The 144,179-nt window shown below is 38.3% G+C and overlaps 4 protein-coding genes across 6 annotated transcripts; 3 read left to right on the top strand and 1 right to left on the bottom strand.

Annotated features, from left to right (window-relative positions):
• Window positions 1-26,003: 26,003 nt before the first annotated feature.
• On the top strand, window positions 26,004-59,709 carry LOC105389624 (ras-related protein Rab-37). Of its 2 annotated transcripts, XM_038117451.2 has the most exons (6): window positions 26,004-26,385; window positions 30,628-30,792; window positions 33,124-33,234; window positions 57,993-58,101; window positions 59,144-59,254; window positions 59,421-59,709. In XM_038117451.2, the coding sequence occupies exons 1-6, from the start codon at window positions 26,380-26,382 to the stop codon at window positions 59,660-59,662; spliced, it is 744 nt and encodes a 247-aa protein (XP_037973379.1). In that variant the 5' UTR covers window positions 26,004-26,379; the 3' UTR covers window positions 59,663-59,709. The 2 variants fall into 2 exon arrangements, with proteins under 2 accessions (XP_037973379.1, XP_037973377.1); XM_038117449.2 differs by lacking the exons at window positions 26,004-26,385; window positions 30,628-30,792; window positions 33,124-33,234 and adding exons at window positions 56,626-57,093; window positions 57,186-57,296.
• Window positions 59,710-64,002: 4,293 nt separating this feature from the next.
• LOC105389625 (zinc finger protein 208) lies at window positions 64,003-73,672 on the top strand. Of its 2 annotated transcripts, XM_038117453.2 has the most exons (5): window positions 64,003-64,367; window positions 65,039-65,185; window positions 65,281-65,364; window positions 65,678-65,758; window positions 67,786-73,672. In XM_038117453.2, the coding sequence occupies exons 1-5, from the start codon at window positions 64,227-64,229 to the stop codon at window positions 71,935-71,937; spliced, it is 4,605 nt and encodes a 1,534-aa protein (XP_037973381.2). In that variant the 5' UTR covers window positions 64,003-64,226; the 3' UTR covers window positions 71,938-73,672. The 2 variants fall into 2 exon arrangements, with proteins under 2 accessions (XP_037973381.2, XP_048479361.1); XM_048623404.1 differs by lacking the exons at window positions 64,003-64,367; window positions 65,039-65,185; window positions 65,281-65,364; window positions 65,678-65,758 and adding an exon at window positions 67,543-67,679.
• Window positions 73,673-77,849: 4,177 nt separating this feature from the next.
• LOC105389618 (protein Tob1) lies at window positions 77,850-102,990 on the bottom strand. The gene is made up of 4 exons (XM_038117808.2): window positions 102,688-102,990; window positions 81,402-81,696; window positions 80,236-80,327; window positions 77,850-79,976 (listed from the first exon to the last, which is right to left on the bottom strand). The coding sequence occupies exons 2-4, from the start codon at window positions 81,688-81,690 to the stop codon at window positions 79,596-79,598; spliced, it is 762 nt and encodes a 253-aa protein (XP_037973736.1). The 5' UTR covers window positions 81,691-81,696; window positions 102,688-102,990; the 3' UTR covers window positions 77,850-79,595.
• Window positions 102,991-134,420: 31,430 nt separating this feature from the next.
• Window positions 134,421-137,043, top strand: LOC105389619 (neurofilament heavy polypeptide). The gene is made up of 3 exons (XM_011560762.3): window positions 134,421-135,607; window positions 135,876-136,019; window positions 136,748-137,043. The coding sequence occupies exons 1-3, from the start codon at window positions 134,483-134,485 to the stop codon at window positions 136,982-136,984; spliced, it is 1,506 nt and encodes a 501-aa protein (XP_011559064.3). The 5' UTR covers window positions 134,421-134,482; the 3' UTR covers window positions 136,985-137,043.
• The last annotated feature ends 7,136 nt before the right edge of the window (window positions 137,044-144,179 follow it).

Below are 144,179 nucleotides of genomic sequence, written 5' to 3'. Positions count from 1 at the left end.
GGTCGCTAGGACCCGTACTTTTTTTTATTATTTATATACGTAGGTTGTTTGGAAAGTTTTATATTATTATTATTTTCATATACTTAGCGGTTCCACAAATTCTTCCTGCTATTATTTAGATAAATACTTTTAAGTAGGTAAGTAAGTACTTTTAATTATTCTTGATTTTTCTAGCGGTGTTTTATACGGTATTAATGTTTCTCTTGTAAAATTTAGAAGTATCTATTTGCATATTTTTGCATTCAATTTAAGCATCTTATAAGTATTTTTTGTAAATAAAGACCTTAATATACTTAATTATTTAACTTATTTTTCATTTTATTTTATTATTTGAAAACTAATTAACTCTTTAATGAGATAACCTACCAGTTAGATTTTACCAAAAGTCTATTAAAATTTAAATTGTTCTAAAATGCAAACAAATGCCGTGCCGTTAGCAATAAGCCTACAATTTATATGACGTGAAGATTTACGTTGTAAGTTTTTACACGCATAAATAAGTACACCTTTTATAATGTGTGTATCATTATAGGCAATTCATCACGCTAAAACTATAAAACTAGCAATATTAATTCTGACTTTTACAAGTTTTACCTACATCGTGGAATGTGGAAAGCGTGTAAGGTATTCAACGATGGCAATAAAAGAGTTTTAAGCAAATTGATAAATGCATCTTTTTATTGCATTATAAGTAGAATATAGTTAACAGGTTTAAGTTTAAAAATACAAGTTAGGTACTTACTAGGGTTTCTGATTTCTCGACCTGTTTTCGTTCTCGAGCTTCGAGAATTCTCGAGCCCAAATTCTCGAGTCTTCTCGAGTCTCGAGCCTTTCTAAGAAGACCTTTAGAAAAAAGCCTTAATTTAAATAAAAAAACACAAAATCCTTTTTTTTACTTTGTCAACTTAATCACAAAGAAAATACTTTACTAATACTCATAATTAGCTGTCTAGCTAGCTACTTTACTAGTACAAGGTGGGCCAAAAGTAATCGCCCTATTGGAAGTTGCTCTAATTTGTGCAAATGGCCGCAAATTTCAAATCAGTTTTGATATTGGTGGACTAGACAAATACCGAATACAAGTTCAGAAGCCGTGGAGTGATATACTCCCCAAGAACGAAGATCTCCCGAAGTTTTCGCTGAAGTGATGAGAAATTCCATAAAACGACTATACTAAAAGCCCGTATGGCTTTCAATTGTGACGGTGCCCATTTGGCCCATATCATCTTCTCGACTTTACTAATAAAATTGTAAAGGTTCAAATAAACATAATCAAAAAACAGAAACAAAGTTTTGCATTTAGAAAAAAAAATGATAGCCAAAAAGCATCGGATGACTTTTTTTGGTCAACCTTAACTAAGAAACAGTACATAACTATAACTACGTTATCTTTTAATCATTCATTGATATTATTATCAGTACTAGCTTAAATAGCGATGAAACATAATAAATCATAATACACGCGCATGGTATGCGTGTGTGTTGTTAAGCGGCGCAGGAAAATTCGAATTAAATATTCTTAATTTTTATTTATCTTAAGGCTCGAGAAATTCTCGAGTCTTCAGATTTTTTTCTCGTCTCGAACCAAGCCGAATTTCTCGAATCTTCTCGAGCTCGAGAATTCTCGAGAAGAAACCCTAGTACTTACTTATTAATTATTTATGAATTATACTCATAGAAGGCCTCTGACTAGGCTTAACGGCTGCTGCCGAAACAGCAACCGGGACCCACGGCTCAACGTGCCATCCGAAGCACGGAAGCGTCCAGAAAAGAACCACTTGAAATCGGTCACCCATCCAATGGCTGACCGTGCCAGTTGTTGCTTAACCTCAGTGATCAGTTACGATCACTGAAGCCCGCTAGACCACGGACTCTTCGAGTTCGAGTGTGTAAGAAATCAGGGTAAAATAAAAAAAATCTAAACCGTGGATTCTTCGGAGCACCCCAAGGCCTCAAGTGTTTTACTTATTGATAACATGAGGTTTAGCGTGTTGAATTGCCTTCGTAAAATGATAAAAAATGTTATTTAGTTTCATTATTATTTAGTGATTTTTACAAAACCTTAACCATAGGGTAAAGTTATTTCACATAAGGAAAGCTCCCGTTACCCCAAAATAACTTCTAACTACCGAAGGATTCTTTTTATGCCGAAATTCCCACGGAAAATCTTTAAAGCTATAACCGTAGATAGGTATAGGTACCAACCTATGCACTTGGACTTTTTGGGTAGTTTAAGAATTAAGTTGTTAGTATGTTACTTTTTCATAATATATATACTTACCTTGGTTGTTACTGTAAGTAAGTATTGTTATGTCGTGTTTCGTTATCGTTGTCATCTAAAACTTCCAAAAGAAAATAGTTCATGAAAAATTTCAAAATCTAAGAAAAATATTTCAATCTGACATCATCGAAATCTAAGAAATGGCTGTACAAATATCTAGAGAATAACTACTGTCTACACCTAAAAAGACCAGATAGAATCAGTCCGACAAACTAAATAATCAATTGAACAATATAGTAGCGCTAGTACCCTACCAATCCGCAAACGTGGTAAAGTACGGTTCGATTATAAATTGCATGACTAATTGCAGTTTGAAGGCCCAAGAAATAAACTGCGTCGAGCGACATATTTTACTGCTTCCCAAGCACTACACCCGGTATAGCCAGCGTAACTCATAAATTAGGCTTCGGAATTCGTGCAATCTATTTCTGTGTATCAGTAAGTGGCCTCTATCTGCGTCCGTCGCCACATCAGGCACGTAAACGACACAGCGACCGGATAACGACACTGTAATTGACGTCCACGACTGGTCGCAGCGAGCCATTTAACCCACTCGACTCGCTTCTCCAGACCTTCCAATGCAAATACCAACTGTACAGCCCAGATCGCAAAGCAGATATTCCATCGCGGAAGGGGACTTGCGTCATTACGCGCCGACGAAGGTAATTTAAAACAAGCCATACGGTTTGGAACGTACAAACATATGATTTATGTCACACTGGTGAAGAGGTGTGCTTGCTGGTGTGCGTGTCGCTCAATATTCTTGCGCATGCGTGCGACGGGCAGAGCCATCTGTTGACAGCGGCGGCCACGTGGTCGCGGCCCCCGGGCGCGTGCGTGCAAACATCGATCTACTCCTGGTCACCTTGGCTGTTTGATAGCAACACCTATGCCGGTTGATAGTCTCAAAGTCAAAGTCAATGAAGAGACTCCGTCCGTTTGGAAGTGTAGCCGGATACAGTCATAAACTCAATGCATGGAAACTAGAATTTATCTTTTCCATTTCACTGAAAAAGTTGTAACTGACTTCGGTCAGTAAAGCTCAGAATAAAACAACTGCCGTAAAATACTTCGAACGTCTCTCTTTGTATACCTTCCGTCCCGTACTCGTCCCGTATGAAACAGGCATATTCCGATAAACAGCTTGAAATAAAATTCTTCCATCTTTATGGTTTTTACGGATGGTTTGATACTTCAACCAAAGTCAAAGGACCACTTTTAGGACCTAGTTTCTATTCTATTCTATTCTCTATGAGAGTGTAAGAACAAGGGCCTGGCTCTCTCGAATGGAACCTTTGTTCATATCCCCATAGGTCTACACTCCTTTTCAAAGCTCGGACAATTTCCCACCACGCTGGTCCACTGCGGGTTGACTTCACATATCTATGTAAATGTGCAGGTTCTCTCACGATGTTTTCCTTCACCGTAAGAGACATGTTATACATTGTACAAAATTCCAAAAACTCATTGGTTCATGTCAAAGTTGACTCAGGAATCGAACCCGCATCTCTGGCATGAGAAGCGGACCTTTTCCCAACTGACCTACCACCTCTTCTACCTAAAGATATGAGCGTCGAAGTTTGCGAGGCACCGGTGAATCTACTCCTTTTGCAACTATAAATCCATCAGCCCGTCGAAGTAATTGCCCTATACTGGCTAAAAGCGGACAAACGACGAGCCGATACCGGCATAGATCATTCGTAATTGCCTGCGCACATCGTATTGATCATCAAGGGTGGCCTCATATTTCCGGACTTTAAAACCTATATAGAGACAGTATACATACATAGTTATGTGTGTGCTTAACTATACATAGTTTATTTTTAGAATGCCTTAGTTTGGAAACTATGCTTATTTCGGCTTAGTATACCCTTTTTGCCACAGCCTGTAGAAACAAGAAGAAAAAGTAAAAACTTGAGGGATGACGAAAGCGACACGCTTCATTTCAAAATGCAAATAAATAACATAAAATAAAATCCAAACGATGAGAATGTATATGTCGCAGGCATCTGGTTTAATCTCCTGTTTGATTGAACCGCTAGCCCGTTCATTGGATGACGCTATTCAGTTGTATGACTAGGCCGAACGTTGATTGTACAAACATCACAAAACGTCCAACTAGTTACCGGACTTAAAATCAGTCAGGTGGTGAATAAAACAAATATGGCGTCTAACAGCGAACAGCTGACACAAAAAGCACTTGTATTGTTATTTTTTGCAAATAAATTAGCTTTAAAGTGCGATATTTATGTTAAAATAGTGTGACAACATGGATTTACCTATTATTACACCGCCGACGGATAGTTTCAAAGAAAAAAAAATGCTGAAACTGGATAATTATGAACAACAATATCAAGGTACGTTTATTGTTATTGTTTAGTTAATTTGTGAGATGAGAGCTTTGTAACATAGTCTTTTTGTTGACTCTTGTCTGGTCATGTTCATCCTAACCAGACATTACAAAGTTGGTATACTATATCCCATTTAACGACTTCGCTGAATAACGTTCAGTCAAGACGTTGGACGTTACAGTCAACCACTTGACGAGTTGTTCTTTAGTCATTCAACTGAGTAGCGTCATCCAATGAACGGGCTAGCGGTTCAATCAAACAGGAGATTAAACCAGATGCCTGCGACATATACATACTTTGAACGTCTTCAACTATAAACAAGACAAGATGTGCCTAGTGCCTGGGTCGCGGTCGTATCATGTGGAATTCAAACTGAATAAAAAATAAACTAAGCTGCAATTTCCAAGCATACCCAGTTTAGCTGAGCAGTTCTTAAAGAGTACCGAGAGTCCTTTCTTCCATTATAGTATAAATGCTTTCTTTCTCCATCCACGGTAACAAATCCCAGACCAGCTCCAAAGTTAATCATCGAAATGCTCAGGAGAATATAATTATCTTGCGAAACCCTTTAAATTGAGAGTCAATACATATTAAGCCGCGTACAGACCGGCCCAACGAACGCCAACGAACGATTTTCGTTGACCTTCGTTGCTGCAATCTGCCCTGTTTATGAATGAATAATATCCATCGTTGGGATCACCGTTGGCGTTCGTTGGGCGTTCGTTGGCCCGGTGTGTACGCAGCTTTATTATGGAAAATCTTAGCGCTGCTGCTCCCGCGATACATTCAACATTGTGAGAAGCCTTCCAATAGTGACTGTGCTATCTTGACGCTGAAACCAAAACAAGCTAACAAGAAACGAAGAAGATTAGGTGCGTGTTTTGAAACTATACAAGGCCAGAACGCAGAGGCTGGGACTGCTCGCGTATATTTTCAAATTAAAATGGTGCCATGATTTACTTGAAAGTATACAAGGCCATTACGCACTAATCGCGTATATTTTCAAGTAAGTTGGGCCAAAATTATGGCTTGAAAATATACTGCAGCAGTTACCACTGCGTACTAATCGTGTATATTTTCAAGTGCCAAGCGGCAATGCGAGCACTTGAAACTATACATGGTTAGTTACCAGGTAGCCCTTTTGAATTGTTGCTCTCTCTTTCTTTCATGCGAAATAGTAATTAGTCTATTGCTTTCTAAACATTGCATCATCATTCCGCACTTGGCATTGTTTTCGTAACGTGTTTTTTGTTTACATCGTACAGTTAAAAAGTAAATTGATTTAAATTAAACCGTAGAACTGTTGTAAATACTAAAAGAGAAGAGGGTGTAGAACAATTCATAAAAGACAATTACGGTGAATTCAAAACTTGATAATTATAGGTCTGTAATACCTACTTCAATCACGAACAATAAATAAGTCCAAGTAGCAAAAAGTCAACACCAAATTACCCCAATTTTTTAAAACATTTATTTAGAATTTGATCAAAATGACCGTTTTTAGTTGGTTATAATAATATTTTGATGCGCTCTTAAATGTACTTTAATATTGCCGACGGCTTCATTAAGCTATTCTTTTCCGTTCAGGAGCTATCGTCACTGGAACTTTTTCATTGCTCGTGAGTGTAGTAGGTATTACTATTAATTCATATAAATAATAAGATATAAGTATTCTTACTTGCAAGTATGATTGCTATAAATATCAATTTATCAATCAAATTAGAGCTTGTTCATCTTTATTTATTAACATTCTATATATGTATATGTATGACAGGCAGAACAAGTAAATTATAGTCATGTACATTTACCGAAATAGTTAAGTAAATCAGAATCAGCAATATCAGCATGTAGGTACAAATTATATGCGACAAGTACGCGAATCAAGTAATGTGCGTAATAGCAATGTATATTTTCAAGAACGATTCAGTAATTCCCAACTTGAAAGTATACGCGATTAGTACGCACAAATCGTGTATATTTTCAAGTCAAATAATATTTTTTTTCACTTGAAACTATACAGTGCTAGTACACTATGGGTGCGTTCTGGCCTTGTATAGTTTCAAAACACGCAGATTAGGTACCTATTTCTGAAGGAGCCAAAAAGAACTGCGCCATGTCAAAAAGCGACAGTGACCTTCTGATTAGGTATAGGTATTTCAAAGGAGCCAAAAAACTGAGACTTTGTCAGAATTAGCGCCATTGTCGCCGAACACTCTTGGGAGTCCTTTGTTGGCGGATGACGTCAGCGGCAGGTAGCGTCAAGGCGCGGGCCGCGGGCACGCCCCCGCTCGCCCCTCTCCTTTGTTACGGAACCACGCTTTGTAGCGAGGGTTCTTTCTGTTTTGTCTGGTTGTTACTTGTTACCCTATTCAGGGAAATCTGGTTTTGGAGGTACAAAGCAATCGAAATTTCTGTGAGGAGGTACTTAACTGTTTTGCATTATGTTGTATTAATAGCGGAGTTACCTAAAATATTACGTGAGTATATTATGTACTTTAGATTATAAGTACTTATGTCGATTATATGTTCTTGAAGCGTCCGTAGTCGAGCGGGCTTCAGTGATCGTAACGGGAACACCCAAATATTCCGAAAAACTTTTTTCCGAATTTGATAACCCCGAATATGTAATTTACGAAATATTGCAATACCGATTTTTTTAAATACCGAATTATAATAATCACGAAAATTATAATTTCGAATATTTTAATCACGAATATTGTTATTACGATTGTTAAATATACGAATGTTAAAAAATACGATTACTTTAATATACGAAAAATAAAATACCGATTTATTATAATCACGAAAAAGTCAAATACCCGATCGGAAATATGATAATTCGTGATTTTGAAAAAAAAACATAATCGTCTTTAAAACTTTAGAACCAAAACCAAAAGATAGGTGCGACGACGAGCAAAGCGAGGAGGAGCGTGTTAGGTGCACATAGATATCGAAAAACAAAGCGGAGCGCAGCGAAGCGGAGCGGAGCGTTTAAAATATAGAGCAAAACAATTGCTAGGATTTTTATGGTGTTTAAACTTAAAAACCTTAGGACCTATACCTAAAGATAGGTGCGAAGACGAGCAAAGCGAGGAGGAGCGTGTTAGGTGCACATAGATATCGAAAAACAAAGCGGAGCGTTTCACATAATATAGCTTAAAAAATATTGTTTTTATACGGATTATGCTGTTAATTAACCCACTATTCATAATATATAACCATTTCTTATTAACTAAGAAACATTTGGGAATTTGTATTTTCGGAATATTAAAACTTCGGGATTCGTAATTTTAACAATTCGATAAAATAAAAAATCGTACTTTTGAAACATTGAAATAATAATATTCGGAAAATTTACTTTCGTCATTTTAATAAATATGTTGTTTGAAATTTCGTTTATAAACTATTCGTGATTTTCATTATTTGGAAACTTAAAATTCGGGATTGTGAATTATTCGGAAGTATGAAATTCGAAATTTTAAAAATCGTTATTTTCATATTCGTAAAAAAGTAATTCGGAATTATGTAGTGTACCCGATCGTAACTGATCACTGAGGTTAAGCAACAACTGGCACGGTCAGCCATTGGATGGGTGACCGATTTCAAGTCGTTCTTTTCTGGACGCTTCCGTGCTTCGAACGGCACGTTAAGCCGTGGGTCCCGGTTGCTGCTTCGGTAGCAGTCGTTAAAGCCTCGTATTCACTAGGCGACAAATTGTCGCAGAACCTGTCTAGGCACATGTCGTCTACGTGTCGCCGCGACGTCGCGCTCTGTTCTGCGACGTCGCAAGCGACATCTACGTGTCGCAGAACAGGTTCCATGTTTTGACTCGCGAGACAGAACTTCCTGCGACATCAGTCTAGCGACCGATGTTGCAGAGTGTGGACGCGTGCGCGACTTCTAGCACGCAGCACTAACTGCCATGACTTCCTCGGGCGACATCTCGGCGGAGACTGCTAGTGTGGACAAGCAACATGTATCACGACATGTTACCAAAATGTTCTGAGAACACGCACCGTAGATGTTCTGTAACAGTCTCAGAACTTGTGCCCTAGTGAATTCGAGGCTTAAGCCTAGGCAGAGGCCTAAGAAACATCTGACAGTCGGGTCGCCCACCACTTACCCGACAACTTCAGGCATTGTACTCATTCAAAACGGCGATACGGCTCGCGACCTATCACGTGAGTAGAAATGTACAGCGAAAAGTGGGTGACTCGCGAGTCACCTCTGACTACCCCTTCGGGGATTACAGTCGTGAGCATATGTATGTATATTATGTACTTATGTGCGATTAATAAGACGTTCGATATGGATGGCATTTAAGTTAAATATAGCAGAATTTATTCATATTCCAGCACGTCTTAGTTGTGCTATCATTAGAGTTGATGGAAGGATATCTACGCGGACTTAGATCATAGTGCCATTGAGTATTATAAAATTGCTATCAAAACTAACCCAGTACGACGGGTGACACAAACGATTGAAGAGATCTAGGTGCAGGAGCAGGATATTTAATTTGTGGCGCAGGACCTAACGTTTTACATGCCCATCCGACAGCCTGGAGCTAACCAAACATACTATAAACCATAAACATACATATTTATGTTCCCTAGCACCCGGGTAGCAAACTCGGTACCTCTGGATTAAAGCAGTGGTTTTAGCAATAGAATGTAAGTACCTCCGTAGTCTACCACAGAAGCAATCATCATCACTATACACACGCATCTTTGTCTTGTCACGTACACTAAATGCTGATTAAAATTCAAGATCTTCAAGTGCTTTTCATAGACACGCAACCGTAAGAGATGCACGGTGTCTGACTCGCGAGGACTAGCTGCCCCGTTGCTGAGCGACGATATATCCATAAAAAAACTCACTGTAATACTCGTTCAGGTCGCTCAGCGATCAGATTCGGAGATATCACAGCATGCGACTGCACGCTCGGCGACCGCGAGCAGGTAGTGCGCCAAGTAAATAAAAAAAACCTCTCAAGTACACAACTACTTTATAACCCAGCGAACAAACTGTCGGAGCAACACACACGCTTTCCGCTGCTTGTCTACTCGCTTCTCGCCCTGTTGAGGAGCATTCCTAGCGGCCTTACCAGCATCGACACAATCAGCACACACATGCGCAATCATTTTTTTTTAATCTTGACCACACCAACATCAGCAGCAGGGCAGAAGAAGTTTGTCAACGTTTGTGAGTAATGTAGTTATAAGGGATGATTCGGAACACATAAGAAAAGCGGGCCTTCTAGATTTTTGAATGAGTTAAACTGCTCTGGAACTGCACCGCGCAACCTGCAACTCAAGCGGTAGTATAGCAGGCGCGGGGCAGTAGGAGAGCAGTTAGGCTCAGCGGGCCCGTATTTGAGTGGTGTGACATGCTTGCATGAACTGCGCTCAAAGTCTCGAACCGCGGCGTAATGATCTGCTCTGCCAGCCTGTTACTATAAAAACCTATTCTGTAGGTTCTGTATTCTATAAGTATGTAAATTAAGGCAAAAATATTTTGAAATCAAATAAATTCTATCATCAAATCGTTTACAAATTTGTATTCTCTCAAACGTCTATGAATCTGATGTTTCAGTAAAACTTACAATTGGAGTCCTAGCTGCCTCTAGACACCACCGACTAAAGCCAAATACCGGACCGTGATCCGAACGCGCGCGACGCAAACCGCCGTCACTACTGTCCCAAAGATAACGTTCTGAACCAGAAAATATATTTCCACCAAGGCTACGTCATCAGCATCATCAGAAACTCGATGGTAAGTTTGACCAGGAGGCGTGCTTACCGACCCAAGCCCCACCCAAGGGCGGCAGGCGAGCTTCGCCCCGCCCCGCGCCCCGCCTTTCCCTGGCCCTTCGTACCAGGACAGGGTCTCGAAAGGACCGTAGCCTTTTTGTATTCGTTGCGTTTTGAATTTCGAATGACAGGCTGATTGATTGATTGGGTTTCGCGTTTGAATGGGGTCTGTAATGAAACGTCGAAGCAGATTGAAGGTAAAGCGCGAAAGTGGAGATTTTATGTTGCAGAGGTTGCAGTATTATTTTGACTTTGAGTTTGGTTTAAGTATTGTTGTTTAGGTTTCTTTTGTAAGTCTTTGTAGTTTTGTTATTATACTACTATAAGATATAATTATAATTATTGATGTAGTCCTGGCCCAGGGTGAAGTTAGCTGTTATGAAAAGTAGTAAGTATGAAAAACACACGCCTTGCGGTGTATCTGCACTCACTTTTATTGTACCTATTCCAAAAGTTGTATAAGCTGCTGGTGTTCCAGTTGAAATAAATAAATAAATAAAAAAGGTAAGCGTCCACCTATCGGTATCTTAGATATAAAACGCATCGCTTTTAGTATTCTTTGTATTGAAATTCACACGTGACGACCGAATGGCGTAGTGGTTAGTGACCCTGACTACTGAGCCGATGGTCCCGGGTTCGATTCCCGGCTGGGGCAGATATTTGTTTAAACACAGATATTTTTTCTCAGGTCTTGGATGTGCCCGTAAAATGGCAATAGGCCCGCCCCCTATTACATTGGGACTAACATAACACTCTGGCGAAAAGTGGGTGCAGCAATGCACCTCTGCCTACCCCGCAAGGGAGTACATTAGTACAAGGCGTGAGTGCGCGAAATTCACACAAGGGCGTCCACTTCATGGGCATGCCAACGCCGTTTCATTTATATTTAGGAAAATCCGTTTGCTCCGATACCGATAGGTTGACGGTTAACCTAATGTCTATCTATCTATGTAACATGGCGAGCTGATTTTCCGCATTTAGCCTCTAAGGTGGGCCATTATGCGTGAAATACCTATATGGGGTGACTAGCTATTAAGCCACCCAAGCTCACCAGTAGACGCCTAGGTTGCTTATGACTTCTAGGAGGGACCCCGGAGATCCGGGGGTTTTCGATCGTAATGTCTCCACGCCTTTGCAATGTAACAAGACATGGGAAGCGGTTTCATCTTCCTCGATGCAACTTCTGCAAAGAAGAGTGGTGGAGATTTTCATGCGATAACGGTGTTTATTTAACCGGCAGTGGCCTGTTATGGTACTTATCACGTCGCGTAAGTTTGCTCTGTCCAAGCATAATAATTTGCGTGTTAGTTTAGTATTAGTTAGTGGTACGAAAGCTTTTGTTTGTTTGCACTCGGCGCTGTTACTCTTGAAATTGGTGTGGCATTCTGTCGTTCGGGAACGCAACCAAGAGCGAATTTGGCTGAAAGGTATCGATATCGGTACTATCGGCTCTGGGCCTACTGGTGCAATGTCAGATCCGATGTATCAAGTCGTATGCACAATGCAAGCCGTGGTGGCGATGGGGAATCCTCTCATTTAGAGAGGCCGTGGCGTGAGTGCAAGTTCAGATACCGATGAATTCTTATCAAATAAGGAAGGCGGCTGGTACTGCTGAAAACCTGAAACGGGAGAAAAACCGTTCGCTCGACAGCACGTACTTATTTCTCCCGTTTGGCGTTGAAACGATGGGGCCATGGGGTCCGGGGGACGCCAAAAGTTTGGTCATGGATATCAGTTTTCGGCTCGCAGAAAAACGGAAAACGCAAAAAGAAATAAATTCAATTAAAAAGAATTTCATGTATTAAGCTTATATGGTGATACCAAAATCGATTTGATATTGAAATATCTTATTTGAAAGCGTATATGGTGATACCAAAATCGATTTGATATTGAAATATATTATTTGAAAGCTTATAAGTTGACAATGTTTTTAAGCTGAAGTGCACAAAAAATGTTACATGAAATTCTTTTTAATTGAATTTATTTGTTTTTGCGTTTTGGATATTTTTTTCAATTATTTATCTATTTTGAGGTATTGTGTCTAATTGATTATTTTAATTAGTTTATTACGGTGTTACTTATGCAAAACAACAAAAAAAAAATGAAATATGGCTAGTTGTTTTTATTTTAGTTTTTAAGCATAAAATTTTGCCAAAAAATTAAAAAAAACCTTAAAAATTAAATATCTTAGAAATAGTTAAGTTACGGATAATGCATTATTGGGTTCAATCGACTGGAAATGCCTTCCTCTATCACCTCCTGAAAGGATCAGGTCTACTTACCAATTACCTTGAATATGTATAGGCAGTTTAGTTTGTAGCATAGATTAGATTAGATTAGATTTGTTTATTGATAATTATTCATTACATGTCAATATTAAAAGTTATACATCAGTACACCAAAGTTAAAATTAAATAATTAAGTATATCCAAAAATTGTCACAAACAATGTCAAGATAAAATAGAATAATTACGAAAATTCAATTAGTTTCAATGTCACAGTAACAAATAATAAAATAATATATTATGTAGTCTGAGCCTATCTGAAACCTAGTTAAACATTGTGGGAGATATGGCGTTTCGACTTTCTCCGTGTTCGGCATCATAAGGGTCACAGTGACAGTTAAATAAAGTCCATTTTTCTCTCCACCTTTAGTTTGCAAGGTGCGGGTGCCTATATAAATAGAGTGAGTCGCCCGCGCGCCTCAGTTGGTTTTTGATTTTTGAAGTGAACACTTCGGCAAAATGGCTCAATGTAGCCACGGTTCTCGTCGGCTTCGCTGCGAACGGGGAAAAATATAATATTGAATTTGCGGAGTCCTCGCTGCCGGGAGCAGCGTGATGCGGACCAGGCGGCGCGGGGCGCGGCCACCGCAACACGTGGCGTCGGGGAGCGGGACCTGCCGGCTGCTGCGCACGCAGCCATTGCTGAGGATTTCGCAACGAAGGTTTGAGTTGATAAGCCGTGAGTAAAATGCTATTATTTACTGCTTTTAAAAGCTCAGCCACTGGTCATAATGCTCCGGCGCTTGGGGTTTTTATCCCACGCAGTAGGGTCCGATTCAATAGTCGTGGTGATGATTGATCACATATTCCGGTCCTACTAGTGGCGCTTGAGCTAGATACTTACATTAATGACCGCTTTAAGTAAAGCATATGTTAATTTTATACAGGAAAAAATAATAAAAATATATTTTTCTACCCTCAATTTCTAATATTTTTAGAAAACAGTTGATAAAAACTTTGCTATTACAATAATGCACTTGATTATAGCTTATGTAAGGCTTTACAAACAGGAGCTTTCCAGGACCGTCATAGGATTTTTTACAGGAAGCACGTGGCTCCGAGTTTCAGTATGTTGGGACATTGTGGCATGTGCGGCAAGTAATGTGATCCGCCGGTACCTACCCGCTGAAGGGTAGGCAGGCCGATTCGGTGAAATTGAAGTTTCGTGTAACCTGCACCCGGCCCTGTGCTCCCGCGCTGGCCGCCGTCTCGTGCCACCTGCATCGCAGCGTACACCCGGCCCTGCGCTCCTGCCCTGGCCACCGGTTCGTGCCACCTGCATCGCAGCATACACCCGGCCCTGTGCTCCTGCGCTGGCAGCCGTCTCGTGCCACCTGCATCGCAGCGTACACCCGGTCCTGGCCCTGGCCACCGGTTTGTGGTACCTGCATCGCTGCATAGACCCAGCCATGCACTCCTGCCCTGGCGGTTGTACACCCGGTCCTGGCCCTGGCCACCGTTTTGTGCCACCTGCATCGCAGCGTACACCCGGTCCTGGCCCTGGCCACCGGTTTGTGCTACCTGCATCGCTGCATAGACCCAGCCATGCACTCCTGCCCTGGCGGCTGTGTTGTCCCACCTGCATCGCTGCGCACACCTGGCACTCCTGTTCTGGTTGCCAGATCCAAACGCCCCCTGTCTGGGAAGAGATTTTATGCTCAGCGGAACCGCCTGCACTATTGCTAGCACGGTCATCATCATCATCAGCCATCATTATGAGTGACTTATTTAGAAGGTATCGAGTAACGTGCGCTATTCATCAGTGATTTTGGCATATGCAGACGAACGTTTACTGCCAAGGTTGGTCATGTTAGCCATACAAGGGCACACCAACGAAGCCTGAGTAACCACCTGCAGTCGCCGTAGCCGCATCGCCATGGATGACGACAAATCCGGTAACGTGCACCGCTTCTAAAAGTGTTATAGCACTTCAATTTGATGCCTCCGCTGAGGTAGGGTATTCTATTAAAGCAGCTTTCTTCTGAACTACCCAAAGTGACCTGTAGACTGCTCCTGGGGATAGTTGTGCAATCAATTTTTTATTTCGATGTCTCTGCTGAAGAAACTGTCTAATGCAGCTTTTGTTCTAAACTGCCTAAAGATCATTGGACTGCTCAATGGGAATGGTGACGCACGGTAAGTACAGGAGCGTTACTCTATACTGATGAGAAACGAACGAACGAGAGCTGTCGTGCAATCGGCACGTTTAATACATACAAACAGATAGAGCGGCTCGCGCCGCAGTGCACTGAAAGTTCGTTTTTCATCATATAAAGTGACCCCCCAGACACTATCTTAAGTGTCATGACACATCGGCAGATTCCAGCTTTGAGTCTTTTCTTTTCTCGGCTGTGAGCAAAGTGAATCCCACCGGCGAGTGTTCAACCTAAAAGCACTGAGCTAATTCCTGATTTCGTGAAAGTCGCTGTTGCTATACCATACCGCTTCACAAGTTACCGAATTTATTATGATCCTACTGTCGGGTGATCATGATCGGAGTGTCATCGCGGTTTCTGAGTGGCACCATATTAGCTGTCTTCCTTATGTCCCAGTGGATTGTGAGTGTATCCGAGCTCTTTGTTGAAAAATGCGTGAACCTCCTACGCAGCAGCTGTCTACTAGTTGTGTATCGAATAAATCGAGTAACGGTGCTCTTGCACGAGACGACTACCTTTTGGTAAAATTATAACTTCCACTATTCTGGGAACATGCATATACCTACTGTGTACTGTGTATCACATCACGTGTAGCCGCAGCCCTACTCAATGTACGGGGCTAGATAATAAACAATGGCAGTCGTCATTAAATTTCTATAAATTTCGAAGGTCATCATTTGGAGCACAATCCAAAGGGTGAAAGTACCTATTCATGCCTAAACGGCTTCTCTAATGAAAATGTATTTTTAATTCGATTCTGGCGCAAACGTTTCATAACTATTTTTCAACACTGTATCTGCTGAAACTACTTAGACTGACTGGTTAAGATGCAGACGTGCCGTTTTCACAATTCCATTTTGAGTAATCCTCAACTGTTTTATGGATCTTTCAGTTAGTTACGTAACTAGTTACCAAGTAAAAAATTACTTGTGTCATGCTCGTACTCGCATCTCATTTAGGAGCTCTCTGGCCTCTAGCTGAAGGCTAGAACTGGTATATATATCTACTAAGCTAGTACAGAGCTATAACCGGGCAGCGGTGACGTGGTAGCTGCTTGATTTATTAGAGTTTGCTGAAAACTTTCTAAATAAGTAATAATTATTAGTCATAATATTAACTCTTCGCAGTTCTTTCAGAATGCAATACCAGGTCGCTGGAGTAGGTAACCTTCCTTAGCTGGACAACAAAAACAACAAGCCTTTTTGTTTTAATGAATGTCACAGTTATTCGCTGTTCCACTCTCATATCGATGTCCAAGGAATTTTTCTTGGGTATAGCTAACTACCTAAGTTTACCTATAGATAGCCGCAAGCTATCTGCTGTTGGCGAACTGTCAGTTCTCAGGCTCGAGGTGGCTCGTCCAACTGTCCATGTTCCCGCCACCGTGATTGTTGCTTCCACAGATTAGAGAGTCTATGTTGGCTGTCGTTGCATCAGGTCTGATCAGGTACAACTAACATCTTTACGTACCATCTTTATTTAATCGAGCTATTTTGTTTTATCTAGGTTGACTTAATGGTTTTAAAATCGAACCTACAACAATGTAAGTAGGTACCTACCTACGTACCTTTGAAGTTGCAACAAGGCGAAGCCTTAAGGTTTTGGCCGAGACCTGCCCTTAGTGTTGATGAACATACCTAAAGGTGACCTTGTTAATGTTTTTCATATGAAGTACTGAACATTTTACTTATCCTGGTGGCATGACTGATCATTTACTTACCCAGTTAAGACATGTTAGCCGGGTTTCATTTATCAACTATTGTTATTGTTGTGTTAATCAATCTTTATTAATTGATGTCATCTACCAAGGAATGCTGCCAGAGCTCATAATATTCACACATGATGATACAGAATGATAGTAACCCACAAAATCGGTGCAAAGGCTTATAAAATAACTTTCCTTCCTAGTAGGACTGCACAGGAACTCGTTAACCGCCGAGTTAGTTAGAATACAAAATTAGACTGTGAATGTAGTGACCTGCATCATGTTTTGAAAAACTGAATACTTAGTTATCCGCCAGTGTCACAGCCTTCATCTAATCTTTTCCAGTAGCTGATGAGGCTGAGATATTTAGTAAAACTATCTTCCCTTCAAGCACCACTCCTCGTTCCAAGGACTAGATGCCGCGCCAGGTGTTGCAGGCCGTGTCGTCATACAGGGCTGACTGAGCAGGTCCTCGAGGCTCCACGGTCGGCTGCTGCATTTCTGAGGTCAGTCCAGAATTACATACCCTAGTCAGCATGTGCTGACCTGAGCCCCAGCGGCCTGGATCGATATTCTACATTAATTACAGCTTTTAAATATTGTTAGTTAGTATTTCACTGGTTCCATCCATTCGGCTAGTGTATGTTAAAAATATTGCCTTGACAATAACAAGATTTTGATCAATAATTACTTATAAGTATTGCTTTCGAAGAGGCACTGTGTGTATCCATATGTATAAATACCTACCTATATTTATAGGTATATACCTTCCATAACTTTCTGACAAGTCAGGAATAATAAGGAAGTACTTAAGTCTTATGTATACTTATACCTTTCTTTTTAGTATATCTATTACCTAGAAATCTATGCATTATAAATTTATAGATTCAAATATTTATCTACTGATACACTCATCAGTAGCTTATGGGTCACAGTTGGTTTTCTCTCCACCATGCGATAATAAACACATCTCACAATGTTTAACTAGGTTTCAGATAGGCTCAGACTACATAATAGACGCATTTTTCCTGAAATAAAAATGACATATTATGTATCTAGCCTATCTGAAACCTAGTCATTTCTGCATGGTGATATTACAACTGAGGCGCGCGGGCGACTCACTCTATTTATATAGGCACCCGCACCTTGCAAACTAAAGGTGGAGAGAAAAATGGACTTTATTTAACTGTCACTGTGACCCTTATGATGCCGAACACGGAGAAAGTCGAAACGCCATATCTCCCACAATGTTTAACTAGGTTTCAGATAGGCTTGATACATAATATGTCATTTTTATTTCAGGAAAAATGCGTCTATTATATAAAAACAAATTAAAATTATCACATTGATACATTATTAAAATAGAAATTGTCAGATAAAGAGACAATCATTAATTCTACCTGTCGATGAATTCTCCTACCGTGTAGAATGCCTGCGTAGCGAGCCATTTTTTGAGTTTGTATTTAAATCCTTGTAGTGTCTGCATACTTTTTACATCATTAGGTAGTTTATTGTAGATTCCCGGACCACACACATACACGGACTGCTCGCTCCTCGCGAGCCTGTGCTGCACATAGTGACTTCTTTATTATGAGGCTAAGTTATGATATTTTAATTAGATGAATAATAGTAAATAACAATAGAGACCATTTCCAAGCGTTAAAAAAGTAAGTAATTAAGGAATACAATTATTATCCCACATGCTCTAGCGGTTTATTGAAAGAAAAAAGTTACAGGTTAGGTACAGGTAATGTTCTTGTCCCCGATTGGTCTTAGCCATATTTTATGAAGCTACGTAGCCGTTCCAAAGTTATGCGACGTTTAGTGCCAATTTCTGCATAGTCGGTTAGAGCATAACCAGGATAAAATTCTTGACAGATGTGTCAACTGTCAAAAGTCAACCACTAATACTTGATGGTTATGCTCTAACCTAACAGACTATGGAGAAATTGGCTCTTAGTGTTGAATATCGGGGTTTTATCGTTGGTTAGGTTATTTCTGCTAACTATACCACGATTTCAACACCCTGTATGTATACCTACCTAGATGAAACAAAAAAAAAAGCTTCAATGATCCGTTCTTTCCAACACGCTTAATCTATACAACAAGACAAACGCTCAGCACGAATACAAAAAGCCCCACTAGGCAAATGTAAATTCCTACTACAGGGGTGAGGGCGGGTGCTTCCGGGAGTCCCCCTCCCCTCCCCCCGTATCGACCGCGCGGACCCAGCGGCCACCCGGCGGCACAGGAGGGTATGAGAGCAGTAGTTGCACTCGCTTCTATAGGAATTTAAATAACGAAAGTATTATTATAACTCTAGGAACATTCAGCACACTACACATTTTATAACCATTTATTTTGGTACAGCGCCCAATGTACTTATGCATTTTTTTATGATGTGAATAGCGTGGTACTCGTAATTGCATCTAAAAACAAGGAAACGGAACTCGGAACTTTGGCCTCGGGACCGCATGCAAACTGATAGGATTTCCTACCTTTAAATTGCCCATCAGTTTTGCAGCTAGTCGACCCACACAGAAAGATTTAGGATTTTAATATTTTTTGTGATTTATTATATTACCTATATCTTATTTTTATATTATTTTTCGAGGCAACGAAAGAGTTTTTTTTAATGCTGGCTGTTGGTATGTACCTATATGTCGCAGTAAGATAGTTATAGCCTTAATATAGTTATATCCCTAGGGATATGATTATATGCCGGAACATAGTTATACGAAAGCGATTCATTACTATCTCACTAGGGATATAGTTATAAAACGAACCAAGTTTAGTGATATAGTTATATTACTAGATTAAGTTCAGTGTTATAAATATATTACATGATTAAACTTAGTGAAATAGAAATCTACCACATAGAATTATACTTTATACCACACTCACGGGCAATGAAAAAGTTCAACTCACAAAATAGACACCGACAATAGACACTAATTTTTTCAAACATTTAGTTTAAAATTTGAACAAAATATTCATGTTTTTAACTTTTTAATTGCTAATATCCTGATGCTTTGTTAAATGTACCTAAGTACTTTAATGTTGCAGAAGGCTTTATTAAGCTAGCCTTTTCTTTTTAGGAGTAATTTGGTGCTTTTCTCACTGCAACCGTTTCATTGACCGTGAGTGTATTATAAGGTTGCTAATTGCTATACACTGGAGGAAGTTAGCTTAGTGATTTTACACGATAGAAGAAGAAGATTGCTATACCACAGCGTTACAGTACTGTGCCGGGGGGTGTAATCCACGTGGACACCCACCCCGACATTCGATACGGGTTTGAGGTTAACATTGTTGATGTGATTTTGTCTTTATTGTGGAAAATAGAGCAGGAAAAATTTATATTTTTACATTATCTTTGAAAACAGTTATGCACCTAGGGCCTAGGTACTGGTATATGTAATGCCTATTTATGTAGGTAATTACATAATGTTTGACACTAATCACACTTAGATTAGAGACCGTCATCTAAATCTAATAGTTATTTATGATATACTATAGCCAACTTTTTGGTCATTTATGGTCCGGTGGTCCTTGGTTGTTGTCCCCGACAAGGAGATTCTATTTGGGTTGATTTTCTCAAAGGATAGCATAGGATAATTGTTTTTTTTCCCCAAGTATAATTAATATAATAATTATTCGCCATTTAATTTGTTTTAATCGGCACACTTTTGGGTATTAGTCTATTCAGAGGTATGGTCAAGTGCAGATAAACCTGACCCCCTCTCATAGTAACAATGTATCTGAGGGGGGTCAGGTTTATCTGCCTCTTACTGTACATAGATGACGTAGATTTTCAGTAGGTACTTACTTATGTATTGGGTAGGAATTAAGCCATATTATCTGAATGAACGGTGGAGGGTCGTTGAGGGCTCATGATTAATGAATGAGACTGCTTGCACTTATTTATACGGTTGTAAACTTATTGAGAAGAAAAGGGGGCCTTTTAGATCTCTTTGTAAAGGTGAATCATAATTATGGGGTTTGTATCCCCTTTACCTACATTTCCTTCTCATCTGTCCCAGGGGACCTATTTATAGTTATGAATTTTCAGTATACTTTCAATTTTAATCCGACAGCACACACCGATCGCTTTTGCGGGGTTTCTTGGGGTTTCCTAGCACAAGGCGCGAACAAACACCGACCACGTTGAAGGCACAGGGTACTTTGAGGCATGCCGATAGCTCTCAATAGACAACGGCTCATTCAAGGGTCTGCTCGGGTCGAACCACCGCCGATAGCAAATCCAGAGTCCAGGGTATAGTTAGAGGATACTCGCAAATGAGTCATTTGCACTCACGTGATATCATCGCGAGCTTTTTCATAATTTTCGTAATGAGTACAATAGCCTACCTACCTCATCCACTTGGAAACCATTTATCAATCTACGTCTGAACCACACCTTGTCAATGGAACTAGGCAAATCCAATTTAATTGGAATACCTAGTTAGGTGTGGAGTTTTAAAAGCAATAATATTTCACCCTCTGTGGGCCACCCTTCACCCTTCACCCTTCACCCCGCGGCACCCTCCGGTGGGGTACGTTCGAGAGTGTCACTTGTTGTCTGTTTGTTTCATTTTAATTGACGTACAAATCGCATTACTGCTTGGTATTTTGTTATTGTTGAATGCACGTGACATGTTTCGTAGCTATAGGTTTGTTGCAAGAACGGTTGTTATTGTGATTTTTGACCTTTCTTTCTTTCCTCCAAAGCACCCTAATTAAAGAGCTCGTTTTACTAATGAACACAACAGGGTATTTCAGAAGTATTTAGGCAAAAGCTACCTTGGTAGTAAGTACATATTTTGCATTTAACCGGCATTTGACCGCTTTGAGAAATCACAATGTGGCTACTTCCTCGTCACATTCTATGATGTCCGTTCCGCGTAGCGTGTTAGACTTAAAAAAATAAGTAGAAACTACGAAAGGTATAATTAAAATACAGACGAGGCGAGTGAAAGAGTGGAACGAGCGGCGTAGACGCGCGCCGCGCCGCTCATTTAGGCCTAAATCCACCGCCACTGAGTTTTGAGCGCCTAGTACTATTTTAGTTTTTTCGGACAAAAACACAAAAAACGTGAATATTTTACACATTTTGTATGGATGGTGATTTACTGTTGTTATACCTATTCTTATTTAGGCTGTTTTTATTGCAGCTGAATCTGCGCCAATGTTGTATGTAGAATAGTGGTAGAATACTTATGGCATAAGATATTATTCTTATGACATATTATTATTCTAATTTGTCTGTTCTAGATCTAGATCAATATTGGCAAAAATATTGCTTTTATGAAATCTTAAGTTCAGCCACATTCGCCACATTCAAATTACAAATTGTCAATAATAATGCAATAATAGGTATACATACATAATAGGCATAAATCGAAATCCCATGAGGAGGAATCTGACGGAAGCATACCAAAATAATACGTAACGTACAGTACGTGTAGTTAATCTTAGTCATAATATTATAAGTAATTAAATTTTATTAAATTCAAATTAATTATTTGTAAGCTGTGAAGCTATTGTCATTTGACTGATTGTTTCAATGAAAAGACCGATCTAAAAACCTCGTTCAGTTTTGCCTTGTTTCACTAGCTCGTTTCGTGAGGTGATTGTATTCACAGTTTCCTTTCTAATTTATGCGTTAAAAATCGTCTATCTGGCGCCCGCTTTCTCACAGGTCACGCGCTTGTATAGCAAGCCTGTTCTCTTCTGTATACACAATGGGAGTATATTTGTCTTCTTCTCTCCCACAGTCTACGTATATTTCTGACTCTGTTGCTCCATCCAGTGGTGTTGACAATTCAACGTGACCTTGTTCACTCGTTTCGCTTCGGTCGCTTTGCTCGCCAGAATGTGAGCTGCGCCAAGATTGTTTAGGTATAATCTTAGATGATTTACGATTTTATTTATGGTATGCTCATTGCTCACATAATAGTTGGCCTAAAATTATCTATAGCAAATTATCCGAGCGCAGTATCTATGTGATGAAGTGGAAATTGTTAACAGTGCCATCGATTGACATCCAGCGCGCAAGGTACAACGTCGATCTTGCATTAGGATAATTATTACTTATCATAAATTCATCGCCAACATAATTATGATAATCACCACGTAATCATCTAGGTAGTCTAGGTACTACTGGAAATCGGCCTATCCCAAGGGGCGCCACAACACCCTGAAATTTGAAATGTTGTTTATTCGACGTAAAACTTTACAATTATTTATCGATAGCCATAATATTTCTCTAATTACCTACCACCATTTCTCTATCCTCAGACTTCCTTATGCAATCAGTCCAGCGGTCAATATAGGAACTCCCATGCGACTTTATTAAGTACTTACGTCTTCTGTCTCTCCTTGTTTTGATCTCCTCGAAAAGTCGTCTACCCCGACGATCACAGGCTATTCGATATTCTAATTTATTAAACATTAGGTGAAAAAACTTCAATTGGATGAGCCTCCTTGTCAAATAGTCTGGACGAGGTAGGAATGTCTACTTCTACGCTCACTGGATTTGGCTTATTGTGAATATTGAACAAATCTTTCGTCTTATCCAAGTTCATATTCTAACCCATAAGCATTGGCAAGCGTCAGCTACGCAAATATAATGTCCTGCAGAATATACAATGCACTGATAAACAGTTTCGGGTATATTGCAGACAGGGGTGTCTCACTCCTCGTTGCAATTGGCGGCAAACATCTGTCAGTTCCATACAAGTTACGTCAATTTTGACATCGAGGATTGTTAATGCTAATTTTCGGTGGTGGTAACCCCACTGCACTTGAACGGTAACGTTATAGTAGCTGCATTGTAGCTGAATGCTCATGTTTAACTTTTTTCTATCTTAGAGTTTTTATTACTTACTTTAAATAACTCATTGGTATTGTGCAATGATGTGTACTTCTCTCTCTCTCTCTCTCTTTACACCACGGCTTATTTTATCAATAAGTATATTTTTTTCAATAATAATACGACTTTTGATAAATAAAGATAAAGCGAGCGTCATTCTGCTAAGTCTGCAGATGAGAAAAGTATTCAAATAAATAAGGATAACATGTAAAAGAACTGAAAATTAATAACGAAAAAACATTCAGCAATTTAAATTTCTGGCGATATCAAAACACTATGTAAGTCTATTACCGGATCAAACTAAAACTGATCATATCTCATCTTCAGAAAGGGTCATGTTTTATTATTGTAATACGAAAGATCTCTGGAAGAATCTTCGTTTTGTAGTCGTGTTTTATTTTTGACTGCGGTAGGCGGTCGCTCGTATTCACGTTTCTTATACCTTTTTTGTCACTTGAGGCTACGTCTGGATTTAGGTTGCATTTCCGGTTATTGTCGGGAAATTACCTATACATACAATGTTGCAAAATTAAAATGGTAAAGATGGTAAAAGTTGACTGTATCATTATTCTGTGAACAAAAAGTTGATCTACAACTACGCTTACGGGATCTCATATCAACTTCCCATATTTAAAAAGTCACGATACAGTTTGTATCTAGGTCATATACTCGTAACTAGATAGTTCGTTCATTTTCAGTTAAGTATTGTGTAAAACCGTTTAGTTTTTTTCATTTGACATGGCATTTGCCTTGACTTGGTCCACTGACATGGTTTGCAGTTGCAAGCCGAGATAATTTGACGGGTAGAAACTGAGGATCTGCGCCAGTGGTGACTCCCAGTTCATCGCAAAGCTACACAGCCAGCTATACCAGAGTAACCCATCACCCACCAGCCCACCACCACCGGTCCATCGTCGGTCTTAGTATTGTTATTATTTTCAAAGGTTTAAGGTTTGCAATGATTTTCACACAAAGATGGTTGGCCTTTATCCATTATTATGGGATGAAAATTTTCATCTTATTTGTGAAAATATTTTTTATAATGTTTTACTACATTTTTGATTTCACTTTTTTATGTTTTTGAAACTGGTGATCTAGTCTAGCACGAAGCTTATTTACCAATTTTGTACCCAAAGTTTTGTTTGAATTCTTAGCTAATAACCCCGGTTTTAAGACTGGTGGTGCCATCTAGGTATTGATTGTTCAACTACCATGTCCACGCGTCAAGTTTACGATTGGTTGAACCAAAATCTGACAGCGTTGCCGGTACGGAGATGGGGGAAATAGCTAGATAGACCAAGATATGAGTGGGAGAGAGACAAAACAACAACAGACGCCGTATCCATCGATTCGGAGGTCAGGCGTTGCGCATGTCAAGTGCAACTACTTACTGGTGATAAAAATACATTTGAGGACACCACGCCGATGGAAACATTGGAATAATAAAATAAAATAAGTAAAACTATTTATATCCTGTGGATTTTCTTAAAGAAATGAGTAGGTAGGTACCTAATTACTAAACTATGTTATTAATACAGTAAGTAACAATAATAGAGAAACAAAATGATGAGTAAGTCAGTACGCACTCAAACATGATAAATAATTAACTTACGGCAGATATTATTGCTGTGTTTTAGAAATTTCAACAGGAATGTGATGATGGACAAATACTTAAATATTAAAATACTTAGGATGAGTTAACACAGCGCAGTGCTCTACTAAAATGTACCTACGCATACGCACTGATAATACTAGCTACTGATAGGTCACGTACGTACATTACACAGACAGAGACACTCACACTTCTGCACGAGACATTTTCCTAACCCCTACATGGGCGATGCTACAAGGATTTTCACTTCAAAATGTTTCCAAAAGATTTTAATCCCTATTCACGAACTGTAAGGTCCGATTTGGGCAAATTCAAAATGAAGTTTGTGCGTGTGTGGTTTTTTAATTAACAAATACATTCGAAGGTTCTGGTTGTATGGGAGATGAAAATCGATAGAATGTAAATGCATGGTAAGGGCGGTCTCGTGACACTGAAATCAATCTTAAGATAGGCACCAAGTAGTATTGTATGAGTTACAATGTTGTGGCGCTCCTCCGGAGAGGGCTTTGTCTAGCAGTGGACGATTGCGGTCTGATGATGAATATTTTCACCACAAACGTCACCGATGGTTAAATATTATGATGTAGTAGGTAGTTCTATAGTACGTACAGTACAATGTTATTAAAAATAATATAAATAACTTTTAAAGTAATGTTTAGTACTGAGCCATCCATAAAAACAATGATACCTGTATATGGAAAATTAGAACTTGGAAAACTATAATGTCAATAAAAATTGTGAGATTAATGTTGGAAAGCGAGTTATCCTGTAGGGCAGACATGCACGCATACATTGAAAGCTCAATAGTCACCCTCCTCGTCTACATTGGCCTTACCAGTATCTACAGCACACATAGACAGTTAACCTACATTGGTGAAAATTGCACACTAGTATAACTGTACAGGCAATTTTGAACCTTATTGCAAGGCGTTTTCCTCCCTATGCATTCTACATTTGCCGATCCGTAACATAACCTCAAAAATTTGGTTTTCAGGCAAATGTATCAATTTCTTTGCTGTAATCCAACTTTTCCACGAAATTCTCGTGAAAAAAGTGTATTAATGTGTATATTTATATGAAATTCAAATGGGGAAGTGACAATTTGTTGTGAATTAAGTTTTGGGGGACTTTTCTGTGATGTTGGGTGTGTGAAATGGATTTAAGGTGATAATAGTGGATTTATTGGATTATGTAGGGTGAACTAACAGGTTATTTTGTATTGTTTGTAATGACAATGAACTTAGCGGGCCTGTGGTTGTGGTGTTCAAACTATGTGGTATAACGGAATACTTAGCTGACTTCAAAATGAGTGTAAGTACCTTTAAATAAATAAGTGAGTACCTAACCACCATCCAAATATTATGAACATAACATCAATTTTAGATTTTAAAAGAGAATTAGAACATTTTGTGCTTATCACAAATAAATTTCATAATAATTAAAAAGTATTGCATTGTATTAAAAAAATCTTAACTTTTAATCAACTACATGAAGCCTACCTCAATAGCTTTATTAACTTCCGATTCGCTACTAAACTTTATAAAGTCCTAATTTGATTTAAGATAAGAAAAAAAATGACTGACCTTTACAATCATTCGCTTAATTTAGATTCTAATTAATAAACATTATAGTACAACTGAGATTATTATTATAGTGAAGTGAACACAACTTTGTTTGTGAAGTTGCTAGCTACGAGTTTTTAAATCATAAATTATATTAAAAACAAAATATGAAAACTAAATTGTTTGAATGAAATATTAGCAACAGCAACCTTTACCTTTCTTTTGAAATATAATTAAGTACTTTATTGAATAATATTGCTAACCCTATGGGGGGTGGGGAGACAGCGGCAACAGGGCTTATAGAGGGTGCGGTATACATACACCAGTTGAATGCGTGCCCGTGACCTAATTCTCATCTCCCGTTCACTTCCCTTTGCGTAAACCAACTTAATAGACTTTTCCCCGTCTAAAAATAGATCTTTGCCAGAGTGATTTTATTTTTTATGCAAATTTGATTTGAAGAAGGCTTATCATCATGTTGTACGTCACAAATTGCTATCTGTTAGGTAGGAGATTTGCTTCCTGAATGGAATGAATACCGTGTTACACTCGTGACTCTTGAAGTCTTGACTCAAATGGCAGCGTTTGTACATTGTTTGATTTAATTAGATTGCCATTTGTAGTTTTCTCACATACCTTGTTGACATTATATTTCTAGACCTTCAGATATTCTGCCTAAACCTATAATGCACATCCACCTCAACTATCTCTTCAGCTTGCCTGTTAGTGTTAGGGTACAACCTTATCTGATCATTTTGTGTCTGTACAATAGATGGCGTGCCTTTCCACAAAGGGCAAAGCCTTTTATTTATATCGGCTTTTATTTAACAGTAGTTAAGTACTTGTCGGTCTTATTTTAAATTGTAAATTATCATTAGGTAGGATTTATATTTGAAATGAAAATTGAAATTAATATTATCTAACGAATATTGCACAACACTTCACTGAATATCTTAATATTTTATGAGCATTTCTTTATCTCTATAATTTTTTTAACACCTTCCAAGTCTGTGACAAATCCTAGTTACCTAAAGTTTGTCACCGACGCGCTGATGGTTTTCACGTGGTGTAAAGATAAGACAGTCATATTTGCGTCTGACTGTTCTGCTCTTCATCATATAGGTCTTATAAAACTTTTTATGATGTGTATTTAATACCCTCCATTCCAATGTTCATACATAAACATAACACAGAGAACTTTATTCAGACATTAAAGTTCGCACGAGCGTAAAATCTCAACTCCCCGCGCGAGTTCTTTAGTAGAACGAATCTGAAAAAATATAATAAACTACGATACTACAAATACATATTAGAAGCTAAGGTTTTCGTTTCCCCCAGAAAAGGTAGTTTTTTACTAAATACATATTAGAAGCTAAGGTTTTCGTTTCCCCCAGAAAAGGTAGTTTTTTACTTTAACCTCTACATTCTAGGTACTGAGTATTGTGAGAAAGGTTCTCATATGGAATTAAAATGAAGAGGGCGTAAAACGTGGCAGTTTTGGGAAAAACGCTTTCACGGAAGTTTTTAGGGTTCCGTAGCCAAAATGGCAAAAACGGAACCCTTATAGTTTCGTCATGTCCGTCTGTCCGTCTGTCCGTCTGTCCGTCTGTCACAGCCGATTTACTCGGAAACTATAAGTACTACAGTGATGAAATTTGATGGGAATATGTGTTGTATGAACCGCTACAAAAATATGACACTAAATAGTAAAAAAAAGAATTGGGGGTGGGGCCCCCCATACATGTAACTGAGGGATGAAATTTTTTTTTTCGATGTACATACCCGTGTGGGGTATCAATGGAAAGGTCTTTTAAAATGATATAAAGTTTTCTAAAAAATTTTTCTTAAAGTGAACGGTTTTTGAGATATCAGCTCTCAAAGTCGTAAAAAGTATGTCCCCCCCCCTCTATTTTTATAACTACGGGGTATAAAATTCTAAAAAAAATAGAGGTGATGCATGCTAATTAACTCTTTCAACGATTTTTGGTTTGATCAAAGTATCTCTTATAGTTTTTGAGATAGGTTGATTTAAAGTTTATTATATTTGCTGCTACGGAACCCTTTGTGCGCGAGCCCGACTCGCACTTGGCCGGTTTTTTTATAATTGACGGCGCTATAGTTGGCTTTAAACTTCACCTCAGCGTTAACGCTTCAATTTGATAACTATATAAAAAAGCGCTATATTATTACTTATTTCCTGCCGTTACGCATTAATAGCACAATGCAAAGCGCGGTCTTGCTATAATGTATAGTCTAGAGAGGTGTTTGCAGTTAATTGCATTCTATTAGATACATGTGATAACAAAATTAACCATGTCATATGTCACGTAGGCCACAGTGAGACAATTAACCAGCACCGTATAGAACCTGAGCTGGCCAGAAGTTGTGGCTGCTGCCTCTGATCGTCAGAAGTGGAAAGCTGTAGTTGCGGCCCTATGCTCCACTAGGAGTTAAAGGACTTAAGAAGAAGAAGTATAGAACCTGTACCTATATCTTTTACTATGTCAGTTAGTATTACGAATATCATTAATTCAATTAAACGAGATATCCCTAAAGCTTAGACCTTTTCAGCGGCATCGTCTGACAGTTTAATTTCCTTTGGAAGACCCTTCATTTGTAGACCCTACAAATAAGCTCTACAGGACCCTTTATGGTTCAATTGTTTAATGTTCATCAAAATTATTTCAGTTTAATGCCTCACAAACAGCTACATAGGTTCTTATTGTGTAAATCAAGAAGGTATCATTAAATTCAGTGAACATTGCCTTTGTCTATTTCCATCAGAAAATATGCCAATAAAGATGGAGTATTTATACTGTAATACATCATTCATACACAAAAGTTACTTACAAGTGAAAGACAAGAGAAACTGACAAGTTGTATTGTAAAAAAAATCGTTAATTCCATTCTTTTGTTTTTAATTTTTATGTAAACGCCTAAAGGTGGGTTCGCAAAAATTTATGTTAAAATGTTTTCGGAAATCCTTGTCTAACAACCTCCCTCGGGGTAGAGCTGAAAGAGAATAAAAAATAATTTAATATAAAATACTCCTCAAGAGAGGAATTTTATTTATTTCTCTCAGTAATGTTAACAATGTGATCTATAAAGGTTAGAATTGTAAAGAACCATTATCATTTTCCTAAACTACTTAATATTTTTAACCGACTTCGACAAAAGGGGGAGGTTCTCAATTCGTCTGTATACTGTACCGATCTCCGTAATTTATGGATCGATTTTCTATTACTTAGATAATAATTGGTCTCGAAATTAAATTAGTGACTTTTTAGTGTATTTTGAAATCGTATTTTTTATGAGAATTATTTTATAGATAGGTATTAAGGTTGCCTGTATAGCTCTTAGCGATAAGGCCGCCTATCGTTAATTGTTTCTATTTTATAAGTATTCTTTGTATGTTTTAATATTTGTGGTGACCAATAAAGGTATATTCTATTCTATTCTATTCTATTCTATAAAAAGTATTTTTAGTAACTGAATACCTTATCTATATTTATTATTCCTATATTTTACCCCTCCCTTTATAACGGTTTATCTTTGTATCCTGAATTCGCTCGTCGTCATTTTTGATTACACGTGTCACATTGATTAGGGTGTCTGTGCCCGTTTCCCATTTGAGTGTTTAACTAAGCATGAACTTAGTCCTGCGCACTGACAATCCTCCATACTGAAGTTCTCTTAAACTTAACTTTATCATATAGTGAAACCAAAATTTTGACTTTTTTCGGCATACTAATTATAAAATACTGCCAAAATTAAAATCCATAACAATACCCAAACAAAAAGGCCTACCACCAAAACTTTCACACATAAAATGCTATAAATTCAATCAAACGCCTTATTTTGTCAATTTCTGTTCTAAACCCGTTAGTGTCGTGCCGAAAACATTTGTCACGTGAAGTCACGTCTTAATTGCTCCCGTACTATCCCTTCAGTTAAAGGTAATACAGAAGTGTAACCTCCCGTTTGTCCCCAGCACATGGCAACAGAGGACAGCATGAGCGACGACGTGTTCGAGGAGGAGCAGCTGCGCGCGCCCCCCCCGCGCCCCGGCGCCTCCCCCACCGGCTACCGCGACTACCGCCCGCCGCCCGAGTACCTGCTGCGGATGCAGGGGGAGGACGATATGCCCATACATAAGGTAAGCCGCTCTAAGAGCTACATAGTGACCAGCAATTCCCGACCACTGGGTCGTTAGCGAAGCAGGCCACCAACCCGCACTTGGCCAGCGTGGTGGACTAGGCCTAGACTAGACCCTAGACTAGACCCTTCCTTCATTGGAAGGAGACCCGTGCCCCAGCAGTGGGGACGTAATGGGTCGTGATGTATGTGATGTGGGTCGTTAGCTACAGGCACTTTATCGCCATGCCAGACAGAATAAGTCTGACAGCAAGGATCAATGGAAATCAGGGAGGAATGGTTAGATAGCGAGCATGGGAGGTGCGTGACTACCAGCCGCCGCCCTCCCGGGTACCATCAGCTGCGGTTTCAATACATAAGGTACGAGGAGGAAGAGGGATTTGGCGTGGTGGAATGGTTAGACAATGAGTGTGACTACGCAGTGACACCAAACATTACTTGTGTTGTTACCTTTAGGTATAGTCGTAGAGTTAGTGTGTTGCTAAACCCGATGGTATATAGGTCAACAATGTCAACATAGGTACCTACTAGACATCAGAAAAGATAAAAATCCACCCTGTAAACAAGATATAAAATAAACAAGAATTTATATTATACGAACGTACCTACTGACAGAAACGATAATCGAAAAGAGATTACTGAGGCAATAAAAACATCACCTATCAACAAACGTCTACCCTCCTTGCATTCCGAGAAGGAAGGGAACTCGGGTAAGGTATCTATTAGTTCCAATTCCCCCAAGTTTAAGTGGTTTATTATTATGGAGTATAGGTAGTACGCTGTGTAATGGGCACTCGTAGACTATTTGACCAGATTTTTGTGGAAAGTATGCATTTATTGAATCTAGGCACTTACTTTATATGAATTGGTTATATTGGTATGCATTTAATTAATGTTTTGTGTATTAAAGATAGGTAGGTACGTATTATAAGTGGGTTCCGAAAACAACTTACAACTAAAATTATATACCTACCTATTTTATTTATCTTCATTTGGTTACGTTTCATTCCGATATTTTCAGTAAACAATAGACTAGGAAAGAGGGTACGAGTATTAAGTACGTAAGACTTATTGGAAATAAATTGTTCTTGAATGTTGAAGTTGTTCAATAATAAATTCATTTTCTAGTGATTCTTGCTTGTCGATAAAATAATAGAATGATAAAGAAAAGTTTTTTTCTTCGTTATCCAACTTTTTTTCTGATAGAGACTCGCTGATTAAATTATAATATCATCTTTGACAGCATCTAAATATTATACTTAGGTACTATTCCTTAAAATATTTCATAAAAAGTTAACTAGCCTATTCCAAATATTAATAAACACTCATGAATAATACACTTAATAAGTGCTATTTAATTCTGTAGCGGCCTTCATTACTGTGCGGCGATCAAAGGGAAACCCATCGAAGTGTGGTTTTGTAAAGTTAATTAATACCGTTGAGTGAACAAATATTTAACATATTTCAAGTTATAAGTATTCAAGCCACTCACTGTTATACAAAACTGAAATATAATAACACAATAACAGAGTAGAAAGGACTTATAAATCAATAGCTTATTTATAAGTGAAGTTTGAATAAAATTTGTGAAATTAATAATGAAAAAGCTTTACTCATTTTTAAAATTTTAACGTTACTGGTTAGTAAAGTAAAAAATAAGTATTCACGTTCACGGTTAAAATTTGACCCTTTATAATGAGAAATCAGAGAACAAACATTTGAGAAAGTAATTTCCTTCTAAAAATACACTTAATAAAATAAACCACTCATCCGCATCCTGTCTTCACTTTTTATTAATCAAACTCCGAAAGAACATTTTCCCCGCAATGAGATAAAGTTGCAAGTGTTGCAATTGCAATGCAACCACTTTTTTTTTAAAGTTATTTATTCAGTATAACAAACACAGGTAACAAAAAACCTGCAGGGGGGTCACTCTATATGTCGAAAAACTAGTTTTCGGGGCGCTGCTTCACGACTCTATATCGTTGTGTTAAACGTGCCGATTGCACGGCAGATCTCGTTCATTCGTTTTTCGTCTTCGCGAATTTCCAAAACTCGTAGAGCAAAAGTTGTTCAGAATGACCCCCTGGGAGACCATCTTTCGGCTTAGTATACCCTTTTTGCCACACCCTGTAGTGTAGATGAACCCTCCTGAGTGTTACATTTATTGCGTGACTATAGAGCTTCCACTATGTTATTGTATTTTAGACGTTTCCTTATGTCTGGTAAGTAAAGTTGGCTTTCCTTTGCAGTCGTCAAATATGTATGGGATTTCGAATGTCAAAAAACCAATAATATAATGGACAGAGTATAATCAGAGCGTTGTCCTCAGACGATCCTGCTGGGCGACAGCGGAGTGGGTAAGACCTCGCTGCTCGTCCAGTTCGAGACGGGCAAGTTCATAGCCGGGAACTTCTCCGCAACCGTCGGCATCGGCTTCACGGTATGTTACTTTGTAGTGTACTGACCACAGACATATATGACAGTAGATGCCACAAGGTTGCGTGTCAAAAGGTTGAACAAAATGTTGGCTGGTACATTTAGTTCCATCCAGCTCTCTTTAGCAGTGTCAAACATATTAATTCGTACGCAAATGTTGGCGCGCCCGGTTCATTTGTGGCATCTAGTGTCATATTAATGTCTGTGATACTAACTTATTATCGAGCTACTTTGTATGAAGGAGACAATTAGAGAGGTAAGTAAAACATATTTACAAAATAAACTACAACAAAATAGGTATACTGTGTTACTTTTTCATTTGAATTTTGCGTTCATAATTTATGAGACATGAATAAAGCCATTCAAAATTTTACTTTGTATGAGGGATCCAAAATTAGAAAATTCATTTTGAGAGTGTTAATTTTTTCAAGACCATATAACTGTGATTAATTTGTTAAGTAGGTACCTACTTATATAAATTATGTGTGATTTCCGTATTTTAAATTTCTGAAACATTAAGTTATTCTGTAATCTTCAAATTTACTAACTCTAACATTGTAGGCATTTCGTAGGAGCTCACATTTCTAAGGTTTATAATCCATGTGGTAATGGCTGTATTTAAGCACCCTCCACACTCTACACTCAGCTCATGAATCAAGAACTGTCGTTTTGCGAAAACAGATTTTCATTTTCAACCCATGACTCCTGTAACCACGACTCTATGTCGTTGTATTAGATGTAACTTTAGCCTGGCGGCGATCAATTATTGGAAGTAACCCAGCGTCGTCGTCGCCATAAAGTGTGTAAAATTGATATCGCCTTGTCTATAAACCTTGTTTTTACAACATATTGTAGACACTCGTGAGATGTACCTCTACTGTAGGTAGTAAATATATGAACCGTGCCTCTAGTAAAGGTTTTGCAATAATACGAAAACGAAAAGAGTTTACGTTAAATTTTCTCCTGTCATTACATTATCTTATCCGTCAAAAGTTTCATTATTGTTTCCGCTAGAGGCGACACCTTGTATGCGAGAAAACGAAAACTTCTAGGTATAGTTTTCGTCAAACTATCAAACCTGACTAGTACGTCATACAGGTAGGAAAGTAACCCTATTTAAATGTATCGCTATAGCCATTATGGCCTTTGGTACCTTCTTACATCAGACAAAGAGGTACGTTAATTTATATTTCCTCCATTGTTTTCATTATATTATAATATAATAATACATAAGTAAGTACCTATCTTACGTTATAAAGGGTGTGCCGTGTCACGGTGGTGGTGCGACATAAAAGGATGTTTTTTTACTGAAAGAAGACTTTTATGAAGTACTTACTTATGTATTTTATTTTCAACTAGCTGTTCCCGCGCGCTTCGCTTCGCCTTAAAAAGTTTTCCCGTGGGAATTCCGGGATAAAAAGTAGCCTATGTTCTTTCCTAGGGTCTAAACCGTATGTATACCAAATTTCATTCAAATCCGTTCAGTAGTTTTGGCGTGAAAGAGTAACAGACAGACAGACAGACACAGTTACTTTCGCATTTATAATATTAGTTATGATTACTCTTATTAAATGTTATTTTTTCGCCATCGAAAGGATGCCTATAAGATGCTCTACATATGATATTATTGTTAATGTTATTATATTTAATTATAAGGTATGGTTTTTGAGTTTATTTCACTATGTATGTAGGTGTATGTCAACGGGTAGTACCTAATGGATATTATTATATTCAATATAAGTAGAGTGGTTATTCATGTAGGAATCAGGGGTGGTCATATCGAGTTGATGTTGCGTTCTTGTAGTTTATGTTCACTTATAGAGGGTGATTATTTGATTAACGATGGGGCCCAAGCCCGCCAGAATGACGGTAGCGGTACCGAAAATACAGGATTTTTTTAATTTTATTATTAATCTTCGTCTTTATAATTTCACAGGATTTTTAATTTGCACGTTACGTACAAAATATTCTTAAAATTCCTTTCTCCATAGTGGCTTAATAACCACGTAATCACACATGGCGTAGGTATAGTATTAAATAAATGATTCATTATTATGTTAATATTGTAGTAAAAAGTTACGTAAACACCAAGTATTATTTTGCGAATTTCCTAAAGTACTTAGTTGATCAGAATGACCCCCTTATTCAAATGGGCCACCCCCTTTTGTCTTAGCATACCACTACTACTTACACGGTTAACCCGTATGCTCACGACTGAGACTCATAATAATAACAGTCATTTATCATGAATCCCACAAGCCCCGTACCGGTAGACATTTAAATCAAACTCCAACATGAAAAATTATCAATTTCCCTCAGGTATATTTGCGAGTGAAAAGTCGTTTTACGGGTAGCCGGTCAAACAGCTTAGATCCAATCATATTGTTTGTCAATCCGATCATTGGGGACCCAATAGGTACTTACCTGATCTTATATTCTTGCAGATGTACCGAACTAGGATGTACAAATATAGCAGATACGGTTTATTATTTTGAGACGTATGGGCACTTTATAATAAAATATAAGTTGGATGTGATGGGATCTTACACTGAGTTGCAGAAAGGATCTTTAAGTTAATGTCGGCATTAAATGTATTGTTGCCTTGCTTTGACAGTATACGGACAGAAAGAGACAGATATAGATTTAATGTCGACATTAGCTTAAAGTCCCTTTCTGCAACTCGGCATTAGACAAGTATCTCTGGATGGGATTCAAGAATTATAGGTATGGAAATATAGGGCGACCTCTATGAGTTTACTATGACGGGTAAATGGGGAGGAATCGTAAAATCTAATAAACAGATACGCCTTCAGGTAAGCGACCACCTTTTAGAATCGTACGTATCGCACCAAACCATTGTCATTGTCATCAATGTACGGGCAACCGGCGATGGAGGCGTTGCCGTTGGCAATGCCGATGAAGTGGACGCACCTTCTGTGAATGACTGAAAGCAAAAATTGCACTCCACAACCACAAACTTAAAAAAATACCCAGTGGTCGCTGAAGCCTTATCCATGGTTTTATTTCGTTGTATTCACTCGTGTCTGCGTGGAGGTCCTGCCGGGATAGGCGGGGGTGAGCGAGAGGGAGGTAGCGCCGTCTCCCACTCTCGTAGTATCCCTGTTTTCAGTCTCGTCTGGGCGGCGGGCGAATAGCCGGCTTTCCCGCGGAAATTCTGCGCGCCAAGTTTGAAATTCGAATGTACTGGCCGCTTTGTGTTTTCGTTGATATTTTAAAAATAAATTCGCACACGTGTCGGTGAATTTTGGAATTTTCCCGCTCAACTGGATTTGTGGAAGTGTAGTGTGGTGTGGATCGTATTTTCCATTGACTTGTTTTCCTCTCATACATGTATTGTTTACTCAAATTGTTTTTGATATTTCACTGAAATTTTATTGTGCACGAATTTTGTTATTTCTGTTAACATTCACGAATTTCAATTAGGTAATGGCGCTATTGTAAGAAATTAAATAACTGAAAAAATGAGTTTTGTAACAAAATAATTAGATAGGTAGGTTCTTATACCTAATTAGCTTCCCCATAAACGTCTTGTCCTTAGTTTTGAATATGTAGAAACTCTCCATCGAACTCTAAGCTAAATAGTATTACCAGTTACCAGTAACAAAATTATGCCATAGCATTACCTATAAGGACGCATAAGATTATAAGTAATGCTATAAAGTATAAGTTTTCACGACGCCATACCTACAATAGGTTATTAGGCAATACGAATACCTACTAATAAGAAAGTAAATCATTTACCTATGCAAAAAGTAGAACGTCCTGAAAGATCAAAGGATAGTTTTATTAATATGTACAAACAAAAAAGCTCTTTTCATTTCAGTGGATTAAAAAATCAAAGTGTTTGCTGTTGGGGATAAACTTGTACATATTTCTTTTGCTGGCTGTACCCATCTACTATACAAAGTCACTGACACAGAATATGGAAGCTCCATAAACAATGCCGGGCAATAAGCAGGCCAGTGAGCGAAAACGCTCTTTCCTGACCACTCGCTCGCAAAAATTGTTTGACAAACTGTCAACACGACGACGTCCGTGCTCATATTACTCCGGGGAGGTCAATCTAGCTTACGATAAACTAACCCCCTTATTCATAAAAATGTTACTGGACGCTTTAGCTATTGAACTGTTTTGTCACTCTCTATCAAAGAACAAATTGTTCTCTGTCAGGACTCGGACTTCGGACTCCCGTATCTCATTGTATTAAGGTAAGCGTTAGCCTATCGGTATCGTAGGTATTTTTATAATTGTATGGAATAACGGCGTCGGCAATGCCGATAAAGTGGACGCACTTACCTATGTGAATTTCTGTACAAAGCATAGGTACCTACTGATCACGATGAGGAGGAGGACATCACCTAAACGTACGACATAATGGGTCGTACGTTTAGGTGATGTTCTCCTTTAAATAGCTCTCGTTTCTTCGTATTTTATCAAGCTGAAGTAACCCGCACCAGGCCAGCGTGCTGGACTAGGCCTAAAACCCTTCCTTCATTGGAAATTGGAACCCGTGCCCCAGCAGTGGGGACGTAATGGGTCGTGATGAAATTAACCATGCTGTCCAGATCTATCTTCACCGTTTATTGTAGGGACTCATGTTTATTCATACGTAAGATCTGATAGTTGGTGCTGTTGAGGTGGGGTGCACGAAAAGAACATTTTCAATTGACGATCACCTACAGTAGTAAAGTCAAGGCAGAACTTACGATTGACATGCAAGCTGATTGGCTGGTTGGTTTTATTGAATATTTATGCAGGCAAATTTGCTGAAATGAGAAGCTGGGCTTATAATTGCGCTTCACTGAGTGTAGGTACTTGATAGATAGGTATGTCAGAATTTTCCGAGAATTACTGAAACACTCGTTAATTTGTATTTACTTATTTTCAGGAAAACTTCCCAAATTTTACGCATGACTGTAGGTTGGGTGGAGTTCTAGGAAGGGTGAAATTTCGTGCTGCAACTTTTTCGATATTTCCATTATATACTTAGCTACAGCTACAGGTTTACATTTTAAATAAATATGTTTACTTTGTAGTGACCGAAAGTTCAATAACAAAATACAAATCAGTAATATTGTTGGAACTATATAGATACAGTAATAAGTACCTCTATATTTTCTACAAATAATTAATTATGCTCAAAGCTAAATTAGTTGAAAAACATAAATACATAATTATCTCTAGACTGTGTACCTATAAAACTTAATGAAATTCATTAGATTTTTGATTGTATAGAAACTTTTAGATCTGAAAGTAACCGAAGCTAGTTTAAAGTTAATACCACCACAAGAACAAAAAAACACCTTGTGCACCATTTTAAACAAACATGGTTCCGTAAATCGATCAAAACAAAACTTAAAATGGCATTCCGCATTCTATTCTAATCGGTTTATCCGTTTGAGAGACACGTGACCACGACCACTTAAACATGCCAAACTTATAACTTTCCTATTTTGGTAAGGGCTTAAAAGTAACATTAATAAGTAGGTACCTCAAACACGAAATGTTTATAATTAAGCGCTCAACTGGTTGAGGATTACACGAGAATTATTAAACTATCTAGAAACTAATTAACGTTTCAATGGTTTCACCAAAACTGTTCGCATAAGCGCTCGTCCAACATGACGAACAAAACAAATAGGGCATAAACCCAGGCCACCTAGACTGCCTAGGTAAATGTGCTCCACCCACACTGGCCTAGTTCTAGCATCTGACAATGTCAGACTCGGACAATTACTGAGGTATATTAGAAATCATTTAGGCCCTGTTTCACAATGTCTGCTGGTTAGTGGCTTGACTTGTGAGATAAAATATGTATCCTGTCACTCTCTGTTATTATTGTTTTGACAGTGACAGCATGTATTTTATCGCACAGGTAGCCACTAACCAGACATTGTGAAACAAGGCCTTAAAGTAGTAAAACATAATTATACAACATGTAATTATTTATGTAACAAAAGATCTGTTTATCTGTAAACGACTTCGGCTAAAATAAATTATTACAATAAACAATTTACTTCTAATTGTGTAAATGGAAAGCAAAGGGAAAATATCATATGAAAATCTTTGAACTCTTGAATAAACGCTTGTGAAAATTAGGAGTAGGTAGGTACATTATTATATTATATCTACTTTGGTATACACTTAAAATCCTTTGATAAATGTTTCCCTTTTCATGGTTGCCCTCGGTCTTTAATCTTTTATCGTTAAACAGAAATAATTCATAGGAAGAATCCAGCACAAGTAAATCTTTAATTATTTTGTTTAAGGTGCTTCTTGGAACGCACTTTACTATTATGACATTATCAGCTATTATGCTTAATAATTTTATACTTAGTTATACCTAGACGATTAGAAATAAAAAGTTGTAATGGAAAAGATAAATTATTAAGATATAAATGCGTATTTATACCTAGACAATTTTCGTAGTCCATATTGGTTTTAATTTATGCTAAAACATTGTGTGTTGTGTTAAAAATGAGTAATTTTGAAATTATGATCTCTAAGGCTGCGTCCACGAGCGAGCGGCGGCCATAGACTTACCCCCTTATTCATAGAGAAGTTACAGAACGTTTTAACTAATAAACTGTTTTGTCCCTCTCCGACAAAGAACAATTTGTTCATTGACAGAGAGGGACAAAACAGTATATTAGTTAAAACGTTTTGTAACTTTTCTATGAATAAGGGGGTATAAATACAAGTAGTAGTATAGTCGTCGAAATATAATAGAATAAATAAATGTATGGGATGACAGCTGGTGTTAAACCTTCATCAAATCATGAAAAATCTAAACAATAAGTAACTTTTGGTGCTTTAAAAGTGCTTTTTTCTTTCGGACGTTAAAAAATAAGCCAGATTATGTGTCTTTTTATGTATTTTTCATCAAGTAAATCAAGAGTAAATACCAAATTTGTGGAGCTGTCCAAACGGGCTTATTATATTTCGACGACTATAGTATTTAGCCTGTAGAGGCGGAGTTTCTTCACCCCTCCACCCGCTGTCGTCGTGGACGCGGCCTTATACGGACCCTGACCTCTTCGTCTATCCTGAAGATGAAATATTATTTGCCGATTTTTATACTTATTTTCACAATTAGGAGGGCTTGAACCGGATATTATTTCAGGAGGATGATAATGTACTTAAATGAGAAACGTACACTGCTGAAATAACAACTCCTTTTTAACCGACCGCCCTTTTTTAAGGACGAGGTTCTCAATTCGCTTGTATACTTTTGCCTTGCGGTTCATTCTAACAACAATAATACGGTTTTATTCGGTGGCGTATGATATTTTATGAAAAGCTCATACACATACGAGCACATACAATGGATTAAGTATGTGTGAATTAAGCCTTTCTTCATCGTTCCTAACATAAGCAATAACTGTTTTATCGAGGGTCCTTGATATGACTTCACAACACCAGACCAGGTGGCATGGAATCTTTATAGACGTATACCTTGATCTTTAATTCGGCGGAATTCTGACAGTTATCTACTTTTGATATGTCAGAGATCACAAACCTTTTTTTGGCTGAGCCCTTTTTTCAATACGAGTCTGGAGGGCCACTACCAAAATCAAACGAACGAACGAACAAGAGCTCGGCTCTATCTCGTTGTACTCGTATTTAAGCGTGCCGATTGCGTGACAATTCTTGTTCGTTCGTTCGTCGATTTACAGAGTGACCCCCCTGAACATCTAAGTCTAAACTACTCTATACATTTTATTTGTTAGTGAATGTATCCATTTTATTAAGTGCGGCGCTCCAAATTAAAAGGGGATCCTACGGTGAGTAATAATTACGTCCCTTTACATCACAAAAATAATATATACTTAATTAAAGTATAAATTAATAAATAAAGAAAAAATATAATTGATTATTAAAATATCTAATCGATTATTAAATAATAATAAGAGCGGTGGCGGTGGTAGCTCAGTCGGGTAGGCGCCCGCTTCTCACGCAAGAGATGCGGGTTCGAATCCTGGCGCCGACATGTACCAATGAGTTCTTTTAACTTAAGTACAATGTATACCATCGCTCTTACGGTGATGGAAAACATCCTGAGGAAACCTGCATATCTAGATTTAGCACATCTAGATATGTGAACCCACCAACCCGCAGTGGACCAGCGTGGTGGGAAATGGTCCAAGCTTAGGAAGGCAGTTTAGACCTTGGGGATATGCACAAAGGTTCCACTCGAGAGAGCCAGGTGCAGGTACTTACATCCCTAAAGAGAATAGAATAGAATATCTAATCATTATTAATACTAACCGATTATGATGAAACTTAGACTGCTCAATGTAAGCCATTAAAAAAATTAATAGTGGCAATCGGTTCAATCGTTTCGGAGATATGCGTGGAGTCGTGGACAAACATTAGAAACATACATACATCTATAAAATTTTGCAAGTGTATTTGTTTGTTGTGCAGTTCCAATAATCTTACATAAGTACATACGAGTATGTACCGAATAGAGAATCTTTTTTTGAAATCGATCAAAAAGGTTTACTATCCCTGAATTTAGTAGGAAGTGATTAATATGAATTCGATACATTATCTGTCATTTTATTTTTTTATTGCCCAGAAATGGATCAAATTTTTTCCTTTTTTCGGTTAAGAGCTTTTTAAGTAGCATCACTTTTGAAATGTCAGAATTCCGTCGAATTAAAGATCCAGTTATAAATAAACTCAGTACAATGTATGCATGGCCCAATCGGGATAAAGTGAAAGGTGCCGAAACTGGTAAACCTTAAAACAAGCTTAACATAAAAAAAATAAGAATATTTACTGGTTTTGATGGTGCAGGGGGCCCAGGGGGTATACAATTATTATACATACTTTAAAAAATATTTTGCAGGCTGTATGTACTGTATTTACTTATGTACATAACTGAAAGACGTGAGTGTTATATAATAAAGGCGATCACGGAATATGGAGGTAGATAGATGCATTTACTTGGTGGTTTGTTTGTTAGTTTAGTCATAGACTAATACTCTATGGTTTACTTTAGAAATTCAACGCTAAGTTTAGCTGTTGTGTTTTTAATAAATTATCGTTTCGCCTTCAGCCCGGGTAATAGTGTAACATAATATTAATTGGTAGCAGTTACTTTACTAGCATGTAACAATTTAAAAATACGTAGGTATTTTTGATGGATTTATCATAAAAATATGCGATTTATTATAAATAACAAGCTGTTGCCCACAAGCTATTTATCTCAGTTTTGCTAAAAAAAACTTTGTGATGTATACCGTATACTTACCACGTTAATACCTAGCTTTCTTATACACAACTGCATCCTCCTACTGCTAACCAAGTAATTTCCTAAGCTTGTATCTGTATGTGTGCTAGTCTACCTACGGAGTTCCCCTCCGAACTAATAAAGGGCTTTTTTCTTCATTTTCCTCTCTCTTTGACCGTGATTTGCTCGACGCAAATGGCATTTTAATTAGTTTTTGTTCCAGTTACTTGTAAACATTTATGACAGTTTGTTTCTTATTATCATTATTATTTTCGTATTTTTTTATTGAAATATGTAAATATGTAGGTCTAGGACAACGCTTACTGTATGCACCTTTTGGTAATAAAGGGTTTGTAGGAGGCTTTAGATAAAGTACTAAAAGTTAAAGAAACTTTTTGTTAGATACTGCGAGCTAAGTGACATTTTGAATAAACGCATCTTTGTACTGAATGAAAGACGAATGACAATCATGCATTCATATTCTCTGTTTTCAATAAACATATTTAAACATATTCGATTCAAACTGGACTAGACGGTGTCCCACGGTAGCAGTGGCGCTTTGCTCTCCTGGTATTTGTGGTTTTCACTGAAGAATTAGCTTTTCGCAAAGCCTTATGCCAAAGTTCAGAGGAGAATGTAAGCTCAATAAGGTTGCTATGGCGATTACCGAAATAGTTTTAATGGGCTTGTGAGCTTTTAGGGTAGGTGTATCTACCTACTACCCAAAAAGGGGATTAGTAGTTATCGTCCGATACAAAATACTTGCTTTTATAAACATTAAAGAAAGGGCATCCTATTTATTTAGGATTTTGTTATTGAAGAGATTAGTTTAGCTCATCCATATCGGCAACGTTTCCACAAATATGTAAATAGTTATTTAAAGGTTCGCTAATGTTAATATCGCATCTTTTTACTCGAATTAACGCCCGGAGACCGTACGGAAAATCATATCCCATCAAAAACATAAATGTAAAATAAGGGCCAAGTTCAATATTATGATAAATGTGGTTGTTGACTTCAACAACAAAAGAAGTGAGATATAAATTTTGCCAAGTTCAATGGTCTTCCTGAAATTTATTTATAAGTAACATTATAACATATCATATATTATCTTCTTATAACATAAAACAATGTATTGTAGCCCAAGGTCTGATATGGCTAGTTTTTTTTAAACCTACCAACGAATTATTATGTTCGACAAACAATACAAATTTTTCGGAATTTAATAAGAACCGACAAATTCTTGTTGGTTCAACTTGTGAAGGCTATAATTCATGTATGAAACTAGCCAAGACAGAGCTTAGGCTACAATACATTGTTTTATGTTATAAGAAGATAATATATGATATGTTATACTGTTACTTATAAATAAATTTCAGGAAGACCATTGAACTTGGCAAAATTTATATCTCACTTCTTTTGTTGTTGAAGTCAACAACCACATTTATCATAATATTGAACTTGGCCCTTATTTTACATTTATGTTTTTGATGGGATATCATTACTTTTTGTAGGTAAGTACCTAGGTACATATCCTCGTAACGCCGTAGGTCCTTTTAAAAGGACAAATTAAAAAACACGAAAAAAATAACTAAAAGTAGACTAACATGAGTACATTGTATAATATTCTACTATCGTAGTTTATTTTCCCTATAGTTATTCACTCTATTGCAATGATTTCTAAAGGTTAGTACTAGTAATATAATATCCTACCTAATAATAATAAATAAATAAATAAATAAATAAATATGTGGGGACATCTCACACACGGCCATCCGACCCCAAGCTAGGCAGAGCCTGTGTTATGGGTATCGGACAGCTGATATATCTACACAAATACATAGATAGATAGATATTAAATATAAATATCAACACCCAAGACCCGAGTACAAATATTTGTCTTTAAACAAATATCTGCCCCAGCCGGGAATCGAACCCGGGACCTTCGGCATAGCAGTCAGGGCCACTAACCACTACGCCATTCGACCGAATAATAAGTCGGTTGGTGTCACATTTCATATAGATTAATGTTATCAAACGGGCCTCTACATGTTGGCTTCGGCCTCATGCACGCCTTCCAAATGCCCGGGACCCCATGGTCCCGAGACGGTAACGAGTGTAACGACACAACATATTAATATTAATAATATTATATAAATAAGTAAATGCTTTAGTTTAAGAGTTTTGGTCTATAGGTGAGACATTCATATCTAAATAACCGTTTGAGATACGTTTATGAAATTTAGAACACATATGTATCTCGCAAGTCTCAATATATGAGCCAAATTTCATACGTTTATATTAAATAGTTTTTGATTTATGAAGGGGTCAAAAGTAGCTCGTAATGGTTCGTGTAATATTACACACGGTGCGGCTCGCCAGTTCTGTTTCTCGAACTTGGCTTTGTCTAGATTCTATGGAACCAACAAACATCGATCGGATTCATATTATATAGGTACATTTAAAAATACCTCAATATTTTTAATGAATACACACATTTTGCCCACATAGTAATGTAAAATCACAACAACACCGACCAGTTTAATTATAAATAAATTATTATACGTAGGTAATATTCGCGGCAGCCTTGGTGAAACAAAACCGACAGTTATTGATTTCCAATCACCGCAATAGTTGGTTGATTCTACTCCCGTCGAATAGTGAAATTGAAGCGCTGTATTCATACTCCACTGACGACCGAATGGTGTAGTGGTTAGTGACCCTGACTGCTATGCCGAAGGTCCTCGGTTCGATACATTTGTACTGGGGTCTTGCTATGAATATAATGTGTATCTATCTATCTATCTATATATATGTGTAAATTTATGAGCTGTCCTGTGTTATTTGGAGTCGGATGGCCGTGTGTGAGATGTCCAAATACACATATTGTTATTAAAGAGTGGTGTAAATAGTTCTGATCGTGTGCTCCTGTGTTCTATTCTATGGCATTTCTGTGAAGTGAAGCCAGGTTGGGGATATAGAATATGGCGATAGCTCTAATCTAGTGCCATGCCTATATATAATATGCCTATATATAACATTGAGAATAACTGAACCACCGAAAATTCGGTGCAGAAATGTTAGCTCTGCCTTCTAAGGCAGTAGTAGAAGTAGGTATAGTTAAATTATTTATGTTAGTCCTATATAATAATATACCTAAATGGCAATTTAATATGCCATGGGCTGTGAGGCGCACATGCTACTTCAAAGTGGATCGTTTTCCAGTTCAATAGGTTTTTCAATGTGATTCATTGCGAGGACCAACGAGATGTTGTAAACTCTGTATAAGTACCTTCAGAGTGTTTGACGGCTGAATGGTGTAGTGGTTAGTGATCCTGACTGCTATGCCAAAGGTCCCGGGTTCGATTCCCGGCTGGGGCAGATATTTATTTAAAACATAGATATTTATTCTCGGTCCCTTGGATTTTCCCGTAAAATGGCAATAGGCCCGCCCCCTATTACATTGGGACTAACATTACACTCTGGCGAAAAGTGGGTGCAGCAATGCACCTTTGCCTACCCCAAGGGAGCGAGTATTGGACCTGCGAAAGAAAGTCCACCCTTTTTACTTAATAAGATGCTGATCATTTAATTAAATTGACTTTATACTTACTAAACATTTACCCAAATAACAAAAACACAATAGGTATATGTAGGTTCAATAAGTTCATCTATCTAAACAACAAAACTGAGTACCTATTGAAAACAATGGAATTTAATATTCGTTTTACTACCTGGATATAAAATAAAACAGTAAAATGAAAATACCTACTATCGCAATATAATTTATACGGGATCTTCTTTCATTGTTCAGGGCTCAGTGGATTTGTTTCAACAATGTTATATAAAATAAAAGACGCTGGACTCCTCTTCATACTGAATAACTTGATCGTAGGTAACTCAGGTTCTCATTCTGAACAAAATTGTTTGTACCACTTTTGTAACACTCTGTATACAATAATAAAATTATTATTATATTATTATTATTATAAAATAAACACTCACACCTTGTACTAATGTACTCCCTTGCGGGGTAGGCAGAGGTGCATTGCTGCACCCACTTTTCGCCAGTGTTTATATTAGTCCCAATGTAATAGGGGGCGGGCCTATTGCCATTTTACGGGCACGTCGAAGACCCGAGAACAAATATCTGTGCTGTGCTTAAACAAATATCTGCCCCAGCCGGGAATCGAACCCGGGACCCTCGGCTCAGTAGTCAGGGTCACTAACCACTACGCCATTCGGTCGTCTTAAACCTGTTTTTACTACCGTAGCATATCCGACAAAGCATTATTAGCATGAAATAATTGGTATAAACATACGTGCATTATTAAATTTAGAGCCAGCTATGATATAACAAATAATGCAAAGTTTATGAATAATAAGTAAGTATACCTACATAGGTACCTACAAGTATTATTTAAATTCTACTCTTACCAGAATGAATGGATTAACAACTGAAATATTAAGCAGAGTTTTACAAAATTATGAAATGTTCAGTGTATCGGTTAACTAACATGCCTTCCGGAAATTCAATGATGAAATTCAACCTGGTTTATTACTGAATTCTCATGCTCTCTACGCCACCTTGATTTTAAGCTGCGTACAGACCGGCCAAACGAACGCCAACGAACGGGTTTCGTTGACCTTCGTTGCTGCAATCTGTCCTGTATTATTATTTATGAGTTTTATGACTAGCTGTTCCCGCGAGCTACGCTTCGCCTTAAAAAGTTTTCCCGTGGGAATTCCGCGATAAAAAGTAGCCTATGTTCTTTCTCAGGGTCTAGTCCATATGTATACCAAATTTCGTTATAAGTAAGTAATCCGTTTTTTGCGTGAAAGAGTAACATACAGACAGACATAATTACTTTCGCATTTATAATATTAGTTAGGGATGATAAATATTCATTGTTGGGCGTTCGTTGGGCCGGTCTGTAGGTAGCTTTACGCAGATAGCTGAGAGACATTCACGGGTATTCATGCGGACGGGAGACCCCGCTACAGCGCCCACAGAGCGTCCCCCAAAATATGTACAGTCAGCGAAAGAGATACGTGTGCCAACTGTGCCCCCCCAGCCCAGCAAACAGTTTGATCCTGAGTATTAAGGGTGAACGAAAGATCAATCGAATATTATACTGACGAGCAATGACAATGTTCCACTTACAAAATGTCGACACTAAATAACGCCAATTTTTTAAAACATTAACGGCCTTACCACAAAAACTTAGACAGTATCTAACAGATGTTTACCGCTGTCAAACGCCTACAAAATCTGTCAAATTTCGTATTAAACACTAGTTAAACAGTGTTTAAAGTTTTTTGTGGTAGCACAGTATGAATTTGATCGACGTATGTATTTACGTTTTTAGTTGGTAATATTCTGATGCGTTGTTAAATGCACTTGAAAATTGCAGACTGCGTGATTAAGCTAATGTTCTTCGTTCAGGAGTAATTGATACAATTTTCTCTGAAACTTTTTCATTGCACGTGAGTGTAATATTTTATCGATATGCAGGTCAGTATTATCATAAAATTAATGTGTTAGCCCAAGTAACATTTCATTCGAACTTAGGTTGTAAGAAATGCCTTTAGGTTTTATAAGGGTTGTGAAAAGGTTAATGCTTTGCTATCCGGTCATATTAAGTACTTGAGAATGATTAATAAGTCCTAAAACCAATCGTTTATTAATACAACCTTGGAGCTGCTGATAAGAGTTTAAATTAACGTTATTTTAACTTGTATTTCAAGAGCATATAGTTCAAGGATCTTATAGTTGTCGTAGACTCCTGATAAAGTTCTAGAAAAGCTAGAATTTATGCTAAAGTGAGAGCTTAAGGTTAAATTTTTAACCTCGATACAACCATAAAGTTATGGAATGTTGAAATCACTTATAAGTAATTTTTAAAACATATCTTAAACCTTTAGGCTGATGAGAGTTGTCTAGGCAAAAAAATTAGGACTACGTGGTGAAAACCAAAAGCATTAAGCACTGGCTATGAGCTAAAGGCATGATTTAAGTCTTTCAAAAATATTTTAAAGCTTTAGAGGCATCCTCAAAATATGTTTAATTCTTTTTAGTAATTTCCTACCAGCCGCCATATTTTTCACTCAAATAAAAAAAATATTTAGCAAAAAGATACATTTTAATTAATTAGGGGAAAAATCAGTAGCGTGTGCTATACTATTCCAAATATATGTTTTTTTTATATAGACAGTACTTTTATTTCTTATATAACTTTACACAAAACATAAAATTTTATCTATTTTTTTAAATTAAAATATCTTCAAATCTATTATTTACAAAAGACCCGTCACGTATACAGAACTATTATCCTAAAGTATCACGATAAAGTGCTAGTCGCACAAGTTCTTCATATTTCCTGACTGATTAATAAAAAATACAGTACCTAAGTAGTTAGGCTGAATAACTACTTACTGTATTTTTTATTAATACAACACTTACAAGTTAGCCATTTTGAATCTTGGAAAGTGTCAGGTAATGGCGCCATTTATTATAATTATTATAAAATCTTACACAGAAACATTTTAAAACCCAAGAGTCCTGGAAAGGCATTACAAAAAGGTATCCATCAAAAATATGTTTCAAGTTATAGTACAGTTACATCCAGGACTAATTTAGAACTTAAAAGCTGTCTTCCAAGGTTATGTTAACGTTAAATTAAGGTTGTGAAGGTTATATTTAGGTTCTGTGTAATTAGATGAAAAGGTTCTGGGTTTGAGCTATAGGTTTTGCTGTAGCTCTCAGAAAGGTTCTAAAACGTGGGCCCTTTTAATGCCCAGTGGGTTAATATAACGTTATTGAGCCTTCTAAGACTTACGAGTAGATTTCTATACAAAGGTTCTAGAACCTTTTCAAAACCTTTCTAAAACCAAAAATGTTACTTGGGAGTGCTGGGGTGGCATGTTTTGTTAAATATTTCTTTATTGCAATTAGAAGATTGGCTGGCTAGAAAAGAGCACAGTGAGTATTAAATTAAATGAGTTTCACCAACTTTTAATGTTCCAAGACTTTCACAGAAAATTAAAAAGTGAGATTCATTGAATTACGAGACGCCATCACGCTAATGTTGGTAGATGTACATCTAGGTAAGAACTTGTGATACTTATTACATTTTCTAGGAAAAATATTTACGACGAGAGTGAAAACGAACTCTTGCAGTGCTAATAACAAGCTTGGAGAAATTGAGGGATTTAATAAACTTCAAAATCGCAAATTAAGTATGATCTCATAAAGGTCGAGCTTCCGACCTAGATACTACTTTCTAATAATTACTCTTATTATTTCTTACCTAGATACACACCGGGTTATGAATAAATTGTATATTTAGTAAGCCAAAAGGGAGTGACGAATCAATTATTTTCGGTATTTACTTCTCCATATAAATCGGCAAATATAGTTTCAGCCTTTTGAGATTCTCAACAAGTTAAATCTCCTAGACGAGAATGAAGATTCATCATCACTCAACCACCTATGTCATTTAAAATTGAATTCCGCATCATAAAAGGCAAACAACACGTGTTTATATCCACTTACGACTACACAGGTATTTACTAAAGTGCACTATAAAAGGTACTGTCGGCCATAGGCTCAATTAATGCATTACGTGTTATAGGTAGGGGGAGCTCGGTCGAATGGCTCTTTTGATCACAAATTGAATTAATTACACCACAAAGCCCTTTGCCTTATCGGTAATGCACCAGCCACCAGTCAACTGTACCTAGCGCCTTATTGTTTTAATTAAAATAGCCAGCGTGTTATCATTTCAAGTTTTTACTAATAGATCTTTACATCAGAGACATTAGGGCCATTGTCTATTTTTGGAACTTCTTAGTAGAAAGCTTAGAGGACTGAAAAAAGTGTTTTTTTTTTTTTAAGTGGGCATTGGCCCTTTTGGCTCTGATGTCGAGAAGGTATTACTAGGAACCTGTCCTAAATGATTGCTATTGAGACTTGGACAACCCGATGGCACGGTGGTTATAGTAACTCGTTCGATCCCCAGCCGAGACACAGGTATCTGTTCTCGGGTCTGGTGTGTTGAGAATGACAATAAGCTCGTCCACTATAACATTGGGCCTAAACTAAACACACAACTGGCGAAAAGTTAATACAGGAATGCGTCTCTTACCAACAACGAAACACAAACACAACAGCAACCTACCATGCAACGAAAAATAAGTAATTTTTCTACGTACTTACTAAAATTCGAATGTCCTTCTGTTCATAAACCTGATTTTATGAACCTGGTGATTTTAAATTAATTTAGCAAACTCGACGTCGACTTAAGTTAGTAATACGAAGCTTATACATCCCCATTATTACCTTCAGAAGAGCGACGAAGCTGAAAATTACGGATTATTTCAATAAAGCAAGATTTCTCTCTTGAAAACGGCAAGAATACGACACCAATTCACACATGTGTTCATATACTACCTACCTTTATATAGGTAGACCTACATAGCAACCAATGCGAGGTGAAATCTGGGAGCGAGCGCCAATTGAATAGAAAAGCTTGTAATAATGTTAGGTATTGCTCCGGTTGCAGATGTTGAGAGTTTTGTATCGAAAGCCTTGATAAAGACGACTTTATACCTACCTATTTTATTATGAAGTCTGCACATGAGTAATGCTGGTGTGTCTACCTATCTGTTTCCATTAAAACCTGATTACATAATACAAAATGTATATGCTAGTGCCTATCCCAAAAGTTTAATCATTATCAGAGAAACCGAAATTAATTCCTATGTGGGAACTGAAGACTGGTAAGCTGGAGGATATAATAGGTTCTAGTTGCAAACTACTATTAAGTAGTGCTTACTGCTTATGCTACCTATTTTCAAAAAGTAGGTAAATACATGTAATTTTTTTAACAATTAATATTGATTAAATATACGATTTATAATGGTTAAATATGTATAAAAGTGGAGCGATCCGAGGCCATCGAATGAGCACTAAACGGTGCGAAGATAGGATTGGGCAATATACCTACCTAGAGCGTAGGTAGTCTATGTAAAGCACCTGATATACCTAGAACCTAGGTAGTCTAGGTAAAGCACATGAAATCTCGCCATTCGAGCCGGTCAATCAGTCCCATTGGCTTATGCTATTAGTGGAACAGAGAGTGCTCTTTGGCAAGCACTGTGCAAACACTTGGGCACTTTAATCTACTCCAGGTCTCAATGAGATTGACCTCTATGGTCCAGATTCAACTACCAATTTATAGAGATAGAGTTACGGTATTGGTACTGACATAACATGAAGGAAGGGTTTAGGCCTAGTCCTAGCACTATGGGAGCTAAGTATATACTAAATGCTTACATTTATAAATATCACATTACAGCTGCAGTGCTTCTCTGCTTCGGATTTCCTGTTCTATTACCGGTGTTCAGGCAAGACTAGACAGAACTGAAGTCTGAATACGGTCTAGCTTTTAAAATTCCAGTTTTACCGTGTTATTCAATGTTTGATGAAGCTTCACAACACCTGACATGCTTGCTTACGCGGCTTACATTACAAATTTTTAAACGTCATGTAGCCAGCATGTATCAGTTTTTTTTTCAGTAATAAACATGAATTGCTTAAATACAGGTCAAAAGATGAACTAAGAATTAGACTAAAAATAGAATCTGAATTGAACTTTAACTTTATCGGATCATGGTACTCGTGTAGCCAATGTTGCCATGGCCACACACCTCCGATATCCTCACCCCAGATTTCCTCACTTCAAAGACTTCCCAGTCAACATAATTATAACTGGTAAACTAGCATGACTACCTCTCAAAGCCAAACTTTGTATAAAAGGCAGCTCGTTATACACATAGTATGTGGTGCAGCGTTGGTCGGATCGGGCCCTCTCGAATGCTACATACAGGGTGGTTGCATTAAGGATATTACAATCAGAATTTGTAATGGGATAACATGATTCATCCTCATGAATGCTTTACTAATACTATAGAAAGAGGATCTACTTTAGAGGCGTTTGTTAAAAATTCAAGCAAACCGTAATTTTAAAAGTCGTTTAAAATCTTTCATCTTTATAATAATTAACTAAGACGGTAAGTAGGCAGGCATGTTAAATATTGATTATAATTGGGCGGTCATTTTATTTGGGAAAGATTTAATTAAATATTTTCTAAACAGGGCCGGAACTCAATCTGAAACGGGGAGTGAGTCGGAGTGACAGACTGCAAACAAAATCAAGTCACCTGCCAACCTTGTGAAGTCTCGGGACTGAATTACGGAATTTAATATTATTTTCATCCTCGGATCTAAGTGATAACCTGATAGGTATCAAAATCTGAATTTTCAGATCTGTATTTTTTATTTTATAATAATGGTAACGATTCTGAATTTTATAAGTGACGTTTATAATTTTATTAATTCAGAGAGAAGCGTTTTTAGAATGATTGATGCCTTAATCATTGCACCCACTGTTCTTCTAAAAACTTAACTAAGTATCTAAGTTTCCCCTCCTATTGGGTAGAAGAACCATCAAATTGTGTTTCATTGTGGTTTCCAATACTGAACCTGAGTAATCACATAGGTATTAGTAGAGCCTTATATTTTTATGAGACATTATTTCGATGAATGGGTATACTTACTATTTATTTGAATTAAAAATTACCACCTCCTGTATATTTTGCAAAAATAAAAGTATAGTAGACACTATACCGTAGCGTATAAATAGACTAGAGTTTGACACATAGGTACTTGATTTATCTCCTTCTACATGAATATGATATAATTAGCGAATTCTCAAGAATGTATTTAATATCCATCGTCAGCTTTTGATCGATAAAGTTTTCTCGTTACAATTTGTACCTATGGCATTAGCATGTCTTTGTAAACTCCATCAACTTTTTAATGCCACGGCCTTTAGCAAAACTTTTCTTATGAAATATTTATGCAGGATTCTTAATACTTACTTAATAATTATTATTTTACTCTATTATTACGTCTGTGATTATTAGGTAAGTACATATTTTGTTGCGTGCAAATATGCGATAATTCGCAGTTGTGGAATTTTTTGAAAACACTGGGCATAGGGAAGTCTAAGGCAAATTCTAACTTCGACATTGACCTCTCTGCTCTTAATAAGCATTTCTCTACACCTCCATTAGTTCTAAATGATCAAATTAGAACAGAAGCTCTTAATCATCTTTCTTCCTTGCCAATCCCTGACTGCCCTTCTTTCAATTTCAAACTTGTTACTGGCCGTGACGTTAAGAGATGCATCTCTGATATTACTAGTAATGCTGTAGGTATTGATAATATCAGTGCCCACATGATAGTTTCAATTCTGGACGTCATTTTACCGCACATCACCAATTTGATGAATTATTCTCTCCTTTGTAGTTCTTTTCCCAGCCTTTGGAAAAAGGCCTTCATTCTTCCACTACCAAAAGTCCCTAATCCCTCGTCCTTGTCCCAGTTCCGACCCATCTCTATCCTACCCTTTCTGTCCAAAGTTCTCGAGCGCCTAGTCTTCGAACAGTTATCCTCCTACCTCTCCAACAACCAACTCCTGAACTCTTTTCAATCCGGCTTTCGTCCAGGCCACAGTACAGTCACAGCTTTAATAAAAGTCACCGATGACATCAGGCACAACATCGATAATCAGCAAGTTACTGTCCTTGCGTTGCTGGATTTCAGCAATGCATTCAATTCGGTTGACTTTGAGTTACTCCTTGGTGTTATTCAATCTCTTAACGTATCTCCGGCAGTTATAAGTTGGTTCGAGTCTTATCTCAAAGGGCGTCAGCAGTGTGTACGTACTGATGCCGAGAGTTCTTCTTGGTGTTCAGTTCTGGCTGGCGTCCCTCAAGGCGGCGTCCTTTCTCCTTTACTTTTTTCCCTGTTCATCAACATTCTGGCTAGCAAACTTACTTCTAACTACCACCTATATGCAGACGATCTTCAGCTCTATGCCGGTGTACCACCAGAGAGTTTGAACACAGCCGTTAGCTGTATAAATGAAAACTTGAAAATAATTTCTAAGTGGGTCAAGTCTTTTGGTCTACTGCTCAATCCTTCGAAGTCTCAAGCAATTGTTCTCGGAAGCTCACGAATGCTTCGTAAAATTGACTTTTCAGCTGCCATGAGAGTCAGGTACGATCAGACTGACATACCCTACGTAGCTACGGTAAAAAATCTTGGCGTGATCATGGATTGCACTCTTTCTTGGATTCCCCAAATAGATGCTGTCAGCAAGAAAATGTTCGCGTCCTTCCATTCTCTTAAGCGCTTGCAGTACTTTCTACCACTGAACACTAAAGTTACGTTGGCACAGTCCTTACTGCTTCCTATTCTTGATTACGCCGATGTAAGCTATCTTGACCTCACTGAAGAGCTACTCAGCAAACTCGAACGTCTCCAGAACTTGTGCATCCGATTCATTTTCGGATTGCGCAAATATGATCACATTTCTGAGTATCGAGCTCAATTACAGTGGCTTCCAATTCGCCTTCGCCGGAATACTCATATTCTCAACATATTGTACAGTGTTTTAAATAACCCCTCATCTCCCCAATACCTGAAGTGCAAGTTCTCATTTTTGTGTTCTCATTCTCAGGGTAGAGCATTGAGGTCGGTAGAAAACAAATTGTTGAGCATTCCTGTTCATAATTCCGCCTCATATAGCGATTCTTTCGCTATGAAGGCAGCGTGTCTGTGGAACTCCTTGCCAGAGAGCGTGCGACAGTCACCATCGCTAGCAACTTTTAAAAAAAATGTGAAGAATCACTATTTTGAATCGTTAGGTTGGCAGATAAAATAATATATGTATATATATATATTTTATAATATATATCATATATAATTTAAAGTATATATGTATGCAGTTCTATTTTATATTTATAATTTATTATGATATTATTTATATTTATATTTGTAGTTTTGTTTCATGTTTACTTTAATAATAGTTAGGTTTTATTATTTTTGTTAATTGTACCTACTTCAAATTAGTTAAAAGATTTAATTTTCTATTTCTCTTTCACCCAGTCGTAGGTTGGCTGGAAGAAATTGCTTTTTGGCAATAAGCCCGCCTTTGTATACGTCCTATATGTTTTAAATTTGTAATCTGTTTTGTATATTGTTTGTTTGTGTACAATAAAGCGTTTATAAATAAATAAATAAATAAATATGTTCTAGCTCTCTCAATCTAAAAAACGTCAAGGTTTGGACCAGCCTGTATACTTACATGCATAGTGTAGGGAAATTATCTACTTGGTAACAGTCGTCAACACCTGTACCTTGGTATAGGTTTAACCTCTAAGCTATCTCTCCTCCTCTATATTTTCTTCATTTAGCGTTTTAAAATGTTCCCAGCAGCCGTAGCCGCCCTCCAGGCAGATGTGAAACAAAACACTTTCTATTAACTTTTGTTAGTGAGACGGTAGACAAAAGAAAAATATTCTACGTACTTTTAATAAAACTTTACTAAGTTTACTAACCTTAAAATAGAGGAGGTACAGTCCTTACATTCAGAAATTAAGTAAAGAATGGCATAAGAGAATATATTTTGTACACATGCGAAATGTTGACGAGGTTTTATAAGTTTCTATCTTAAATTATTATAATAATGTAAATACTAAATTATGTACCTACCTACTTACCTCCTATCACTACTATACCTAAATATACAGAATGAATTAATTAGGTCCTAAAAAGTGAGGTACAGCTAAAGAGATAATAATTAAATTTAAGTAAGTATCCACCAATGATGATAGGTTAAGTTCTAATACTATGGCTGCCGCTGTATAGCTATTATCCCCTGCGTTACGGACTAACATTGTTTGGTCTGTCCTACAATAGATGGACGGATTAATTGGGGTACCCAATATTGTTCGTGTACTCCATAATAGCTACATAACTCGGAATATACCTACCTTACTAATAATACGTGGGAGTAGTGTGAGGAGGTGGGCTACTAAAGGATTAGCGCCCTCCATTGATCTTGGAAGAGTTGGAAGGTAGTTAGGTATGCGTAGGTTGGTAGGTGGGTAGGTAGAAGTTAGGAGTCTAGGTACTTACGTTACTTATCGTACTATTAGATTTTTCTTCACTTTCACAAAATAGTAAATTTGATGAAATTTTAATTGTTTAATTTATAGATGAGCTGATCACGTCATTGTAACTAGATACTTAATAATGTACTTAATAAGAATTCGATTCCAAACTACAATTACAAACCAATGAACAAACGTGCAAAGTGAAAAAGTGAAGTGCGATTATACACGACATAGGATTTTCAATACGGTGTCTTTACCTATTCTGACTGAGGTGCTAGTGCCTAGTCTAGTGTGAACCAATAAAACAAAACAACACAAAAAGAACGACGAAAACTCAGTTCTAAATTCAAAATGTGGAATCCGAACGCCATAGACAATAGGCAGCTAGAGAAGCGAGTAGTGGTCGGGAGAGTGCGACCTACTTGGGCGAGGAACCTGCCAGAATGCGTGGACAGGGAAGAGGATGAAAAGAACGAGGTGGAAGCTGGAGTCATGCCGCACAGCGAGCCACCTTCACCAACCGACCAATGGGACCCGAATGGCAAGAATGAGGATAAATATGACGTCTTTGGAAAGGTAAGGTTTTAGAATATTATCTAGTAAAAACCGTATACAATGGCAAATAATGTAATATCAATAAACAAATGTCTTATATTTGTATATTTCAGGTTATGCTGCTGGGAGACAGCGGAGTCGGCAAGACATGCATGTTAGTCCGCTTCCGGGACGGCACTTTCCTAGCCGGAAACTACATCTCCACCGTTGGCATAGACTTCCGGGTACAATAACCACACGAGCGATTTCTAAGTATCCCGGTTCCCGCAACACATACCTACCTGCACTCCATTACACTAGAGACAAAAAACTTGCTACTGGCATTATTATTTTTACGGTAAAGAGAGGAAAAAAAGTTAGGGTTCTAAGTTTAAATGGGCCAGTCATGGGTGACGCGTGGGTCCGCTGCTATTCTATTGGCGTTCAAGTTTCGCGCGCTTTTTCGGTTACCGCCCCAGTGATTAGTGACAGTTGTGATTAAATCAATTTCAGCTTTTGCTTGAATGATTTATTATTGTAGTTGCAGAATTGTAGGATGAATGTAGAAGTAGGTTTAACTAAGTAGCTCATATAAGAACACTATTATGAATCGTTTTGTGTAGATATCTACCTTATACTTCAGACATGTACTTTCCTACATTTTCAGTAATTTTCCTAGCTACCTACATTGTTAAAAAAAAAAACATAACTTAAATACTTACGCCTCTAGTTTGATATTCTTTCTTTGTACTGAAAACTGGAATTCCATTATTAATACTGAATTAAATAATGTTATTTAAAGATTCAAGCCATATAACTTCATAATAATATGTGCATTGTTCTTCATCGCCCCTTCTCCCTACATCCTACAGCTAGTCAGCTACCATAGGAACATAATAAAACAAGTAACAATTGCTACAACTAGCGCCATCTCTTTGCAGAATAAGGTGGTAACAGTTGACGGCATCAAAGTAAAGCTTCAGATTTGGGACACGGCCGGACAGGAGCGCTTCCGTAGCGTCACGCACGCATATTACAGGGACGCACATGGTAAGCAAATAAATATCAATTGGTTCTATCTAATTAGGTAGTTATTACCGCGCTGTAACTTAAACAATATACATTTTGAATTATTATCACAGTAGATATATGAAACTTGCATCCTATTTCATTAAAAACATAAATGTATTATTCTTTGTATCGCGTTATAATCTGACGTGTGGTGCCATCTGTATTATTTCTTTACACACAAAAAATAGTTAAGGTTGGTTTAGCTAGAGGTCCTGTTGAATCATTCATTATTTAGGTAGTATAGGGGGACTCCCTTTGATTAAACTGTTTTTGATCTGCATTAGAATTACGCCTTTTGTTCAGCTAAAGGCTACAAAGCAGTGGATAATCTTAGCAATTTTAGAGCTTCCGCTGCCTTTCCTTTCCTTTGTCCATCCACCATTCACATTGCCAAACGACTTTCACCAGCCAAAGCCACTAGTGAAAGACTGATCTGGTTGAAATGAAATCCGAGCTCGCAGCAGCACCAGTCAAGGTGGCCTCGACCTCATTATCTTCTTGCACACACTCAGAAACCGGATCACACACACATGTGCCATCTGTGGCTCACGTCAGGGCGATGTCATATCGCCGTTTTTGTTCTCTACTCTATGGCATAGTGTAGTGGAATGGAGACAAGATGTTTCTAATGACGGTGAACGGATGCGATAAGTGAGACCCCATTCACAAGTCCCTTCGCCTACTCGTCTAACATTGCAGCAAGTTTATGAATAGGTAGGGAGGTAGATAGGTCTCGATGACCCTTGCTGTAGCTGAATTTAAAATTCAAACCATGTCATCATGTCAATGAGATTATTAGAGGAGTTATTAAATTACCAATAACCGTAAGGTCCTTGTAGGTATGTTACTTTACCTTGCTTGGATAGGTGTTTCTATAGAAGGAAGGAATACCTCTAGGGCTTCTATAGATACAACCTTTCATACCAGTCACTCCTTGTAACTGGATCTAGATGAAATGGGCCATGTATAACCCGTAAGTTGCCTAAGTTCATTAAGTATTTAACATCAAATTTGTCTGCAGCCCTGCTACTGCTATACGACGTGACCAACAAGACCAGTTTCGACAACATCCGGGCCTGGCTGGGCGAAATACGAGAGTACGCGCAAGATGACGTCGTCATTATGCTATTAGGTGAGGTTTCGCTCCAAGTTGGCAGCACTGTTGGCACACACACATGCACAGACCAGAACAGCAAGGGACGAAAGTATACCTTGCCTCCTCATGAGAAAAAAAAGATCCCATATTTTTGGTGAGCGTAAAGCTGGGTGATATTTCTTTGAATGGCTTTCTTTTGCAGGTAACAAATCGGATAGCGGGCTGGAGCGGGCGGTGAGGCGGGAGGAGGGGCAACGCCTGGCGCGGGAATACCAAGTCTCCTTCATGGAAACCTCAGCCAAAACCGGTCTGAACGTGGAAGCGGCTTTCGCGCATGTGGCCAGGTCTCTTGTGGCCAAGGCGAACCCGGCGGATCCCTCGAGGCTGGCGGTGCGGGCGCCTCCGGTTCAGGAGCAACGGTCGTCGTGTCCGCCATGCTCATAAATGTTTTTCGAAAATGAACAGCGCACTGTTCCGGTGTGTAAAATGGACCAATTGAGTGGATGAATATCAAACTGCCATATGTCCACCTACCCGAAAAATTGACTTTTTGATATGGTCGTGTTCTCCGTTAAAATGTCAGTTTGCCTATGCCCTTCAAGTTCCAATAAGTGCAAGGCATCCATGAGAAAAAAGCCGTTAAAAAAGTAAGTTTTTTTCAAATCCTTTTAAGTCTAACCGTTTTGCATTACAAATTTTCACAAGTCCATTCCGGCCAATCACAGAGCGTAATTTTTTCAACATGGCGTCAGTCTTGGTGAGAATTTTGAGGCTGTGGTGTGTGCTCCCAGTATTTTATAACGAATATGAATGAACATGTTGAGGAAATTGTGATTGTGGACCCTGATAAAGCTCGGAAAAGGAACGGATTGAAGAGTGTAGCAAAAAAACGACAGAAAACTATGGCGAAGTAAGTTTTAAACCCCTTTTTTCCAACCCACGTGTCAATCACAAAGCATTTTCGTAGTAAACACAGGGCCGTATCGGGTAGAATATAATACGGTAGGTAGGTACTTTTCTACCGATAAATTTTGGTTCAGTAACTTCATTGTAATTAATAGAATATAGACTATATTAGTCTTACTGAGTCCGGCCCATGATATTAGTATTTTTCAAACAACTATAAGTCCTTATGACTCATATCAAAACAGCATAAGTCTTGTATGGGCATATCAAACTGCTATAAGTGCAAACTGTTTATTAACTTTTACGCCTTTCTATGAGTGTTATAATGGATTTGTTTAATAAAATACATTCTTAAGGTCACAAGTCAACTGATTAAATCACGGGGCAAGTTCTATGACCATTAAATAATAGAGAAAACAAAAACCTCCATTTCCCAAATTTTGCGTGGACGTGACATATAGCAGTTTGATATTCATCCACTCAATTGTCTTTTACGGGGCTAGCCTGGCTATAAAGCTCTGAGCGTGTTAGTAGTACCTGTAGCTTCCAGAATTGATTTAAAAAGGAACCTTATCCTATCTATTACTTATATTTATTTTATAGTTCAATGTGCAATAAGAGCAAGGGGTAGCTCATCGAGGAGTAGTAGTATTATTAGCACTCTTTTCAAAAACAGAGACGCAGGTTCGAATCCTGTGACGACTGCGGCTGCATAATATATACCTTTAGCTATGTACTCATAACACAAAATGAAGATTTTCATAAAAAACCGACTTTGGTACGTAGTCCAGCCTAATGTGCACTTTGACGCTATAGTAAATTCTAATATTGGTACCTACCTACATGTTTTTTTGGTACTGCCAATGTTTTTTTTTTGTATTCTGCCAATTGGTTCTTGCAACACAGGCTACTGTGTCTAGTGCGAGATCTTCTAACTTCAATTCCTCCACTATCAACATTTCACGGGATGGAAGATGGAATTAGGTAAGTAATAAGTAAGTACCTACATACTTAATTATCTCTATCTGAGACGATCACCCGATGAGCTCACCTCTACTACTCTACTCTTTATAATACAAAACATCTAAGTTTCTGTGTACCTATGTACTATAATAAAAATTACATATCTAAATATATTAACAAAAACCTAGAAGAGTATATTATTATAAGTTTAGACATTACTAAACTTGTACTTTATGTCTATATTCTAAACCCTGTATATTGCCTACTTGTAATAAAAAAAATATGAACTTTGAAAGGGAATGTACCTACCTAGGTAATATATAGGTATATACTTACCTATATTATGCTAGTTTTGTAAAAGTGTCTGTGTTATATGTGTAAATACCTATAGCAATTTAATGTCTAAGTAATCTAAAAGATCTTGTTGGTGTTCAAAATGTATAATCAATGTAAATAGTATAATAAATAAGTCCCAAAATTCAGGTAGGTGTAGGTGTAAAGCTACCTATAGGTAGCAAATATTTTATACCACCTACTTTTATGTGTAAACTTATAATCATACTGTGTAAAGTCTGTATGTGCAAGGTGGGCCAAAAGTCCTATTGGAAGTTGCTCTCATCTGTGCAAATAGCCGCCAATGGCAAATCTGTTTTGATAGGTATTTGTGGACTAGACAAGTTCAGAAGCCATGGATTGATATACTCCCCAAGAACGCGGAATAATTGTGTACCTACATACTTATGTATATTGACTTTTCTATTCGCCTTTTTTTGTCGTTTTATCTCTGTAATTTTCCCTGCAACATCGCCCGATTTAACCGTTTCAGATGGTTTTGTGGGGTTTTTTGAAGTCCCGTGTTTATGTGAATAAGCCCTGCCCTTGTTTCTGGATGCCCACGAGACCGAGTGCGAGAATCTGTCGCCCAAAGTTCTCGCTGAAGTGATGAAAAATGCCCTAAAACGAGATCGTATGGCAATCAATTGTGACGGCTCCCATTTGATCGATATCATATTTTCAACTTGACAAATACAATTCAAATAAACATAAGTAATCAAAAAACAGAATCGAAGTTATTCGTTTAGAAAAAAATATCCAAACAACATCGGATTATGACTTTTGGCCCTATCCTTGTTGGCTAACGTCTTTTGAAAATCATGAGTTGTTACCATTAATGTCGTGTATTTACCTATGTAAAGTACAAGCTAATATTTGGTTAATACGTGGTAATATTGTACCTTCATATTATTATTTTATAGATGTTAAATAATTATAACTGATGGGACTCCCCTGGCATTGACAAATTTTTGCTGTCTCATTGTAAATTCAAATACGATGGAAATGGCTATAAAAATAAAAACAAAGACGCTTCACTTCAGAACGACGCGGACTCGGCATACCATTTTTAGGCCGTGTCCCCAGTAGTCCCCACTAGGCAAACTGTGAGCGGCGACATACTGAGATAGTCAGCCCGCGTAACGCTGCAAACTGCGTGAACTAGCCGACTGTGGACACTCCATTTCAAATATAATTATGGAAGAGCGTACTAAATCGATACGCCACAAACTCAGTCGGTCGCTAACAGTTTGCCTACTGGGAACACGGCCTAACTCAATGGGAAGCAACAACAGCCAAACCCGAATTACGTCTCTCGAAACCCACAGCCGCTCTAACAAACATCAGAATCTCAAGAATCAAGATGCAGTGGCCAATGACGAGGATTGATGTCAAATATACCCCTAAATAATTATGTTTTTATTATTTTAATGGATGATTTTTATTTACATTAGCACTAGTTACCTACTGTACAGACCTACTTAATATGATTCATTGGACTAAAATATAATAATTGGTACTTAATTTAAAAGAATTCTTAAGATTCGTAAGTAACCTAACCAAAATTTCTGTGAATGAGTAAAAACTCAGTAAGTACCTATCTAATAAAAAATACTTATTAATAAGTGTCGTTGCATTGTATACCTCATAATTATTATCTCCTTCACTTTATAAAAGTTTTGTGGCTTCATGTTGCTATACATATAACTAGTTTATACAAAGAAATTAATAAATTAAACATTAATAAAATGAATGAACCTACAACATTTTGTTTGATTTGTAGACTGTAGCGGAAAGCTGACTGAATCGAACTGTGTTGTGAAACACTGAACTAAACTCGGTGTAGGAAACAAAAAACATGAATATTTTAAAAACTTAGTTACAAAGGAAACTTTATAAATCAGCGAAAACTTTTAAAAACCCCGCGATTTTACATGTCATGTTATGCTCTTTGGTCATTTGCCGTGTTTAAATTTCGCGCCGTAAATATGTCAAGGAGTGAAAGAGATGGAAGATAAACAGTCACAGGCTACAAACCATTTCTTAAATTGTGCAAATTGAAAATGTATGCTTCTTTTAATTTGTTCTAAATATGAAAGAGGAAATAATCGTAAGTGATGTAATGATTTGAGTAATTAATATTCAGAAAAATAGATCTAAATCTAGGACATCATACCTACTAGTTATGAAGGCAATAGTACCTAGAATAAGTGTGCATACTGCCCAAGATATAGTCTTCTTCTTCCTAGCCTTAAGTACCTAGCCTACACTGGTTACTGTTTTAGGTCTGTTAAACAACTAGTCCTACGAATTATAAACTTAGAACCATCTATAATTTAATCCTTTAAACAAGCATTACAAAAATTTCATACTATGATTGAACTACAAATTTTTTATCATTTAAATATAGTTACCATAATTGATAACAAAAGTGTTTGGCATTGAATAACATTCATAGGTACATACGAATAATTTATAACAACCCAATTTTTTGGTCGCGTATGAAAAACGTAGTACAAAATGTTTACAACATCAGATCTGCCAACTTCCAGTCGTTTTGTTTCTTGATGTTGGCATCACTGACGCCATATTACGCGCACATGCGCAGAACGACAGGTGGTCGGCGACTCGAACCAGCCGTCCCCCGACCGAACCTATCGACTTCTCTGCTCATCATCAGCCGCTTTCGTGCTCAAGCAAGAACGATGTGCAGTTTGCTTTGTGTTGAGTGCTCGTGGTGACATGGCGTCCTTTTTGTAATTCAAAGAGAAGGTGTTATTTAGTGCAGTTTATTTGTTTATTTACAATGAGTGTGAATTATGATCGTGTTTGTAGACTGTGCTTGTCATCTCGAGGCGAATTACAGCCGATTTTTCCTACCACCAGTTCGGATGAGGCGGAACCTTCCGTCCTCGCATCAAAAATCAAGGATTGCGTGTCTGTTCAGGTGAGTAATACAAGAAATAAGTGATAGCTTGGTGTTATTAGTGAAAGTAGACCCTTGGTGTACGTGAGAACTCGTCATCCGCCCGGTTGAAGCGATGACAAACAGGGCAACGTTTAGGTGAAGATGTCGTAAGATCGTCCACCATTTTGTAATGTTCCACTGCTATCGCTCGGCTCGCGGCTGGCGTCGCTTCGCTTTCCGCCTGCCGGCGATTGATGCGGCGTATCATGAGGGCAGGGGGTTAGGTTTTATTACGGGTTCAGTGGGCAGAGGGTTCGCATTTGATTCGAGGTTAGCATCGTGTTGGGCAGCGGGGAGTATTGATTTATCGGCCGAGACCAGGCCGGTGCAGCTCGTCCCTCGAGCGCGCTGTCTGTGTGCGACGTCGCTGTGTGCGTGCCTTTATCGAACGGTGACCCTCGGGGGCTCGCTGCTGGCAGTTGGCACTCGACTCGCGTCTACTTATTCGGTCGAGGAGCAGCCGGCCCCGCGCCCGGCGCCCGCTCTCGTGTACCTACGCCTACTTAGTTTCTCGTTTCCCTCACGTCTCGAGCGTCGGGCGCGCGCCATATCTACCTATCTACATGAGGCGCGGTTTCGCCTCGCCTGTTCTGATGAAATGAGCGCGTCTCTCGGCCTTCAAACTATGATTGCGTATGATTATTTTTCAGATAACCGAGAATGACGAGTTGCCAACGTGTGTCTGCAGGAAATGCATGGACAATGTGAATAACTGGCACATTTTTAAGAAAGTATGTGAAAGGACACAAAACAAGCTACAATCATTGGCTAAAAAAGATGGCAACCAACTAGAAGAGGTGGGTTTCCTTTCAGAATAAATTCAATCTTGGAATTGTCATTTTCTGTTTTATGGAGCATAATTTTTACATTGTGTATTATGATGTATTTTCAGGTTAAAATTAAAAGTGAACCCCTCTCTGATGAAGCATATGATGATGGAGTGGTTATTGATGGATCATACCCTGATGCTGAACAGGTAATTAGTCAAATATAATAATAATTAATATTATTCTATGATTATGTTTACTGCCACTTCTTTCTAGTGGCTTATAAATTCTCTCCTGGACAGCTCTTTTCCAAAGCTTCTACTGGTTATTTGATTGGTTCTACAACATTTAAATTAATAAGGATAATAGAAGTAGCTCAACAACTTGGACACATTGAGCACAAATGTTCAGGGTTGACTCATCAGCAGGTCACCTCTGATTTTCCTCCTTCTTTCCATAATATTATGAGTGATCATTTTTTAAATTGGTCTCATATTTAATAAATGCTTTACTTAATTTCAGAATGCCAGCTCCTCAGCAAAAGTGCAGCCAGAGGGGCCACCAATCTTGGCTTCATTGGGTCTCACGCCGAGGAGTGATAAGGTAAAGATTATGCTATTTCCCTTATCAGTATTCTACAACACAATGCTCTACTTTTGTTAAGAATTACATTGATATACAGCTGTAGATCAGTTTTAAAATAAGTGTATTTTAGTCTATATTAAATAATATGTAATGCAGTGAGTCAAAGGTGCAGAAAGAAAGTGCCAATGATCTTTTGATAACCCTGTGCCGATAGCAGTGGGAGAATAGTTCAACTGGAATAATTTCGTCCACAGAACTGTGTAGACCCTCGAATGGACTGGCACCGAGTCCATGCTATACTGGACTTGGTTCAAGATGACGAGGTCATTGACTCGCTGCAGACAAGTGAAGAGTGTGATGTCGTTCAGCAGTCCGACCACAACTCGGACACTGAGGTCGAGTTGATATCAGACATTGATGATGATTATGTAGATTGTAAGAATGGCTATGTGGCCAAGGACAAAACTGTAATGGCCAAGGATCCCAGGGCATCACGCTCCAATTCAAATGTAAACACTAGACAACCACTCCAATTGAGAAAACGGAAAGCCACTGATGTGAAACACTGTCCTCGACCCCAGCATGCCTGGCAGCTGTTGTTTACTGATGACATTCTAGAGCTTATTGTAGAGTCTACCAATGAGAAAATACTGAAAAGAGGCCATGGCTACTCCAACTCGATATCTGTTGAGGATATTAAATCATTCTTCGGAATCCTTTATCTCCATGGCATCATGAGACCTACTCATCAAAAGCGGAACGATCTATGGCATGAAAAATATGGCATTTCAATTGTACGGAATTCTATGAAGCATGAAAGATTTAATTTTATTTTGCAAAATATTTCTTTTGACAAAGAAGACGATGAGGAAGCCATGATGCAGTATGACACAATGAAGCGAATGCGTAAATTCTTTGAAATCTTTGCCATGAATTGTAGGACCGTATTTGAAGTGGAAAAGATTGCAGTTGTGGACGAGGTCGTGGTGCCGCTGTACGGACCTTGCCCGTTTCGTTACGACATTGATAAGAAACCATTGAAGCTAGGTATGAAATTGGTTTTGCTTGTTGATCCTGATAATTTTTTCATAAGCAATCTGGACGTTATTACTGACCCATATTTCGGGCCTGAAGAAATAGTTAAGAAGCTGGTCCAACATCTAGCGGGGACGGGTAAAACAATAATCATGGATAGCTGGTACACATCCTGTTCGTTGATGGAAAAGTTGAAGAATGAGTATCAACTGTACTCTATCGCGGCATTGAATCCGGCGGACGAGGTCATACCACCTTTGTTTCTGTCGAGACTTAGGAAGTGTCGCACGTTCATGACTGGATTTCTAGATAACGAAACTGCTCTGACATCCTACGTGACCAGTCATGAAAAATCTGTAAATGTGCTGACTAACCATCCGAATTTTTACAAAAGAGGTCACGCTAATCACACGACTCCCGTGTCTGTGTATAAAAAGAACCAATCAGCGGTGGAAGTGGTGGATGTACTCATGCATTACTACACCACCATGCAGTGTAGCAACGACTGGACACTTTCTCTGCTGTTTACGTTGTTAAATATAGCGTCAGTCAATGCCCAAGTATTGTTCAGTGTTCAGTCCTCGACAAATGTGACGCAAAGGCGATTATTTATACGCGATTTGGCTTTTGGCCTTATAGGTAATGAATGCAAGCCACGAAATCCTGATCCCGATATGCTATTAGTTGACTCAGCTAAACGAAAGTTGCAAATGTATGCTAAAGATTTTAAAAGCCTGGGCAGCTTCCAATTAGATGATCCGAGAAAAGGATGCAGAATTTGCTCAAAGGTTTTCAAAAGAAGAAATAGGAAAACTAGGACTTTTTGTTACAAGTGTAGTCAACCTATGTGCAGGGAGCACACAGCAAGTATCTGTATTATGTGCTGTGACCTGTAAATTAAAAGGTACTGGCTTTATCCATTATTTTTTATGTATTACATAAGCAATTGTAACTTAGTCAACGTTTATAAATCTCACTCATAGTATAATATTGGTAATCCTTGTTTACAGGGAGTGGAGAGCGAGAAAGAAGAGGACGAGGAATATGAAGAGGAAGTGACGGAGGCCCCTCAGCTGCCGAAGGTCCCCAACATGCCCGAGGTGTCCATCACGGTGATGCGGCCCACGGGAGAGACCCTGCACTCGCGGCAGGGCATCCAGCAGCTGGCGTCCAAGAACTGCCTGGTCTGTGACCGCGCCTACAGGTATTCACACAACGCGCGCCGCCACGAGCTCACGTCGCACGGCTTCGACCGCTACACCAACAAGACCACGCAGGTCAAACGCAACTCGCAGTCCCATATGCAGCCTAAGTTAAGGCCCAATCCGTTCAACCCGAAAGCGAGACTCATGCCTAATCCTATCAGCCACAAAATGCAATTGTTACCCAAGTCGATGCCTGGCAAAATGGTGCCACACAAAGTTTTCCCCAAGCCGGTACCTGTCAAGACTATGCCGCAGAGAAATGCACAGAACAACTTGCCGTACCCGCTCCGTATTAAGGCGCTGAAAGATTTACAGATCAAGAAAAAGGAACCACAAATACTGAAAACTTTATTGACGACTAAACCTGAGGTTCTGGTGTCGGAGCCGGAAATTCTAAATTCTGGGCCTGAAAGTCCTGAAACTTTAATTTCTGAGCCGGAAATTGCGTCATTCCAAGTGGAAGCCATACTTACAGAGCCAGATGCATACGATCATCAACCAGGTGAAGATGAAATGGATGGTGAAGCTCAAGGAAACCACCAAGGTGCGTATGACACTGTCGATATGGAGTCTGACCATGAGATAGAAATAGCCAGACAGCAAGAAAATGAAATGGAAAATGACCAAAATGACGACCAATACGGTGATGAGAGAAGTGACAATGGACAAAACGCGGAAGAAAATCACACTGAGGAAAACCATCACGACAATAATGAAGATGGTGAAGAAGAAAATGAAGAGGGTGAGATGGACCAGTCTGGTGAGATGAGACACGACGAAGAAGGAAAAGACGGGGAAGACGGTAATGAAAATGATGATTATCAAGATGCCAATCATGAAGAAAATGATGAAGACATGGATGACGAGGAGGAAATGGCTTTCGCTCCAGTTGTAGAAATTAACGAGGATATGCAAAACAATTCACTGGACAATAGCGAGATGAATGACGGAAATGAGGACGATGATAACATTGACGATGAGCTCGATGAATCAGGCGACGTCAACGACACAGTCGACGGCGTCGAGGCCAAGGAGCTAGACCCCGACAAGCTCTACGTCACGAAGACGCAAAGAGAGTTCATACTCAAATACCGCGACGTGATTCAGCAAATTAACACCAAGCGTTGCCTGTGCTGCGACCGAGAGTACCCGCGGAGGAAGGCCGTGATCCAGCACCTGCAGAAGAACGGGCAGAAGGTGCCCAAGCACACGTGCTACAACTGCGTGGTGACGTTCAGCCACATCGGCGCGCTGCTGAGCCACATGCGCGCCGACTGCTGCACCAACCTGTGGCGCGTCATCTACGAGGAGAACGGCATCACCGACGACATGGTCATCGAGAACGAGCCCAAGGAGGACAAGGTCCAGTACAAGGACATCTTCAACGCGCGCTCGTACGCCTGCAAGCTGTGCCCCGCCAAGTTCCAGCTGAAGCAGTTCATCATGAAGCACGTGCTGGACGTGCACGAGGGCGGCCAGTCGCGCGTGGCCATGCAGTGCGTGCACTGCAGCTCGCGCTTCAAGGACCGCGCGCTCTGGAAGAAGCACATCCGCAACGGCGAGTGCACGGTGTACATCTCGTGCGACCTCTGCGCCGAGAAGTTCGGCAACATGCAGGACTTCAACACGCACGCGCTCGCGGCGCACGCCGGCTCCTTCGACCCCGACTCGCAGACCAAGTGCGTGGACGGCCGCCCCACCGACTGCCCCATCTGCGAGAAGAAGAACGCCTCCTACCCCAACCTCATCAAGCACCTCAAGGTGTTCCACAACGAGGACCGCCCGCACTACTGCCAGAACTGCGACGAGAAGTTCGAGAAGACCGAGGACCTCAACAAGCACATCTACCTGCAGCACTCGGACGAGGCCATGGGGCTGGTGAAGCGCGAGGTGGACCTGTCGCTCGTGAAGGAGGAGGCCGAGGAGTACCACTACTCGTGCACCGAGTGCGAGGCCATCTTCGAGACCGTGGACGCGTGGACCGACCACCAGGTGGCGGCGCACGGGCAGGTGGCGCACCACTGCGACCAGTGCGAGCGCAAGTTCCTGCGGCCCAGCGAGCTGGCGGAGCACAAGCACACGCACCTGCGGCCGCGCCTGCCCCCCGCGCCCGCGCCGCGCCCCGCCGCCGACCTCGAGTTCTACTGCGAGCTCTGCGTGCGCTCCTTCAAGAGCCGCCAGGCCTACTCCAACCACATGCGCATCCACGCCAAGGTGCCCACCACCAACCGGCGCACGGACCAGCCCGCGCCGCCGCCCCCCCGCGCCCAGCACTTCCCCGTGGTGCAGCCCGCCGCGCTTCAGTTCAAGACCGACCTCGTCGTGCCCAACGCGCCCTACTCGTGCGACATCTGCGGCAAGGGCTTCATGCACAAGAAGAACATCTGGAAGCACAAGAAAGTGCTGCACGCGGAGCTGGTGGGCGGCTCGCGGCCCGGCAGCGCGGACCCCGCGCCCGCCTCCACCGAGGAGGACGACGCCGCGGCGGACGAACACTCGCTCTCCACGCCGCAGTTCGACAGCTTCAACTTCGCCGACTACAACAACGCGTCGCCCAAGACGGACAAGAAGCCCAAGACGCCGCCGCAGCCGGGCAGCTACTCGTGCGACCTCTGCTACAAGAAGTTCCCGCTGCGCACCAGCCTGTGGAAGCACAAGCGCGCCAAGCACGGCATCATCAACGCGAGTCACCTGGGCACGGGCGGCGACCGGCCCGCGCCCGCGCCCGCGCCCGCCCCCGAGGCTGGCGGCCGCTCCAGCTGCACCATCTGCAAGATATCCTTCGCCGACAAGAAGTCCTACTACCGGCACCGGAAAAATGTTCACAAGTCGACGTCGCAGGTGTGCAAGCTGTGCGGCATCCCGCTGGGCTCCACGCTGGAGCTGTACGACCACCTGCGCAGCGCGCACGCGCGCGAGCTGCTCGGGTTCAACGCGAGCGGCGCGCGCGGGCTGCCGGGCGCGGCGGGGGCGGCGGGGGGAGCGGGGGGCGCGGGCGGCGCGGGGGCGGGGCTGGACGTGGAGTGCGAGGAGGGCGAGGAGGGCGCGGAGTACCAGGCGCGCTACCCGTGCGAGCTGTGCGGGAAGCAGTTCGTGGGGCTGCTGGCGCTGCAGAACCACCAGTGCGCGGGGCAGGCGGCCGGCGCGCAGCCCTCCACCTTCGACTGCGAGATCTGCCACAAGAGCTACACGTCCATCGCGGCGCTCAAGTCGCACCGCGGCTGGCACCTGCGCTCGCCCGACGGCAAGGCGGCCGCCAACAACAGCGGGCTGTGGATGCCGCAGCACAAGGTCACCAACAAGGTGAGCAAGCACGAGGTGACCGCGCCCGCCGCCGCCGCCAAGCGCCGCCTGCCGCCCGAGGTGGAGGTCACCGTCGTCAACCCGAACAAGAAGATGCGCTCCGACGACTCGCTCGAGATGGACCAGAGCAGCGCGTCGGGCGGCCCCGACGACCGCTACTGCACCATCTGCGACAAGGAGTTCACGAAGCGCGCCGCCTACCAGCGCCACATGGACGAGGTGCACCAGCCCAACTCCGTGTTCTGCCCCGTGTGCGACCGCAGCTTCACGCGCAAGTCCACGCTGCTGGTGCACATGCGCAAGCACTACGGCGAGGAGGGCGGCGCGGGGGCGGGCGAGGGGGGCGGGGAGGAGTCAGCCGAGTCGGAGGAGGAGCCGGCCGCGCCGCCGGGCGAGTTCACGTGCGGGCAGTGCGGCGACGGCGTGGCCAGCCCGCGCGACCTCATCGCGCACCGCGCCATGCACGCCACGCCCAGCCAGCACTTCTGCGGAGTCTGCAAGGTGTACTTCTCCCGCGGCCCGGAGCTCGCCACACACACGAGGGCACGACACGGCGGCGGCGAGGGAGAGAAGGTGTTCTTCCCGTGCGCCATGTGCGACCGCTTCTACATGAACAAGAAGAGTCTGCAGAGACACATCGAGATGGCTCACTGATCCTAGCTCCGAGCGGGCTCGAGGGGTAACGAGGCTGCCAGTTCATATGCATGACCTCCTTACTTCTCGACCTGAGTGACACTATTTGACTGTGTCAGTTGTATATAAATTCTTAACTTTGTACATAAGGAACGTGTGGCATTCTCGGCGAGAGATTTAGGTTCTACATGCTGTCAATTCTGGCACATTTATTTGTTTTAATTAGGGTTTAAATGAGTTGTTTTATATCATATTTCTCTCGGTACTGTCTTTGCTCACAATGTCCGGTATGGCATTATAATATTATACGATATTGTGATTGTGAAGACTGTGGATACATAAATTAATGAATTAGTTTTCTGCATAGTTTGTACTTACATTCGTACTTCATCGATATGTTTCTCATTCTATAATACATAATTGGAATCATGGGCCAAAAAATTTGAAATAGTCAATATTAGTCGTAACCAGCGAGCGTTAATAATCCTTACGTAAGTAATACCTATACTTACACAATTTTTCTCTACTACTGTAAGCTTATTTTATAGAATATTATGATACTTGAAAAGTTTGTTTTTAATTTTAAAATGTTTGAATAAGTTTAAATGTAAATAAATCTAGCATATTATTATTATAATAATTCTATTAGAATTTTGTAAAAGTTGACTTTTATCGAAATACAGAGAGGATTCTTCTACTTTACGTTTTATTAAATGTACTGATTATTTTTAGTATAACATTCTGTATATTTATAAAAACTGTAAACACCGCTAGTGATGCCCCTCATCTATGGGAGTATATTTTAATGTATCATGTAGGTATACAATTGGCCTAAGGTTTTGATAATTAATTAAGTACGTAAGAATAATTATGTCTATTTGAAACGTTCCTCAGAAGCCTTGTACAATAAATAATGTAAGAACAAGTTTGGTGCCAAAAAAATAATACATAATGATTTATGGGATGTGTAAAAAGCAATCTGTAGTATACATAATTTCGTTTAAACTGAATTTAAAAATTCTGGATCATTCTATTTATAGACATAACTAATTGTATGAAGCAATATTACAACTATTTTATTGCATGAACATAACACTTGGAAATGAAGTAACTTAAGAGATTTATAATTTTACATCTTTTTAAATTATTGTGTATAAATCAGTAAAAATAACGAAAACTACATAAAAAAAACTGTCAGTAAAAATTATAGATATCATGTTTCACAGTTTAAAGATTATTGGCACGCTTATCATCTTTGAGAGGGTTCGCAATTGCCATTTATAGCCGTGGACATTTGCTGTTAGTGAATAATATATAGGACCCTTTCCGAGTTAATAGGTGTGCTATAAGGTATAGTGCACGGTACTATAAGTTTTTCAGACATTATGTTATCCAGCTTTCTGTATAGCTACAAATAGTATAACATTTATGTTGCGATAACTTAAGTATGACTGTATCAAACTGAAACAACGAAATCAGAATCATCTTATGTAATTGTAGTATTTGCTTGACCAATGTTGGTTCCACTCATGTACTAGAAACCTACACTACATAGTTACTTAATCTTATTTTCTTTGATCGTAACTCGAACATACAAATCATAATTTTATTTATAAATTTACGTATCACTTTAAATCATAGTCAATTTATCTGTATACATAAGTCTTACATTTAAATTAATAATTTCCATAGATGAGGATTACTTTTGTCATCTTTGTGGTTTGATGATTAAATAAAGTGACTTAATGATTGCAAATTTCTATTATTTTATTCATCTCCTCATGTATTAGTAGTAACAAAAGTTATTTATATTGCCCTCCTGCGTCATCCCCTTTCGGTAGTAGGTATTATACCACGTTTGCAACTTACATAGTATTCTACCTTTAACCCTTTCGAACCTGAATGATACGAATGTGCGCTCGATTTCTTAGAAATTGTACTTTAGCGTTAAACTTAGTTCACCGCGTGGAACCGAAACGCATCGTTTGTGCGTATCGTTGTAACTGCCTCAAAAAATTGTGGTTGATATTTGAAGTCAGTTGGCCTGTGACAGGCGAAGAAATTGGCGGCGTTCCTTGAACCTGACAGCAAGCGTGTTTAGAAATTAATGTAATTTTGCTGTTTTAGCTAATTTTCTTCACATATTTTATGCTACATTGTAATATTACAGTCTTATCTTTGTTGTTAGCATAGTAAAATTTGCACAACACAATGATTCTGTGATAATTTTTGTCCGACAAAACTGAAACGCACAAATGTGCGGTTCAGGTTCAAAATGTACAAATGCACAAAATTGCATGAGGTAGTTTTTGTCATAATAATTGTACTTTTCGTTCCATGAACCAGTTCCATGGGGTCCCAAACATTTGGAAGACGTTCATGGGCCAAATTATTATGTAGGGACCCGTTTGACAAAATTAATCTATATGCAATGTGACACCAACCGACGATATTCCCTGCTTAGACTATAGAAGTAAACCCAAAGAAACTCCCCAGTTGGTGCAGGACTATTCTAAGATATGGAGAAAATAAATAAAGGGTTATGGAATGGGCGCTAAATGGACTGGGTAACTGGGACTATGGAAGAACTATGGCTCCTGTCTGATCTATATATTTCGCACATGGATAAAAAGGCAGGGAGTGACTTGCACACACAGCCAACAAACCCCCACCTCCCCAAAACAGTCGCTAGCACATTACAGTGACGTAGTAGCAAGGGGGGAACATGACATGAGGTACTAAGGATGGAGAGGGATTCCACAGCTCTCAGAATAATCCGAGTTATGTGTCAAGACCTCTATAATACCTTACTGGGTAACACATCCTTCTTTGAGCATTTCTGCTCTAGCGAAACACCACTCAAGCCAGCCAAGCAAGGGGTGGGAGATCCTGTTCCTCTTCAGTGTACTGGACAACCAATAAATGTAAGCCAGAGATGAGGAACAGGGGTTCTCCCTGGAATCTGGTGGGTGGAGTCCCTAATGCCCAACAGCTGGCCAGAAGCTGCTCTGCTCCTTTATGATTATCATTATTATTATTATTATTTTCGATATATGCTGAAACTTAAGATTTAAGCTAATAATGATTTATTTTTCGTATATAATATAATGCACTTCGCTTTAATTTTTCACGTCTTAAATATGTTACATATTTATTTTTTGGAAGTCAATAGTATATCATTATTAGAATTTAAAAAAATAGTCAAAAAGCTAAGTTTTTTTAAGGTTTTCATAATATTGTTGCTTTTATTGATTTAAGAAAGGATTAAAAATACATATTTTCTGTTTTTTTATTTCAGTCAGTTAAATAGGTATCCTAAGTAAAATATGGCAATGCACAAATGTGTGTTAGTGGTATTGAAACCCAGATAGCACGAACGTGCTATGGCTTTTCCGGGAAAACGGAAAATGCATGATTTTTTTTACTATTTTTCCCTAGCTCTTTTAGGCATAAAAGGCGATATTATGCATTTTTTTAAACATTATGATAGAAAAAAAATCTCAGGTTCGAAAGGGGTATAGTATATCAAGACAATGGACAACATTTCAAAAAACTAAAGCTGCTATAAATCGAAAACCATTTCGAGATTTAGCTCTAAAGGCCTCAAAAAAAATGTTTTTGTATTTTTTGGATGTATCATTTTCGAGAAAATCATAAAATAGTAAAAAAGTGCTGATGACGTCATGCATCAGGTGCGATGCATTTTGATGATCAAAGCCTATAGATTTAAAAACAAAGTAACTGTCACTTTCATTTTTGATTGACGTTGACGTTTTATCGTGACGTTGTTGTTTATTTGGGCTATTTTCATTAATTCTGTTCTGACACTTTCTGACAATTTTTTTTATTTATTATTAAGAGATGACCTCTATATAATATGTCCCAGAGCATGCCACCGCCTACACAGCTGAAAAAATGCTTCTGCTTATTTTTTTACATGATAAGTACCTACTTTCCATCATCAGAAATATCAAGGTCATTTGAAAATGACCCATTTGTTGGTTGGCATGTAAACAAAGTTTAAATGTCACTTGTCAGTGTCATTTATGTTTTTTTTCGAGATTCAGGCAATAGACAAAAATAAAAATTGAGCCTAATATGTGGCGTTACTTCCGGTTTTAAAATAATTAACTTTAAAGTTAAAAATAACATGCAAAAATTTATGTATATACAAAATAAAAAAATACGGGTCCACTAATCCTAACTAATATTATAAATGCGAAAGTAACTGTGTCTGTCTGTCTGTCTGTCTGTCTGTCTGTTACCCTTTCACGCCAAAACTACTGAACGGATTTGAATGAAATTTGGTACACATAGGGTCTAGACCCTGAGAAAGAACATAGGCTACTTTTTATCCCGGAATTCCCACGGGAAAAGTTTTTAAGGCGAGGCGAAGCTCGCGGGAACAGCTAGTTTTCTATAAACTTTCCGAATAACTAATAAAAATATAGGGTAAAGAAAATGAAACGTTGTCCATTATGGTAATGGATCAGTGCATCTAAAGCTGCGTACAGACCGGGCCAACGAACGCCCAACGAACGCCAACGGTTATCCCAACTATGGATATTTATTATACATAATACAGGGCAGATTGCAGCAACGAAGGTCAACGAAACCCGTTCGTTGGCGTTCGTTGGGCCGGTCTGTACGCGGCTTAACATGAACACAACAATCAAAAGGACCTGTGTCTACCTATGCATAGACTAGAATATTATAACGGTACCTATGTAAGTAGCTAGGTTAAATAAACGCCTACATTTAAACTTGTGTTCATAAGTGGGTAATGTACCTACATTAATACGTGAATATCAATAATGGTAGGATTAACTGGACTTATTGTTGCATTAATAAACACTTATATACCATAGATAGGCTACTCAACTAGTCCCTTATGTAGGACATAGGAAGTAGATGAGACGGTTCAACATAATATTCATTTAGCTTGTCCATCTACTACAGAAACGAGATTATCTATTCTTGGACCTACACCTACAGAGCTCCTATCTCAGATATTGCAACACCCAGGCTTGCAGCTCCAGTTTACTCGGGAGCTATGCTGGCTGAGCTGAAATTAAGGGGATACCTATGTAGATAGGTTCCACTCGAGAGAGCCACGTACAGGAACTTCGGCCCTTGAGAATATAAATAAAAGTGCGTACCTATATACTATTTTATAGTGTAAACGTAAAAAATAATCCTATAGTAAAAAGTGACCATGGGCCCATGGGTGTACTTAATCTTTGCATTTATTTTTTGCGAATTTTCAATATCGTAAAACAAAAGTTGTTTAAAGTGACCTCTCGAGTCACACCCTCTCGCCTCAGTATACCATTTTTGCAACACCCTATATATATCTATGTAGCATTTCAGGCTACAAAATATTACGTAGCAATCGTCGTAGCCCGTAGCAGTTTTTCATAGTTTTCTTTGAATTAATGTATTGGGTTCACTCACTCGAATGGAACATCATTCCATTTTTAAGCTGGATTTTTTCCCATGGGCATCATTATGTTGAGAAGCAGAACTCGACGAATGAGTTACCAACGCTCTAAGGAGTCTAAGGCATGCACATAAACAATGCCTTTTCCTACCTCGTAGGTGTTTGTAATGATTATAGGTACAATTAGTATTGAGTTATTACTTCGTGTGTAAACCCTTGATTATAATTTTGTAGACACACAAGGCACACATAGGTAGTTTATCGTAATTCGTAGAAGGGGTTTCAAAGCATCCTCGCAGTACGGAGCTTTTTTCATTGTTTTCGTTAGATTGTTGAGAAGGTATTTGAATCAACTATTAACAAAATTTTAAGTAATGGTTGAATTTAAATTACTGATTTATTGATATAAATGTATAATTTATTACGTAAGTAGTTATGCCTAACATTTTCTACATTTAATTTAAGGGAAATATAGTAAATCATACAGCCTTAGCAGATTGCACAAAACATTTTAATATAAACTTAAAAAGTTGTACAACAATATGAAAAATTATTATTGACTAATTATATTAGCGGCCATGGAGTGCCGTATTCACTATATTATTATGCAAATATTATGTTATCTTTAACACTTCCATCTAATATTTCATACAAAAGAAAGAAAATAAAAAGTTAAATCTTTAATAAAAAATTTCATTACACTAAGTTGTAATAATTAGACTTAAATATAAATAGAATTATCTACAAAATACTGGAGCATGTTGGTCAGTTTTTCAATCGAGAGTGCATTATTCACAATACGTACATTAATAAATAGGTATCAATAAAATTCTACTTAAAGGTATCATAGGAAATGTCTACCGAAATCATATTTCTTAGTCTTAACCTAAATCAAAATATAAAAATATTAAAAAAATAGTTGCACATTTCCTCTCACACCATGTCATTTGTTGTGCACCGAATATGATTTACAGTTTACAGGTAGTCACAGTGAAATATAACGGTTGTCGCGATCTACCCAGCCGGCCCTGGACCCAAGCGCCTCTAATATCTTGTCCAATCCGATTTATACCCTACAATTATTTTATATCTTCTCTAGAACTATGCCTTAGATGGATTTATCCAGGTCCGGGTAGATAGAAGAGCGACAACACTAAACAACCTCAAGATAGCCGACCGGTGGTCACATTATATTGCCTACCCGTCGGCTCTAAGCTACCCTACCCCTGGAGGCCCCCCGCTACCCGGCCTCGGGGACTCCCCGCCTACCCTAGACCACCCTCCATTGAAAAACTGAGTGCAAACGCCGAGTAGAATATAAAAAGATAAATAACACATAGTATTCATTTATGAATTTGCATGCACCCGTTATTTTATGAATTGAGAAATCTTCTATCATTTATTATTTAAATGTCTTTTATAACAATATATAGGTACGATACAGACTAAGGTCCCGCGCAGGGTGACCGGTAATGTACACAAGGACTAATATCTTCTTAAAAAAATACTGTTAGATTGAAACGTATGTAACTATGCCTATCATTAATATTTACCATATCAGGGTATCATACGAATGAATGATTATACTCTAGGTGAGATCTACGGCCGCGCAGGCCGCTCCGGCCGGATCCGGATATGCAACATTTACCATTACATACATACAGGAGGTACATACAATGTCAGTATTAGCTACTATACAATAAGTATTATGTATGAGTTTTACATATCAATTTCAATATTAAAAATACGTAATTTCTCTATTGGCTTTTTCGTTTTAACGTGAAAAGTTAGACGATTGTCGCGTACGAATATAATAAAATAATATATTATGTATACATATTTTAATATCAGTATTCTCTTTTAAGACTGGAGGACGTATGTATACAGGCTCGCTCTAGAAGGTACGTCGTAAGCGCACGGGGCCTCCCGGCCTCTCCTTACCCTACGAATATATCGATATCGAACGAAGACATCAAAAACGTGACTCGGCTTTAAATATTACGAAAATAAATCGCCGGCGAGTCGCGCGGCCGATTATTGCTCCTATATCGATAAATTTACACATCGACGTAACGAACGAGAATACAAAAAGTTATGGAAAATCGTACGGATATCACAAGCAGCGGGCGGCGCGAGCGCCCCCGCGGAAAATAAAAAAATAAATCGCGGCGCGCGTCTCTCTCGTACAAAAGTAAAGAGTCTATGAGCGTGTGGCGCGGAGGGGGGCGCGGCCGGCGGCTCAGTTGGCGAGGAGCAGGTGCGCGGGGGCGGGCGGGTAGGCGGGCGGGGGCGCGGCGTCGCGCGGGCGCGCCAGGAAGTACGCGGCGGGGTCGGCGGGCGCGGGGGGTGACAGCGCGCGCGCCGCCAGCTGCTGCTGCAGCGCGCGCTGCTTGATGTAGTTGCTGAACTCGGTGGGCGACATGCGGTTGGCGCGCTTGCTGCTGGTCTTGAGCTTGGTGCTGCCGAACTTGGTCTGCGCGAAGGTGGCGGTGGTGAAGGTGAGCGGCTGCGCGCGGAAGGGCGGCGCGGGGGAGAAGGCGGCGGGCGCGGGGGGCGAGGGCGCGGCCGCCGGCTCCACGGGCCGGAAGCACTGCGCCTCGGGGTTGAACGCGCGGGTCACCTGGAAGACACATAATGTTTGTTTAAGTAAGTGAAGTTGTGATGGTTAGTTCTGGGTACTACAAAGGCTTTTTCTCTTCATGTATAAGATGTAGGAGATTGTTATGGAGAGGAGACTTGAACTGAAACTTCCTTTGCTGGACATATTCGCCAGTACACTCTTCCCCAATATCCAATAAACTACTCTCTCCTCACTCAACCACTACCAGCTGCCTCAGATCTTTACCCCAGTGGTCTGGAGGGCGTCCCACGGCACTCACCTCTCTGTCGGTGCGTTCGTCGGCGGCGCGCTCGTCGCTGCTGAACAACACCTTCACCGCGCCCTTCTCGCCGATCCGGTACGACACTTCGCCTGGAAACAGGAAAAGATTAAATTTATTAATTGGTAAGATATAATGCCGACAGTAGCCTAAAGATCCTCTCTCCAACTCAGTGAGAGCCGCTGGACAGAAAGTGGAAACTAATGAAACTTTTAAATCCAGTTAGCAAGAAAGCAAATATTTCTAAGAATGTTCTGGTTTTAAAGAGTTATTTATAGTAGGTACTCTCATGTTGAATAAACCGGCACAAACTTCATTTAAATTAAACTAACGTAGGTACTTTATTAGGTCCTGAAAAAAGCGTTACAAAAAACTAACAGCGAAATAAAAAGTCCCCCGACTCAACCCGTTTTCTTTATTTTATCGGGTCATCCCGATCGTAGATTTGGTTACGAAAAGCAGAAGTTTCTCTTCGAATTCAGGTCACGAAGAGTTCAGATTGAACCAGTTGAATTTTAATGAAGGCCTTGTTTTCCTCTAGTGGCACTATTATCTAGATAAATTGTTTGATTGGTCTGTCCATATTCAAGTAGCCGCAATTTAGTCATGAACAAGGCGTCTCATGGCGGTCTAGAATCAAAGGATTATGCCGACTTCTTGTACTCGTACCAGCGTGTTAACATAAAAATGGTGATTGTCCTGTCCTGGCGCCAGTCTGTCTGTCCGTCGACCTCGCTTGTTAGGTAACAGTAGGTCGCAGTACCGAGCCAACGTTACCGCAACAAGCTAGTTTAAATTCAGAGAGCTACATACTCTTTAGTACATCCGAAGGTTGGTTGCTTTAAAAATTTACTATGACCTCTGACAAGGAGACAAGGCAATGTGTTAACTCGTGTGGTTGTCTTCTCGATGATAATTGAGGACATTATGTGAGAATTTATGATGGATCTTACGTTGAGTAACTTTAAAATAACATAATGTTATTCCATCTGTGTATCTTTCCTTACTTTAAATATTTTGGGTTTGGTTACGTCTCGGACATCACATCCCGACCTAACACAGTATAACTCTACCTTGTGTTTCCTCTATCAAACCCTAAACTAACTCAATCACGATAGTATAAATTATCTAAGCCCCAAATAAAAATAAATAAAAACAACTCTCACCTGGATCAACCCAAACGGCGAGATCTCTCGGCAGATGTTCAAGCACATCCCGGACCGGCACTCCCGACTCCCGGGCCGCTCTCTCCAACACCGGGTCCAGCGGGCCTCCGGTCTTCAGGCACCGGAAGGCCGACCCCCGGCACGGCCGGTCCGGGTACCAGTGGCCCCGGAACTTGTCCTTCAAAGCCTTCTCCAGCTCTTCGCCGAAGATGTTGACCCTCCGCCGCGGCAGCTTGTTGTACAGGTACGATATCACGAAGTTTAGCGCGACTTGCACTTCAATATGCATTTTGGTCTGTGGACAAGAAGAGAGGTGGGTTAGAGAAGGTTGTTTACATTTACTGTAGGTACTAAGAGTGTAGTTAGGGTTAGCAGCCTTATCTGTGATTGATTGATAATAATAATACCTATGTGTTTTCGATACAGGTCATTTTTAATATTTGTGGGTAGATTGAAATCAATCTAAGTGTTTGTCAGTGTTCGTCGTGTTGTTCTGCCATTGCAATTCGAAGCGGTGGTAAATATCGGATTAGGTAATAGTGTAATTTGTGAAATATCGGTTAAACATCACCAGCTGCCATTGGGCATTATATATTATTTTGTTTACTAAGTATATTATAAACAGACTAAGTGAATTTTGTGAGTGAACATTCCCTCGGATTTCAAATTTGAGGGCCCCCCACGCCGAGTCCTGGACCTTGGACGTAAGCCTTCCTTCGACTTGCCTAAGTGAGTAAAATCTATCATATTTATCTATTTCTTATTATATTTATCTAACTATGTGTTTCACGTTATCCATCATCAACACTGCATCAGTCTGATGTGATTCTAGCACAGATTCTTTCTAAACTCAAATGAAAAAAAACTTGGTTAATCTAAAAATCTAAGTTACAAATGAATTATTACCAAACCTCGATAGTAGAAGAGAAGATTACGTTTTATGCCGTCATCAGTAATCGTGTCAAATCGATTAAAAATTTAATTTATTCGATTCTAAGAATTAGCAACGTGGTTGCGTAATAGGTATAAATAATTTATGTAAAAAGTTACGATTTCTGAAAATACGTCATACTATTATCATCGTCATCATAATACGTCACGTCTTGATATCAGAATAAAATAAAAGTAGACTTCTTTCGGGAGGACCTACGCTGTAAAATGAATCTATTAGGTACTTATAACAGTCAGCTTCAAAAGCAAAATCTTCTTACTAAAATGTAGTTTCGGAGTGGGAAAGTTTCAGTTAATTCGGCTGTCGGGTCGTCGCCCGGCTCAGCCAGCTGATGCAGCGGTGCAGCGCTAATTCACTCTAGCGGACGTGACATGCGGGCACTATACTGTACAGTTATATGGTACAATACTCAGACCCTGGCTTACTTAGATGACTATTTTTTACAGCGCCGCAGCGCTAACCACGGCTCTGACTGCGTTGCATTGATCGTACCGGAGATGGCTGTAGTCGTGCAAACTTACATAAGTATCTTAATCTATCATCATCATCATCAGCCTATGTTAACCCTCAGGGAGACCTCCTCCATTTTAAGCCTCCTCTTAATCTACCGGGATGTTAAGATGAATGCGTTTGAGCGTGAAATGGGGGTTAGTACCTACTAGTCTCACCAAGCACGTTTCTAAGAAAAAAAACGAAACATACACAAATAATTATGTATGTTTTAATTAGCCTGTGTAATTAGTTTTAATCTGTAGACGTAAGTTATAAACAAGGCATGTTATGTTACACTCGCTGTAAGAAGACCTAAATAAATAAAATAAATAAAAAATGTCCCGTAAGTCTCGCAACTCGACATAAATTATACTACAGTCGTACACACAATGCCATATCAGTCTCTCTCGCAAAAGCCTATTTGCCTGCAGAGTAAAACATTTATCCAATTTCGGCCGTCAACATTGTTTTTCTAGACTTGAGCTTGTTTGCATATGGAGCCGCGTAGTGGGGCCATATCAAAATGAATGCCCAAGAGACATTGTTAACATGACCTACAATGTCTTTCTCATTCATATAAAAGTTAGTTAGTTTTATTACACCATCTGCCATTGCCACTGGAACTTTGACGGCCCTATGAGCAAGGTTTCACTTTCATGGATGTTTTCGTTCCGTAGCTCAAACTTTATCTATGATAAATACTGGTCATGTTTACTAACCACAGTCTGAAAACAACCCATGAAACTTATTTCCACTCCGAGTCATAAATCTGCGAGCACCGACGACGAAGGTATAACGAGTCAACTGCGACAAAGTCTAGAATTTATGAAAACAAATGGCTGTTGTTAAAACCTAGTTATGTTTCAGGTAGATATTTCAGACGTGAGCGGAGTGTGAGGTGTCGTTTTACGACTTTAAATCCATTTTCAGGTATTTCACAAGCTAGCTTTATCTTATTTTGTAAGCAAGTTACCTGTGAAATGAAAAGGTTTGGCATTATTTTGCCTCGTGCCTCGACTGCTAGCATGAGTTGTGTTGCTTAGACTACGTGAGCGTGAGTATCGTACAGACGAGATGGGGTTACTCTATCTTAGCAAAAAACTAACGTCTGAGAGCTGCCTTGTAATCGGTACGTTTAATGCTATGAGATAGACTCGCGGTTTGCGTAGCTGAAGTCTGAAACGTAATTTTGCGAAAGCTAAAGTTACCCTCTGAAAGAGGTGGTGTGATGTTTTATTATCATTATAATAGGTACATATATTCTCACCATGCAGCCTAGCGGAGCACTAGTGCTTTACATTTACACAGGGCATAAACAGAAATATGGCCTTGACATAAACTTACTTGATTCCATAAGTAAAAAAGTAAAATGCTGGAATAATATTCCACCACCTATAAGGCTCATAAAAAATAAAATCAATTTCAAAAATAAAATAAAATTGTTTCTTCTTATTAAGCAAAAGACTTGATAACAAATTTAGTTATCTACAGTAACTATTTATTCATTACATATTTTCTATATTTCTGTTACATCCGGCGCAGATCGTCTAACAATAAATATATTCATGCTATGGTGGGTGCTCTGTCATCCACTGAGTACGACCCTGTGTCTCTTGCTGGTTAGCTGCACACCTTTACAACATTATCAAACTAACATAGGTAATTTTTCTTCAAGACAATATATTTTAAGTAGTTTTTTTGCTCACAATTTATGTAATTCGGCACCCTTGGAACAATTAAATGGGAGGTAACTGAAAATCAGCGGTTTGCTCCTGGAGTAAACATCCACGCTGAGTTACTTCACCCTTTTGGTCCGCTTCAACACACAACCTGCTAAGTACAAACCTGTCTTTATTTATCATAGCTACTATTTAGTTATAAGTACAAATGTGTATATCTGTCATTGTGATTTGTTGTGTATGTAAGAAAGTGGATCAAATAAACGCTTTATCTATCTATCTATCTATCTAAGTAGGCATGTAAATAAAAACATGGCTTGTTCCAGTGGCTCTAATAAATTATACAATGTAAGAAGCATATTATTTTGATATGTTGGGCCCGAAATGAAAAATGCTAATATTGAGCTTAGGACCTGGCCTTAGCTGACCTGGTACTAGTTATTATTCTGTGGCTTAGGTTTGTACCTACATTTATTTGTGACCGAGACATTATCTTACAGTCAATGGGTGGATTATGTGTGAAACCTTTTTTAAGCCATTTAGATCTGACGACTAGCTGTGAAATAGTCACTGTAATGTACCTCTTCTAGGTCGGGTTGTCTAAACTCATACTATGAGTCTCATAGTATATCATCATGATATAATCATCATGCCTTTTGTCATTGAAAAACCAAATAGGTATGTTTCTTTATGAATGAAAATAAAGTTACCCGTGTCGTTTCTATGTAACTTGTAATTAATAATACGCCGACCCACGCAACTTAGCTAACAACTGGCTAAACTCGGCAAACAAAAGTCAAATCCCCAATTAAGAAGCAATGTTGCCGTCTAAATAACACACTTCAGCGACGGATATTATACAAAATTACTAACAAACGGCTAGATATTACACAATTCTCCTAACACTTCATCATCGTGATGAGATTGCGTGTTTCGAAATGACTTTGCGAATATTCCTTAGTAGGTACAACCCGTTTCAATTTTGTTTGCCGTTGAAAATGTAGGTTTTCGTGGGTTTCATTGATGCAGTGGTCAATCACTCAACTACTAAGTATTTATAAGTTATCATTTTGTAATATTTTCTTTTATGGTGAAAAAAATTACTATTATCTATTCTATTCTACATCATAAGTATGTCACGTTTTATAAAGTTTTCTACGGTTTTTTAAACAAAATTGTGTCCACGGTTTTCCTCCACTATGATTTTGAAAAAAACTAATACATATTTAACTGGCAACCACAAAAAACAAAAAAAAAAAAAAAAAAACACGCACTCACGCCTTGTACTAATGTACTCCCTTGCGGGGTAGGCAGAGGTGCATTGCTGCACCCACTTTTCGCCAGAGTGTATGTTAGTCCCAATGTAATAGGGGGCGGGCCTATTGCCATTTTACGGGCACATCCAAGACCCGAGAACAAATATCTGTGTTTAAACAAATATCTGCCCCAGCCGGGAATCGAACCCGGGACCATCGGCTCAGTAGTCAGGGTCACTAACCACTACGCCATTCGGTCGTCGGCAACCAAAATGGCAACGAATAATACCAATATACGTATAGGTACACTTACAGGTAGATTTTCGAAGGAAATGAACCACTATTATGTCGGCTACAAAGCTACCCTTGCCAGTTGATCTAGATAGGCAATCCCGGCCTAGAGTACCTACTACATGTCGCAACAATATCGGATTCCTATTGAACGAGAAAATTCTAATATGTAAAGCTACAACAATAGGATTAAGTAGCAACATAAAATAAGGGAATAGTAGAAACTAACACATTCGAGTCTAAAAGAAATGGCCACGGCCTGCGTAAAATTCATTTGTAGCACAACATCATTCGCTACGACACATGATTTGATTAGTTCATTTTGTTAGAACACAGCAATAAGTGGATGTAAGGGAACGACAAGGGAAAATACGGTTCAACTACCATACAAGAGTAACCACCATAATCTGATAATGATCTGCCTCTAAAAATTTTGGTTCCTATAAAAATGCGAAAGTGTGCTCAAATGAGTTCCTGAAATTGAGTAAAATAGTATGGAATCTGTTTTTTGTGCGAAGATTGTTGAGACGCCATCCAGAGAGTATCGGAAGCATATTATGTTTAGCTTTACATTTTGAAAATAAGTAAAAAACGAATTAACATGATTTTTCAGCTGATCGCTTCTCCCTTAACCTATGTTCCGAGTTTCCATACGATGAAGGTCGAGGTATAATTAATTCTTGTGATTAATCACGTGAAGTAAATAGGCGTACTATATTTACTTTGGCCAAAAGGAATTTCGTGAGGACACAGTGTAAGTAGACGTGATGAGTGGCGTCGGTCGTATCTTTAATGGATATGTTTGTCTTGTCTTGATGTGTCTTTTTTAGTTGTCTTACAAAATATCACATCTAAATGAATAAAGATAGATTCAACAAAGGAACAAGGTTTTTTTTTTCGCTTCTTTATAAATGATGAAGTAGTTTTGAGCTCCATAGTCCATATTTATCTTCATATTATGTACTAAACTCTAGGTATAACAATTTATTAGTGCTGACGGACTTATATACCCTTCTCTTCTGAAATTTTGAAAATGAGGATCTAATTTAAACATGTAATGTACATCTGTAATATTCACCGCTAAGTTACCTAATACAAGGAAATTCTACATCCATCTGTAACCACCTCTACCAATCCCTCAGATCTTCAAAACTCAATCCAAAATTCAATCGTACCAAACAAAGTTACATTTCCACAAGCCATACCGTTCCCCGTGAATAACTTAAGTGGATCCTCCATAACCATCAACGAATGGAGAGATCAGACGAACGCAATCAGTCCGTGCGTTTCGACACTCGTAAACCCAGTCTGGGGGGTCTCTCTACATGACCAAAAACTAAATTTCGGAGCACAGCTGTGCGAGCCGCGACTCTATCTCGTGCTTATTCTACGACAGCTCTCGTCCGTTCGTTTTCCGTCAGTGTAGAGTAGCCCTCCTGGCCTATATACGGAGCACCCGGCGGGCGGGGGGCTGTATCGATCCGCGCCCCACTGCCACACTCACCCCGGCGACGTAAGCAACTCCCCGACAAGCGAAACCACCCTCTAAACCCACCCCACTAAAGCACAGTTTCCAACAATAATCGCCACGCCTGTCTCAGCCTACTACCGTTTCGGATGTCCTTAAATAGTTGAAGGGCAAATCTGACTCCGCGCCTCGTAGGGCAGCCATATTTACGGACGTGGGAAATCAATGAGTGTATTTTCTGTTGCTCCCGTATTTATTTGCGGTGATGGAATGAATTTGCGCCGTGCATACTAATACGTTAGATTTGGGGCGGAAATTCTGTAATGATTTAGGCATCGGCGTTGCCAAGAAATTATGGGGGTTCGAGGTCTACTTAATTTCATTGTTCTTTTCCAACTCCTAGGTACAGTTAAATATTGGTAACCCTATACTACTTACTACTTATTGTAACAATTTAAACCGGCCCTTTTATAACGACGTGTCGACACAATAGATCGATGCTCCGGTATATTATTAGCCTGTCATCGCGTGGGTTCGAAGGTAATTTATAAAATTATACCCATCACAATACCTATATGTATCTCTACAACAGCGTATTTATAGTGAAGCAATAGCGCCGCAGGTAGCTCGTAAGCCATTCATTTTTCAAGTTGACTTTCAGTATAATTGTATTCTTAGAACTTGTTATATTGAGCTTTTCTTTTGTTTGATCGGACGAGTAATGTTACAGTTCTGGAACCGTCTAACAGCCTACTAGGTCACTGAAGTTCAGTAAATAGGTAAGTATTTGTACGAATAAACATTAGGTATTCAATAAAAAGCTTACAGTTTATTGATTTACTGAAAGCTATACATGCTTGCATTTCTATCATACATCTTAACACCTTTACAATTTAAACTAGAAGTAATGATGCTTTTCCTTCTACCAAGTGTAGAAATAAAAGGAAACGAACATCACGTGAGGCAGAGACGAATGGGAGTATTCGTCACTGCTCGCTAGCACTCAACGTCTACTGAGGGATGTATAGCAGTTGCTTAAGGGGATGTTGGTATAGTACATTACATAGTGTATGTTTAACAGTTCTGGTGCTTTTCTAACTAATGCTATTATTGTATTTATTTGAAACCTGGTGGTCTTCGTGAAAATAAACAACTAGGTATCTATATATAAAATAATATGGTTTAATTATAAGTGCTTTTTATTTATTTCATTTCTTACACGAATAATGACAGACGAAAAGATGATAAATTCTAGGTAATTGTAAATGTTGGTCGTAGAAACTATTGGTTTCTTTCCGAAAATTGTCTTAGTTAGGGTCTATACAACCCCATTCCCATCGTCTTTTATTTTGGAATTGACTGATTTAAAATAAGTAGCTCATGGTATTTTATTCACATAAGAAAGTATATTTTGTCTCTACGAGATAGCAATATTTAACGGAAGCGCTGGGCCCTTAATAAAAGTCTTGCACCTTCAAGATAGGAGGAGTTGCGGCCGCCATCAGTTTCCTTTAGCAGGAACGAGGAATAAGAGGTTTGCTACGCGGGAAGTTTTAATGAGGTGCAAGATAATCTTTGTTACTTATAGAAAGTAATGAAAACAAAGTCTGCAACGTGGAAGAGTTTTTATAGGTACACAGTTTTTTTACTCGTTCGCGGAATGATAATTAATTTACCTACTATTTTATTAGAACTAGTAACTTAGTTATATTCATAAAATTATTCGTCTAATATGTAGAAAAGAGGTACCTAAGTATAATTCTTTTTCAAAAAATCCTAGCTTTTAAAAAATGACATGTTGTTATGTGTAACAATTTGATCTAAAACCCGTAAACAATACTGTAGTAACGCAATTACTGGATAAATAGTCTAGATGTCATTAAATATATTACAGCTATTTTGTTTACTTCTGGATAAGTGCTTATCGGAAAAGGAAACCCACATTTCTTGGAAAAACTCCCGTAGGAAACTTTATCCCAAAGCCCTAAGACGATAGATAATTTACTGAATTCTAAGAAAGACTCAACGGCTTTTATCAATTTCCGGGAGTAATAATAGCCACATCAGACATTATTTAATCATCTAGGCAGAATATAAGACTACGGAGAGGCATAAAGGAGGGAGGAATCTGTGTTTTATATACAAAAAAAAATACATAATTATAGCAACAGTTGTAAAACTTATGCAGTACTCGTGGGTTTTACTTTTGGTACTTACCTATATAATTGGCGTGGAATTAAACAGCTCCAGAGCCCATAACCCAACGCCAATAATAAATATTGCAAAAATAAATAAATTCGTTTGAATAGCAGCGTTTTACTTTGAATCTGGAGCGCGGATCCAAAATTACATCAAAGCAATTTATAGGTCAATGACTAACGATTTAAAGTTCAATGGCAGTTTTCTGTATAGAACTGTACAACTCGCGTGGGATGTCACTAATGTGCTATTTACGTTAAGATATTTCGATTTTAAATCACCGAAAAACTATCTAGGATTTGCAAATTTCTTACGGCACCATTAGAGTGCCAAACATTTGCTTTACATTTATAGTCTATGTTTTATTTATATAATTAATTTATATTGTATTGTATTGTAAAACACAGACGAAAAGCTAGTTAAGCAATGCACCTGGGGAGCACAGAACGCGTTAGTGTTTACGATAATAATTATGATATGACTGAAATTGTTATGTAAATGAGCCGCAATTTTGGTCCGGTATTTAGGATGATGCGATAGTGATGTGGGTTATCTCCACTGGTATCTGTTGTGTGTAGCAGATGCCTGTTTGTTGACTTTGTTGCATTGCATCGTATGACTCTCGCTTATAGGTACATAATTATTTAGTCTGTGGTTGCGTTAATATGAGTGTGTTTTGTTTATTTACCTACATATGTATTAAAATAAATGGTTTGCTTCCTGAATGCTTACGTAGCTTCATTATTTATGTTCTGTTAATTAAACAGTTGATTAAGCAACGACAATTACTGTTATCGCAGCTAAATTCTGCATAGGTAATTGTTTCACTATTATCTCACTCTGTGTAGTATTTGCAATAAGCCAACATGTTGTAGCATTACTTAGTAGTACTTAGCGTATGGGTCTGTTTTATTTTAACAATTTAAAGTATTTGTTTAGTTTTGGGTTAGGTGGCAACTGGCACGCCAAAATTCTGGCACTAGTGCGAGTTTACTACTTTTCATAACAAGTAGTGGTAAACTGGCATGATGCGAATTATAGGTTCGTGCCAGTTTACTCTTTCCGTTATATATAGTGGTTATCTCGCCCAAATATACCAATCTGGTAAGTTCAGTACCTAAATCAGAAAATAAGTACCTACCTACTTCAGTAGATTAAATAAAAAAGCATATAGCTCTACGTACAAATTATACCTAGTATATGTATGTATTATTTGTTAACTCCATTTGCTCGTAACAAACATAGTAACAATGTCATAGCAATGGCGTCAAGGCAATATTCTATGTGATAATTGAAAACATAACAGTTTCCTGCAGGCCAACGTTTACCTATACAATGTAGTAAGTTGTAATAACATTATTTATGAACTAAGTAAATAATAATATTATAACTTTTCACCTACGAACTTAGTAAATAAGATTATAACTTTTGCAAAAATTATATATATTTATAAAACTTTATAATACCTACACCTGTGAATTCAAACTGTTTGAACCTTCTCGTTTGAGAAGTACTTATGTTCCTTGGTTTATACTGGGGGTAGGTCAAGTATTATTGTAAAAGTACTAGAATACATGTTTTTACACTGGTATAGTGACAGATCAAAAGCTATCCCTTATCTATGGATCGTAAATTAGCCTTCGGCTCGCGCGTTCATATCTCATGGATCGCATGATTTATATGTGTCTCTTCATTATCACTCAGTTTCAGTACATAATGATCAGCTTCAGACAACCGGCCACTTTCTTGACATTGATCGATCGACTCGAGACGAAGTTTCAAAGCGCTGCTGCGCTAACCACGGCCCTATCTCGTTGTATGAAAAGTAACGATTGCATGACAGCTAGACAGTTTTTTTTAATCCAGACTGACCCCGCTAGGAGGACACTTCAGTTCTTCTACCGATTATTAAAGTCCTGGAGATATATTAGACCTCATTTAGGAGAGATTCATGGCTAATCTCCTCGATTGCAGACGTAGATTCTACTCTTTCTATTAAAACTTTGTGATGACTTGCAGCCATGGTGGACTTATTGCGGATATTAATAACCGACATTGTGAACGGAATCAAATAATGACTACTCTACCTATCTATCTATCCAGTTATAGCTATCATGTGTAAGCCTATAGTTTAACAGAAACCATAATAATATTTGTAATAGATTATTAGGTACAGTACCTGTATTTTAAAATGTATAATATTTATATTTCATTAGTTTAGTTAATTTTTGACATTTAAATGACTTGCTTGTGCAAGTTTGCGTCGCCATGAAACTTTTTTATGTTTTCAAAATAAATTATGTAGCTTTAATTTAACTAGGTATGTGCTTCCAAAGTTGCGTATACGACTAGTATTCCTTTATTGAATTCTAAATATTCCTTTATTATGAAGAGTGTCATAATCTTATTAACGTGTATATTCAATGTAGGTATACTCTAGGAAATTTAACGATGTTGTTTGTTTGTCGTGATCAGATCTCGACACGACCGTCTGATCAAAATGGTTAGCATGGTCGTAGCATCTTTTGTGTCGATCGATGGTCCAAGTTGGAAACTTGAAAAGAACGAATTCCAGAAAATTATTTTATTTATATTTACATTTTCTGTAAATCGCTGTAAGTACTATTCTTTATCATTACTCTTGACAAGATTCAAATTTTCTTCTTGAATAGACACATAAAACTAAAAGTATTTCAGGACCAATTTTCCTTATAAGTATTCTTTTATCAAAACGACACAAACCATATAACTTCTTATAGCGAAAAGCTTTTAATATAAGATTTCTACTTAAGGTGTATCGCCGGTCGTATAAGTTACGGAAATGGAAATCTTAAGCCGCATCTAAGTGTTGTAAATGTCTGAAGGCGCGGTGGTGACGTCAAACTTTTCACATTAGATCGAGCGACTGGGTCTCGGTCGCCGGGAGCCGGGGGGAAGGGAGGGGAGGGGGGGGAACCACCCTTGCTTAGGGGTTTCCCATGAAATGTCTAACTTAAACCATCGCTACCCGCATCCTTTACACGAGGCGGCGCGTAAACACCACATAATTAAACAAGGATGAATTTCAGGCATAAATTTCCACAAGCAGCGCGGCAATAAATTCTTAATGGCAGGAATCTGGCGACGCATTGCTCGTGTAAAAATAAATACGTGGAAAAGGAAAAATGAGATAAGGAACGAAAGGAAAGAATTTTATTTCATCCTTTGTCGGGAAATTCCTCCGGAGCTTCTGTCTATTGACATTATCCCCGGTCTTTTGTGAGGGGAACACCGGGATAAATGCCGCTCGGCTCCGCAAACGGACCCGAAATGTAGGGCGCCTAGCTCCACCTACTGGCTATCTATATAATGATTAATGTGACCTATTTACTTCGTGTGGATCCCGCGAGGGAAAAAACTTGATTGATGTAGCTGAGCCACAAAAGATTCGTTTTTAATATCTTTCGCGAAATACTAAACGCTGAAAATGTTGAATGAGATTGTTTAATTTGTTTTGACGTTGCGGGGCCGTAAACGCTTCAAGATGTAATTGCATTTGAAAATGGTCACGTAATTTTTGAAAGGGATCAGTATAACAATCATTTGTCTATTTCAATCAAAAACATTTAACCCTTATTGAAATATAACTTCATCGACATACTTAGACTGGTTCCCTATTCGAAGGATAAATATTTATCAGCACTTCAGCACATCCATAAATTATTGATTTATAGACCTACTTTATATACCTACATAATATTCTTACAAGGTTAGAGTTTTTATTGGAACTTGAAGAGGGCAAAGACGTCATACAGCTAGCGATGCAAGTCCTCCCACAGGCCCATTATAGCCTAAGCTGCTTAACCTATTTTCTATGTAAAGCTTTGGGTTAAACTCTTTATAAGTCAAACGTAGGCGTACTCCCTCTCCCCTCACCGTTCCCTGCCCTCCCCTCACCCTCCCTTACCCTCCCCTGGCGACCTTGACGTCACGAACACGGAACTATTATCGTAATTACGTGAGTTATTTTCGTGAACTTTCTTTCAAACTTTATTGAACAACACGGGCTATGAAAAACTGTGTAAACTCTTTTTTTATGTTTTTCGGGAAAGAACTGTTTTTTTTTCTTTAATTATGAAATTCATTAAATATAAGTTACGCACTAATTAATGTTACTAATTCTTATACGTAAGTACATGACTGTCTTCAGTTAATTTATTGATAAGGCCTTTCCTTAATATTTTGTTAAATATACCATACAACTTAAAATGTTTCTCATGTTTAAAATAACATTGTTTACGAATAACGATCGGAATCTCAATTGAGTGCGCCTAATAAAAAGCACGCATTCTGATCAATATTGGCCTTACACTGACCTTATACGCTAAAGGTCGCTCAGTAGACGTGCGATGTATGAAGTCAAGGGAAAATCAACTACAATAGGTAGCTCTACCATCATACAATTTACCATATTTTCACGGTCCATTTTCCCTTGCGAATCATCAGCGGGTCACCCTTTTCCCCCAAGTTACCCTTGCGTAAATAAATGTACATAAGTATAAGAAATCTGCGTAAGTAATTTTAACTGACAACCCGCATTTCTTTAACCTTGCGATCGTGACGTCATAGCGTGCCTATCTTTGCGTGTCTATAAGCTTCATTGTATTTAAGCTTGTGGATTTGTTTATTACCTCCATTTAGGTTTCGTTGAAATTACGAGAGTTATGTGGTTGGATATTAAACGCGCGTTGTGACCTTGTCAATGTCACGGGCAGTTATTGTGCCGACTGTCCTTTTGTCTGTCACGTAATAATATACTTACTACTTTTATTATAGTTTGTAAAGATCGGTTTTTAAATACCTGTAAGTGTGAGCATGTAAACTGGCCAACAATGCTGCGCTCATCTAAAGCCGTAACCAGGTAATTTAGGTAATTGCGCTACAACTCGCAACAAGCGCGCGACAAACCATCAATTAGCATGTTTATTAAACATGGTCATCTGTTAGTCTGTATTGTTTAACCTTTAAAACTTGGCTAGAATAGCTAGTCTCTTGGCTTGTCGTCCGCAGACGGGCCGGCTCGGCAATGGCCGTGCACCTTTGGCACATCAATGTCACGAGCCCATTCATCGCGGTCTGGCAGCGCGCGCGCTCTCCGATGCGTGAAGCTAATTTTGTTTTTTTCCCACGTCCACCACGGCCAGTGGACGCCGGTGCAGCGTGTCGCCAAGGTCATGTAGTTCGGAAGATACGGTTAACGGGTCCGCAGAATCGACGGTTCGGATTTTTTCCGGATTCCGAATGTTTGCGGCTAATTGAAATTGGAATAGAATGAAGACGAGGTCGTCCGCAGTTACTTCCATGTCAGGACTCAAGACTCTGTTGTTGGTCATAAAATTTATAAATTATGGATTCGTCATCTTATTTGATTATATTTTGCTATAGTCAAGGCAGTTTAGTATTATACACATGTTTCACTTACATCAAGCAAGCAGATATGTATTGTTATAATCTTATCGCTAACATTTCTCATTCATGGTCGCGTGACTAAATACCAAGCAGATTAGGTTAAACCGTAATTATCCTTTCGTTATTTTGTTTTTATTTTATGTCGTTATTGGCTGGCTTTGATGGATGAATTACCTATTGTTATTGTCTGGGCTATATCTACGGAAACATCGTTGAGCTACGTCAAGGGCGGGCTTAATAGTACCTAATATCCTAACCCAATAAAGTTATTGATCCAAACTGTTGTCGTCTTCTTTTTGTTTATCACTGTGACCAAACACTAAAGCTAAACTCTGCTAAACTGGATCCACACGATCTCTGCTAAATCAGCTTTTTGTAATACCCATTTGGCGTTTCCGAGCTCAGTAAAGCACGGAATACATATACTTAACTGGATATATAAATGATTACAGTAACATGAAAATGCATCTACCTATATCTATGTATGAGCTAGGTAGGTAGAGGTAGATAAATAATCATGTCACTTTACTATGGCGGATGTGGTATGAGGCCACGCGGCGAGCCACATTTGATCTCATCATAATCATCCAATATCCTCGCCACCAGAACTGGTTAGTTCCGATTCCTTGCCTCTATAATCGATTCAAAAATCGAATGGACATGAGTTGACGTGACCCCGATTCGACGTGCAATGAAAATTAGTGAAGCGATTACTTTTCGTTCAAATTTAAGTATAGAGTTAAAGATTCGTATTTTTTTTTGCATTGGTGTTCTTCCTTCTATTTCAATGGGAATCCTGAAGTCAGGACCAAGTTTTGACTTCAATTGTAGACATGTATAATTCTAGGTAGGTATGTATGTTACAATAAGTATTATAATTAATATAAGTACCTAGTGACAGACAAACAAGACAAAATACATCTAAATTTTTAAAACATTAAATTTTAAACGTCAGCTTATAGTTAATTGCTGCAAACAACAGATTGTTTGCGTTACTTCCCACTTCACCTGTGTCAACATTGTCTCTAATAAGTAGTAACATTTACGCAAATTTACTTATAGCTTTTACGCTGAGTGAAGCGTTTACGCTACAATGATGGCGTCATACGGCAGATAACAGCGACAATTTGGCACGCACTCGCTTCTACGCACTTATCTAATACTCCTCCAACATAGATAAAGGTAGATAATATAGAGCAACTACAGGTAGTCAGCTTGGTAAAGTATGATATTGCTTGTTTGGTACAAATAAAATACTGACAGTAGAAGGTAGAAATACAGTGAAAGTACTTGTTTGACAACATCTAACCTACGTTTAAAAATAATTAGGAACTGAAAAATCATTTTCATCTATTATGACTTTAGAATCCTGTACGTAAGACCCTATCTGCGAAGGTAAGTGAAACGCTATAGTACTAGCGTGTATATTTGCATAGTGCGGTGATCCACAACCGTGGTAAACTAATAATAGAAAACAACCAATAGGAAAGCCTTCGCTAATGTCTGTACAGCTGCGTCAACACCCAGCGATCCGCTTTGATAAGCAATCAGCCGAACACAAAGACGAACTAAAACAATTTGTTTACTACCTGCTCTCCTTGTGTCAACAACTTTATTATTACCAGGACTACATGTGCGCTAGCTGGTATCGTCAGATGGCAATTCGTATTTGCTCTAATTCTGGTTCAAAGCGCACATCTAGCCGTTAGCGTAATGGTTGAGCAAACAGTGTGGAATTTGAGTTGCCAGTTAGCGTTAGTTTGATTGGATCGATACTTCAATGTTGGTCACTGACATTTTTAGGATGAATTCGGTGTATGGATTTTTATGCTTACGCTTCCTGACTATATGACTATAAATGGAATATCTGATTAATGACGTTACATAGAAAAGGCAATATAACAATGTACAAGAGTAACCTCTAGTGACAAAATACCACAATTAATACGCTCTAAGAGCGGAAGTCTCGTGACGGAAAATTGAGGCGGAATTTTGAACGTACGCCAATACAGACATGAAAATACAGCGGTGTCGAGTTTTTGGCAAAAGTTTTGTATAGGACCGGTTGGCGACGTGGCCCTCTTGCTTCACGCTTCGAAGCACTTAACTAGACTTTTTCTGGGCAAATTAATGTTATCTTCACAAATCGCGTAATATATTTTTTATGGGAATGAAAGAAAGCCTAACAACTTGGCACGGATAAAATGAATAACCTATTACTTTATGGACTTGGACAGTCCCTTATAAAAGAATTATCAGCTAGATGCCATATAGCGTAAAAAAATGCTAAGTAAATACCTATTTTACTTGAGTTTAGTTTAAGTTTATGAGTGTAATCTACGTCTACAACACGTAATAATTATGTTACACGTATCCTGTGTGATCACATAGTATGTCATAGCCACGGCCCTCGCCTGACTGCCTCATCACAGCGAACAATGCGGCCTAATCTGACTGACAGACAGACATTGCTACTGTCCAGAATTGAGCTCAGTTAAGCTCAGCTTCCACGGGGTTTCCCTCAATTTCGTGAGTCTAATGATAATATTATTACGTACTTACTTACACACTTACCTAGCCTTGTCGATCGTGTGAATTATGTACTACTCATCAGTAATTCCATTAGTCATTAGATTTCCCTTTTAGGTACAAAAGTTTGAGGAGAGATTAATAATATTTTGGAGAGTTTTCTGTGAAATTTTTCGCTCAATAAATATGTACTTATTTCATTTTAGATACCACTACTATATAATATGACTGTATAGGTATATATTCAACGTAAAATATCAGATATAAAACATAAACAATATTCATTTAACTAGACTATCGATAAAACGATACGATCTTTGGAAAAACACATAATATATCACAATATCTTTATCACCTTACTTTTATCTAGTATAGTACGCAACTACAATCTGCAGCATCCATGAAAGCATAGACATGATAATGATAATGGCCCGTAAATCCTATGCAACAAAACCTATATCCCTACGAATAGATGAAAAGGTCGTACTTAGTGATGCCTCTCGCTCTATATTTCACAACAATCTGGTTGCTTCTTTATTGAGAGAGGTAATTTTGAAAATTAAAGGTATATAAATCTAGACTGTATTGAAAACCTACCTAGGCATTCCATACATATACCTTTAGCCATCTATCTATAAGAAATATGTAATTCGTATATGTTTGAATGTATGTATGTTTTTCGGAATAAGGAACATTGAAAATGATTTCCAGCAAGATTTCAAGATCATTTACGTATATATAATATACAAAACCAAGATAGGCTCAGGCTCATACGACAAAATTTACATAGAAACAAAATCATAACTAATTACACAAGATGGTCGCTTGCAGATTAGAATAATAATTGTTTGGAGCGAGTGCCGGCTCGGAATTTGCATGTATTTTCATAAATTAAGTGCTTTAAGAGCCTCTGCAATGTACTGAATAGACCTATATATTACATAATTAAGGTTATATTAGTATGAAAACTTTAACCTAAGAAGTTGAAAACATTGAAGCAGGTATCCACAGGTGATACTGATATAAGTATTAAGTATCTAATTCTGTAATATACTTAATACCTACGTATTCTAGTAACACCACAGAATAATAACTAGGTAACACGTACCGACTACAGATATACTTAATATATATAAGATAGTAATATGTAATCCAGAACATATAAGATAATATATAACCGCACGCAGATATATCCAAAGTAAACACGTGAGTACCTAGGTACTTATTTTAAAACTCTTACATAATGGCGCGATCTATTTTCTTTTGGCATTCACCTTCGCAACGACAATATTATGTCAGGAGCTCCATTTCCCGACGAAGATTAATTTAAAAAGCCACTGAACAAAGAACCGTGAATAAACTCTATAATCTTTTTGGATTTTTATTCATTCAAGAGAGGTTTTTGTTTATAAATAACAGGACTTTGTTGTCCTAAAGTGGGATTATAAACAAAAATAATTTCTTTGAGCAAATGGCCGGATCGCGTGGCTATCTCGTAATCTTTGTTGTAGCGCTTTTGGTTTTTGGTGTCCAACATTCATATTTTAGTAATAAAGAGGTAACAATCCTGTAATGTTGCTTTGCTGTATGTACCTATTTGATCTAATTAAGGTTTTTTACAGCAGAAACCTCGTAGTTCATAAAATTACAATTAAACGTCGTTTCATTTGAGTTACTGTAAACTTGTTACGTAAACTAGATTAATGCTCGGTCTTATTTACCTTTCTCCGGTCTGTAATTAGTAATTATAATTGGACTTTAGGTAAGTGCCTATTATTAATCGTATAGATGAGGTAGTTAGGTTGTTTTGATCAACTTTGGCTCAAGTATACGTGAAATCTGTTCCTTCCTCTGACTCTACATAGTACCTATACCTATACTGATTTAAGTTGTGAACTTTGTTTTTTATTTTTATAATTTTAAAGTTTTATTTCAATGTAAGTACATATATAATAAATACAGACATAAATATATTATATGAAAATATTACGTAAGTAAATATCTGCCGTACTGAGTACAGACACACCATAACAGTTTAAGTCACGAAATATGATGAAAATTACAATCTGATATGAACAGACACAGAAAAATTATCATGATTAATGAGACGTGATGTCGACTCGATAACATCTGCTTGACGATCGCAGGTACGTAATATCCCACGTCAGAGATTAGGTTTATTCCTTTCCCAACATTAATGATGATATATTATTTGTAAATACATGTAAATTTGTTATAAGTACGAGGTTAATAATGGTCAGGTAAAATATATAAGTATTGATTGTTCATATTATGTTTTACATTCTACGTAAAATATCAAGCAAGTGTAAGTATCACTATGAACATAATACTATTTTCATTTTAACTACATTATCGACAAGATCTTTAGAACAGACAATTACAGAACAAAAACGCAAAACAATAATGGTCGCAAAAATCGACATTTGTTTATTTTGCCATTGAAGAAAGTAGCGACTCAAGAATGCACCATTGATGCCAGATGTGTAGCTAGATGACATAGTGATGCTCAGGTGCTGCGACCGCGCCTTGACATCGATCCCTGCTCCGAATACTAACCTCCGATGAATCGAGACATGTGGGTTACGATTTACGATTATAGTAATTAGTGAGTGTGATTTTTTACCGAAAATAAATACTTATTTAGTATCAGGAAATCTAGCAAGAAAAAAAATGGTTGGATGGGTTTTTTTATTATAGATACGAGTATCTTTACATCTGTGATTGTGTATGATATAAATAATTAAAGTCTTGGGTACTCTTTGTACTGGAACAAGGACCTACAAGGTACATCAAAAAAATAAAATCGTCTTATATCGCTTCCAGAGATCCTTTCCAGTCCACCCACATACCTATAAATATTGTTCATAACAAATATTATACCTTTTGGTTTATATAGGTTTCCGGTAGCTTTGTAAGTGTATAACTATGTAGGTATAGGTAAGCATATCCAAAGTTTACATTTACAGAAACCACACCAAACTGTAAGATTGGTTGGTTACACCAATCTTACAGTTTTGAAGCTGATAAGAAAGCAATCAATATTTTATAGCGGAAAAATGGTTCGTTTCTTTTACACATTACACGATAAAGGAAGGAAACAGAAATCTGAAGTAAAATTTTAATATAAAAAACAATAGCTATAGGAATAGCTAGCTATAAATTAATGTTTTGTCGTAACTGTTTGTGTATAATATTCACAATCATTTTTGAAACTTTTATTTAATACAGCATGGATCACAAAGGAGCTAGATTTTTAAAACTCAGTACTTTATGTACTTATCTACTTAATTTGTGTTATCAAACTTTTGTGTTAGTTTAGTTCTGTAGAGTAATCGTAAGAGTTGAATACGATTAATTTACTTTCTTTTCACTCAGGTGGGTAGATTCTTAACAAACTTTTTGGTCCCTTAGTACGAAACTTTTTGAAAGTACTCACCTAATTTGATAGTAGGTACCTAAGTACGTAAATAATATTGGATTCCCATTAGTACTACATAATTATTCTTACTTAACTTTTATAACTCGAAGTCTGTACTTGCTTATTAAATTTTCTAAAAATGTAAAAAACACCTATTTATAGATGTGGTTTTCTACTCTCTCTCTCTCTCTTTCAGGCTATGTGTCCCATATGGTGGTGGGGTCTGCCTTCCTCGTTTTCTCTCTCCACTTCGCCCTGTCTCCAACGTCGTCTTCAGAGACTTGGCAGTGTCGTAGGTCTTTTGCACTACGTCTATCCATCTGGTTTTAGGTCTTCCTCGGGATCTCCGACCGGGGGCGGACAGGCGCAGTGCTTCGTTTCCAACATAGTCAGATGTGGTTTTCTACATGTTATTGTATTTCGACTCTTACTTTGATTTTTAGATCAGAACTTTCAGTACCTAACCCTGAATTTTTTCGGGTAGAGTTTACAAAATGTACAGTCGTATTCTTACCGAACATATCTGATATATCCAGAGTATGTATTCAAGAATTAACCATACGAACTACAATACAATAAACTTATAAGGTAGTTATTAGTTAATTACCGTGGGAACGACGGAAGGCTACGCGGAAACGCAAAATGCTAGGGCTTTTTTGACTTGATGTTACTTTAGGAAGGTGTGTTGCGTGGCTAGGTATTACTGTTGATAGATTATTTATCAAATATGAATAGCGATCGGAAAGCATTATGTGTGTAACTTTTTAAAAAGATAATAATTAAGCCTACTGAAAATTTCAGTTTTACGAGATGGCTCGAAGTTATATGGTATACTTACTTATAATTATATAATGGGTATCTAAAACTTATTAAAACTGGTATTGCCCAATTTACAAAGAGTAGATGTACAATCAGGTGGACTTAGTGCTGAAAGCATTATCTACCAGTCAACCTGCAGGAGTTTCAGGAGCAGAAAGTTTACTCAGTTAGGTATATTTACCCACTTAGTTGTTACGCAACTAGTGATTGTATTTAATAATAAAAACATGTATCGAGTGACTGACAAGCTGATGCGGTGCCAGCTCCGAGATCACTGCCGCTGTGGCCATCTGCAGGTCACGACCGCGCACCTGTCGCCCGCGTCTAACTATCTACTTGCACCTCTCCATTCAGTCTTAGGAGACATCTTTCATAACAGTTGTAAGGTATTAAGAGCATGATAATTACACGGTTTGTATAGTAAAGGGACGTCACGTCATTCAGCCTTGCTGTAATGCAGGCGTGACTGACTCGCGCTCACCGCACGTGCCTGTGATGATAGAGGGGCCGTGACAGCGATTAGCTGTCCTCTCGTCCACATCACCACGTGACGGCTCATACATGAACCGCATCACGAGATTCATGAGCCGGCTACTACGTAGAGTCACTACGGACGCTGAGCGCGAATGCAAACAGCGCGCGCCCTTGAACGCTGCACAGATCACCGCGCGTGAAAAATAGCTGCGATGAAAATATTAGCACGTGATTACGTACCTCGCGAACACCGGTGGTATCTTGAAAATCGATGATGCGTGCCACTCGGCGGCCGAGAGCCAACTGAGCCACTGTGCCGGAGCGCCGAGCCTCCGCCCGCCTCAGCCTGTCACTACAAAAATACTTTCACCGCGAGCCGGTTGCACTGTACAAAAATACTAGTCCTTAATCACTCATAGGTTTTGATTCGCGGCGTCAGGATGTTTGATAGTGATCGCGGGGCGGCGTGAGGTTCATTCGCGATGGTGTGAGGCGTGTGCCCGTGGTGGCGGGTGCCGGCGGACTGCCGGGCCGGGCGGCGCTCGCTCGGCCCAGGCCCCCGCCCCCCGCACCCCCCCGCGCGCCGTGACGTAGGGCGGCGGAGCTCGTGATGGTGGAAATTAGCAGCTTCCCGTGGCCGCGAGGGTCGCTGGATCTGGGTCACGGGGCTGCACTTGCGCCGCACGCACCGCTCCGACACTTACATCTGCATGCTCCGGCCCGCTCCGCCTGGCTCACCTACTTCATTTATTTCCTACTGACGACGACACAGCGCCATTCATTACTTTTGAAGCCCTAATTACACATTATTCATGCATAAAACAAAGCGTAGCGTAGAGCTAAAAGGAAAACCTTGGAAAATGCGTAATTTTCAGTAAATGCTTTGCGAGGTTAGGTTCTATAAAATTATGTTTATGGAGCAGGCACTTTCCAATGGCACAGTTTATTCATCGTAAAACAGCCTCCTCTAAAATAAATCCGGTTTATGGGCGGCTACGGAATTTCGTAGCCGAAACATTTTGCTACGACGGCGCGGCGTAGGCGTCGCACCCGCCCCGCGTAGCAATACGCTTACTTTATTAAATGATCCATTATGTAATTTTATGTTATATTATTTAGGAGCAGTATTTAAACGATGAGTTTTATAATGAGTTAATAAATATTGTAAACTATATCATATACAGGGTGTTGCAAAAAGGGTATACTAAAAGCCAAAACCAGCACATGCTGGCAATTCGCGAAAAAAAATTATCATTCTCCATAGGAAAAAGTCACGTGACCAACTCAACGAATTTTCAAATTCTGATTTCAGTTTCGGGCTTAGATATACCATGCTGCACATGCTGGTTTCGGCTTATACCCTTTTTGCAACACCCTGTAGAATCGGACTGCCATTCGATTGATAATGATGAAGAAATGCATGAGATTACAAGTGTTTAATTTAATATGACGATGTAAGAGATCGATAATAGTTACAATAAATACAGCCTTTATCAGTATTTCGTTATCAACTTCATCGCATGCACCAGTGTATAATGCTTATACAAGGTGCAATTTTATCAGTGGACGATCCGAGTTAGAGTCAATATATCAGACACACGTTTGTGTACCTTTGAAATATATCATATTTTTTTTGCACTTCCCTACTTTCTGCTCCTGCACATCCTGCAGGTTGGCTGGTAGAGTATGCTCTTAGCATTAAGTCCACCTGGTTGTACATATACTTTTGTAAATTGTGCAATAAAAGTATAAATAAATAAATATATATCAGAATATTGGAATACTTATATTCATTGTTTCCATAGCGCGATTGAGTTGTGTGAAGTTAAGTTAAATTGAAACATATTTATCGAGTCGAATATATTATTTAACATTTATTTGCCCTGAGTTGTGCATGGGTGTGATCTTCAATTATAATGATTTTTCCTAAATATTGCCCTTGACTTCAAAACAGTCATCTCAAACAGTTTTAATTGAGGAAACCAATTAAAAAAACAAACAATCCAACTTCAAGGCTATGTTTTACGATGGTGTATTACGGTACGAGCCTGTCATAATATAAGAGGTCTCATTCAACTATAGCAAAAAAATAGGTCAAGATTTCAATTGGACATTACTTACGAGTAAACACGTCTTTTTCCGCTCGACAAAATGTGATCTACTGCTAGTTTTTTCTTAAATTACCTCAAACAAGAACGAATGGTAAGTACAATAGCGGCGCCGTTTATTGCTTAGTACCAAGAATGTAGAGCACTAAATTGGTCTTACTCTCCTTGATGGTACAGCTAACGTGATTGTTTCACTCATTCAGAGCATAAAGATGAGGCAAATGGGGACTCGTTCTATGCCTTTTGTTTTGTTTATATGGGTATCTTTGATAATCTAGTGTAGGTACTTTTGAATTGAGGTTTTTTTACCCGACTGCCGAAGGAGGAGGGTAATGTTTTTCGATTGTATGTATGTTTGTCTGTTTCTTTGTTCTCTCCTGTAGCCTAAACGGCTTGATAGATTTTGATGTATGAGCGCATACGATACTTTCCATTAACATTGGGGCTTGTTTTCATCTTTTCAGCGTGCAGTCGGGTTTTTTGTTTCTTTATAAATTATTTTTTTTGCCATGAGTTGCTGCTCTATAACACTTTTTTTATTCGGTGGATTGTTCAACATTTGTTATACTATAACCAACAGCTCTAAAATACCGATAATGAAGTCATCTGATTATAATGTGTTTTTGGAGTTTCATAAATTAATTATTACCATGATATTTTTTTATTTAATGTTTTGCTGTTACCACCGCGTATTCACTTAACTCGGTCGCAAGTACGCGAGATAAATTCTAACGTCCTACGTCATAGATACGCATGACGAAGGTAGTAGGTACCCACATAACGTTAAATTAAGGTCCTTTCAGAGGCAAATTACATGAAAGTCGGGTAGTTGAGTGTACGTATACAAGTATGAGTATGTATTGTATAGTGGGAGGCAAACTCGATTTTCCCGTTCAAGCTTTTTTGTGTAAACTCCTTTGTGAACTGACCTTTTACTGTTTTGTTTACCTTTCATTATCTGAAAGGTCCGAAAGGCCAGATTAAACTTATTTCGTCATCGCTTTATGCACCTTTTCTATCCTAAACGGACATTTCCCTTTGTTGAATCAGCAGCTCATAGATATGGATTAGTTACCGTTTCTAAGCCTTATATAATTTTATTCTTATTTTACCCGTTACAAAATTAGCAAGTATTTGTTGGCGGTATGGTTCGCAACCTATGACGTGAGTACAAATGTGCTGCGAAAAGTGGGTGGCTCGATTGTGAGCCACCTCTGACCCTTCGGGGATTACTGTCGTGAGTGCATATACAAGTATTTGTTGAAGCAAATCATAAATATCTAGTACATGTATTGTCTTGAATAAGTTAATACGTTTAAGTAACATTTAAACATTTTTATACATCGTGCACTACTTTACAATACATTTATAACAATAACAACAATTTTGCTTCTGGAGGGCATCGGTTGCATTTCCTAGGTTAAAAACAGTTTCCGTCTGAAAAAACCAAATCAGCAAAAACAAGGGACCAAGGGCTGAAGGTTTATAAAAGAACTACAGTTAAATACGCCAGCATTTCCGCCTTTAGGAGAGGATATATTTGAAAATAGTTATAAGTAAATAAATAATTAAACGAATGGCATAAACTTAGTTTAAACAATAGATTAGTTCAATTTTGTTTAAGAACCTAATCCGGACATAAATAACAGAAATGGGCCGAGCAAATTTATCGGATTCCTAATTGGACATCGGGTTCGCAATTAATTGAGATGAAATCTTGCCGTTGATTAAAATTGTTATCGCGTTAGTTCAAAGCTGTATTTGTTATGTGTATGTAAAACTATAGCATGATGTAACTCACTACCACCTACTTATGGATCGATAGTCATACCTACTTACTATACCTACATATAACGTAACCAAATTCAACACTAAAATTCGCATAACTTTTGAAAGGCTAAGCCGATTTTGATATATCTAAGGTTACTCGGGGTAACATTACACCATCACCTGTTCAGCCGTCATATACACAGATAAGTTAAACGTATAATACCCCTTTTCCGTCGGGGGCTAAAAATAGAGTTTCACAAACCAACAGTAGTAAAATGATAATTTAAAATAATTTTGCAATTTAAATATAACCAAAGTACAAGTGGCTAAGTAAGTATAATAGGTCAGCAATCGCTTTACTCACTAGTATCTTTTTTTCTCTCAGTACAGTACAGTCGTGGGCATAATGCAATGATGGAATGTATCCGTATCGAAAAATATAAGTACTTTACCTGTTAGTCATCAGGTGAAATCAGTAACATACGGGCTACCTGTACATTGTACAGTGTTCGTTTTGGTTGAAACAGTTAAACTGTTGACGTCTGAACGTTTTTATCAGCTCTACAATCGATAACAATATCGGCATTGTTGTACTTTTTGACTAAACACAGATTTATGCAATTTTCCGCTAGCCAGCCTTGTGTACATTACAGCATTGTATAAAATCATCGTTACCTAAGAACTGGCTATTAAATTGATAAAGGTGACTCATGTACCCAGGAGGGTTACTCTATCTTGAGAAAAAAGAAACATATGGGATCATGCATTCGTACGTTTAATACATCGACATAGAGTCTTGGTTAGCGCTGAAGCACAGACACTCATTAGTAACTTACGTTTTTCGTAAGCTAGAGTGACCGTGACTAAAGAGAGGGGCATTCACATACAGAAGTACATTGACGTAGTCCATTAGAGATATGAAAAACCTAGTACCTAAGTCCGTTTCAGAAATATTTATTAAGCTACATGGCTTTATGACGTGGTGTAGGTATAAACCAACTTTTGGGGACCCTTTCAAAATTAGTTAATAATTCAAAAGGTATTCACATGTACCTAGTCAGAGCGTTAATTAATGTAATTATACAACATGTTTCGCGAAATGAGGCTGTTAACTTTACGAATCTCATAATTGAATAATTAATTAAGCACATACATAATGTAGGAATACACCAACTTTCCTTGAACTGAAGGTAAGCATCTTCGCATAATTGTGCCAGCTTTGAAGGTAGGTACCAGCCAGCTCAGCCAGCCAGTAAAGAATACTGGAATCAAAGTTAAAATTATATTTTGCCTTGCCCTTATTCATGTAACGAATTCAGGTGTAGTATTTTCTTATTATTGAACAGTAAGTATACAGAAACTTTCACGAGACTCTCTGAAGGATACACATTTATAAAATGTAGATTTCTACTATCTGTGTAGAATAGAATAGAATAGAATATCAGTTTATTATTTTTGAAATCTTTTGCGTAAGTATGTAAACATAATCATGACCTGGCGACGTTGTTGCGACCCACTCTCGTATAACTGTTTTATGGTACACTCTTCCCGTTTTATGAGCTACTTCCCTTCGTGCCCAGATTATTAACTATGAACTTGTTACATTAAAACATGCGGGTTATCGTACATAATATACCTATGTAATATCCTGAAGGCAGTAATAGCAAAGGTGTATTATATGTATATGTATACATCCACTTTTCGTTAGTAATTTCAGTTTAGCATCATCATCATCACTTCTGGGCGCAGGCTTTACACTTAGAACAAACAGTATATGTACCTTCTTTGGATTAATTCCCGAGGGATGTCTGTTCAGTTAGAGTTTCTCCAGAAAAATACCTAATCAACATTCGGAATCCCTCATGATCCGCAAACCAATCAATCCATCTTCATTTCGAAACTTGAGTCGGAAATTTAGGTCCAACTATGCTTAGATTTCAATTATGGCTGACAAGATGATATCGTCCTTCGGAGACACGACTGACGTAATCCAAACTTAGGGAACTCTGCGTCTGACTTCATAGAGGCACCCCCCCTCCCGCATTCCCTTCTAACAGGGCCCCCGAGGGGGAGAGAAACTGAGTTTAACAGATCAAAAGTTCTTGGCAGCGTCACAGTCCATGCACCCTTAACTTTTGTAAGGGGACTATCGCTGAACTTGTGAGATATTTTGCGCGGTGTACTTAGTTGACAAAGTCCCAGCATAATTAAAGAACAAGAGAAGTATGAATTATTATCTCCAGGTGAGATGGGAGACAAAGGGGAGATAATGTTGGAATTAGAATGATTAGGAGACCGCTGCATCTGTCAAGAGAGTTTGCTAGAAAACTTTTATACCTGCTGCAACAAGTCAGTCTAAAATCGTGTTTAAATAGTTATTGGTATAAGTACTCTATAGGTAAGTTTCTGTGGTAAAACATACTCTGAATATATGTACATAGTACATACTGTGAATATATGAATATACACACACAATATTCCAGTTTAGCAGAATTTCAGGTGACCTAGTTAGCCGGCTGGGTATGATAACAGGTTCAATATTGGCGGAGGTCTAAATCTTCCTCTAATTTATTAGTCGACCGTTATGTGAATGCGGGCACCGGGCTCGGGCCTCAACACAAAGATAAACGTATAATTTACAATGGATAACACACTCGCGATCAATGAAAATGTTCCACCCACAAAAAAATTATGCCAACACCAGATAGCCAGAATTTTTTATTTAATTTACAAGTGAACACATTATTTACGGTTTTAGTTAAAAAAAATCTGATGCGCTCACTGCTGTTAAATGTACTTCAAGCTGAGCAAATGTGCCTTAGGTTCTTCATATAGAATCACTCATTTAACTCCATAAATCTTTTATTCAACCAAAGGTTTCCAGGAAGATATCGTTTTTAGCGATATAGCCGCCTATTGTTCATACTCTTTCTTTGTAACGTATTTATGTTTTTCAATAACATTATATTGTATTGTATAAGCAACAAAGTAATAATATGTTTGGTGTAATCTATAGGAACTCTAGAAGAAGATTTTTAGCTCCAAAATTACTAATATTACTATGCATTAAGAACAGTGTTAATTTAATAAGATCTTCAAATTATGCGTAAGATTTTGGCATCTGCGAAGTAGGTATATTTCACAATTAAATTAAATACTTACTTACAGATAGGTATAGAAATTCAGTTTGAAATAGACCAGACTTAATAAAATTAGGATCTCAATATTCTTAATACCTACCTTTAGCTTTGAATCGTAAAGTTACAGTTTTTACACGAATCCGATGTTGTGTTTATGATTTTACCAGGATTAAGTTCTTACTTGGTTGGATTCTGCTGGGAACGGGTCGGGAGTCGGGAGTGAAGGTATCTATATGCTTTTGCTTATTCATAGTCCTTAAAGTTTCTAACTTCGCTTGAAATTACTGCTTTTATAGATACGTATAAAGTACTTAGTTAGGTGTTGTGTAGTCTGTGGTAGTGTCAGTGACACACAGAGTAATAATCTTTGATACATATATCATCTGTCATCCTGTGATTTTTCCCTCTCTTTTAACGCGTGCTTTGCACGACATTGTAAGAAATAATTAACATAATATTTTAACTAATAAACAACGTTGTGTTCCTAAACAAAGTGTTTAATTAATAATAAAACATGGCGCAGCCGACGGAGTAACCACTAACCCGTGATGGAAATAAAATCTAACACATCTAACGACGTCAATTCTAATATTGAGATGGCAATGGCGGCGGCCGCGATTGAATACCGGATGCCGGCACCCATGGACCTGGAAGTACTGGACAATTTATATCCTCAGTGGCAGCGTTTCAAGCAGAGCTTTAAGATATTCCTTTCTGCAGCTGGACTTGGACAAATTACGGAAACCAGAAAAGCTTCAATTCTGCTAAATTGCATTGGACAGGCAGCTCAAGAGTTGTACTTTAACACATTATTAACAGGCGAAACAGGCGATGATGCGAAGACAAGTACTCTCAAAAGCCAACCCGATGCGAACCCTAAACTCGACGATGTGATAAAAGCATTTGAAGAATATTTCGCGCCGAAGTCTAATGAAGTGATAAATACATTCCATTTCAACAAAAGGTCTCAAGAAGATGGTGAAAGCTTCGATAGTTTCTACACACAAATAAGAAAAATAGCAGCGAATTGCAATTTCGATACGCAACTCAACAGAATGTTACGGGATCGAATTATTGTGGGCATAAGAGACCACAGAACTCAACAGAAATTACTTGAAGTCAAGGAACTCACACTGGACCGAGCCGTGGACATCTGTAGATCAGCAGAGATGTCCAAAGAACATGCCAAGGTGTTAGCCAAGCAGCCAGACTCAGCAGGGGTGGATGCAGTTCAAGCTCGGCAACCATATCGACACTCACAGCAGCGGCAACAGCATGAAAACAAAGCTAAGTATAATGAATTTAAAAATAATAATGTATCTTACTTGTGTAAAAAATGTAACACGAGGCATGGACCTCGTAGTTGTCCTGCCTATGGGGAGATCTGCTCGAACTGCAATAAGCCCAATCATTTTAAAGTAGGTTGTAAGAAGAAGAAAGATGTAAATGTAATTAATAAAGAATACAGTGATGAGAGCAGAGAGGACTTATGACTTGTAAAGGTATGCCACTCTATTAACAATAAGAATAAAGAGTGGACAGAGGCTCTTGTAACTGAAGGAAAAATAATCACTTACAAGTGTGACACAGGAGCACAAGTAAATGTGTTATCTTTATATGATTTAAAGAGAATTGTCAATGATGATAATGTTCAAATGTCTGAGACAACAATAGTATTAGAAGCATTTGGTGGAACACAAATCAGACCTGTAGGGAAACGATGTATAAAAATTTATCATAATGAGGAAATTTTTGAGACTGAGTTCATAATAGTAAACCAAAAAGTACGACCAATATTAGGTTTGAGCTCACTAATAGAACTAGAACTACTTAATAATAATGTAAACACAATTAAAAGTAACGAAGACAAAAATTCAATTATTAATAAGAATGTTGAACTGTTTCAGGGAGTAGGAGAGTTTTCCGAGCCATTGGAGCTACACACTCAGCCTGGTACACAGCCAGTGGTGAGACCCCCACGCCGTATCCCACATGCCATAAAGGAGCGTTTACGGGAGAAGCTGGAGTCGCTGGTGAATCTCCAAATCATTTCTAAAGTTGAGCATCCAAGCAGCTTTGTGAGTAATTTAGTAATAAGAGAAAAAAAGGATGGTACATTAAGAATATGCCTAGATCCAAAAGACCTTAATGAAGTGTTATTGCGAGAATATTATTTAATACCAACATTAGAGGAAATAATACCTAATTTATGTAATAAGAATATATTTTCAGTACTAGATCTCTCAGAAGGTTTTTATAATATAAAATTAACTAAGGAATCCAGTGATCTCTGTACGTTTAATAGTCCCTTTGGTTGTTATAAATTTAACAGGTTACCTTTTGGTCTATCCGTAGCCCCAGAAATATTTCAAAAATACAATGAAAGAGCTTTTGGAGACATTCCAGGTGTAATAATATATTGTGATGACCTGCTTCTCTGTGCTGACAGTGAAGCTGAACATGATGCGATATTAAAACAGGTTTTTGAAAGAGCAAAATTATATAATGTAAAGTTTAATAAAAGAAAATTTCAATATAAGCTAACTGAAGTAAAATATTTTGGTCATATATTTTCTAAAAAAGGCATGAAAATTGATCCTGAAAGAATACAGGCAATTGCAAATATTAAAAGTCCAACTAAAGTAAAAGAGCTGCAAATTTTTCTTGGGATGGTTAACTATTTGCGTAGATTTGTACCCCAATTGGCTGATTTAGCAGCACCACTACAATTACTTTTAAAGAAAAATGTAGAATGGTTATGGAGTGATGTACATGAAGCTGTGTTTAACAAGCTTAAAGAAAAAATTAGTCAAGCCCCAGTTTTACAAAACTTTGATCCCAAGCTTCCAATTGTTATACAATGCGATGCTTCCAAGGATGGCCTTGGATGTTGTTTATTACAGAATGATAAACCGGTGTGTTTTGCTTCTAGAAGTTTAACATCAGCAGAAAGTAACTTCTCTCAGATAGAAAAAGAACTATTAAGTGTAGTTTGGGCCACTAGAAAATTTCATTATTATATTTATGGACAGAAATGTATAGTACTAAATGATCATAAACCACTAGAGTCTTTACTTAAAAAACACATACATGAAGTACCATCACCAAGACTACAGCGATTAAAATTGAAATTATTGAGGTATGATCTTGAGTTTAAATATTTAAAAGGAAAATTAATGTATATTGCTGATCTTCTATCACGAGCCTTCACTGAATGTGATGACACTGATGACTCTTATATGCATGAAGTAGTTCACTGTGTAGGCCTTGTTAACTATTTACAATGCACTGAGGAACAAAAGCATGAATTAATAACAGAAACTAGTAAAGATAGCGAGATATCAAAGGTTATAGAATATACTAAATCTGGCTGGCCAGCAAAAATAAAACTACAGCCGGATATAATACAACGTTATTATAAATTAAGATCTGAACTAACTATTGATGAAAATCTGTTATTTTTTAATAATAGACTAATTATACCCAAATCGTTAAGAGTAGACATAATAAAAAAATTACACGAGGGGCATTTAGGCATGACAAAATTAAAACAACTTGCAAGAAAGCTATATTATTGGCCAAAAATTGATGAACAGTTAGAACGGTATGTAAAAAGTTGTTCAGTTTGCCAAATGTATGTCCACTACTGTCTCATGAAGTCCCAAGTCTACCTTTTTCTAAAATAGGTGTGGATATCATGGAGCTTAAAAATAAAAATTACTTAGTAATGTATGATTATTTCTCTAAATGGCTTGAAATTAAACATATTAACAATAAAACTTCAAAATCAATTATAAACGCTTTAATAGAAGTATTTTGTACACTGGGTATTCCATTAGAGATAGTGTCAGATCATGTTCCCTTTGACTCAAGAGAGGTTAGAGAATTCGCTAGGGAATGGGGTTGTAAATTCACATTTTCAAGCCCAAGATATCCTCAATCAAATGGTATGGCTGAACGTGCTGTCCAAATAGCTAAAAAAATGTTAAAAAAATGTAACGATGACAAATCTGATTACAGATTAGCATTACTTCAGTATAGGTCATCTCCAGTCTGTGGAACGAATTTTTCTCCTGCTGAATTGTTAATGAGTAGGAACTTACGAACTAAGGTGCCTGTTTCTCATACCTACCTAAAGCCAAAGTTAAATAAAAATATTGAGACTGATTTTAATAAGATAAAGTCTAGGAGTAACAGAAATTATAATTGTAACACTAGGATAAAAGCACCATTTATTGTTGGACAAAATATATGGTTTAAGAAAGATGTGAATATTAATAAATGGCTTCCAGGTACCATTTATAAATGTAATGATTTTAGGTCATACGACCTGATAGATTATAATGGAGTTAGATATACTAGAACTTCTTATCATCTTCGACCACAATGATTTGGGGATTCACCAATATAACTACAGTGTAAGCGTTGGCTGAGTGTGCTGCTTGAATGGGTCTATTATCTAACTTTGTATACTTTAGATATAAGCATGAATTAATAACTAATGTACCTACAGATATAACTTTACTTTAGTACTACTATAAATATGTAAACTGTACACTTGGAATTTGTGTTTAATTTTTGATTTAATTAAGTTTAAGTACCTAGTACAAATGTTACTATACATATGTAAACTACACACTTTGAATTTGTGTTTAATTTTAGATTTAATTCAGTTTACTTAATTAGTACCTAGTACAAATGTTAAATTAGAACTAGGTATAAACATCTTTGTTGTGTAGTCAACATTTTTTAGTTTATATTAATTTGTTTAGAGAAGGGGGAAGAAAATGTAAAATAGATTTTCATATAAATTGTTAACAATTACGTTAAGTTTAAGTGTTACAAACGTAGTGGTTGTATAGTTATTCATTGTTACTAACATTCTATATATTCATAAATATTTTCAGTTTATATTCATTTGTTTGGAAAAGAGAAAGATGTTGTGTAGTCTGTGGTAGTGTCAGTGACACACAGAGTAATAATCTTTGATACATATATCATCTGTCATCCTGTGATTTTTCCCTCTCTTTTAACGCGTGCTTTGCACGACATTGTAAGAAATAATTAACATAATATTTTAACTAATAAACAACGTTGTGTTCCTAAACAAAGTGTTTAATTAATAATAAAACATTAGGTAGATACTAGATTTTGTTCTTTATCATTGCAATAATAGTCATAATAGTATGTGATTTTCCTTAACTACACTCACGGGTTTATTGCAGAACTATCGCAATGCCATTATGGGCCCAATCACCCCCGAGATGCCAATATATTTTTAGATAAGATGGACATGTAGGGAATGAAAAACAAGGCGTCTCAATATTATTCACTACAATTGCTAAAGTCCTGCTAGTCCTGCTAAACATCCTAATTCTAGAATCTACGAGAGGAAATTACTATGAATACAGCATACGTCATATCCACTCGTCTACCCGGAGCTTGTCTTCTGTCTCAGCACTTCGCTAAGCTGAGCTAAGCCGCGGCTTCTTCAATAATTTCAGTAACTGAAGATAAAATTACTGACATTATGTTGCATTTAGTATCCACGATTTTTTTATTTATTTCTATTAATATCATAATATAGCATCACCCAACCAGATGTCACACTGCATCATATCTAAATAAATTTAGAAGAAATTTAAGTATGGAAGAGAACGCTTTTAGCGATAAAGTATTCTATTCTATTCTATTCTATTCTCTGTGGGGGTAAGAGTACCTGCACCTGGCTCTCTCGAATGGAACCTTTGTGCATATCCCCAAGGTCTAAACTGCCTTCCTAAGCTTGGACCATTTCCCACCACGCTGGTCCACTGCGGGTTGGTGGGTTCACATATCTAGATGTGCTAAATCTAGATATGCAGGTTTCATCACGATGTTTTCCTTCACCGTAAGAGCGATGGTATACATTGTACTTAAATTCAGAAAAGAACTCATTGGTACATGTCAGCGACGGGATCCGAACCCGCATCTCTGGCGTGAGAAGCGGGCGCTCACCCGACTGAGCTACCACCGCTCTTAGCGATAAAGTATAAATCTACGTACTAATACGTATGTTGTGTGTCATCTATAAAGTAAATTACAGTAAATACTATAGGTTTTGTAAAGCTGAACTAATATTTTTCAAATTCAGATACTATATAGGTAGTTTACGTAATGAAGTCCACAGAGACTTGGAGCCGAGTTATTTTCAATCAATCAAAACCGTTTTGTAAGATTCTATTCAATTTATCAACGTGTTATCTGAAGAGTTTGCGAGGCGGCATCGCGACGGAGATTGATTAAGATGTAATGTTTGAATACGTTTCGCCAAATTCATATCAGACGATTACGTTATTCCAAATTACTTTCGGAGAATTTCCGAGTAAAGACGAATGTGTGGTTTGTGGAGCTCGATTCCAGAGCTATGGAGATAATTCAAGTATCGAGATAATTTATACATATAAAAATATAAGTGTACAAAAGGACAACCTACAAGGAGATCCATAAAAACCAGTAAAAACAAAAGTATGGGAAAGAACATAAAACAAACTATAATGCGGCAAGTTACTTGGCGACCCTCCTTGCGGGGTGAAAGAAGTGGCGGGGGCGAGGTAGCACGACATGCTACACACGTAGAAAAGTGTGCCCGGATTAATCTCGCGATAGCTTGTAACTATTCCTGACGTAAGTAAAATTTTATTCTATGACTGTTCCCGTAAATGTCATATTTAGCTTAAAATTTATAGTTTGACAGCATTAAAATTTGGATGTTTACCTTCAGAATATCTACCAATTTGAATTTATTTATGTAAAAGTGTTTTATTTTATAAATCAATTTCCATGTCACTTTCATGTTCACTCTCTGTTTGAACTTGTTCATCGTCGTCGTCATCCTCATCTTCATCATCGTTTTCATTAACTTCAATTATAAATCTAAGACAAAAACCAATTTATGTTTAATTTACAATAAATTATAAATAAACAATAACATACCTGTCCAATACATCGTCAAATACTCTATCAGATTTATAATATTCGTCTTAATTTTTTATGACATGGTCGTCACAATTTCTCCACTTTTTAGGCGAATAATTAGAGAAAAGCAACTCTAAGTCTTTTATCTCTTTATCTAAGTTAGAGTCAATCGACGTTCTTGCGAGCTCGCCTTTCACGTACCGCCACACAAGTTCAATAGGATTTAATTCCGGGTGGTATGGGGGTAGGCGAAGCACGATATGACCATTTTCTTTCAAAATTTCATCAATTTTGTAATTTTTCTCTGTGTTTTGCTCGTTAATTACTTTCATTTAATCACATAAATTTTGGTTGCTTTCCTAGTTACAAGAACTGACAACTGACGCACTGTCATATGGACTCTTCGTCTTTGTTGTTTACTTTTTCGTATCTGACTGCGCAGTACCAACCTTTAGCCGCGTAGCATGACTGATCCGGTACGCTGTTCTACAAGAAGCCCCTATATTGAGACATTATACGATTTGTTGTTTTTAACGTTATTTTGTTGACGAATTATAGATACCTAATAATAATAAAATGATAATATTAAAAAGGCCTCAACACTCATCCTAAGACTAATGGTCTCAGGATCGATGATCTCATGTGGGTCGCACTCAAATTATGACAGACTATATAAGACATGTGGCCGCCTCGGCTGCGCGGCCGAGACTGCCGTAACAATGACATGCAGTGCACGCGTTGCCCTTCCCCGCTACCCTCCCGCTACCCGCTGTCGTCTTGGATACCTCGTCCCCTCCGCGTCTTTCACCCCGCAAGGAGGGTCGCCAAGCAACTTGCCAATCTATAGTCACTGCATAAATTAACATGATAATTTTTCTACGTTTGAAATCTAACTTCAAAACCCCCCCCCCACTGCTCTACGCGAGATCGTCAGATTACAATTTTTTAAGTTTCACATAAGATAAGCGTTATTTCGGCCATATCTCGATACCGTATTGAAGATTATCATAGTACCTCAAGAGCAAGCTCCTTTTCCTTAAAAAAATCTATCTACCTGTTAAGATTTATTTAGTTTATGTAGGATTATTTTCAGAAATAAATAAAATTGGTCAATTGTCTATACTTATGTACTCGTAACATACATTATTTCAGTAAGTTCAATGTCAATAAACCGTAATTTTTGCACTGGGTATCCAATGCGATTGTTATAACTTTAACTATAAAAAATCCCATTTCGAAGAATTCGAATGAACGTGAAGTGTGGAAAAAAAACAAAATCATACCTCTATATTTTCTCATAAAAAGCCCCCCATCCTAGCGGCCTTGGTTTCAAAGAATATCGATGAGGTGATACTTATAATACTTGCTCTCCTGCATCTCAGATTGAATGTTGAAGGTGAAGGCTGCGCTCCCAGTTGAAAAACTATTCGCTACCGACTATGTTACCGGTATATCAGCTTGTCCTGAATTTGGTTGGTGTACTTCTCGACAGCGGGTCAATGCATCTCTCGTAAAGAGTGCAAATGTGACAGAATTGCTTAATGTTTCAGATACCTGTTCAAGTAAATGCATGTAAAGACGGTGCATATAATATTACTACTTCGATATTGAAACTATGGCTGTGAATTATTATAGCTGACTGCCTCGTATACTATAATTTTATACGGCAGTAAATTTAAAGAGCATTGGCCCGGTCGAAGATCGCGTTTCTTGGAGACGACACCAAATTACATGGCATTAGATACAGCCCGACAATTTCTCTGAGTAACTCAACGGGAGGTGGTGGAAATGTAAAAGGAAAACTGTCAAGCAAATTATGGATAGAAAGGAAAATTTATTGAAATTATTTGAGCTGAGAGCTAGCAAAGTATGTACAAAACGTTCTACATTTATTTTATTTATATAATAGAATTAATATATTCTCTACACAATTGCACATTAGATCATAATAACACGAGCCTATCACAAATACAAATAGGAAGGCCAAATTAATGATGAAATAACATTCACCATAATATGTTGCATAAATTATGTATTCTGCTAAATTCAATTTAGGCCGACCATGACCGCAGAGAGAATAGGCGAAGCTACGTCGATGGGCAGCGCAGTCTGAAATACATTTTGGAATAGATAATAATTTATTTATGCATACAAAACGTGCAGTAGCCGGTAGTCTGATTTTAGAGGTATTTATTTATATATATATATAACTTTAATAGATTATGTAGGTGGTGTGCTTTATTACGTGCACCTATTCGATCTAACACTTCAGAGTATACCTACCTCTACTCAAGTATGGCAAAACACAAAATTAGGAACTACTGTAATAAATATTATTTAAACAATGAAAGCAGAATTGAAATTGGGACAAAAAAAATAAAAATTGTAGGTATAGGGGGGCTTGTCGCTCACGTCCGTAGGTACAAACCCCTAGTTACCCTACACGTGTCCTCTGGGTGGTGCTAACGATTGACAACGCCAAATGTCGGGCGGCGGAAAATCTACCCGACCTCCTCTCCTAGCAGAGGCGGCGATCTCCCGCCGTAAAGAAGGAGAATCACCAACACGCCTGCTATGGAAAGGGCTATGCTAGGAGTGTCCCTGCGAGATAGGATTCGTAATGAAGAAATCCGCAGGAGAACTAAAGTTACCGACATAGCCAAAAGGATTAGCACGCTGAAGTGGCAATGTGCTGGCCACGTAGCCCGCAGAACCGACGACCGCTGGAGTACAAAGGTTCTCAAGTGGAGACCCCGTGTCGGCAAACGGCGTGTCGGTCGCCCCCCAACCCATTGAACTGCGGAAGGTAGCGGGAAGCCGCTGGATGCAGATGGCGGGTGCCGTTTGGGGTTGCGATCGTTAGGAGAGGCCTATGTCCAACAGTGGACTATGGAAGGCTGAGAGAGGGGGGGGGGGTATAAAGCTGGTCTAAAGTAACTAATTAAAATTAGAATCTCTTATATATTCAGTACATACTCGTATAAATAAGCAACAGTGTACCTAAGTACCTATAGCTACTTATGAAGCTGTCTGTACCGAGACTACGAAGGCAAAACTAAACGCGATTCGGCTAAATAGTACAAATTGCGATCACTGAGAGGAACTAACGAGGAATTAGCTGCGAAATAAGTGATTTTCATCAGCCGTAACAGACTACAGCGCACAATGGTACAGTAGGAGTCTTGTTAAAACCATAATATGTATAATTATAATGGTACAGTAGGAGTCTTAATAAACGTTACACACTCGTAATATACAGGGTGTTGCAAAAAGGGTATACTAAGCCGTAACCTACATGTGCAGCATGGTATATCTAAGCCTGAAACTAAAATCAGAATTTGAAAAGTCGCGAAAAAAAAATTCATTTTCCATAGAAACTTTGTTGGTCACGTGACTTTTTACTATGGAAAATTAATTTTTTTTTTTCGCGAATTTCCAAATTCTGATTTCAGTTTCGGGCTTAGATATACCATGCTGCACATGTAGGTTTCGGCTTAGTATACCAATTTTGCAACACCCTGTATAATATTAAATTTGCCGTAATCCACAGTGAAATTTGGCTTCACTACAATACATAACGTTTACATTATTGAGAACTGCGTTCTACATAACTTGGTAAGTATATTTCTATTTATCCTAATTCGATAAATCCTTATTAAAACTAAATAAAACTGAAAAAATACAAAGCTGTACCTAAGTAACTCTACCGTGTTATTCCGTATAATTTGCGTCTACAAATACGCCACAATAAACAATATCTCACTGCACCCACAGTAGGTATATTATCAATGGATCCGACTGTACCCACGGTTCATCACCATAAGCGTGAATTTCTGGAGAAATGTAGAGTAAATTATTTTCCATATCAGGTACATAGCGTCGCTCGGAGAGATAACAATTTACATAAATTAGGAGCTCCACGCAAAGTTCAAATTTATTAAATTCCCGTCCCACGAGGCAGGTAGTGAGACCGAGTGACGAAATTACGCGACTGCTGCAGAGCCAAATAAGAGTTATGCTTACTATTGTGTTTTGTAGTATTTCATACGGATCGCTTTAATGATTTTCATGAAAATTTCAGTAAATATTATTTCATAAAATAATTTTCATAACAAAAAAGCATTACTTACTACTGAAATAGAGGCAACGGTTTGCCTGATGATGATGATGCACTGGGTCAGAGAATGTGGATCTAATTCATGGCGGAAATAGAAAGTCAATGAGTTTGAAACCCGGTCAAGAATCCTGTAACTTAATCTAAAAGTTCGCCTTCATGCTAAAGTAATTATGAAGATGTTATCATAATTGACCAAGTTTGACTCTAATGACTTTTCTTTGTGATTTATCAGTAATCAGAGCCTTCAGGAAGCCAAATGACCTATGATATTGAAGTACTTAATTACAAGTATTTATATCAACTATATTGCGTATTATTATTTTTAAATTTTATAGGCATTATTGTCTTGATTCAGACTCAGTTATTCATTTGTCATCATTGTTTAGTTAGAGATAATGTGGACCTTTAAACCTCATTTGTACGGCAATTATTAAACTTACAATTTGTTGCTACGGCAATGGCCCTTCTAAGACTTTACTCACATATAGTAATCAACCCCAGAGGGAGCCACTGTGAGACCCGGAAGACAACAAAGAGACCCGCGACGGCTTCCTAAACGAACCTGGAACGAAGCCAGGTGCCAATTGACACATCACAAGAGTGGGACTGGGCGCCTATTAGTTAGGCACAATGGAAAATAGGCGAATCCTTTTTTCGGTGTCGGTTTTGAGTGGAGCCAATGACGCTCTGGAATTATACGTTCATGAAAAGGGCTGAAAAAAACAAACAAAATATTTTGTCATTATCTTATCAGCAACTTCGTTTCAAAATTAAGGTGCATCAGCATTATACCTAGATTCCAAAAATAAATTTACACCTCGTCGCGAACGTAATAGCTACTCAAGCACTTGCTTGTTTACACCTATCTATAACTTAACACTGTTCTTAATTAAGACGTAAGTCGTAAGACTGAAACTTGAACTGCACGCGTTTAATTCAGAACGGCTCCTTCTGTACCAACAAAAACTCTTGTGGAGATTAACCATAATCATCCTTATCTCAACGTGCATACCGCGTCTTATCGCCAACACTCGTAAAGATAACCAGGCAACGAGACCTGCGGTGTTGTCGTTTCTTCTAGATTAGACGTGGAAGTGCCGATAGAAGCAGGTCAAGTTATAATGGCTGTGTTTATGTCATCGCGGATTCAATATAGCTGGGACAACTGTGATATTCGGAATATCTGACAGCTGTGAGATTGATGTGCTCGAGAGTGTTCGAATATAAGCCACGCCAAAAATCCTATCGAGAAACTGTGAATGATCCTACTCGTGTCTGCGGATATTGGATTTGGTTTGTTTGATATTTGATACAGACCTCTCTTTCATGATATTTTCCTTCTCTTAAATAGGTATAGTATAGAGGTGTGGTAAATGGTAAATATTGCCAGCTTGTATGTAGTTTTATTCAAAGTTAGCTTTGCTTCGCCATATTCGTTACCGTGGAGGTTTTTACCTATGTATTAACGGATAAGTGATACAGTTTTTGTACATATGTAATTGTATCCAGCTGTACTCAACATCACTGAACGAAAACCATACAAGTACAAATACATTGAATATGGCTAATGTAAGCTGTATATTTCAACGCTGTGCTGTCGGATGTGAAAGAAAAGTTATGGTGATGTCATAAATTGTACCAGTATTGGCAGTTATGGCTCCGATACGACTATGTGACCTACAAGCTTTGTGAACGCTACAAAATATAGGTACATTTATTGAATGTTGTATCCGTTTAGATTACCAACTAAATATTTAACTAGACGGTCAGGTAAGGGAGCCGAGAAAGTAAATACTTCGTAAATGAAAAAAACCTCGCTATTTAACATAGGTGCTTACTTACTAATCTTTATAAATCGTAGACCACCACTCCTTTCAGTTAATCTTATGTCTAACCAGCTTATCTATAAATATAATAATCTATATACGGAACAGGTAGAGGTACAAGTTAATGCAGCTAACTGTATCTACTGCTATAATATTATTCTCGCTTTTATGCTAACACGTGCCATGTCTCATGAGGAGCTTATATTTCAAGCCATTTTCCACAATTCACAATAAGTACATATTTAAATCCATACTAGATTTAATTTAGCGTTAGTAAATTTTCACAGATAATAATAATGATGATAATAATATAAAAATCTTACGTAAGCTCTTTGGCCCCACGAAACGCGATGATGGCACCTGGAGGATCCGTAGAAATGCTGAACTCGAAAACCTAATGGCCGAGCCCAACATAATTGGAGAGACTAAAGCTGCAAGACTCCGCTGGCTCGGGCACGTAGAAAGAATGGGAGAGGATCGGGCGGCTAGGATGGCATACGAAGCGCGACCCGTTGGGCGTAGGCCAGTCGGTCGCCCCAAGTATCGCTGGAGAGATGAGGTGGAGAAGGATCTGCGCGAGCTCAAAGCGGACAACTGGCGAGAACTTGCGCAGAACAGAGAGAAGTGGCGTCTTTTGGTAGCGGAGGCCAAGATCCACTTCGGGTCAACGAGCCATCGAGAGAGAGTGAAATTTTCACAGTATTACTGCACAGGTAAATCACTGTTGCTGTCAACTCCACGCTTGACCATTCATGTAAGTACAACAAATTCACCAACGCTTTGTTCCAAGACTCAGAAGGGCTAGTACGGGGCGCATTTAAGACGTGATCAAAGTTCGATACGATAAAAGCACGATGTGAGTGAGCGCGATGCAAAACTTATGTCACGTCTTAAATAAGCCCCGTACTACTAGCCCTGGTCTATTCTCCTCCTTTTCGAGGGTCCATTTTCATGTTTTGTGATACTCTGCTTGTTTTCAATAAAAAATATCATTATTATTATGACAGGTAGATAGAACTCTGCCAACGGCAATGACAATGATAAAATTCCACTCGACATTTATCCGGTGAGTTCTATGTTATTTATAGATAAGTTAGCAATACGCCTACGCGTTGCTGTCATGTCCATCTCTTCATTGATGGATATACTTACGTAGAACATCTATGTAGAGTACCTACTCGTAGAGAATCTTTAAAGGTTAAAGTTGAAAATAAATGAAATTCAAATGTTTCCATTCTAACTGATAGCCCTACCTAGTTACTTAAAGTAGGCTTTATGTATATTTTAGTAGAAAAAAAATCCTCGTTTTCGTAAAGTACAAGACCTATACTAAAGGTAATGTTCGATCATGCAGCTATCTAGAGATGAATTAAATTTAATGCGATGATTGAATGTATACTTATCTGAAACGATTAATCAATCGAGCCAGAAAGATTTTCCCATCCAAATCCCTCCCGTTTCAGTTTAATTAATAGGAAGAAAATGGCTGAGCTTTGTCATTAATTAGATTCCAACACAACTAGTGAAGTTAATTAATCTGTGGCCGAAGCTTACTATTGTAAATGAACTATCCAAGTGAACATGGTTAGGGGAGTACAGTGTAAACATGGTGAAGTGAAGGGTGACCGAAAACGACCGACTTTATTTTTCTCCAACAAAAAACGTTGGGTGCACCCTAAAGTTATGCTTCTTGGATAGTCTTCACTATAATCATCAAAGAGTATAGTGCCACAAACTTATCTGTTCCGGTGAGAGCGAACTAAATTGGTCCATACCTCATTACTTACTAAATGAATTTCATATTGACATAGATTATATGGACCAATTTAGTTCGCTCTCACCGGAACAGATAAGTTTGTGGCACTATAACACTACTAGGACTTTATTATTATACTATCGTGAGATTGTTTTGACATCGATTTTCGGATTCAAATCAAATTGAATTTAACACTTCATTATTTCATTTTAAATTCGCGATTCTTTAGAGTCGTGAGCACAAGTTTCGATCCTCCGTTAACGTTGCGTATCGTCAACTGTCACTGTCAAAATATAAGGCAAAGTTAGTTCCTCAAGTGACATTTGTTTTTTCTATAATGTTAGGTAGAATTTCACCAAACGCTAAACTTATTTAGTAGCCTGTCATACGTCTGTCAGTTAGTACAAAATGTATTTTAAATTTGATTTAAATACGTTTAGCGTTTGGTAAAAGTGACCCTTCGTGTAGATTCGAAAATAGTATCGAATCCTATGCTCGCTGCACAGGCCCAGAAACGATAAATGAGATCTGCAATGTAACTAGACAGTCATAGTTCGCGAATCAAAGCTCTGAAATGGCGTTTTCATAAGATAGAGTGACCCCACGACTTGGCCTACAACGATAATACCCGCGGAGTGACTTAGTACTAGGGCATGCAATACCGGAACTATTTTCAATACCGGTATTGAGTTCCGGTATTGCAACTCAATACCGGGATCCCGGTATTAATACCGGTATTAGATTTCCTTGTAATAAATGGCATATATTGTGATTAAAGGTCGTATAGGTCAAAATAAAACGAGAAAAGGCAGAAATTCAGTATTTTGTAATTGATTTTTACGAGAATTGAGTATTAGAGTTTAAATTTTACAATAAATTATTATTTTTACATCCAGTGTCCGTTTACGCATGGACAACAGTAGATATCAAACGGCCGAAAACTGCATCAAACGGTTGGAAACAAGTGCGCTTTCACAGTACATAGGAATACTATATCTTAATCGCTTTATTATAGCCTAAAAAAGTCCGATTCCAGTATTACTTCAATACCGGTATTAACTTTCAATACCGGTATTGAAAAAAGCGTGAATTTTGTCCCTAATACCGGTATTACGAATACCGGTATTGCGGTATTGCATGCCCTACTTAGTACACTTACCGACAGCGGCTCGTAAATCTAGGCACAACTAGGAACAGCGGGACACAGAATCGGGCAATAAAACTAAATGTATTGCTTTTATTCTGTGTTATTGTTGTTATAAGTACCATTGTACTTTAGTGTAGGCACGGCGTTCGCTACAACAGGTTGTAAAAGTAACTTAATGGCATAATAGGGCATGTTAAATTCGTTATGTTATGAATTTATATCATACTTGACTGTTTTCCTTGTTTAATAGGCTTAGTGCTCATAGCATAATTATGTATGTATAGAATACGATGTCGCATTCATTACATAGCTTCTTAACATCATGAATGGACCTTTTAACGTTTTTACAGTTAAAACTAAGGAGCTTACAATTTTTATTATTATTATTTCTTATCGCTGCCATTGTACCACAGCACAATGGCAGCGATAAGAAATAATAATAATAAAAATTGTAAGCTCCTTAGTTTTAACTGTAAAAACGTTAAAAGGTCCATTCATGATGTTAAGAAGCTATGTAATGAATGCGACATCGTGGCTCTTCAGGAAACCTGGCTGCTACCATGTGATGTACCTTTCCTGGGCACTATTCATGAGGAGTTTGATTACACAGGTAAATCAGCCGTTGACTTGACAGCGGGCCCGCTTGTTGGCAGACCACACGGGGGAGTGGCGATACTGTGGCGAAGAGGTGTTTTTACAAATGTGTCAGTAGTGACCTGTGCGAGTGATCGATTGGTAGCCGTTCGTGTGTCAGTGTCCGGTCTCCAATTTTTGGTTATAAGTGTTTATATGCCTACTAACAGTTATGACAACCTGTCTGATTTTACGGATTATCTGAGTGAAATATTTGCGCTGGTGGAGAGTTCTGGACTGGAGAATGTGTTCATACTAGGGGACTTTAATGCCCATCCTACTGAGCTTTTTTGGAATGAACTGTCTGAATTCAACAGTGATCACAATTGGAAATGTGCGGACACGGACTTTTTAGGTATTGACTCCAATACGTATACCTATATAAGTGAATCGCACGGATGTGAACGCTGGCTAGACCATTGTGTTGTTACGTCATCAGCCGCTATGTGTGTTAAGGATGTATATGTACGCATTAACGATGTATATTGGTCAGATCACTTTCCGCTTGTAATTACTACTGACTATTCTGTTATTGTACCTAAAACCTGTTGTGTGGTAGGTCATGGTTATAGTGACATAGTATGGGGTCTAAGAGATGATAAATCAGTATGTAAATATAAAGATTTGTGTAATCATAGCCTGAGGAATGTCGATTTTCCAGTACAATTTCAGTCGTGTTGTAAAAATATGTGTCATGACTCAGATCATTATTTACTTATAGATAATATGTACAAGGACATCATATCCATTCTACAAAACTCATCTGTTCAGAGTCGTGAACCAATGTCCCGGCCACGTAAGAGAAAGGTGATTGGGTGGAACAAATATGTATACTGTGCACACAGGGAGGCCAGGCTTAAATATAAGTCTTGGGTATTGTCATGCAAACCTAGAACTGGTAAACTGTATGAAGAAATGATAAATAGTAGGAAAGTTTTTAAAAATAAATTAAAATGGTGCCAACAAAACCAAGAGCAGATAAAAATGGATATTATTGCCACACATCGCTCGGAAAAACAATTCGGCAAATTCTGGAAGGCCACGAAAAGGGCCAATCTGAAGCCTGGCCTGCCTGTGAGTGTAGAAGGCGAGGGCAGTCCTATTACCATTGCTAACATATTCAGGGAACACTTCACGGTAACTTCTCCCCTGCAGAGTTCACAAGGTTTAGCTAGCAAGTGTATTGACCGCAATGAACTTCACTTTACTGCAGGGGAGGTGAAGAAGGTGATATTTGATATGACTAGGGGAAAGTCGCCGGGACATGATGGCCTTAGCATTGAACATCTGATCAATGCAGGTGTTCACTTGCCTCGTGTTTTGGCAATGCTCTACTCGTGCTGCTTGGCGCACTCTTACCTACCTGATGATATGATGAAAACGGTTGTAGTGCCGGTGGTGAAGGATAGTACTGGCGACCTTACCAGCAAAGGTAACTATAGACCCATATCGTTGGCTACAATTCTGGCAAAGGTCTTTGACAGGATACTGGAGAGGCAGCTTAATCTCTGTCTTCCAGTAAACGATGCGCAATTTGGCTTTAGAGCGGAATGCTCTACAGAAAGTGCCATTCTTGTTTTAAAAAGTACGGTGAGATATTATACGGAAAGACGAACACCTGTCTTTGCCTGCTTCCTCGACCTGTCAAAGGCCTTTGATCTCGTAAGCTATGAATTGTTATGGAAGAAGTTAACCGAGGTGGGGCTCCCTGATGCAATTACGTCTATCTTTCGCTACTGGTACGATAACCAAGTTAATGTTGTTAGGTGGGGGAATGCATTTTCTGATTCATATAAACTTGAATGTGGAGTTAGGCAGGGTGGATTGACCTCCCCTATTCTATTCAATTTCTATATTAATGCTCTGATCGAGGAACTCAGCAGACAACAGTATGGTTGCTATATTGACGGCATATGCGTTAACAATATTAGCTATGCCGATGATATGGTGCTGCTGTGTCCCTCGGTCAGTGCTTTGATGAAATTACTTGGCATCTGTGAAGGCTATGCTGAGAGACATGGCCTTACCTATAATGCGAAGAAAAGTCAGATTCTGGTTTTCCGGGCGGGTAAGCGTGCGACTAGTACTGTACCGGAGATATGTTTAAATGGGACTGCCCTCCAGAGAGTAAGTAAATTTAAATACCTAGGACATTGGGTGAACGAGGATCTGACAGATGATTGTGACATGGAAAGAGAGCGCAGGGCTCTCTCGGTCCGTAGTAATATGATTGCTCGCAGATTTGCAAGGTGTACAGAAGCCGTAAAGATAACTCTTTTTAAGGCTTATTGTCAATCTTTTTATACCTGTGGTCTGTGGATCAGTCATTTACGGCGGACGGGGAGTGTCCTGCGCGTCCAATATAATAATGCATTTAGGATGTTGCTGGGGCTGCGTTGGCGGTGCAGCGCGTCAGGAATGTTTGCGGAAGCGCGTACCTCCGATTACTATGGCATCATGAGGGCCAGAGCCGCATCGCTGCTGCACCGCGTGAGATCCACCTCCAACATCATCCTGAGCACGGTTGTAGACAGAATGGATAACCCTTTTATTAAACATTGGGTGCGGTTATCAATTCTGCATAATTGTAAATTAAACTAAATATTTTTCAAAAAATCTCATTAGATAAGGACTAACATTAGAAATAAGGTAAATTGTATACTAACACGTTGGATGATTTCCCAAATAAACTGTTTATTATTATTATATGAATAAAAGGGCTGATTATGTTTAAGTGAACACCGAAGTCTTTGGATGGCCAAATTCAAAACTTATGTACCTACTTATCTATACAATTTGAATATTTTAGACTTACAATGTTAAAATTTTTATGCAATCGTTAAAATGGCTGAAAATCTTTACATATTGGTGATATTCATCTATTGTCGTTTATTTATAAAACTGAACCAAAATCCGTAAGAAACTATTTTCTTCACTAAACCTCCGTCCAAAGCGTCACTTTATTTGGCCATTTAGCAGTGTAGCCCTTATACAGAGTGTTGCTCAAAATGTATAATAATAGAAAGAACAAGCAAACAAGTAAACAGACCGCCTTTTGTACCCTAATTAAGTTGAAATTTGTTATTCCTATGATTCTTTGTTGGTGTGCAAATAAAGCGTATTCTATCTATCGTATCTATCTATAGATATCTATCTAAACAGCTATGTAACCGGCAAAGATACACAAATAGGCTACAAATTCCATAAGTAGGTAGTTTGTATAGCAGCCCTATATTGCATTGCTCTTAGCATTGCTCGTTTTCAAGGAAAATCTAACTTTATTTAACAGGCATATACTTTGTAAAGTATTTTTATGGCATGACTTTTGTAACACCCTGTATAGTAGCTGAATAGCCGTGGACACCGCAGCATAGCTTCACCGGAGTCGCCACCGCATCGCCATCCAATTTAAAAACTTACATTTCGAGCTGTCTGTCTGTACTGTGTTAGAATCTTGTCCAAGTTTGTTGCACATGCAACTTTGGCATTGCTCTTAGTTAGATAATAATTGAAGTAGCTATTCCAATGCTCTATATACTTACGGTAAAACAACGAGCGGATGAAAATATCCTTAAGTCCACCTTTGAATACTTTACTGAGTTTATTTTTCATTTGCAGGACACGTGTCTGTTTTATTTATAATAATAATACCTAATTCATTATTTAGGACAAACACTAAGTAGTTCGATTCAGATTACTTCACACCTCGCCATCGCCAGTCTATCCCCACCCCACCCCCACATGATGAAACGTTTCTAGATGATGATGATGATGATGATGATGATGATGATGATGATGATGATGTCCTCTTCGTCGTATCCGACAACAGCGACTCTTGCTACACTCTGTTATGTGCTCTTATGTGGCTGGCAAGTCCGAACTTCGTCTTGAACACCCTGTCACACTGAGCACAGTTTCTAGAAAGTATCCCATAAATCACATCCCATATAAAAAGAACAATCGCCTTCATCGCAAAACAAACCCTCAAGGAAATTGCGTTGCCAAACTCAGAAAATACCTACGCATAAATTGATGAACAACTAATACCGGATATCTTTCGAAAGAGGTGGTGAATTGCATATTTTTTTTCGTTCACAACATAATAAATTACTTATGTATTAGTAGAGCCGCATCTGTTTCATTTGACTAATATTAAAATATTTATTTAGGTATAATACCCGGGCACATAATTATGTATAATAATTATATTGTGCACTGATAATACAACATAGCTATAATAAAAACTATTATAATCTTCTTCGAAAACCATGGACGCAAGTGCAAAAATCTTCCGAGTGCAATGGCTGATGTACTAGGGGAGTATGGATAGATACTATACATAGTAGTTGCACACTGCAAAGGGTGGGTGCACTGTTAACTCTACCATATAAAGTGCATAGTTTGTTGCGCTGACCCGACAACCCTGCAAGCTTCTGCTATCCTGGTAGAATGTTTTGCCGTTCTGTTTCTTAAAATTGAATTTTTTATAGAGCTGCAACAATTTATTTTCATACATGATGATTAATGCTTTTAACATTTTAATCCCCTGACTGAAAACCTTTTTGTTTTGTTAGTTAATCTCGTGTAGAATTTAACTGATGTTCAGTTTACAAACACACACTAACATGAAGCCCGAACCCCACGGGATCATATCAGCAGTCTGAAACTAGCAAGTAAATCGACATTAGAGCTGGACGTTACACGTAAAGTGCAAAAGCTGCCATTACATAAACCAGTCCGGTAGCTGATGCAGTCGGACTGCAGTGGCGATGTAATGGACCGGCTGCGAGGCTCCAAGCATGCCCGGGGGACCGCGGGCTCGCGATCATCTGATACCACAACTGATAGTAGCCATTCGAAGCCACGGAGAGTAAAGCAATAGCTTCGGATTGCCAGATTCGCTCCACGTGAATACTTTTTCCGTGGAAATTGTAGCCTATGTCACTCTCTACGATCTCAACTCGCATAGTCTCTCAACTACCTAAAAAAATAACGATATCATCGCGTGTACATAATACTGTAAGATCCTACAGTAGGATAATTACTTTATACTTACTTACTATCTGTTTCCCATTGCCTCTAAATGGCCCGTGGGAGTTCCGAAAAAGTAGGCACCTATACCCAATGTAAATGCATTAAGGGTTACAAACTATTCGAAATTAAAATTAAATTTGTAATAAAAATGGAAAATGAATTCAAGAAGCAAATGCAACCCTTTACAATCTTATTTAGTTTTCTATTCCACCTCAACATGAGCTGAACTTTATAAATAATCCATGAACAACGGGAGAGGTGAACAACTTAAGGGCAGTGACATAAAAGGAGTGACGCTCACTTATGCCCAGCTAATGAGCATTCGTACCGCGGAATAAGTCTGAATAAAATATAAGTTGGTGTGGCGGCGAGGTACCTCCGGGACCATAACTCAGAGAGAGCTGGATTTCGACTGAGGCTTCTGAAATTGCAATCATGATTTATATGGTACCCTCCTCGGCTGTGATTTACCTGTGTGAGATAGTTGTGTGGAGATTTTCATGTTTTGTGACTGTCTGATTAGTTGGGGTTTTGATTGGGCGCTTAAATAAATAATATTATCACAAGGATGAAGAAAGGCTTTTTCACGTACACAAGTAGGTATTTAAAATTTTACAAATATATATAGTTAAAAATTGCATTGTACTGATTGCAAGATGACGATACGGCTTGCGACATATAGAATATCCTGTGAGTACACTAACCTCGAGATAATAATAATGACTTATACTAACTCCCTATCTGCTTAAGAATATTTTTTCGACACACCCAACAAAATTTGAAATCACCAATAGCAATGCACAAACCCTTATTTAAAACTCCACATTAAAAGCGCAAACAAACGAACAGTACGTACATAACTACATCAAGTCCATCGATATGCGGTGAGTGCACCCCGCGTTGCATCAGCGGGGTCGAAGGTCCCGAGGTGAGTCGGGGGCGAAGCACCCTGCAGGGTTCACGGTTCCTTCGCTGAGCGTCTTACGAAGATTACTTAATACGAGATCCGGGGTTGCATAATTTGTTTGTACGGATTTAGGGACTTCAAGAGTTTGATCCTGTGTGTGGTTTTGAAATGAATGGACTAATTCTAATTACTGTTTTGAATGTTACTATTTGAAAGGTATCCTGTATAGAACAACGCGGACTTGCGTGTACCCTCGTATCTTGAATGCGGTGTGCAGCAATTGCCCTACATTAAAATTGGTTTTGTCGGTGGATAAAAACTCCCTATGGGGGTTTCTCATCGTTACTGATGTACTTATATTTTCGTATGATGCAACACCGATCATGATTGAAATACCTGTTATGTAATTTGAAATTTATTTATACCGCAACGTCGTTAACGTAAAATTGGTTGAACAAAATTCCTTTCAATCTACCGCCAAAATGAAAATTGATATTGAATAGGTAATGAAGACTGGCGGATAGCCTTTTTTCGCCTATCATCCTCCAAAACGTTATTTATTTTCAAGGTGAAGCTGCTATCGGTCAAATCTTTAACCGTACCGTTTGGTACCACGAGAACTTAACTCTATAGGGGTCCTTGAACGGTTAACTGACCTATAAGAGCTTGCAACTCCTTGATTCACGGAAAATCGATAATCTGTTTTTTCACCCCTCCTGCTACAAGCCGGGTTGGTATTCGGAAATCGACACGAAAGTGAACGTCGATAGTTTCCAAATACACCATCGTAGCTACAAGTATCCGACATATCTCTTCAATTCATCACAAAATGCATTTGCAACGATGCATTCAAATAGTTCATTGTGTTGTTGCTATACTTCATCACACTTTCATGAGACGGGAGAGAGCGTGGGCGGTGCCATTAAATATGACGGACTGAAATGAAACGAAAATGTACAGTTAATTTAGTTTGAAACTTGTATGTGAAGCTGAAATGAAACGTCACACTTGGTTTTGCATTGTGTAATTAACTGTACCTACTCACAGTAAATAAGAGGAATAGTAGTGTTCCTTATAAAGTGCTTGGAAGATATTGGAAAGTACACAGAAACTCATAAGCTCACTCACCCGACATAGGTATACTGTAAGTGATTGTTGTATAGAGCTACAGTTGCAATTCGTAGTAGATGGCTGTAGGATTAAGCCCCGGTGTGGGCTTTGTAGACAATGACAGATGTGCTGAATAGACAAACACGGTGCCTTGTTGTCGACGTGACCCATTTTCAGGTCAACAATAACAATGCCTACGACACAATAATGCGGCCCCGAATGTGTCAACATAATGGCACAGATACGAGTAGGTGACATAGGTGTACCTTAAGGGTGCTTTTCCACCAGAGATGTGCTATGCAGCTATGCTTCGAAGATGTGATATCTACGCTACGAAAATATGTGACCGTTTCCACCAATACTACGCTAGGTAGCTGTGCGAGGAAGATGCGCTACGAAGATGCGCCGCCGCAAAGTAGCTGTGCGAGAAAGATGCGCATCTCGAGCTATGCTTCCACGATGGCATGTCTACTTTCAGTGAAAAACGCGGGCATACTGTAGGTCTGCTCTGCACATACATAGCTACACCACTCGCGATGGTCCATAGCACATATCCATAGCACGCATCCATAGCACACATCCATAGCACGCATCATTCCATACAAAAAACATATCTTAGTTGAATCCGTTTCCACCAGTGCTAAGCTATGTGTACCAATAAATATGATTGGTGGATATCAAACGCATCCATAGCATCGTAGCATAGCACATCTCTGGTGGAAAAGCACCCTAACAACAAGGCTTTTCTAGGTATACGTAATTTAACAAATTGTTGTAAATAATAAAGCAATAGCTATAAATATAATGATAATAAGAGTAGTTTTTCATACATTACAACGATATCAGAATATTTTTTCCATGGATAAATGGTAGATTGAAAAAAACTGACTTTGGTTGCCTACACCGGACAACTCTTTCAGCACAAGCTTGCTTGTGTTGGGGTCCACTAGCCCGCGCTAGGCCCACGTGGTGGATTAAGGCCTTCATTTGGAAAAAAGGTTGGAATATAATTATACTTATACTTGTGCGTGCATTATACATTCATGATTTATCACATTATAAACGTTGTATAGTGCCACAAACTTATCTGTTCCGGTGAGAGCGAACTAAATTGATCCATATCTCATTATTTACTAATGAATTATATATTGATATAGATTAGAAGGGTTTATTGAAACCACAAGAGCGAATTACCACTACTGGCAAACTTAAAATCTTATAGAATTAAGGAATATTACCTAATATTACACATTTACGTGAGCTGTCACCGGAACAGATAAGTTTGTGGCACTGTAAACTTTTTTACGAGCGTCATAGACTAATGTGTTACTGTATGAAAACTTCAGTTTTCGCAAAGTTTTCGCAATTATTTATTTTTACTCTATGAGTTTATGATTGACATAAGCATAGACTAGAATAAAGAACAAGAAGTGATTTTTGCATGATTGTTCGATAAAATCTGTGGATAAAATTTAAATTATCAAGCTTTAATTGAAATTTGTGTATTTAAATACAACTTATCCTATTGTGATGGACGAAGAAATTGTTACGGAAGAACAATCCAATACAAACAAAATCCAAGAGGAAAGGAAACAATCTGTTGCAAAAACGTCATCTGATGCAGAAAAACCTGCAGAAATCACTCGGCAATCAAATAATGAGAAACGACTATCAGATTCAAAGAAACCCCAAGAAGAAAAACGTCAGTCAGTAGATGCTAATAAACCAAGGGAAGCTACAAAAACCTCCGATGCCAAGATACCGGAAGAAGAAAAAAATCCGTCAGTTACAAGAAAAATTTCGGATGATAAACAAGGAGAGGAAAGAAAAATATCGGAAGCAAAGAAAGTAGAAGAAGAAAAACGGCCATCAATTACAAAGAGACCATCCGATGCTAAACCAGCAGATGAAAAACGAACATCTGAAGCAAAGAAGTTAGAAGAAAAAAGACCCTCTGATGCTAAACCAGCAGACGAAAAACGAACATCTGAAGCAAAGAAGTTAGAAGAAAAAAGACCCTCTGATGCTAAACCAGCTGACGAAAAACGAAAATCTGAAGCAAAGAAGTTAGAAGAAAAAAGACCCTCTGATGCTAAACCAGCAGACGAAAAACGAACATCTGAAGCAAAGAAAATAGAAGAAAAAAGACCCTCTGATGCTAAACCAGCAGACGAAAAACGAACATCTGAAGCAAAGAACTTGGAAGAAAAAAGACCCTCTGATGCTAAACCGGCAGACGAAAAACGAACATCTGAAGCAAAGAAGTTAGAAGAAGAAAGGCCATCAATAGCAAAAAAACCGGATGCACATATAGAAGAAAAAAGACCTTCTGATACTAAAGACGGGGCTGAAAAGAGATTATCAGAAGCCAAACGGATATCGGACGCCAAGCCAGCTGACGAGACAAGAGAATCTGATGCAAAGAAAGATGAAAAAAGGGTATCTGATCCCAATAAAAGAAGATCTAGGAAACAATCTGAAGCCAAGAGAGATAGTGAAAGAAAATCCGGGGTGATGGAAACTGATAGAAGCGGGAGACATAGTACCCGGTCCCAACTCGCAGTACAGAAGTCTTTTAGTCGGACCAAAGTTCGTCGACAATCTTACGGATTTGGAAGTGTACCTGGAATAAAACCTTTAGATAGAATGTCACAGGTAAAATATCTCTCTGTATTTAATACTTATGTAGAAGATAGTACATAATATAGATGGTTAAATAATTTAATTTACCCATTTTAATCAACACAACTCTTAGGAGTCCATTGTTTTACATCATTTTACGATAACATCATGACTATTCGTAGCTATTCCTTGATCGCCTTGGATACGCCCAAGCAGTAACTAACTTTTGATAATTTGCGAAACTCTTTAGCAGCCCCATACATAGAGTATTAAATACCTAAATGAAATCTCGTTTCTACAGACCTTAGAGTACAAGCGTCCTCCACTGGTGTACCTGAACACGTACCAGCTAGAGCCTTACGTCAGGTTCAACACGCAGCTGGTGGAAGATGCCGCTGCAGACCTCCTGGAGGAGCACTTTACGGGACATGTTTACAATGAAGCGGTAAAAGATTTGCAGATGTTTTTAGAGTAGCTTTTATATAAATATCCGATGGAATTATTATGTCTACATAGTTTAGCTGGTGCTCTAGTATCCCAACATATACCTGATTATACTTCTAAGGGTGGGTCTACGCTAGACGAACCGAGCACGAGCGGAGCCTTTCAAGGTTTTGTCGTTCACGGTGTCAAGTGTGGACGTACAACGAACCTACAACGATCACTGTCCTCGAACGCGAAGCAAAACCCTTTGTGTTCGTCAAAAAACCGACAACAGGCGGAACGCAGCCGAGCACGAACGAAATGTTCGCAGCGCGCTCGTTCGAGGCTTGTAGGTCGGTCCACACTATACGAATTGTGTTCGGCTCGTGCTCCGCTCGTTCTCGGTTCGTCTAGCGTACACCCACCTTAAGATATGAGAAAACGGAAGTGCATAGCGCGAGTAGCCATTCGCAGTGGTTTTTTCACCGGAAGAGGTATGTAGGTACTAATGTTTATGCCCATCGTTTCTTAATGCTGCCTGTGATCTGATATACAAAATAGTTGAAGTTATGTGACATAGCTATGCTGTGCTGTACATGTGTGTCACACATATCCGATGTGACACACACAGCACAGCACAGCAGATGAAATGTACACATTGTGCTTTAATTGTATCATCTGACTTAAAAGTCGCAGTAAGCCAGCTCTTTTTAATCTTCTACATCTACAACAAACGTGTTTCGCATCCAGCGTTCACCGCTCCTAGCGCTGCGCCTAGCGGGCGAGCTGATGCGTCGCGTGAAGCAGCTGATGTTCAACCGGTACCGGATCATCACCAGCATCACCGTCGCCCAGAGACGAGCCCAGAGCTACAACAACGCCGTCGCTTTCCTCTGGGACAAAGACAGAGACAGCTACGTGGACCTGCATAGAGAGAACTTCACTTGTTTCATGCAGGTCACTGTTTTTGGAGTGTACTTCGATTGAATAAGCGTTGTTTGGTGTTATTTTATTGCTGTTTTAGCTTGCTGTTTGTAGTTGTTGTTTTCATTAAATAAAAAAATTGTCTAATACATTTACTCAGTGTTTTTTGTAATTTACCAAAATGAAAATAAGCCCCGCAAGCTACGTTTTGACATGCATTATAAAGGTTTTCCTGTTGGGATTCCGGGATTAGAATTTGTCCCTAATACAAATAAACGCTTTGCTCATCTCTGCGCTGCCTGTATTATTGTCAATACAATAATTAAAAAAAATCGTTACAGTCCTGTAATGGCAAACCTCAACTGAGTGTTCTGCTAGTAGGTATTTTAACTATTATCAGTAAAATAAATTAATAGAGCCATGTTAAACAAACAGGTTAAAATAAAATTCCTCCGTACCATAAATACAGCCTGTGCATTAAATATTCATCAGAAGAACGCCTAACGCCGAGATTAAGTAATTCATAATGCAAGTACTATCGTCCCTTTGCGAGGCTTACTCGTGAAGCTTCTTGATATTTCAACCCTTGAGGTTATTAACTATGTGTTGGCGACCGAAAATATTTTTTCCGCGAAATACTTCCAACATAATTATAAATATCATAACATATCAAGATCACGAATGAAAAGGTTCAACCTACATTTTATGGGGGTGGAGTGTCTTAACTAAACTAAAGAACCTAAGTATACAAAACTACTTAGGAGATAAGATACAAAAAAGAATCAAATCTATTGTTTAGCCTGCCTCGTGCCCATACAAGATTTAGATTTCAGTATTTTGATTAAAAATAAATGAACATTTCAGTTCAAAACAGAATCAGACGAGGGTTGTGATCAATGTTTTGCGATTGCTATCTATTCAATCGTCTTGGGCTTTCAAACGCTTCATCCAAAAATAGAAACATTTGTTTTCGTGTTTCTAACGGAACTGGAATTTGAAAATGAATTTATTAAAAGGCTTCGAAATTATTCTAAACGTAACGTTCAGAGACTTTCATTAGATTATTGAATTTTTCAAAAATGTATGGTAGTTTTACAATATCTCTTCTCTTTTTTTTTAAGCAAAACTAAGCACAAGGCGGATTTATAAACATAGCAGTGAACATGGTGCAACAGATCTTGTACAAAAAAAGTGATTACTATAATCTTTAACTTTTGTATTCTTCAATAGTTTGATTTTGTATTCCATGTCACGTCCTTTAAACGTTCCCCGTTTTTTTATCGGACTTCAGTATTTGTGCAGACCTCATATCGACAACGTTTAATGGAAAACCAACAACAAAGTTTATTCTACCTGACCTTCCAGAGCAATTTTCGTATAATATTCAAGATAATTAAAAAAGCCACAATCCGAGACAAAGTATACCTTTGCAAAATATTAAATTAATCCAGCTATCACAAATACGATACAAAAATAATACGAAACTTTAGGAACATGTCAATATTTGCTTATAAATGATTGCTTATTTGAATTATTCATCGACAAACTAAACGAAGCTAATATTGCAAGTTACTTTGGAGCAAATCGTCGGGTCTGTTTCAGCATGCACCAGGGAGTTACCATTAGCATACCACAATAAGCCACGCTATGCTAGACTGGCTGTTGCCTATCGTAGCTCAGATGCCGCTACATGGGCTCGTTATGGACGTAGACAAACATAAAAATAGTCACTATACCTATTGCGATTCGTCATAAATACAGCGCTGTGATTGGTGGAACGAGCAATAAAAGAGTTTATGGACGTCGATAACGAACCCGTGTAGCGGCGGCAGGGGCCGTCTCCACGGCTTTAAACTAATATGGATGTTGTATTTTCTATACTTATTTAAATCATACCTACTGAAATTTAAACTTATTTGATTTATTTAAAACAGTTTTGCTCTAAAACATACGGCGACAGCTCAATATCGTTTCGACTACACTTTCCTTTTTCCCTTTAGTTTGTTTTAATAAAATTCCTAAAGCGGACTCGTAAACAATTGCATTCTCTATGTGCCCGGGTGAACAGCCTTGTTAGGTATAAACATCCACGAACAGACAGACTTGCATATTGACAGAGAATTTATATGGATGTATGAATGGATGTCCACAGACGGGTGTGTCTCTAAATAACTGTGGGGTTACCACCACCAAATATAACAATCCATAAGTAGCGTTGCTCGCCTGTTAAGCATCTGTCAGATTCATACAATTTTGGTGGTGTACCCCACAGTTGTTACTTCACACGAGGAGGGTCCTTTCGTCCCCCCACGGTGACTATGTAGGTATAAATAAGCACTCTATCTTTCATATAAGTCCCTACATATTATACTCTCATGGAAAAAACATATTTATTTTATGAAAAAATCCAATGGATCATAATTTTATTACCAAACGAAAATAGTAAATTATTATAGTAAGTATAAAATTACGGTATAATTAAATCACCCGACTCATGCCGAAATTACAGGTACAGTATACATTACAAACAAATTTTATGCTGCAATGCAAATGCGAGGTTTTTAATTTATATTTAACAAAGCCATCTATTTTATAATCACTATCATAAATGGGACATGTGCGGGAAATTTATACGTAAAATAGCCATTTTGATAAATTAAATATTTTGATTACGACAATAATACGCTACATTATGATAGTAAGTTACGTGTTACCACGTGAATTTCGAAAAATCTTAGAACAAAAATGAAGTTGTTTTGAATTATAGTAATTATACCCTTTTCCGCTTAACTTTTAATAGTTACCCTGTATGGTGAATCTAAGAAATCCCCTCCCCATTTATGATTTCCGTAGTATTAAAACGTAGACTTACTCCATATAATTATAAAACATTTGACCAGTTGTATCTGTATACAAAACAACAGTAAAGCTTCCGTTTCACTTGAATAGAAAAAGTTAAGAGAAAAATATAAATGACAATGGGACGATAACATAACAGTGTCTGTCTCTTTGAACGGTCGACTGGCGAGAATCTAAGGACAAATCTTATAGCGAAAATAAGGATTTAGACATCGTGCCTTGTAAAAGCGTTGACCACGGGTGGTATTCTGGAATATCTGGATATTGCTAGTGTTCTGGACCTGTAATATTTTTTTAAAGAAAGAGATAGAGCTTTTTCTTTGTATTATTCTTTCCGCTGTTGCAAAGTGCGAGGTCTATGAAAATGCATTCCAAAAATCCTACAATGGAGATAATTAAACTCATCCCCCCATCCTGGCCATACGCAAAATGCATCCAGACCTCTGGATGCCTTCCGGGCTAAATTCACTAAGAATCAACTAATGAATACGTGTGCTCCGCATAGAAGAATGAGCAAGAAACCCTGAAATTATTATAATCTTCTAGCAAGTAACGCCACAACATTTCTCGATGGTCCCCTTGGATGGCCTTCCCGACCACTATTGGCTACCTTTCTGAGGTCATCATTAAATGTTAGCATTGAGCGGGGTTTTAAAGTCGGATAAAGCTGACATCCCTATCATAATTATTTAAACGGTGTAAAAAATGTTTTCGGATTGTCAAGAGTCTAGGCGTTGTATTATTCTTGTACTCTTTACTCTAGTAAACATAACATAAACATGGGGAGCTCATGACAAAAAAGAGGCTCTCAGTATAATAGTATGATGTTGTAAATGTTTCCAGAATAATACCGAACATTCTGCTCATCGACATGTTGAGCTTATGTAGATGTGGGATGGTGCCCAGACACACTTTAGATAAAATTGTTACTGGGGTGCCACACCGAATGTCCCGATACGTACACACTCTTTGGAATATCTTGTTTCATTTCTTATAAGCTTGCGTTTATCTTTAGTATAAAATCCAAATAGGTATGCAAAGTTCAATGTATACTTAGTTATTAACCTCTTAGTGTATGCTAAAGTAGTTAGTTATGATTTCCTAATTATAAAAAGTAGCGTTATTTAGTTTTTCAGTTTAATTATGTTGGAAACTACTTATGCTGTGTGAAATTAACATATTAAATGCTGCTATTTGAAATTGCAATTTTACACAATATTGCAATCATGCTTTCTTAATAAGAATCGCATGTTGCCTTCAAAATACAAAAGATTTAGTACTCGAACACAAAGTGCTTCTGAACCGCTGTCAGTTCTGTATACATTTATGTAAGTAGATCGATCTACTATTTATTTTGTGAGGATAACATTAATTTAATGACCCACATTTTCAAAAATATTTGTTTATTTGCCAGACCCGAAATCCAACCTGAGACATGCCCGCCGCGCCGTCTATGTAAGTATATATAAGTACTTTTACACAAACTCACACACGCGCGCTTAAAAACTTTTAAAATAAAATATTACTAAAGTTTCTTCACATACATACATACACTGCACTGGGCTCACGTAGACGGCTGTCACGGGTATTAGCTGAAATGCTAGTCTAAGAAAATAATCTACGAATAATCCTCTTCCAATAGTGCTAAAAGTGCTAATGGATCTATATAGATTCTATAGGTACATCGGTGTTGAAATTTCAGAAAATGTTAGCGATGTGTTCCTTTAAAGAAACTTTGTTGGTCACGTATTTTTTTTACTATGGAGAAAGATACCTATATTTTTTTAGCACATCTAGATATGTGAACCCACCAGCCCGCAGTGGACCATCGTGGTGGGAAATGGTCCAAGCTTAGGAAGGCAGTTTAGACCTTGGCGATATGCACAAAGGTTCCATTCGAGAGAGGCAGGTACAGGTACATACAGAGAATAGAATAGAATAGATAGATACCTATATATATTTTTTCGCGAATTTTGACATTCTGATTTAATTTTTGGGCTTAAATATCGGCAAATTACAAAACTGCGAGTGTTTGTAAACTGACGATACCGTGTGTAAACGGCGAGATCTTACAAATTGTCATATAACATGCTGCACACATAGGTTTCGGCTTAGTATACCCTTTTTGCAACATCATGTATAATGGAGTTCAGTGTGGTATAAACAGGTACAAAAAAGGTAAATTTACAAAAAACCAGTGACCTACATAAATATGACTCGTCAACTAAAATAACTACGCTCCGATCCTTTGTCCTCCATCCGATGTTACATAGCCAACCAATAAGAAGGTTCAAAAATCGACACGGGCAAAAAGAAATCCAATCTCATCAACCCTCAGAACAAGGACGCGCGAACCTAAATCTGCAATGACGAACGTAAACAGTCCCCAGCCAAGGAGGTTGTAACAACGAGCCTCGCCCGCGCCGTGACGTCACGGCCCCGCGCTGACGTCATTCGCCCGGGCTGCGTGCTGCATATGGGTCAACAGAACTTGGCCGGGCCCGGGGTAGCACCCTGCAGCGGGAGATAGGTCACCCGGATATAAATAGAACCAGATATTCTGTGGACCTCTTTTCCTGGCCGGGTTATAGTAACCTTGAATGCACGAGCTAGTTTCCTAAGAGCCCCAAAATGAGGAAAAATCTTATTTTAATTCAGTCAAATACTCAATACTTATTGTTGAAAGACTCCCGAATGATCTAGTTAAATGTTGGGTGACCTCTGACGTGAAGTGATTCCCGTGAACTGACCTATATTGGAGATGGATGTACGTCATTCGCTAGTTTCTTTGTTTACGGTGTACCCTACCCTTCGTGTAGCTGGGACTTTAACTAAAAGGCAACTAAAAGGAGGTACTTTTGGTTATCAAAATCTATCAATTTCATTTTCATTGTGTCGTAATGTGGGACGTAGGTTAAGGTGTTGTGCATTTTTTGGGTTAACATAGATCATTCATTCATCTCATTTTAATACAGCTTCAAGGTAGCCTAGACTTGTACTTAAATAAATTATGTTTTTCATTTCAAATCGATCCCTATCTCCACGCGTTTCTGAAATAAACTATCAGTAATGAAGTGCAGATCTTGAGTACGGAATCCAGCGATGTGATTGGGTGAATTGTCATTGAGTAGGGATTCAATTTATGCTCTAGAGAACTGATTTACCTTTGAGGTAAAAAACACAAAAAAAACGCATTATGTATAATTGTAAGTAGGAATATTGTATAGCGCAACATAATTGATAATACGCTCGTTGTAAATGAAATAATTACCTACTAGGTAAAAATATTATATATGAATCACTGGGCTCATTCCATTTTGTACTTAATTATTTTCTAATCTCTTTATAATACCTTTTTTCCAAATGAATAAAACGCTAATAAAAAGCGAAACCGCGTTAATTATACTCCAAAGTAATCCAGTCAAATTGTTGTATAAATCTTCATAATAGGACTGGAATAAAAGATTGTTTTATTATCTCAAGTTAATTAACTTCGCCACGTGTTTGTTTTATTAATTTGATTGTTATTTAATGTTGATTTACAGAACATTTTGAGATAAGTAAATATTTCACATAAAGCATGAATAAAAATATATGTGTGCGTACCATGAAAATTATATACCTAAGTTCCTATTTTTAGTATTTTTGCGTATTTACTGTAACAGATTCGTAAAGTCTTTTGTGTATCCAGTCGTTTTACAAAATGTAGGTATTTGATTTACCCAGAGAAATCATTCAATTTACAAAATTGCATGTTGTACAAATAAACCGGCAGGCGAGCGTTTGTCGTTTTGTGTACGATAGGGAATTGGGACTCGATAGGAAACTGTTACGAGTGTGATAGCTATGTAAAATATGAAGGTAGTTGCAGGCCCAGGGGGGTCACTCTATTTGACGAAAAACTAAGTTTGAGGACGTTGCTGCGCGAGCCTTGACTCTGCTGTCTCGTTGTGTTTAAACGTGCCGAATGCACGACAGCTCTCGTTCGTTCGTTTTTCATCAGTATAGAGTAACCCTCCAGCACAATCGGACAACAGGGCGCAAAGGGACATTTATTTGGCACATGCTTAGTAAGGTATACAACTACACAGGTATAGGAGACCAATGAAAAAACATGTAATCATTTTGTATGTCTAATAAATTTTCTTCTTTGCCATAATGAATTTTCGCACGCGGGTTCCCGCACTCTTACGTAAATCCATTACGATCGGTTCTTACCCTCCACCACGTAGGTTTTATTTCGGAACCGACAGGTATCTATACAAATTTATGTAGATCGAAATCAATTAGAAAGTTCAAGATTGCCAGATTTTGTACAAATTGCTTTTTGCCCTCTCTACCTACGTTTCCTACCGACAATTTAGAAAGAAACTCCCTTGGTTGGCATACTTAAAGAATC

This window comes from Plutella xylostella, chromosome 10 (assembly GCF_932276165.1).
Source record: "Plutella xylostella chromosome 10, ilPluXylo3.1, whole genome shotgun sequence".
NCBI lineage: Eukaryota > Metazoa > Arthropoda > Insecta > Lepidoptera > Plutellidae > Plutella > Plutella xylostella.
The sequence above is the reverse complement of the archived record's forward strand: the minus strand, read 5'-3'. Positions and strand labels throughout refer to the sequence as shown.

What these genes read in the sequence shown, in the direction of transcription:
- LOC105389624 (XM_038117449.2), top strand. Translation starts at nt 56,869, where the DNA reads ATGTGGAATCCGAACGCCATAGACAATAGGCAGCTAGAGAAGCGAGTA. An exon ending in CCGTTGGCATAGACTTCCGG is followed by an intron (nt 57,297 to 57,992) that starts GTACAATAACCA and finishes ATCTCTTTGCAG; the next exon opens with AATAAGGTGGTAACAGTTGA. An exon ending in ATATTACAGGGACGCACATG is followed by an intron (nt 58,102 to 59,143) that starts GTAAGCAAATAA and finishes ATTTGTCTGCAG; the next exon opens with CCCTGCTACTGCTATACGAC.
- LOC105389619 (XM_011560762.3), top strand. Translation starts at nt 134,483, where the DNA reads ATGGACGAAGAAATTGTTACGGAAGAACAATCCAATACAAACAAAATC. An exon ending in CTTTAGATAGAATGTCACAG is followed by an intron (nt 135,608 to 135,875) that starts GTAAAATATCTC and finishes TCGTTTCTACAG; the next exon opens with ACCTTAGAGTACAAGCGTCC. An exon ending in GACATGTTTACAATGAAGCG is followed by an intron (nt 136,020 to 136,747) that starts GTAAAAGATTTG and finishes TTTCGCATCCAG; the next exon opens with CGTTCACCGCTCCTAGCGCT.
- LOC105389625 (XM_038117453.2), top strand. Translation starts at nt 64,227, where the DNA reads ATGAGTGTGAATTATGATCGTGTTTGTAGACTGTGCTTGTCATCTCGA. An exon ending in CATACCCTGATGCTGAACAG is followed by an intron (nt 65,365 to 65,677) that starts GTAATTAGTCAA and finishes ACTTAATTTCAG; the next exon opens with AATGCCAGCTCCTCAGCAAA. An exon ending in TCACGCCGAGGAGTGATAAG is followed by an intron (nt 65,759 to 67,785) that starts GTAAAGATTATG and finishes CCTTGTTTACAG; the next exon opens with GGAGTGGAGAGCGAGAAAGA.
- LOC105389618 (XM_038117808.2), bottom strand. Translation starts at nt 81,690, where the DNA reads ATGCATATTGAAGTGCAAGTCGCGCTAAACTTCGTGATATCGTACCTG. An exon ending in CGCCGTTTGGGTTGATCCAG is followed by an intron (nt 80,328 to 81,401) that starts GTGAGAGTTGTT and finishes TCCTGTTTCCAG; the next exon opens with GCGAAGTGTCGTACCGGATC. An exon ending in ACGAACGCACCGACAGAGAG is followed by an intron (nt 79,977 to 80,235) that starts GTGAGTGCCGTG and finishes TGTGTCTTCCAG; the next exon opens with GTGACCCGCGCGTTCAACCC.